Here is a 125,192-nt window from a genome sequence, read left to right on the forward strand (position 1 = left end):
TACTTACCGTAACAGGTGTTATCCAGGGACAGCAGGCAGATATTCTTACGTCCCACCCACCTCCCCGGGTTGGCTTCTTAGCTGGCTTATACTAACTGGGGACCACGCACTCCTCCGTCGGGCGGGAAGGCACTCGCGCACGCGCGGTGCGGCCAACTAGAAACTTCTAGTTAAAAAGGTCCGTACCGAGGGCTCCGTCGGTGACGTCACCCATGTGTTAAGAATATCTGCCTGCTGTCCCTGGATAACACCTGTTACGGTAAGTAACTGTGCTTTACTGTAACTGCTTTTAAGAAAGATTTGGACAATTTCCTTGAGGAAAAGTCTAGTCTGAGATGGACATGAGGGAAGCCACTGCTTGCCCTGGATCGACAGCATGGAATGTTGCTATTATTTAGGTTCTGGCCAGGTACTTTTGACCTGGATTGGCCACCATGAAGACGGGATACTGGGCTAGATGGACCATTGGTCTGACTCAGTAAGGCTATTCTTATGTTCTTATGAGCTTCAAATACACCAAAATGCTGTCTGCAGATGCTTGGTAGGATATTCATGATAAGTACACATTTCGACAATACTGAAATGATTGCACTGGTTACCTGTTGAATAAAGAATAAAATCTAAAGTTTTAAACGGGTGTTTTCTGTGGTAATTGCTTCTAATTTAAAGTGCCCTCATCCTATTAGAAGAGTTTTGTAATTCAAATTATTTATTTATTTATTTTGCTCACGAGACTTTATTGAATTGCCAATAAATGCAAAACATTGAGTACATCCAATGTAACTATACCAAACAAAATACTACAGTTGTATTTCAATTTTTTATATAATTGGTCCTAGTCTGTGGAATACCATGGCAAGTTATTCAAGAACACTGCAGAATACTGAAGCATTTAAGAAAGGTTTAAAGACTTTGGGCTCCTTTTATCAAGCCGCGCTAGCGGGGTTAACGCGTGTGACTTTTCATCACGTGCTAACCCCTGCGCTGGCTAAAAACTACCGCCTGCTCAAGAGGAGACGATAGCGGCTAGCGGTTTAATGCATGCTATTGCAGATAAATAGGAGGCTTTATAGGGGTAAATGTAATCACTGGCATAAAAAACCTCCTCTATAATATTTCACTAAGCAAAAAGCCTTGTGCAATGCAATCGATCCCTGAGTTGTCTATAATGTACTGCGAGACTTGAAAGAAATTTAACAACTAGTGCTTAAATGTTCTCATCAGGACAGTACTAGTTGTATCGAGAAGAAATATCCCACACGTCTTCTAACTTCAACCAGTATAGCTTCACATAGTATTCTGTGACATGCTCACTTCTTTTCAAACGGAAAAGAGTTCCAACCACAAAATTTTGGTCAATCTGTAATGCACTCAACAGGGCTATTGGTAAACCCAAGAGCACAAGATTGCAATAGTCCAGACATGATAGGACCATTGACTGCAAAATGACCCTAAATATGCTAGGAGACAAATACGGTTGAAGTCTATTGAGAAGACACAATCTGAAAAAAATATTTTTTATCAATTCCTTAACGTGACTTTTAAAAGTCAAATTTGAATCCACCATAACACCTAAATGCTTTGGCTCATCAGAGAGCTTTATCTGGGTGTCCCAGAGCTGTAAAGACCCTGGAGTTTCCTGTGCCTCTGGTCTCCGGAATAGCATAATTTTCGTTTTTTGTACATTCAGTTTTAACCTGCTACTCTCCATCCATTCCTTCACACTCATCACTACTTGCAGACATTCCTCCATTTCTCTCCAGCTCCCCTTATCAGGTAGTAGGAGTAGAATGTCATCGGCATAAAGCCGGTAGCTGACCTCGGTAGTCAAGTGATATGAGAACCTCCCTTTTTTCTTCCAGTAGTACTGTCATCATCATTACCAGCCCCAGGTGTGTCTCTCACCCTGATTGGCTGAATGTTTCTCACAGCTCTGACCTGGTCTAAACCAGATCTATGCCTAGCAATAGGTGCATCTGCCCTACCTTTGAGAATTAACCCTTTCTGCAATATTTCCCCTAGGGGTTTTAACTCGGTGGTGACAGGCTTAGTTTTAGACCTGGAAAATGATGAGCAGGTACCTGCTTAGGCTGGTACCTTAGGCTGTGCAGTAACTTTGGGCACTATATTATTCTTACGCACAGGCTTAGGTGATGCTATCTGTTGGTGCTGTGTAAGGATGGGTGTTAAACCTTCTGTGTGAACCTCTGTTACTGACTTCTCCCTCAACGTTCCAGCACTCACAGGGTCTTCCCTGCCACAATATGCACACATACATATGTAACTGCCAAAATTCTACCTAATTGCTATTATGTAAATACCCACTTAGGCCTGGATTCTATAACTGGCGCCCATAGTAGAGTTGCCAGATTTTCCGGAACTAAAATCCGAACCCATGGCCCTGCCCCCAGGCCCGCCCAGTTCAGTCCATCCCCACCCAAGTTCCGCCTGAATCATGCCCCATTCTGCCCCCCAGCATGCGCGTGACATCACCGTGTTGCATCTGCGCATGCACAGATGCCATTCCAAAGTTGCTCCTCGCTGGAAGTTTTTCAAAAGTCGGACAAAGTGCCGGGTTTTGAAAAGCCATCCGGACGCCTGGGTATGCCCTCTAAAAGGAAGAAATGTCCAGGAAAATCCGGACATCTGGTACCCTAGCCGATAGGCACCCAAACTCAGTAAAAAATGACATTTTTAACTGAATTTCAAGGCGCCTATGGCACCTAAAAAAAATCAGCGCAAGAATCACGCCTCCTTAAGCGTTTTAGTTTAGACCACCTAACTCGAATGTGGGTGTGGCTAATGCCAGATGTGGTGTTAGGCGGCCTAAAGCACCTATATAGGTATGATTCACAACAAAAATAAGCACATTAATACACTCATTAGTAATATAAAAAATCGATTATTGCAATGCCCTATACAAAGGGTCTGCTTTAAAAGAAATACGCAGAATACAAATTCTTCAAAACACTGCAATAAAAATAATTACGAAAAAGAAAAAATTTGATCATATTACACCGCTTCTAAAGGAAAAACACTGGTTACCAGTAAACCACAGAATCATTTATAAAATAGCTTTACTCACACATAAAATACTAATAAATAAAGCGCCCATGTTTTTAGAAAGATATTTAATACCATACTCTCCCATAAAATCCTTAAGCTCTGAAGATAAAGCTCTGCTAGTAGTGCCTTCCTTAAAAGTTATATATTCTAGGAGAGATATGATTTTTTCGGCCACATCCCCACAAATCTGGAATTCATTGCCTTTTAATATAAGAGAAAAAAAAGCACTGAGCAAGTTTAAAAGTCTCCTAAAGAGCTGGCTATTCAAGGATGCTTTCCAATAGATATGTTATAACCTATAATAACTTTAGGAAGACGATCTAATAGAATTAAGCGGATACCTGTTCCCCAACCTTCTGTGTCTTGACCCTCCCATGGTTTTATTTTTACTTTTATTTTTTTTTTAGAATTGTATTTATGTCAATTGCTGTCAACCGCTTCCCTCCTTACATGTATTAATGTATTAGTAGTGAATGTTATGTTTGTCAGTTTTTAAAATTTTATTCAATTTTTGAACTTATGTAAATCGCATTGGATTTGGAAGTACCGGTAATCAAAGAAATGAAATAAACTTGAAACTTGAAACACCAGAAATGTAGGCTGCTGTTAGGCAACTACCAATATTGGTGCCATATGGAGAATCCAGGCCTTAATATATACAGAAAGGTACTAGTATTAAACCTAACGTAATATAACCCTGTGGTATTAACTATAAATACAAACAATAAGAGTAGAATACCACTCCAGCAGACTCTACATCTCAGTATACTCAAATTTTTCTTATGTAATTTTTGTAAAAATTTAGTAATAGATTTTTATAAATTTTTTAAGTTTTTGTATATAATTATCCAACTAAAAGGCCTCAGAAATGGAGCCTACGCATAGCGACACAGTCATCAACTGGAAAATCTGCGTAGTGTATAAGCTCCTGCTCCAATCATTGGCCTCTACTCTAACAGCTTATTTACTTGCTAAATTTACTTAATAGAGCAACCCCACACCTTATAGTGCTAAAGACTTAATAACATTAAATTGGGTACTCAATATCAGAGTTACTGTGTGTAAAGTCCACATTTGAAAAACTCGACCAAGCAACTTATCTTGTTAGTTGAGTGTTCTTCATAGTCGAAGTTTAAGCAATAAAATTTCCAAACATTCCGTTCACCAACGCGGCCAGCGTTTCGCGGGTATATTATACAACCGCTGCATCAGGGCCATCGGAACATTCACACACACATCATACGTATACTCAGTCAACACTTTTCAAACAGCGTTTGAAAAGCGTTGACTGAGTATACGTATGATGTGTGTGTGAATGTTCCGATGGCCCTGATGCAGCGGTTGTATAATATACCCGCGAAACGCTGGCCGCGTTGGTGAACGGAATGTTTGGAAATTTTATTGCTTAAACTTCGACTATGAAGAACACTCAACTAACAAGATAAGTTGCTTGGTCGAGTTTTTCAAATGTGGACTTTACACACAGTAACTCTGATATTGAGTACCCAATTTAATGTTATTAAGTCTTTAGCACTATAAGGTGTGGGGTTGCTCTATTAAGTAAATTTAGCAAGTAAATAAGCTGTTAGAGTAGAGGCCAATGATTGGAGCAGGAGCTTATACACTACGCAGATTTTCCAGTTGATGACTGTGTCGCTATGCGTAGGCTCCATTTCTGAGGCCTTTTAGTTGGATAATTATATACAAAAACTTAAAAAATTTATAAAAATCTATTACTAAATTTTTACAAAAATTACATAAGAAAAATTTGAGTATACTGAGATGTAGAGTCTGCTGGAGTGGTATTCTACTCTTATTGTTTGGACTTAATATATACAGCACATATTTGCAAGGGGAGGTTACATATGGGCAAAGTTTGGGCAGAGCAACAGAGAGAGAGAGAGTCCAAGTACACCGCAAAGCAGTAGACAAGAAAAAGGCACCATGGGCAGAGCTTGTGGTTGGATCTCAAACTAAGACGGATATAAATTACAGTATTCTGTAAGTTACATGGTTATCTGTAGCACTTAGGTGCAAACTTACACCAGTTCTATGGCTGGTATAAGTGCTCGCACCTAAATGTATATGTGTGGGAAGGGGTTGGCACTGGTGGCTCTGAAACACTGCACCTGCCGGGCTTGAAAAGTGTTCTGGCCGCCGGAGGAAGAGGTCTTCAGCTGGTGGGGTTTGGGGATCCCTGTCAGACTCAGCAAGTGTGTGCCAATTTTGGGTGGGCCTGAGCTCAGAGTGGCTGAACCCCTGCCCATTCGGGCTCTCTTAGTGTTTATGCCATTACTTCAGTCTCTTTCTCTTTTTCTAAGTGTATTTATCTGTCTCTCTCAGGTAATTTACTTCGCTCGGAATGCCAAAGATAACATGGTCTCATACTTCTACTTCGGAAGGATGAATCAGGGATTGCCAGATCCAGGCACCTGGCCAGAGTATTTTGAGACATTCCTGGCAGGAAATGGTGAGCGACACTGACCAGGAATAGATTCCTTCTCTAGACCAGGATGTTGTTTTAGCTCCATGCAGTTGCACTATATAATCAGATTGTCATTGACTCTCTCCTGTCCCTCTCTGTCTTCCAGTGTCTTGGGGTCCATGGTATGACCATGTGAAAGGATGGTGGGAGGCAAGAGAGGATCATCAAATTTTATACCTATTCTATGAGGACATGAAGGAAGTAAGAAGCATGAGAAGCGTGTCCTAGAAGACTTTTACTTCATGTGATTCCTCTTCCTGCATCTGTATGTACCTGATAAATATTTCTTCCTCTCTCTCTCTGATGGGCATTTGTTTGTCTCTTCTCTTGGCAGAACCCTGCTCATGAAATCAGGAAGGTTATGCATTTTCTAGAAAAGGATCTTGAGGAGAAGATCCTAGAAAAGATCATCCATCACACCTCCTTCCAAGCTATGAAAGAGAACCCCATGGCTAATTTCTCTACCATACCTTCTTATATCTTTAACCAATCAATCTCACCGTTCATGAGGAAAGGTATTCATACAGATTTCAGTTACTATGCTCCAGAATATACCATAGGCTCTATTTTTGCTCAGATTTTGAGAATACATTGATTGGCTCTTTGGAATCTTAGTGATCTTTAGGATACAGACCTTTGCTCTGGGATAATAATAATAATAATTTTATTCTTACATACCGCCAGACCAGAATGGTTCTAGGCGGTTCACAACAAATGGAGCAGAAACATACAGCGATAACTACAATACAAATGGAAATACATCAAATGGGGAGAGTGTGGCGCAGTGGTTAAAGCTACAGCTTCAGCACCCTGAGGTTGTGGGTTCAAACCCATGCTACTCCTTGTGACCCTGGGCAAGTCACTTTTTTTTTTTTTAATTTATTCAAAATTTTCATCATTATCATTTTACAACAATAAAAAAGAAAGGATTTTTACATAGAAATTAAAGTTTAAACATAAGATAACAAAATCATTTCCTCAAGCCCACATTAATGGGAGAATATATCTTAATTAAACAGATACATCTATATATATAATCTAGATCAAAAAGATCAAACAAATTATGGTGCTTACATACTAAACTCCAATACTAAGTCAGATATCAGCCTTACTAGTTTCATGAAGTTGTAAAAATTGTTCCAAGTGAGTAGAGTCCCAATACACATATTCACATTCTTTAAATTTAACTAAGCATTTGCATGGAAACTTCAAATAAAATGTAGCTCCCAAAGCCAACACCCTTGGTTTCAAAGCTAAAAAAGCTTTTCTTCTCAATTGTGTGGTATGGGCCACATCTGGAAAAATCAACACATTATCTCCACAAAATTTCATTAGCTTATTCTGAAAATAAGCTTTCATTATTGAGGATTTATCTTATCTCTGTAACACAAGTTATTAAAAGAGTAGATCTAGTTTGGATTACATCTTGAGAGTCTTCTAAAAAACCCGTTAAATCAAACTCCATTTGCTCCAACTGTTCTACTCCCATAGCCAAGGACTCTTTTTTCTCTGTGGAATATAATATAAATTTGTTAAGGGCAATTCCTCTGCGTTTGCCAATCCCAATACTTCTTTAAAATATTTCCGAATTAATATTTCTGGAGACAATAATTGTGTTTTGGGAAAATTGACCAAACGTAGATTTTTTGCCCTTAAACTATTTTCCATTTTTTCAAATTTTAAATGAGTAATGTGAAAATGTTTAACAGCTGTTGTAGATAGGGCTTGAAGTGTAGCCACTTGAGACTCTGTTATTTTAACTCGTTTTTCAATAATTTTCAAATTGGAATCAACATTTTCCATCTTACTAACAACATCCTGTGAAAATTTAACATTCTGATCAATTACTGACCTCAATAAACCTTTCACTCTGGTATTAATATGCCATAAATCTTTCAAGGAAACTTCCTGTGGCTCTTCCTGGGTTTTCCTGACAGACATAGCCTCATCCTGAAAGGATAAGGCTTTAGGTATCTCTCCATAAACTAATGGAGAAGATACTTGTTGGTCAGGTACTCCCACAAGCTGAGAACTGGAACCATTCTTGGGTTCCAAACCAACAGTACTTATAGGTGGAGGAGGCGGAGTTCTTTCTAGGAGACTCAAAGATGCTCCTGATAGAGAGTCGGCACCTCGGCTGTGGCCCGAGACATTGGTTGGCATGAAATGCTTATCTATGGGACCCATTATAATAGGTGTTGAGATCTTGGCTTTCCGCTTTCTTTTGCCCATGATAAATAATAATACAAACAGTTATATAACTCACTGTTTCCCACTGTCTCCCAGTGTCTCCAAGGGGCTCCCAAGGGGCATAACCTGCCCCTTAGGGCACGCCCCTTTGGCCACGCCCTTTGGCCGGGCCCTGTGGCCAGGCGCCGCAGTCTCGGCGTCCTTTTCACTCACGAGTGAAGGACCTGGATGACGTCAATGTAGCTGTCTCCTCGGATGCCCGTAGGAACTCGGCTCCCGATGTCTCCTGGCTCTAGCTGTAAAATGAGCACTGCTATCCAAGGCAAATAAGTCTTCTCTAATAGCACCACCAATGCAGATAAGTTCTCCGTGGGTAAGCAGTCTCGGCGTCCTTTTCACTCACGAGTGAAGGACCCGGATGACGTCGATGTAGCTGTCTCCTCGGATGCCCGTAGGAACTCGGCTCCCGATGTCTCCTGGCTCTAGCTGTAAAATGAGCACTGCTATCCAAGGCAAATAAGTCTCCTCTAATAACACCACCAATGCAGATAAGTTCTCCGTGGGTAAGCAGTCTCGGCGTCCTTTTCACTCACGAGTGAAGGCCCCGTTGACGTCGATGTAGCTGTCTCCTCGGATGCCCGTAAGAACTCGGCTCCCGATGTCTCCTGGCTCTAGCTGTAAAATGAGCACTGCTATCCAAGGCAAATAAGTCTCCTCTAATAACACCACCAATGCAGATAAGTTCTCCGTGGGTAAGCAGTCTCGGCGTCCTTTTCACTCACGAGTGAAGGACCCGGATGACGTCGATGTAGCTGTCTCCTCGGATGCCCGTAGGAACTCGGCTCCCGATGTCTCCTGGCTCTAGCTGTAAAATGAGCACTGCTATCCAAGGCAAATAAGTCTCCTCTAATAGCACCACCAATACAGATAAGTTCTCCGTGGGTAAGCAGTCTCGGTGTCCTTTTCACTCACGAGTGAAGGACCCGGATGACGTCGATGTAGCTGTCTCCTCGGATGCCCGTAGGAACTCGGCTCCCGATGTCTCCTGGCTCTAGCTGTAAAATGAGGACTGCTATCCAAGGCAAATAAGTTTCCTCTAATAACACCACCAATGCAGATAAGTTCTCCCGGGCAAGTCACTTAACCCCCATTGCCCCAGGTAAGTTAGATAGATTGTGAGCCCACTGCTTGAGTGCCTGAACAAACTCATGTGAACCGTTCTGAGCTCCCCTGGGAGAACGGTATAGAAAATTGAATAAATAAATTATAAATATAAAAACTCTAAGAGATTAAAACACAATGCTTTAAGATACAAACTTATCAAATAGTTGTGTCTTTAACAATTTTCTAAAATCAAAGTAAGAAGAAACCTCTAACATAATTTTTCCAAACCAAACATTCAGGGCTCCTTTTACGAAGGTGCGTTAGGGCTTTAACGCACAGAATAGCGCGTGCTAAATTGCCACACGCGCTAGCCGCTACTGCTTCCTTTTGATCAAGCAGATTTTCAGCTAACGCGCGCTAATCCAGTGCATTTCTCTAAAATGCTTACGCATCTTCATAAAAGGAGCCCTCAGTTTAGCGGCCTGAAAAGAGAGAGTTCTCTCAAGGAACTTCTTATAACGACAGGATTTGGTAGAAGGATATGTAAACAGACGGGCTCTGCCTGTAGTCTTATTTGAGCGGCTCAAAGAAAAATGAGGAACAAGATAGCCTGGAGACATACCGAAGATTGATTTATAACAAATACATGAAAATTTAAACAAAACTCTAGACTCAATCGGCAACCAATTAAGTTTCTGATAAAAAAGAGTAATATGCTCCCATTTTTTTTAAACCAAAAATGAGTCAAACTGCAGTATTTTGAACCACTCTCAATTTTTTGAGAATTTTCTTATAGGCACCTAAATAAATAATATTACAGTAGCCGAGGATGCTTAAGACAGAAGACTGCACTAACAAGCGAAAAGAGACTTCCTCAAAATATATCTTAATGATGCGAAACTTCCAAAGCACCGAGAAACATTTCTTAAGTAATAAATCAGTATGTTGTTCCAGTGTAAGATATCTATCTAAAGTCACTCCCAATATTTTTATAGACTGTTCTATATTATAGTCCACTCTGTTCACATGTACCGTTGTTTCTTTGATCTTATCGTTAGGAGTTGCAAGAAAAAATTTATTTTTCTCCGCATTTAATTTCAATTTAAAGGCAATCATCCAGAGTTCAATCTGACGCAGAATGGTCACTAAAGAATTTTTAAGCTCGGTTGACAAGTAGATTAACGGGATGACTATGGTAATGTCATCCGCGTAAATGTAAAACTTAAGATTTAAACTTTGCAAAAGATTTCCCAAATAAACAAGATAAATGTTAAACAAAGTGGGGGACAGAGGCAAATCCTGTGTAACCCCACATAAATTTTCCCAACGATAAGACAAACTGTCGTCCTTGAACACCTGGTATAATATTTTACCCAGGAATCCACAAAACCAGTTCAAAACATTTCCCGCAATACCAATAGATTCCAAACAATCCAAAAGGATGGTATGGTCTACCAGATCAAAAGTGCTGCTCAGATCTAACTGCATAATCAGTACATTGACTAAATAGTGAGTGAAGATAATCTAACAAAGAGGCCATGATTGTTTCAGTGCTAAAGCCTGACCGGAAGCCAGATTGGTTATCCTGTAAGATATTAAACTTATCTAAGTATGTAATTAGTTCTGCGTTTACCACACCCTTCAGTAATTTAATAAACAGGAATACTGGCAATGGGGCTGAAGTTAGATGCCATACTGGATGATTCTTAGGATTTTTTTCTAATTGGTGCAATCAAAATTTGACCCAGTTCCTCTGGAAACTTCCCTATGGATAGTAATAAATTAACCCAAATTAGCCTTAAAAGTGACAGGAGCAACTTTCATAACGTTCGGGGGGCAGCTATCAAGCCTACAGTACAAATTGAAGTACGAATTGACATACTTAGTATAAAATTTACTAAAGGTTTGCCAATTGATAACTGTAATATTGTTCCAACACATATCCACTCTGGGAACCTCTAAACACTGAAGGCTAGGGAAACACCAATGATTGTTAATAGGATCAACTAAAGAAGTCCTCAATTTTTGTATTTTAGTATTGATAAAATCAGCCAAAATGTCCGCAGAGAGAGTAGATTCTTCAGCGGAACAAGTAGATGCCTCTATATCATAAAGGTCATTGACCAATTTAAAAAGACTGCTACTATTAATTGATGCATGCCAATCTTTTGAGCTTAAAAATTTTTACATTTCTCTCCAATCTATATTCTTTCAATTTTTGCTTCCAAGCCAATCTATGCTCCAAGGTTCCCGATTTTAGCCACTGTCTTTCTAGTTTTCTTAATTCCCTTTTTACAGATAGGAGATCTATATCAGACCACCTGTCTAAATTTCTATGTCTCTTTCTTCTCCTAATAGGGGCCATATACTAAAAGGCATATCTTGATGTTTAGTATTCTCAATAGGCTATGGAATATCATCAGGACTTATAAATTCTACCCTATTATGGATTCTCAGATACATCTGCAGGCTTCTCTAAGCACCAGGCTAAGACTCCAGCTTTAAGATCTAGAATATGTCCTAACACTTCAAGATGCACACACAGCTCAAGGATACACCCCAAAAGGGACACCTCTTGAATGGGCTCATATGGGGGCTTAAAAAATCCTTTCAGTATGATGCTAAGACTCCACATTGGGAAGGGCTGGCATAATGGAGGCCGCAATCTGAGCACCCCTTTCAAAAATCTGGTCACATCTGGATGAGATGCTAGTGAGACGTTTCCCACTCAAGCTCAGAAGCTTAAAAGGCCTGCCACTTGTACATTGAGAGATGCCATTGCCAGGCCTTTCTCTAGTCTAGTCTGGAGAAATCAAGAATCACTAGAATCTGAGCTTTGAAGGGCTCTACATTATCCTTGGTGCACCATAGCTGAAAAGCCCTCCCGGCCTTAGCATAGGATGCAACAGTTGAAGATTTTTAGCCCATAGAAGAGTAGAAATGACAACCTCTGAATATCCTTTTGCATACTAAGGCTGAACACTCAATAGCCATGCCATAAGACCAAAGTGACCCTGACTAAATAGCCCCATATGAACTAGTAGCTTGAGACATCTGTCCTGTTGGAGTCTTATTAGATCTGCATACCATTGGCTGGTGAGGCCAATCGGGGGCTATTAGGATCATAAGTTCCAGGTGAGTTGCGATTCTGCAAATGACCCTGCCCACCATGAACCACGGTAGAAACACATAAAGCAGCCTCTCCAGCTAGGGCTGAATCAACACGTCCAACCCTGAACTTCGGCTATAGAAGCGATTCACCTTCATGTTTTTGACTGAAGCCATCAAGTTCATCACCGGACTTCCCCATCATTGCACATTGAGGGACAGAGACCATTCTTCTGGGTCTAGAGTGTGCTGACAAAGTCGGCCTGCACATTAATTAGTGTTTCCATGAGTTTGCACATTGGTGAGTCTCACATCAATAGTGTGCAAACTCATGAAAACACTAATTAAAAGCAAATGGGACACGATCTTGAATGAAGGGAATCTTCGGGATCCCAGTCAGCATGGATTCACCAAGGTTAGGTCCTGCCAATCCAATCTCATCAGCTTCTTTGACTGGGTAACAAAAAAGTTGGACTTGGGGAGAGTCTTTGGACGTCGTGTACCTGGACTTCAGTAAAGCTTTTGACAGTGTCCCACACCGCAGGCTGCTAAGCAAGATGGAATCGATGGGGTTAGGAGAGACACTAACTGCATGGGTCAATGATTGGCTGAGTGGCAGACTTCAGAGGGTGGTGGTTAATGGTACCCTCTCTAAAACATCGGAGGTGACCAGTGGAGTGCCGCAGGGCTCGGTCCTGGGTCCACTCCTTTTCAACATATTCATAGGGGATCTGACTCAAGGGCTTCAAGGTAAAATAACACTATTCGCCGATGACGCCAAACTATGTAATATAGTAAGTGAATGCAGTTTACAGAATTATATGGCGCAGGACCTGCTTACATTGGAAAGTTGGTCCTCAACCTGGCAGCTAGGCTTCAATGCTAAGAAATGTAAGGTCATGCACCTCGGAAGCGGAAATCCATGCAGGACGTACTTCTTGAACGGAGAAACTTTAACTAGGACTTCAGCAGAACGAGATTTAGGAGTAATCATCAGTGCAGACATGAAAACTGCCAATCAAGTGGAGAAGGCTTCATCTAAGGCAAGGCAGATATTGGGTTGTATCAATAGAAGTTTCGTCAGCCGAAAGCCTGAAGTCATAATGCCGTTGTACAGGGCCATGGTGAAACCTCATCTGGAGTACTGTGTGCAATTCTGGAGGCCACATTACAGTAAAGATGTGCGCAGAATTGAATCGGTTCAGCGGACAGCCACCAGGATGATCTCGGGGCTCAAGGGTCTCTCGTACGAAGAGAGACTGAACAAATTGCAGCTCTACACTCTCGAGGAACGTAGGGAGAGGGGAGACATGATCGAAACATTTAAGTACCTCACAGGATGTGTCGAAGTGGAAGATGATATTTTCTTTCTCAAGGGACCCTCGGCCAAAAGAGGGCACCCGCTCAAACTCAGGGGCGGAAAATTTCATGGCGATACCAGAAAGTATTTCTTCACAGAGAGAGTGGTTGATCATTGGAACAAGCTTCCAGTGCAGGTGATCGAGGCAGACAGCGTGCCAGACTTTAAGAATAAATGGGATACCCATGTGGGATCCCTACGAGGGTCAAGATAACGAAATTGGGTCATTAGGGCATAGACAGGGGGTGGGTAAGCAGAGTGGGCAGACTTGATGGGCTGTAGCCCTTTTCTGCCGTCATCTTCTATGTTTCTATATGTTTCTATCCACTCCTGCTACATGGACTGCAAAGAGTGCCTGAAGATGAGCATCCATCTACCTGAACAACATATGTGCCTCCAGACATGATGAAGCACTTTTGGTGCCCCTTTATTCACATACACTACTGTGGTGGCAATGTCCAAGAACACTCTGACTGCCTTGCCTTCCAGATCTTTTTCCAGCGCCTTTAATGCTAATGTGGGGCGCTGGTCACCTAATTAATTTTATTTTTAATTTGTATATGTATTGTGATTTTGGCGTGATGATGAATATGGATGTATTTACTGTGACCCGACTTGGAAAAGGCGGGATAAAAATAAATAAACTATAACCAAATGGCTCACAGCTCCAAATTATTTTTGGAACATTTTCTCTGATGGAGAGACAAACATCCCTGCACCAGATGGGCCCTGTCACAATGGGCCTCCCAGCCTAACAGGCTGGCATCAATTGTGAGGATCACCCATGAGGGGATTCAGAGAGGAACACCCCTCAATAAGGAGTCTATCTGGAGCTACCAGCACAATCTGTTCCTCGCTTCCACTGTCGAGGGAAGTCATATTTAGAGGGAATGGCTCTGCAGGGACCATCGGAAGAGAAGAAACTCCTGTAGGGGTCACATGTGTGCCCTCACCCAGGGGACCACTTCCAGGGTGGCTGCCATCAAGCCCAGGACCTGAAGGTAATGCCAGGCAGTGGGATTTTGCATCACTAGGAGATCTGCAATCTGCTTCCTGAGCTTCGGTTTGAGTGGCTGAGGAAGAAAAATGCATCCCTTCATCATGTTGAAACAGACTCCCGAATACTCCATGCTTTGTGTCAATTCTAGATGACTCTTCTTGAAGTTCACTCCAGCCCAAATCATGTAAAATTACCACTTGCTAATTCGCTCTCCAACTTTGACAGAACTCTGATCAGCCAATCGTCCAAGTATAAAAACATAGACACATAGAAACATGATGGCAGATAAAGGCTAAACGGCCCATCTAGTGTGCCCATCTACAGTAACCATTATCTCTTTCTCCGAGAGATACCACGTGCCTATCCCAGGCCCTTTTGAATTCAGACACAGTCTCTGTCCACCACCTCTTTTGAGAGACTGTTCCATGCATCTACCACCCTTTCTGTAAAAAAGTATTTCCTTAGATTACTCCAGAGCCTATCACCTCTTAACTTAAAAAAAAAAATGCACCTACCAAGTACACAATGAGGGAACCTACTCCCACACCTGGTCCAACCCCTCTGGAGTTCCACAAGGCTCCCCCCTATCACCTTCCCTATTCAATATCTACATGACTTCACTGGGACACATGTTATCTGACCGAAAGCTGAAATCCTACATCTATGCAGATGACATCACAATTGTCATCCCCATCTCCTAATTGTCACAAGAAACAGAGTAACACATCTCATCAGTACTCACCATGGTCGAACACTGGACCACTCAGTCCAAATTGAAACTAAATCCAGAAAAGATTAAACTCTTCCTTGCAAGTCCCAACCACAAATTAACGACCACCACCTTACAACTCAACAGCCTAACTTACCCTATTAATCCTACCATCAAAATCCTTGGAGTCATCCTAGACCGCTACCTGACCTTCGAAGATCACACCAATGCCCAGGTCATAAAATGCTTTTATACCCTCTGGAAACTCCGCACCATCTAACATTACTTCGACTTCCCTTCCTTCAGACTGCTGGACCAATCCCTAATCCTAAACACACTGGATTACTGTAATATCATATATATGGGCTCCTACAAGAAAACCATCAAATGTCTGAGACATCCAAAACACCGCTGGATAAAATTGCTAGAATTGCCTTAGTGCCTTTACAAAAGCCAATTGCAGAGGGTGGGGTAAATTTTCCTAATTTCTGTGGGTATCATCAATCCTATATTATGCGCCAGGGTATGTATTGTGTCCTCCCAGAGCTCATGGATAAGCTCCCAGATTGGTTGAAGTTGGAATGGCAACTTTTGTTTCCTCTCAGGCTCTCCCATGTTCTTGGTATTAAAATGCCTAGAATATATAAAGAAAACAAAATTTTAATAGATACATGGAAAACTATAAGATATGTCAATAATTTAACACCTATCCAATACAAAAATCTACAAATCAATCTATATGGCTGAACTCCAAGATTCAAAATGGCGGGTTTAAGGTCATCTGGAAGTATTGGATTATACGTATTTTAGATGATGTTATATCTAATGGCAAGCTGCTGGATTTTTCACAGATGCAACAAAAATTTGGACTTGATAAACACAAAGTTATGACCTGCAACTGAAGCAGGCCATTCAGGCAGGGTTCCCTGAATGGAAAAATCTTAATAATCAATATAGTTTAGAATTCTTGTGCTTTCAGGCGGACTTTTTGGGACACCAGGCCGCACAGTGGTATAAATTAATATCTGGATATATGAATAATAAACCAAAGATTGGTCTTAGAGACATTTGGAGCATTGAGATTAGGCATCAAATTACTGCGTCTCAATGGCCACGAAAGCACAGTTACTTACCGTAACAGTTGTTATCCAGGGACAGCAGGCAGATATTCCCACACATGGGTGACGTCACCGACGGAGCCCCGCAGCGGACAGCCTCGAAAGCAAACTTGCTTGAAGATCTCGATCTTTCGAGCACTGTACCGCGCGTGCCTTCCCGCCCGAACTAGGGGGCGCATCTCCTGAGAGGATCCTCAGTTCAGATACCTAGCCAAGAAGCCAACCAGGGGAGGTGGGAGGGTTGTGGGAATATCTGCCTGCTGTCCCTGGATAACAACTGTTACGGTAAGTAACTGTGCTTTATCCCAGGACAAGCAGGCAGCATATTCCCACACATGGGTGACCTCCAAGCTAAGTAAAAAGGGATGAAGGGAAGTTGGCAATTTACGAAAAAAGATTTTGCAAAACAGATTGGCCAAAGTGGCCATCCCTCCTGGATAAGGAATCCAGACAATAATGAGAGGTGAAAGTATGAACCGAGGACCAAGTGGCAGCTTTGCAGATTTCCTCAATAGGAGTTGATCGAAGGAAAGCTACAGATGCCGCCATAGCTCTAACTTTGTGGCCCGTCACTCGACCTTGCAGAGGAAGACCAGCCTGAGTGTAGCAGAAAGAAATACAAGCAGCCATCCAGTTGGAGATTGTGCGTTTTGATATAGGACATCCCAACTTGTTTGGATCAAATGAGATGAAAAGTTGAGGAGATGTTCTGTGAAGTTGAGTGCATTGGAGGTAGAAAGCCAAAGCACGTTTACAGTCCAAGGTATGAAGAGCAGCTTCTCCAGGATGAGAATGAGGCTTTGGAAAAAACACAGGTAGAACAATAGACTGATTGATGTGAAATTCTGAAACAACTTTAGGTAAGAATTTAGGATGAGTACGGAGGACTACCTTGTCATGGTGAAAAACTGTGAAGGGTGGATCTGCAACTAAAGCTTGTAGCTCACTGACTCTTCGAGCAGAAGTGAGAGCAATCAAAAACACAGCTTTCCAAGTGAGATACTTGAGGTGGGCTTTGTCAAGCGGTTCAAAAGGAGGTTTCATAAGTTGAGCTAAAACAACATTGAGATCCCAAACCACTGGAGGTGGTTTAAGCGGTGGATGGAGATTGAGAAGTCCTTTCATAAAGCGAGAAACGATAGGATGTGCAGAAAGGGGTTTTCCATCCAAAGGCTGATGAAAAGCAGCTATAGCACTAAGATGGACTCGAATAGATGTAGTTTGAAGTCCAGATTGTGATAAATGGAGTAAGTAGTCCAGAACGGATGTCAAGGAGGAAGATCTGGGTGGCAAGTGACGTGTAGAACACCAAGCAGAGAATCTAGTCCACTTCTGGCCATAACATTGTCTAGTTGATGGTTTTCTGGAAGCAAGTAAGATATCTTGAACAGACGGAGAGAATTGAGAAAAGTCTGTTATGCAGAAAGGTACCAAGCTGTTAAATGTAGAGACTGCAGATTGGGATGAAGCAAGGATCCTTGACTCTGCGTGAGTAGAGAGGGAAATACTGGTAGAAGAAGAGGCTCCCTGGTGCTGAGTTGAAGTAGAAGGGAGAACCAAGGTTGTCTGGGCCACCGAGGAGCTATCAGAATCATGGTGGCATGTCTGACTTCAGTTCGACTAGAGTCTTGAGAATCAGAGGAAACGGAGGAAAAGCATAAAGGAACTGATTCCTCCAGTCCAGTAGAAACGCATCCGCTTCGAGACGTTGAGGGGCATAGATGCGTGAGCAAAATTGAGGCAGTTTGAAGTTGAGAGGTGACGCAAACAGATCTATCTGTGGAGTTCCCCAACGGGCAAAGATTTGGCGAAGAGTAGGAGAATTGAGTGTCCATTCGTGAGGCTGTAGAAGACGACTCAATTTGTCCGCCAAATAATTGTGTTAACCCTGAATATAAACAGCTCTGAGGAAGATGTTGTGAAGAATTGCCCAATGCCACAATTTCAGAGCTTCTTGACAGAGGGAGTGAGAGCCCGTCCCTCCCTGTTTGTTGACATAATACATGGCTACCTGGTTGTCGGTACGCACAAGAATCACCATGTCGTGAAGGAGATGTTGAAAAGCTTTGAGAGCATAGAATATCGCTCTGAGTTCCAATAGATTGATATGACACCGACGGTCTGCTTGAGTCCAGAGACCCTGAGTGCGAAGACCGTCCACATGAGCTCCCCATGCGTACATTGATGAGTCGGTTGTGAGGACTTTCTGATGAGGAAGAGGGTGGAACAGCAAGCCTCTGGAAAGATTTAAAGAGAGCATCCACCAACGGAGAGACTTCCGCAATGAAGGAGTTATGGAAATCAGTCGAGTTGGTGGATCCACTGATTGCTGCCATTGGGATGTCAGTGTCCATTGAGGAATACAAAGGTGAAGTCTGGCAAAAGGAATCACATGAACTGTAGAAGCCATGTGACCGAGCAGAACCATCATCTTTCGTGCTGGAACAGTTGAAAGTTGGAAGAGTTGTTGAGAAATCTGAAGCAGGGCGGCCTGACGTGGTTGTGGAAGGTATGCTCTCAGATTGATAGTGTCCAGAGTTGCTCCTATGAATTGGAGAGACTGAGAAGGAGTCAACTGAGATTTGGGAAAGTTGATGTGAAATCCCAAACTTTGTAGAAAAAGAATAGTCTGTTGGGTCGCTGCAATAACCCCTGAAAAAGAGGGAGCCTTGATTAGCCAGTCGTCTAGGTATGGAAATACTTGGAGACCCTGGTTGTGAAGAGCTGCAGCCACGACCACGAGACATTTTGTGAAAACCCTGGGAGAAGAAGCCAATCCGAAGGGGAGAACTCGGTACTGCAGATGAAGGCTTCCTACTTGGAATCTGAGGTACTTGCGAAATGCTGGATGAATAGGGATATGAGTATACGCCTCTTTGAGATCGAGGGAACACATCCAATCCCCTTGGTCCATTAAGGAATATAAAGTTGGCAGTGTGAGCATTCGAAATTTCTCTTTGACTAGATATTTGTTGAGAGCTCTGAGATCCAGGATTGGTCGCAAATCCCCCGTCTTTTTGGGAACTAGAAAATAACGGGAGTAGAATCCCAAGTTCCTTTGGGAAAGAGGAACTTCCTCCACAGCTCGTAGGAGAAGCAGAGCTCGAGCTTCTTGGAGAAGAAGGGGAAGATGCGACTGATTGGAAGGACACTCTCTTGGATGGCGATCTGGAGGCACCTGAAGGAGCCGAAGAGAGTATCCCTCTCGTAGGATGGTAAGCACCCAGAGATCTGATATAATGAGCTCCCACTGGTGATAAAATGTGGAAAGGCGACACCCTATGGGGAGGGGAGAATTTGGAAACAGAGAAATTTGAATGCTCATGTCGAGATTGTCAAAAAGACTGAGCAGGCTTGGTGGCAGCAGGAGTCTGAGATTTTTGTTGTCGCTGTTGTTGAGGAGGACGACGAGGAGGAGGTCTTGAAAAAGCAGGAGTTGTTTTCTGAGGATAACGACGTGGAGTCTGTTTGAAACCTCTAGTTGGTGCAGGTTTAGGTTTTGGTCGAATGAGGGAAGCAAAAGAGCGTTCATGTTCTGAAAGATGCTTGGTAGCTGCCTCAATAGAGTCATCAAATAATTCATTTCCCTGACAAGGTAGATTTGCCAATCTATCTTGAAGGTTGGGATCCATGTCCACAATACGTAACCATGCTAAACGACGCATGGCTACAGCAAAGGCCGATACTCGAGACGAGAGTTCAAATGCATCATATGAGGCTTGAAACATGAAGAGTCGTAATTGAGAAAGAGTCTTAAGGATGAGTTTAAATTCTGAAAGACGAGTGGTAGAGATATCCGGGTAAAAAGATGGTAAAATCTTCAGAAAATGGTTGAAGTAGGACGTAAAGATGTAGCTGTAATTAAGAACTCTATTTGCCATCATAGAGTTTTGGTATAAACGGCGACCAAACTTATCCATGGTACGACCTTCTCTACCTGGAGGAACTGAAGCATAGATTTTGGAAGGATGTGCTTTCTTTAAAGAGGATTCTACTACCAGGGATTGATGAGATAATTGAGACTTTTCATAACCTTTACATGGAACTGTTCGATAACGGGATTCCAATTTAGATGGAATGGCAGTGATGGAATAAGGAGTCTCCATATTACGAACAAAAGTTTGTTTCAGAACAGGAGTCATAGGTAATCTGAGGGACTCTTTCGGTGGATGAGGAAGCTCCATATCTGCTAAATATTCAGGAGTATATTTAGAATCTGAATGAAGATCCAGTTTGAGAGCTTGTCCCATATCAAAAATAAATTTGGCAAAAGAAATGGATTTGGAATCAGACGCTTCCTCAGGAGATACACTGCGAGATTTAGGAAGAGCTGAGTATGAGGGAGAAGCCTCTCTAGAATATGGTGAAAGTGGTTCTGAGTCTAGACGTAGAGTCACAGAAGAAGCTGCACTGTGAGGTGGAGTAAGAGAATGTTTTCTCTTCAGGCTCCTGGATGGAGAAGTACCAGGTGTACGTGGTACAGAATGAGTCGAGGTCTGTGGTGAACTGTCTCGACAGGGTGGCTTCGATGGTGGAGTCTTCGGTCGAGAAGGACTTCGAGTCGATGCGCGATGGTGTCGAGATCTTTGCTTCTGCTTCGAAGAATGAGGCAGAGAAGTCTCGGTATCCAATGCCGAAGACTCCCTCCGAAGCTTGGGAGCAATAGGTCTCGAATGCTTCGACCGGTGCTTCGGAGGAGGTGAGTCTGGAGAAGAATCAGACGAAGAAATTTTCTTCGGTGTCCTGGATCGGCCTCGAGATACTGGAAGCTCTGGTTGTGTGACAGGCTGATCAGTCCGAGGCAAGGTCGAGGACGGGATCAATTGAGCCACTAAGGAGGAAATCTGAGTGGTGAGTATAGATTTCAGCATGTCCTCCAGCATCGGCACCGAGACAGAAGATTCTGACCTCGTAGGTGCAGCAGTACGCTCCGAAGAGAGCGACCTCGAAGGTGAGTATTCCCTTATCTTGGAGGTACGCTTGGAAGATGGACGTGCAGAGGAGTCTGGTGGCTTCTTGGGTACGGTACCTGAAAGAGAACCCGGAGACTTACCCCCCATAGAAGACTTCGTAGATGGCACCGTCTTCGAGGGAACCGAAGCAGGTAAGGTCGAGGCCTTCGAGACCGAAGCTCCAGCCGGAGCCTGGGTCGAAGCCTTCGAGACCGTAGTCGTTGATGTCGTCGGAGTCGAAGTCTTCGAGACCGGGGCAGCCACCGAGGTCGAAGCAGAATCCGAGGGTTGCTCCATGTCTCCGAAAAGTTGAAAAAATTGAGCGCACCGGCGTCGAAAAGCCCGTGGAGTAAGAGTGAAACAACGGTGACAATCTTCTGGGGAATGAGTGGGACCCAGGCACTATAGACAGCGGCAGTGGGGATCGGTGACCGAAATCACACAATTACACTGGCGACAACGTTTGAACCCGGTAAGAGGCCGGGACATGGAAAAAATAAAGTCCGTGTCGAACGAAAGGAGCAAATGGTCCTAGGCCCAAGGCTCACCGGCCGGACACGAAATCAAAGAAACAATTGAAACTTTTTTATTTATTTATTTATTTTTTTTAAGAAAAGAAAACGAAAAAGAAATAGGAGAGCACAGTGACCGAACTTAACTGAAAGAAAAGAAACAGCCGCGGTGAAGAGAAGGCAATGCTGCAGAGATGTAGAAAAACGTGTCTTCTTGTCTCCGCGGAATTAAACGAACTGAGGATCCTCTCAGGAGATGCGCCCCCTAGTTCGGGCGGGAAGGCACGCGCGGTACAGTGCTCGAAAGATCGAGATCTTCAAGCAAGTTTGCTTTCGAGGCTGTCCGCTGCGGGGCTCCGTCGGTGACGTCACCCATCTGTGGGAATATGCTGCCTGCTTGTCCTGGGATAATTTGGTCTTAGAGGATGAGATGTACATTGTCCGCATCTATGAGGCAAACATGGTTTTTCCTGTTGCATAGAGCATTCTGGACCCCTGTTCGTTTACAAAAATTAGATTGCTCTAAGTCTAATAAATGTTGGCACTGTAATCTCAAAGCAGGAACTTTAGATCATTTATTGTTCTATTGCCCTTTTATTTTGAATTTTTGGAAATCAATTTGGGGCCAAGTAAGTTGTCTTTTAGAAAATCATGTGGCCTTATCATATGATACAGTTTTATTTGGCATGTCTATGAGGGAGAAAAGCCAAATTTCTGCCCACAACAATAAGCTTTTACTTATCCTTACAGGAGTTGCCATACAACAAATAACATTTAACTGGAAGAATTGGAGTAGATTGAATTATAGTTTTTGGTGGAATTCAGTGTGTCATATTTATAAGATGGAAAGAACAATATCTATTCAGAAAGGAAATTTCAAGATGTGTGTGGGGGCCATTACAATAAGTTGTTAATGAGTAAGAATCATTTTTCCCAAAATAATACAAATGAAAGGAAGGGGAGGGGGGATAGTTTTTGATTTTTCATTACTTAAATTGATTAGATCGAAGAACCTTGATGTTAGTGCTATGTGATATTTTTGTTTGTATAATATATTGTGATTGGATAGAATATGATAGGGGTGGGATGTGATTATTTTATGTGCATTTTGATAGAAAATCAAGTGATGCTTATAAGTTCAAATGTTAATTTGTGATACACTTGTAAGTTGTAAAGGTTAATAAAGGTTTATTTAAAAAAATAAAGATAGTGACTCAGTCGCTGTTGGCCGATTCTCTGGTCGATTTTAAATCAACGATTTCACTATCAAGTATGCATGCAAATGATTTGCTGGGTGTTTTCTTTTTTTTTTTTTTAAATGGCACAGATATATTGGAAGGTGACTGACTAAAATCAACAACCCAAACTTCTGCTGTCCTAAATCTCACTCTTCACATTTGTGTGTTCCAGGGACTGTTGGAGACTGGAAAGCACATTTCACGGTGTTACAAAATGAGATATTTGATGAAGACTACAAGAAGAAGATGGCAGGAACATCCCTCACCTTCCGCACTGAGTTGTAATAGGGACATTGTCGCCACTCCATCCATCTCCCCATTCTGAATTGTTAGGAAACCTTCATTATAATACAGAAGGATGAGAGTGGAGGAGGTGTTTCCCTACCTTCTGATTAAACTAATTATGGGATGCCTGTTTCTTAAAATGCATTTCTTTGTATGAAGGGGTGCTGAAAAGTTCTAAGCCTGACCAAACAACTTCCTAAATTCTGAGTGTTATTTTGCCACTGTAGCTGAAAAAATGATAAAAACCCCTTCAAACAACAAACTTAAACCAAATTTAAATCAACACCTCAATCAATCCAAACCAACATCACTTAGGGGCGTGGCCTGACCGCCACAGAGACCACACACATGGAATAACTACTCCTCTTCACTCACACTCGAAGTAGATTAAAAAGTGCTTAACAAAAATAAATAATTAAATAATAATAATAATAATTTTTACAACTTCACCAAATATAACTGCCTAAGTCCATATGTCACCTCCAAAATCGGCGAAAAATGAAAATGCTCCATCCACGTCAACCGGAGGGAAAAAGCCGAAACCTGATCTGAATACGCCAGAAAAAATGACACCGAAAAACGATGAGGCTTCACTAGACCTGCTCCTGAAAGAAATAAGATCAAATAGGGGAATAATTCAGGAACAAGTTGAAGAAATCAAACTTTTAAGAGGCGAAATTGAGGCAATTAATTCCCAGTTTGTAGTTGTCCGACACCGTTTAGACGCCCTGGAGGAAAAAACATCTCCCATATCATCAATACAAGAAACAGTAACTAAACATGATAAACTTATTATCAATTTACAAAGAAACTTTGAAGACCTTTCTAATCGCAACAGAAGATCCAATTTAAGGATCATTGGACTGCCTGAATCATCGGAGGGATCTGATATGATTTCCTTTCTCTCTACTCTTTTGTCTACTACTCTGGGTCTTGTCTTTTCACCTCCCCTGGAAATAGAGCGAGCTTATCGTGTACCGTCTCATCTTTCTTCATATGCCTCATCTCCCAGACCCATAGTGGCCAAACTGCTCAGATCTCAACAAACGCTCCAAATTCTAACAGCAGCTAAATCTAAATCTCAACTACTACATCAAGGCAAAAAGTTCTTCATTGTTCCAGATCTAGCTAAAACTACAGCTTTAAAGAGAAAAGCATTTCTCTCACACCGACAGAAACTTAAAGATATCGGAGCCAAATATGGTCTTATGTACCCAGCCAGGATGAAAGTAACTTATAACAACCATACTACATCTTACACTGATCCTGAAGAGTTGGCCGTATTCCTAGATTCCTTGAAAATACACTGACACATTGAACTCTCAATATCTTGATTTGCCTTTATGTTCTCTTGATATAACCTATATGACTATATAATTTATAGTTTTATAAACAAGCACACCACTTTTAAGATCCCTAAATTTTAATGAGTGTGAATTAAATAAGTTGTTCTATATGAGTTATTTCTACGTGCTCACAGAAGCACTCTTAAACTGTATTATTTTAAACATGATAGTAAGGTCACATTTCTTTCTGACCTTACAATATGCTGTTACTAATAGTATATTTGCTCTTATATTTATGCTTTCTTTCTTTCTCTCACTTTCTTCTGGCAGAAAACATGCTGATACTTCTAGCTTCTACCCTTTCTACTCATATCTCTCTCTATTCTTCTTCTTTCTGCTTTCTGACAGGAGTGTCCTTTATATTTTGATATATTATGTTGATTCTATGTTTTCTCTGAAAATGGGCGGATTCTACTGCATTATAGTAATACTTATTATGAATTATGACTGACCTACATATTTTTTCTTTCAATGTGAATGGTTTGAATCACCCTATCAAAAGGAAAAAGATAGCCAACTATATCTTTAATAAACATCCTGATGTGGTTTTTCTACAAGAAACCCATCTCACGCCTGCTACCGCTTTGAAATTCCAACTTAAAGGATATTCCACTCATCTATATTCTCCTGCAACTCTACGCAAAAAAAATGGGGTATCACTATTGTTTAATGATAAACTTTCTCCTGTTATTCATTCCTCTAAAACAGATACAGAAGGTAGATGGTGCTTGGTACATGCTGCGTTGCACTCGATGGATTTTGTTTTTCTTGACATTTACGCTCCAATTCTAGATCACCCAGAATTTTTTCATGAGCTTCAGACGATATTGATGGAATATGGATCTTATCCTTTAATATTAGGTGGTGACTTCAATCAAGTTCAGGATATATATATTGATAGATCAGCATCCTGTAGATATTCGAAGTCCAGGTCCCTCGCAGCCTTACATGCCCTTAAAGATGCTTTTTCACTAATTGATCCCTGGCGATTGTTTAATCCAAAGAGTAGGGAGTACTCTCACTTTTCACCACCACACAATACATACACTAGAATAGACTTCTTTCTTTTATCCTCTTCACTAACTCATGACCTTACAAACACCATTATACATCCGATCTCTCTTACGGACCATGCGGCTATTTCTCTGCACCTACTTCTCTCTGCGCCTCGTAAAGAATCTCCATCTTGGAGACTGAACAATACCTTACTCTTAGATACTGAAATAGCGGAAAAAATAAAATCCTTTACCACTGAATTCTTTGAATTTAATTCCAAAGACCCTGCAGTTTGCCCTTCCATTGTTTGGGAGGCCTACAAAGCTACCATTAGAGGTGAATTAATTAAGCTCGCCTCCTGGAAAAAGAAACAATCCATGCAAAAAGAGAAAGAATTAGAATCTTCTATCAAAAAGTTAGAATTACAACACATGTCTACACATCTACATGACCCGTCCATACATCAACGTATACAAAATCTTAAATACGAATATAATACTTTGGTTTCGTGCACAGCCAGGAGGGATATTTTTATTTCGTCCTCAGGTCATTACATGGGTGACAACCTCATGGGCCGTCCTTTGGCTAAATACCTTAAAACTAAATCTAAACGTTTACACATCGCGGCTGTTCAAGACCCGTCAGGACAGATGGTTAATACTAGGTCTCTAATTTCTTCTCAATTTGAACAATTCTACACTTCCTTATATAAATCCGAACACTCAGCTTCTGACTCTGAGATAGACTCCTTTCTCACTCCACTGATTCACCCATCCTTATCAGATTCTGTAAAAATGGAACTTGATTCCCCTATCACTATATCTGAAATAGAAGATGCAATTACATCTCTGCCTAATAACAAAGCACCAGGTCCAGATGGCTTCACTAATGAGTTTTTTAAACAATTTCGAACTCTTTTGGCCCCTCATCTTCATACTTATTATGAATTTTTACATTCTACTCCAGATAAGCAATTTAATTTTACTGAGGCTACTATTGTAGTTATTCCTAAACCTGACAGAGATCCCACCTTGGTTAAAAATTTCCGACCCATTTCTCTCCTTAATTTAGATTATAAAATTATGGCAAAACTTCTTTCTCTGAGACTCAATAGAGTGATCCCCTCTCTCATTCACAAAGATCAAGTAGGATTTATTAAACACAGATACATAGGTGACAACTTACGCCTTTTTCATCATGTTAATGCCCATGCTAAAACTCTTTCAGATCCTGTAATTGGCCTGGCTGTTGATGCTGAAAAGGCTTTCGATCGCGTCGAATGGCTCTTTCTTTTCCGAATCCTGAAATGGTATAATTTTGGCTCATTCTTTATAAAATGGGTTGAAACCCTGTACAAACAACCCACAGCTCGAATCTTGATTAATAATTCTCTTTCCAACAAATTTTCACTTCACAGGGGCACTCGCCAAGGCTGTCCACTCTCCCCCTTATTATTCAACCTAGCTCTAGAACCTCTTCTTTCGGCCATTCGTCAATGTCCCTCAATTAAAGGCATTTCCACTTCCTCTAGACAGATTAAATTAGCGGCATATGCTGATGACGTTCTTCTCTTTATCCAAGATCCTACTAATTCCCTTCCAGCTTTCGTTAACATTGTCTCTCAATACTCCTTACTTTCTGGATACTCAGTTAATTGGGAAAAATCAGAGATTTTTCCCCTTAATGATCATATCTCTTCCTCAGACCTCACTCAATTTTCTTTCCCATGGTCGTATGAAGCTGTGAAATACCTAGGTGTCTTGATACATAAAGATCCAATTCACGCTCAAGATCTTAACCTATCTAAAATCAAAAACATAGTCCTGAACACAATATCTCGTTGGTCTCCACTGTATTTATCTTGGTGGGGCAGGATTGCTTCCATCAAAATGACTCTTGCCCCCCAAATAAACTATATCCTCTCAATGCTCCCATCTTTATGTAAGAAAACATTTTTTCATTGGCTGGATAAAAAAATTTCTGAATTTGTTTGGAATAAGAAAAAGCCTCGAATTGCTCTTGCCAAATTGAAAGCCTCCAAAATTAATGGTGGTTTAAATTTACCAGATTTCTACTTTTACTATATTGCATCAATGGCCAAATATGGAGCTTATTGGATCACGGACCCCTGTTCTCAGGACCCTCCAGCTTGGTTTGAGATAGAACGATTTATATGTACACCACTACATGTCTCTTGTATGGCAACAATTCCAATCCCTAGACACCTGAGAAGATACTCTCTGCTGAGTGCGACGCAGCATGCCCTTCATCTATTAGATGCGACAGCAGAAATTTCAATCAAAGATAGCCCATTTATGTCTATTTGGAACAACCCCAAACTCCAACACAATGGAAAATCACTTTCATGGAAAAGATGGCAGCGGGCTGGGCTGTGGTTTCCTCATCAAATAACTACTCAAACTTCTATTGTTCCCTTTAACACACTCTGCTCTACATACCTATTACCACCTTCCACGTTTTCTCAATGGCTTTCCCTCACTGAAGCAATATCTTCTCAGCCCCTACGATTTGATTTTGATTCATCCATTCACACTATACGCCATTGGTCTTTACTGGCTATATCGAAAGGCAAAGCAATCTCTTTATTTTACAGCATACTAAGGGACAACTCCTTTATTTTTTCTCCTCATTCCATGAAACACTGGGAATCCATACTAACAACCCCTCTTACTGATGTTGACTGGGATCTTTTTTGGTCCTCGACAAATCGACCTCTCTTATCCTCCAGAGTTTCACAATCAATGTTCTTCGTTATGTGGAATGCGGTATGGACTCCTTTTCGGATGTGGAAAGCCAAACTTAAACAAGACTCTATATGCTGGAATTGTATGAAGGAGGCCGGAACCCTTGATCATATGCTCTTCCACTGTACTCCAGTTCGCTCCTTCTGGTCTCGCATTTGGGACACTATAAAACATGTTACTAACTGTTCGGATGAACTTACCTTGGATATTATAATTCTCAGATCTCAGCACCCCTGCTTTATTCTTTCGAACTGTCCTCCTAAACTTATTGACACTATGTTTGTGACTGCCCTTATGCATATATTAAAGAATTGGAAATCCTCTTCATCATTGGATTATACTTTTTGGTGGAAATCTTTGTGTATGTATCATAAATTTGAATCATATGCTTATGAGAAGAAAAATATTGCTCGACTATCCATGAACATGACACTATGCAACTCGCCTTGGAAATTCTTAGACTCCTATGTTAGTTCTATTTCATAGACACTCCTGTCTTTCTCTCTATCTCTTTTTCTCTTTACTTTCTCTTTTCTCTCCTTCTTTCTTTCTTTACTGTTTTCTTATAAGCAGTCCAAGTACTTTGGTTCTATTAGAAGATTTCAAACCTAATTATAATTGATTGTAGTTACTGCTGTGTCACACTAAATGTTATAAGTTTCGAGATCCCAGTGTCTTACATATATCTGAAAATATATTTGGACTGTATCTTTTCATAAAACTTAATAAAAAAATATTGAACTGAAAAAAAAAAAGAGTGTTATCTTATTTCATTAAGTGCCAGTTTGCAGAAATGAAATTATATGTTTTTGACATTGTTTCAGAGCACTGATTGAACTATATCCATGTCATTCTCGGTTGGGTTGGGCTGAGAACTTTCAGCACCCCCTTGTATTGCTTCCATAGGAAGGTCAACGAGGGTTGGGAGCAAAAGAATTGTTTGTGTTCTGCTCCTATCAGACTAAGATGAAGGAGGAACATCAGGTGCACATTTACCAGCATTATAATATGGTGAATCAGAAGATTCTGGAGTTCCTCAATGAAGAGTAAAGCTCAGAAATTGTGATTCTTCTCAATATAGGTATTCACCGCAAAAAGGAAAACACAAAAGAGAATGGGGAAGAGACACAGCACATCAGCCTCAAAGACAATCAGTTTATTGAAGACATATAAATAGCTAAAAACATATATATTAAAAAAATGCAAGCCTATTGGAGAGTCTTTTATCCTTTTCTGTACTGGACCCCAACACGGTCTGTGTTTCGGTTTGGAAAGCCTTCCTCAGGCGTATGCTAATAAAATCTATGAAATAAAACCAACAAAAAATATAAATACACATTCATACAACAGATCAAAAGGACAAAGGGAAAAGGATAATCATGAATGGACAATTAAAATGTAAATAAAGGCTATATTTACACATTAATATACACATAAAGATATTAAAAATTATATAGCAAAAGCTTGCAGAATAAAAATATCGCCATGAAAACAGCAAAACAGAAATATCACCAATTAAAATGTGGACATGCGCATCATTGAAATACATATACATGAGGTGAAAAGATATCAGAATCATACAAAATGTACATAATAAAAATGTGTGTAAAAAGCACTGAACGATGACACATAAGAATGCGCATTAAAGATCACACAGAAGAAACCATAATGTATAACCAAATATACCCAGTAGATGGTGCCAATATACTTGTAAATACTTTATAGGAATGCTATAAAACAAAGGATCGTATAACTTGTAAAGCAAAAACAACTTATGAAGCAAAAGAAAACTTCAAACATGAGTACACAAGGTGCTTAAAACATACTGTATAAAAATGCCAACGTGCATATCTACAGATTCTATGAAGAAACCTGGATCACACCATATACTTGCTTCATAAGTTTTTAAACAAAATAAAGAAAAATCTCACTAAATCATAAAATAATTAATTATAATAGTGTGGGTGCTCAGCAAATTATAACCACCAAGTAAGCAACAGTTGTATAATTGTCACATCGTAGCACCAAGTCACAAAAAAAGGTAGGGAAGCTGTTCATAAGATGTTGTTAAAAAAAAAAGTGATCAAAAGAAATCAAGTTTCAAGTTTATTGTAGTTTTGATTTAAACGCAATATCAAGTATTTTCAATGCGTATAACAATATTAAAAATTTGGGGGAACAAATAAAATCAGTTGAGACAAAAAACATACAAACCTATCCATAGTTAATAAAGATACATAAGGAATATAAGGATAAACTACATTTGTTTTTAAAAAAAACGAAAATAAAAAAATTTGGGAAAAGAGCAACATCAGGAAGGGTATTAAAAAAAATTTTACTGAAACTTGGTTTGGAAAAAATGTTTAAAAAAAAAAGACAATAGGAAAATCAATATGAAAAGAAAAAGGATCTCTCTCTCTATATATATATACTGTATTCACTTTTTTCAAATGTCATGAATACAGTAATTCGCATACACTCAGAATTGTGTAATCTGACCAAGAACCGAAGCTCCTATAGCCAGACCCACTGCCCAATCACTGTGTATGGAATGGTGACAAACAATAAAGAGTATCTATATGGTAATTATTCAAAAATTATTTGTATCATTCAGAAAATATGTGTGTTTGGGGTTGCCTCTCCATATCCGAGGAATTTACTTTTTGCCGCATTTAGTTGCAGCTTGTTTCGGGTCATCCAGCTTTTTATTTCTGAGAGGCCGTGGTGTAGATTGGAGATTTGAATATTTAAACATAGTTATTCTAAAAGCATAATAATCAAATAAAAATATTTTTAACTGCTTGTGAAATAATAAATACGTGGAAATAGATATGATAGAGTGAGGTTAGGCATTCTACACAGTAGTTACCTGAAAAATGTACAAGGAGTTCAAAATACGCTTGTTGTGAACTCCTTTAGCAGGAAGCAGTCTTAATAATCATAATGACTGAAAAATATAAGAGAATAAATCAGTAATGGGGACAGGTACATTACCATATAGAACATGGAACACAATGTAAGCTACGTTAAAAGAAATACGTGTTTTTCACAGGAAGCTAATGTAAATCATATAAAAACCTGCTGGATGGCTGGTGGGTACACAGATCGCCTGGCGTGAAGGTGGAGGACCCCACACGTCACCTAGGCATCTCAGAGACCTGGTCGAAGGAGGACAATTAATGGGACACTGTTACCAGGGTAAAATTATATTGCAGTGATACTATGATAGAATAGTTCAAATTCGAAGGGGATATGCTATATCAGTGGTTCCCAAACCTGTCCTGGAGGACCCCCAGGCCAATCGGGTTTTCAAGATAGCCCTAATGAATATGCATGACAGAGATTTGCATATAATGGAGATGCCAGGAATGCAGATCTGCTCCATGCATATTCATTAGGGCTATCTTGAAAACCCGACTGGCCTGGGGGTCCTCCAGGACAGGGAACCACTGCGCTATATGATAAAAAGGGAATTGAATCAAACAAAATAAACATTCTGCTTGACATAGAGTGGAATTCATATGGATAGAAATTCCATGCATGAAGGGAAAGAATATACAGCTAAGGCTGTACTACCATGCCCCATGACAGAATGAGCATACAGATGAAGAAATGTTTACAGAGATGAGGAAAACTGGGCAACAGTAAAAAAAAAAACTGGCGATTTCAATTACAACAAACAAATACATACACTTTCTTCCTAATTAGCCATTAATCCACCTTGCAAAAATTAATAAAGGGAAGAAAAAGACCTCAGTTTGGCTTAATGGGACATAAAAGGCTCCACACTAACACACAAAAAATCCAACCAGATAGAACCAGGCACATTAATCCATCCAACAAAGGTGGAGGAAAAGTCTCAGATTTAGAGACCCCAAGGGGTTTGCAAAACAAGGCAGCTTACCTTCAATCGCAGGCAAAACAAACTCCACCAGCAAACCTGACATTATCACAGTCTTCTAACAAAAAGCATCCTAATCAAAGGCATTTTTTAATAGTCAAAAATATTTTGGAATGAACAATTGCTGATTTGAGTGTGCTGCCTGCTGAGCGTTTATGCACTTGTGTCCCACTTCCAATCATTCCAATGATAGGGCCTTGAAAACATGTTTCCCCATTCAACAATACTCCAGGAGTCAAGCAGTAGAATAGCAGTCCCTATCCTTCCCTGTTTCCCCGAAAATAAGACCTATCCCCAAAATAAGCCCTAGCATGATTTTTAAAGATGCTCCTAATATAAGCCCTAGCCCAAAAATAAACCCTACTTAAGTTCGACCACCGCAGCAACCCTGACACTCCCCGACTCCATATTTGGCGGAAAAAATCAGACTCATCGATTCAACAACCCCCGCCCTGGTAAGACCAGACATACCTCCGCTCTGAGGCCTCCAAAAGCAGAAGTGCTCTGAATGGACTGCTTTGCAGCCTACCCCGATGGGGCCGTGCCTTCCCTCTGCTCTCTCCCATCCTTCTGTGCAACAGAACCCCTCTGACTCTAACCCACCGTGAGACTGACATACCTGCACTTTGAAGCCTCCAAAAACAACAGCAGCAGCGCTCTGAACAGGCTGCTTCACAGTCTCCCCCCCCCCCCAGGGCCTTCCCTCTGCCGCATCACTGACACTGATGTCAGTCTTTCTGTGGGAGGGAGAGTCGGTGGGGTTCTGCTGCATAAGGGGATGGGAGGGAGAGATAGAAAAATGCTGCAGAGGGAAGGCACAAGGTGTTGGGTGAGAAGGGAGGAAAGATGCTGCATGTGGGTGGGAGAGAAAAAACAGAGGAAGAATTAGGGTGGAGGAGAGGAAAGGAGAGATGATTGTTGTACCTGAAAAAAAAATAAGACATCCCCCAAAATAAGCCCTAATGTGTTTTTCAGAGCAGAAATTAATATATGACCCTGTCTTATTTTCAGGGAACATGGTAAATTAAAAACTCACTGTACTCCAGAACTACAATTGTTTTGATTGCTTTTTTCTAATCATAGAAGACATAGGTAAAAACAACTGTAGAACTTCCCTATCATCCCCACACTTTCCCAGGCTTCTCATGTTCAAAGACATTAAACTGCAGCACCTGTGAAAATAAAAGGTCTGTGATCTACAGTTGATTGAATTTTCCTAAAGGAGATGAATACAGACCTGAAAAGCACAGGTATGAGAAGATACAAACAGGTTGCTACTCTTGTTATCTAATCTAATCTAATCTAAACCTTAAGTTTATATACCGCATCATCTCCATGAGAACTTAAAATAGTGGGTAGAGAAGAAGAAAAAGGATTACATGAACTTATGTGTAGAAGGGGGGAGAGAAAGGGGGGGAGGATAGAGCTACAATTTGCTGAAAAGCCAGGTTATGCCTTGTCAAAAGTCCTGTTTCTAACACTAGCACATTGGGATACTATCACTCACAAGACCAGTTTCTCCTGTTCTTACCCCATTTTGGAGGATTACTTGTATTATGCCCTCCCCCACTAGTTACATCATATAAATGACGTCCATGTGAAGCACTGTTCTCACTGCTGAAATCCAGACAAAGTGAAGCCATGGAAGAAACTAAGCCTTCTCCACGCCTGGATGTGGCTAAAATAAAAGGGATTATGCTCCAAAAACTTTCCTGTGAGAACTGGGAAAGGATCTGGAGTTTCCAGGCTCAGCCAGATGACCTCCTCATCGCTACCTACCCTAAAGCAGGTAGTTCCTTCATGGATCCAAGACACCACTAATACAGAAAGAGCTCTCTTGTACCTATCTCCAGGGCCGGATTAAAGGGTAGGCCCAGTAGGAACGGGCCTAGGGCCCGCTGCCGGAACCACCCTTCCTATTCTGCCACTGCTGCTTTTCTTAACCAGCAGCAGCGACAGCAAACCTTTAAATCAAGTGTCCAACCCGCGGCCCAGCTTCTGCTCCCTCGCGAGTCCCAACACGGCCTTCTCCCTTCCTTTCTTCTGTGCCTCCCTTCGGCGCATGCTTCGTTTCTGGCCGGCTCCCTTGCTGCCTGCTCAAAGCCACGGGCGCTGGCTCCTCGCGCGATCCGTGGCTACGTCGGAAGCGTTCCTTCTGACGTCAACGTCAGAGAGAAGGCTTCCAACGAAGCCACGGATCGCGCTAGAAGCCGACGCCCGAGGCTTTGAACAGGCAGCAAGGGAGCTGGCCAGAAACGAAGCACGCGACAAAGGCAGGCACAGAAGAAATGCGGTTGCTACACAGGGAAGGGGGAAGAAATGCTGCTGCGGCACAGGGAAGGGTGAGTGGGGATAAATGCTGCTGCAGAGGGGAGGGGGATAAATGCTGCTGCTGCAAAGGGGAGGGGGAGAAATGCTGCTGCTTCATAGGGAAGGGTGGAGGGGAGAAATGCTGCTGCTGCACAGAGAAGGGGAGAAATGCTGATGAAGGGGGGAGAAATGCTGTAGCTGCTGCTGTTGGACAGGGAGGGGGAGAAATGCTGCTGCTGCTGCACCTAATTGGGGAGAGAGAGGGAAGGAGAAGAAAGGAAAAGGGAGAGGAACAAGAGATGCCAAGTCTATGGGAGGGAGGGAAAGAAAAGGAGATACCAGACCATGGAGGGGGAGGGAGAGATGACAGGGCATGGGGGAGGGAAAGGAAACTAAGGAGACAAATGCCAGACTTGGAGGGAGAAGAGGTGCCAGAGCATGGAGGGAGAGAGATGCCAGACCATGGGCTGGAGTGGGAAGGAAGGAAAGGAGAAGAGAGAGATGCCATAGCATAGGGGAGGGGGTGGAGACAGAAAAATGGAGTGGGGGTGAAGCTGAAATGAATCATGTATAAAGGAGAGAAGGAGCACAGGATAGAGAGTTTATGGAAGGAGCATAGAAAGAGGGAAGATACCATGTGGAACAGGGAGAGGATGGACAGTGGATGGAAGGGGCAGAGAGAGAGAGAGGGCAGACAGTGGATGGAAGGGGCTGATGCATAGAAGACAAGAGAGTGAAGACAAGATGATTAAAGCAGAAACAACAAAAGGTAGAAAAAATATTTTTTTTTGTTGCTTTAGAATAAAATAGTATTGAAGTTGTATTGATAAAACTTTTATAAACAGAAAATAAGGTAATCTTTTTATTGGACTAATTTTAATACATTTTTTACTAACTTTTAGAGACCAAAACCCCCTTTCTCAGGTCAGGACAGTATAATGTAATAGCAGTATACTATATTGACCTGAAGGAAGCTATGGCCTCTGAAAGTTAATTGAAAAATGGATTAGTCAAATAAAATGGTATATTCTTATTTTCAATTTTTGTTTTATTTCTATTTGTTAATTTGTTAAGTGGTGATTGTTTGCCAGTTTCTTCAAATCTACATCTGCTATATTTATATTTTGCAGAGCATTAGGGGGCTATGTGTCATTGTTTCTGTGGTGTTTCACTGTATGCAGTTTGGCTTCTTGGCTTTTTGACTCTAACTCATGCTAAAGAAATACATTCTTAAAACAGGTAACATACCAATACTTGTAAAAAAAAAAAAAAAAAAAAAAAGAGACCTATTTATCTACTCATCCCAAGGCAAGTTAATCGCTGTATACCCTCCAAACCCATATAGAAACCTAGTGACCCACACCTGCTTCTATGAAATCAAAAACCAAAAAAAAAAAAGACCCTAAAATATCCACAGAGAAGAAAATCAAGAAGAAACCAAAAGAAATTCTGTGCAATTCCACAGAGCATAGCCAAAATACAGAGACAAGGCTCTATGTCAAATCAGATAACACGGAAGTGTATGCTTTGGCTACTGCAGGATTTTATGGTGCTATGGAAGCTTCCATTGACAGAGCTAACACTCAGCAAAGTATGTATGTATTTATTGGGATTTATTAACTGCCTTTATAAAGATTCACCCAAGGTGATATACAGCAGGTACAGCAAACTTACTATTTTATTAACAGTACAAGAATAATACAATGACTAAATATAAACATAACTACAATCAGACTTGGAGATGGCAAACTGAATCCTAAGAAAAGGAATAACATAATCCAGTCTCAGAAATATAAACATTTAGCAGCACTATAAACATATAACTGCAATGTGATGTCAGCAGAATACAAATGATACCATTATAGGCAGCTTGGTTGAGCATTCATATAAAATAGAAATAAATATTTATATCACAAATTTCTGTCCTCATCCCTCTCTCTCTTCTATATTTTCCTGTAGGAACAACTTGGATTCAAGAGATAGTTGATATGGTAATCCATGGTGGAGATCCAGCAATGTGTCAGCGGGCACCCATCCATCTTCGGCACCCCTTTATTGAATTAAGATGTCCAAATATTCCCTCAGGTAAGTGTAAACTAGGCATCATTTAATAGGCAATGAGTTCAGTTAACAGGCTTTCTGGTAAGCACTTTATACCAATTAGGTGCACCCCTTCCTTTTCACTTGGGATAGTGACACTGTATTATAATGATCCATGCCTGCATTGCCAGAGGTTGTGGTAAGAGCGGATAGCGTAGCTGGTTTTAAGAAAGGTTTGGAAAAGTTCCTGGAGGAAAAGTCCATAGTCTATTATTGAGAAAGACATGGGGGGAAGCCACTGCTTGCCCTGGATCGGTAGCATGGAATATTGTTTCTCTTTGGATTTTGGCCAGGGTGATCTGGATTGGCCACCATGAGAACGGGCTACTGGGCTTGATGGACCATTGGTCTGACCCAGTATATGTTCTTATGCTAAGACTTCTGTGATTTCATGGTGTAAATCAGTGTTTCAAGATCTGCCTTTCAGGTTTAGAGCTGGCAGAGGCGATGCCCCCTCCAAGAATTCTGAAGACTCACCTCCCTGTCCAGCTGTTGCCCCCCTCCTTCTGGGAGAAGGACTGTAAGGTAAGAAGTGAAGAGAGTGCTGAGAAATGAAATGGTAAAGAAGGGCGGTCTTGCCTAAAATTTTATTACACAACAGCTATATGCACAGAAGGAAAGGTGTCATCTTCTCTTCTATTGTTCTCTCCTTTTCTCCCTTAGATAATTTATGTTGCTCGGAATGCCAAAGACAACCTAGTTTCATACTACCATTTCCAGCAGATGAACAGAGCACTGCCACACCCTGGCACCTGGGCACAGTATTTTGAGAAGTTCCTGGCAGGAGAAGGTGAGTGCCTGTGACTGAGAACTGTTTTAATCTCTTTACCTTGGATAAAGCTTTGGCATCAAAGCTTAAAGATTATATCACAGCATCAATTAGAGGATCACAGACAACAACTGATTTTCTCTCCAACCCTCTTTCAGTGCCCTGGGGTCCATGGCATGATCATGTGAAAGACTGGTGGGAGGCAAGAGAGCATCAACGTATTCTATACTTATTCTATGAGGACATGAAGAAGGTATGAAGCATGAAGATCATGTGCTAGAAGAGATTTGTGATTTGTCAGACCAATCAGTTGTTTCACACGGAAGTATTGGAACTTCCTGAAGAGTTGTTACCACCATTTACACAGGTCTATTACCTTCCAAATAAGATTCAAGACCAACAACAACAACAACAACAGAAAATGGGACCTGATTTAATGAACATATCTAATATTTTGGAAATGTCTGATAGAGAATTAGTGACCCCAGCCACTTTACTTTTGACAGTAGCTCTCGCACCAGATAAAAACTGGTTGCTGAGACTTTTCTTTAAAAATAAACAAAAATAATTTTTAGGTTGTAAAATTCAGATGTTCCCAGATTTGGCAAGGGATACACAGAGAAGGAGATGAGAATTCTTGCTAAGGAAACCTGGTGTTATATCTCTGGGGGCGACTTTTTACTTACGACATCCATGCAAATGTGTTATTAATTATCATTCTCATAAATATGTTTTCTTTGAGCCATCTCAACTGACAACTTTTCTTTCAACTGCATCTCTGGAGAAAGAAAGTGCTTAGTTTAAGAAAGGGTGCTTTAATCTCATTCAACTAGTTATTACTTGGTTTATATATAATTACTTTGATTCGCCTATTTCCCCTCTTGGATCTTATTGAGGACTTGAGTAGAAATTTATGCTTATATTTGATATTTCTTTATATATGTTTTCAATTGTATTAATTTCATGCTGAATTTCCTTTCTGTACAAGTTTTATGCTTGATTATATTGAAAAATTCAATAAATATAAATTTTTTTAAAAAAAAGTTGTTTCACATGACTTCCCTTTCTGTCTTGCATCAATCTTTCTGATGGGCAAAGGCAATTTTGTGCCAGGTCACTGACCTGGAGCCTTTTTGCATCAGCAGCCTGTATGGGCCACAGAGACAGGCAATATTGGTGATCAGTGTAAGTCAAAGAACCATGAAAAGCATTAGCCACCCCCCCAAAGATCAAATGAAGAGGAAGCAGTGGACCACAGAGACAAACACATTAAGATAATGGGAGACGTTTGTCTAAGACAGTTCCATACCACTATACTGGATTCTTCAAAATCACCCTAGCCAATGAGGCGTTATTTGTCTATTTATTTTCTTTATAACTGGATAAGACTTCTCAGTTTGCAAATAAGCAAAATATATATCTGACTTATAAAATAAGTACGGTGTTCACATACACTCAGAATTGTGAAATTTGACCAAGAGCATTAGCTCCTATAGCCAAACCTGCTGACACAGTTGAAAATTAATTGAGCACTTGAACAGTATGTTCTTTTCAAGCTCTTTTTCAAAATAAGTCATACACAGTGATGGGGCGGTGGGTTTGGCTATAGGAGCTAATGCTCTTGGTCAAATTTCACAATTCTGAGTGTATGTGAACACTGTACTTATTTTATGTCAGATATATATTTTGCTTATTTGCATACTGAGAAGTCTTATCCAGTTATACAGTAATTATTTGACTTCTTTGCCCTTTAAGCTACGATTACACACACCCTCTACTATATTCAATATTTATTTTCTTTGACAGGATCCTGCTCATGAGATTCAGAAGGTGATGACATTCCTGGAGAAGGATCTGGGAGAGGATGCTAAGGAGAAGATCATTGGACACACCTCCTTTCAAGCTATGAAAGAGAACCCCATGACTAACTACTGTGCTCTTCCCTGGTTTGATCACTCAGTTTCTCCATTCATAAGGAAAGGTAACATCTGCTGGCCTTTAGACATTTCTCACCTCTTTTCAAGTTGGATATAAGCAAAGAACACAGCATTACTCCCTGGTGGGACTGGGCATCTGAATGGAAACATCACTCCTAAGGGGACTGAATTATGGGAAAAAACAAGCACATCTCTGCCCTAAATAGAGTTATCAGGGCTAAGCCTCTGGTAACCATTCATATCAAGAACCGAGAAATCAGGACAAATTAATTCTAAATTAAAGGCTAACCGAATTTTGGGTTCAGTTTATTGAAACAGGGCAGAAATCTGAGATCAGGTTTCAGCTGAAATTCCAGTGCATTTTCGATTGAAATCTGAAATTTACTCCTCCTCCCCTCATGATCACTCCCCTCCATTCCACTCACATGCCTTCCAAGGGCCTACCCAGGGGCAAGAACAAACCCATTCATTCCTGCCCCATACCACTGCTTTTCATCGCATTGGCTGCCAAGACTTCCTGCAGCAGCCTTGTGAGACTGCTGTGGGAGGTCCCAACAGCCATTTGGTTCCATTTACAAAATGGCTCCTGGGACCTCCCATGGCAATCTCACTAGCTGCCATAGAAATTTCAGCAGCCATTGTGATGGAGCATTGACACAGGATAGGAATAAGTGGTGTTTGATCCTGCCCTCAAAGACACCACTAGACAACCATGTCTTCCTAAGGTAGGTAAAAGGAGGTTCTTCAGGTGAAGTGGGGATATGATCACATGGGAGGGGGCAAGGGGGAATGCTGGCAAGTATCAGTTCAGGAAGGCGGAGGAGTTTCATTTACAATTTTGGTTTCTGCCAAAACCAAGCAACCAATTTTGGTTGCAGATTCCATTTTGGCAGAAACAGAAGATCCTGAGTTCAGTCAGGCTCTTTTTCAAATGGAAAAGTTGCATCCTACCTCTACGGTCTGCTAGGAAGTAAAGAATCTCCCAGACCTGCCAATTTACCCATTTTTAGGAGGACATTGTAGACCAGTTCCAGATTTCTAACAACACTATCTGATGCATTCAGCACTGATTTCACTGAGTGTCTAGAATCAAAACCAGGACCAGCCAAAGGTCTCCTTCCTGGAACTGGTAAACTTGACAGCTCTGGTCACCAGCCAGCCCCTATGTTGCTTCCTCGAGAGCATGGATAAAGATCATGTCCAATATTCCCTTGAGCCAGGGAACATGGATAAATTGTCATTCCTGAAAACACTGTGTAATAATGATAATAATAATAATAACTTTATTTTTGAATATCGCCATACCCCGAAGAGTTCTAGGCGGTTCACATTAGTTAGACAGAGATTACAAGTGGTTACATATCAAATTGATCATAGAGTTGCAAACAGCAAGGAGAGAGTAGTTACAAGTGGTTACATATCGAATTGATCGTAGAGTTGCGAACAACAAGGAGAGAAGTAGGGGGGAGAGGAGGGAGACGGGAGAGGGGAGTAGATCAGAAGGGGGGGAGGAGGAGGATAGAAAAGGGGCATTAAGGGTCTTGGTCTCGAAATAGGTGAGTTTTGAGTAGTTTTCTAAAGTCGAGGTAGTTGTAGGCCTTGAGGACCATTTGGGCTAGCCAAGGGTTTAGTTTGGCGGCTTGGAAGGCATAGGTTTTGTCGAGGAATTTTTTTGAGTGGCATAGTTTTAGGGAGGGGAAGGCGAAGAGTTGAATTTTACGGGAGTTCTTGTAGTTCTGGTTAAGGGTGAAGTGGGGGGTAATGTAGCTTGGGGATAAACCAAATATTGTTTTGTAGCAAAAACAGGCGAATTTGAACATGATTCTGGATTCTAAAGGGAGCCAGCAGAGTTTGTGGTAGAAAGGGGTGATATGATCCCATTTTTTCAGGTCAAATATGAGGCGGACAGCGGTGTTCTGGATCATCCTTAGTCTCCTGATGGTTTTCTTTGAGGAGCTCAAGTAGATGATGTTGCAGTAGTCCAGTATGCTGAGGATGGAGGATTGTACTAAGAGGCGGAATGAAGAGTCGTCAAAGTATTTTTTTATGGTGCGGAGTTTCCATAGTGTCGAGATACTTTTCCTGACTGTGATATCAGTGTGTTTCTCGAGGGATAGATGTTTGTCTAGTGTTACACCCAGTACTTTTAAAGTTTGTTCGAGGGGGAATGTGGATCCTTTTACTTGATTGCAGTTAAAGTGCCACTCCCATTACCTTTATGTTATGAATCATAACAAATATGTCTAATCTACCAGTGTGGTATACTAGGCAGCAGATAATATCACTCTTGCCATTACTGTGTGATAGAGACTGAATAAAGTGTTATCCATAGTCCAGCTACTGAGTGCTGAGAAGCTTGAATAAAGTGCTACTTTTGCTATGTACTATGGAGTGTAGATAAAATCTTGCTGTTTTTACTTCTGTATTTTAGGGATGATAGACAAATTCTACCCTCCCCCCCTTTTTTTTTTTTTTTTTTTTTTACAAAGCCATGCTAGTGGTTGCTGCTACAGTAACTACTCCAAAGCGCATAAGGATTTAAAGGGCTTCAGGGCTTTTATTGCACAGCAGCTGCTAGCGTGGCTTTGTAAAAGAGGGGGGTTAGTTAGTTAATTGGTTTCAAGTTTATTTCATATTTGATAAAATTGCTTTTTCAAAGATTACAAAGCGATGTACAATAAATAATTTTCAAAAACGGGGGACATACAATGTAGGGATAGACGTGCACTTTAAGTGGAAATCAGGGAAGAACTACAATTTAATATAGGAAAGAGAACAAATAAGGATAGAACAATAGAGGTTATAGTATACTAGTGTTTAAGTCCGTTACATTAACGGGTGCTAGAAAGATGTCTGTCTGCATTTCTTTCTTTTTCTCTCTCTCCCTGCCCCATCTATCTTTTTTTCTTTCTTTCTTTTTCTCTCTCTCCCTGCCCCATCTTTTTCTCCCTCTCCCTTCCCCATCTTTTTTGTCTTTTTTTCTCTCTTCCTGTCCCGTCTTTTTTTTCTTTTTCTCTCTCTCTCTCCCTGCCCCATCTATCTTTTTTTCTTTCTTTTTCTCTCTTTCCCTGCCCCGTCTATCTTTTTTTCTTTCTGTCTCTCTCCCTCCCACTTTCTTTTGTCTCTCTCCCTGCCCAGACCCTCCCTTGCCCTTTCTTCAATCCAGTTGTGGCCAGCTGCCCACACACACCTGCCCAGCTACACACTGGGCAAACGCGTCCTGTCTCCCCTCTGGACCCCGTTCGTTCACCCTTGGTGCTAGATTTCCTCAGCACCCTGAGGTTGTGGGTTCAAACCTACGTTGCTCCTTGTGACCCTGGGCAAGTCACTTAATCCCCCCATTGCCCCAGATACATTAAGTAGATTGTGAGCCCGCCGGGACAGACAGGGAAAAATGCTTGAGTACCTGGGAGAACGGTATAGAAAGAAAAAAAAAAAATTGCCGCCTGATGCTGCTCCACAGGAAGCTCGCGAACTGTTGGGCTATGGCGAGCCAAACCCAGCCCCAGCATGCACTTCCGCACTTCTCCGCGCTTGCAGAATCAGACTCTGTGAAGGCAGAATTACTAAACCAATACTTCTGTTCAGTGTTCACCCGCGAAGAGCCGGGAGCTTGTCCACAGCTGCAGACGGGAGATAACCGGAAAGACCCGTTTCAGGATTTCGAATTTACGCCCAGTAGTGTCTACGGCGAACTTTCAAGACTCAAGGTAAACAAAGCCATGGGACCGGATAACCTACACCCCAGAATACTCAGGGAGTTAAGGGAAGTCCTGGCAGAACCATTATCTGTTCTTTTCAATCTTTCCCTAAGCACAGGAAGGGTCCCCTTGGACTGGAAAACAGCCAACGTAATCCCACTCCACAAAAAGGGCTGCAGGACAGAGACAGCAAACTACAGACCAGTGAGTCTCACGTCTATAGTGTGTAAACTCATGGAAACACTGATTAAACAGAATCTTGACACAATCCTAGATGAAGAAAAACTGCGTGATCCACACCAACACGGGTTCACCCGGGGTAGATCCTGCCAATCTAATCTGATTAGCTTTTTTGACTGGGTTACCAGACAACTGGACGCCGGAGAGTCACTGGACGTGGTATACTTGGACTTCAGTAAAGCATTTGATAGCGTCCCTCATCGAAGATTACTGAACAAGCTGAAATCGATGGGATTAGGAGACATTCTAACTACATGGGTTGGGGATTGGCTGAGCGGTAGACTTCAGAGGGTGGTGGTAAACGGTACCCCATCCAAAGCATCGGACGTGATCAGTGGAGTGCCGCAGGGATCGGTCCTGGGTCCGATCCTATTCAATTTATTCATAAGAGATATGACGAAAGGACTTAGAGGAAGGGTATCACTGTTCGCCGACGATGCCAAACTTTGTAACATAGTAGGCAGATGCTTATTACCTGATAATATGACACACGACCTACTACTGCTGGAAAAATGGTCAAAAACTTGGCAGCTAGGCTTCAATGCTAAAAAATACAAGATAATGCACTTGGGCAGGAGAAACCCCCGTAGAACTTATGTACTAAATGGTGAGACCTTGGTTAGAACTACGGCGGAACGCGATCTAGGAGTGATCATTAGCGAGGATATGAAGGTTGCCAATCAAGTGGAGAAGGCTTCCTCCAGGGCAAGACAAATGATGGGGTGTATCCGTAGAGGTTTCGTCAGCAGGAGACCTGAGGTTATGATGCCGTTGTACAGAGCCATGGTGAGGCCTCATTTAGAGTACTGTGTGCAGTTTTGGAGCCCACACTACCGAAAGGACGTGCTGAGGATCGAGTCGGTTCAGCGAACGGCCACCAGGATGGTCATGGGGCTCAAGGATCTCACGTATGAAGAAAGACTAAAGAAGTTGCGGCTGTACTCACTTGAGGAAAGAAGAGAACGGGGAGATATGATTGAAACATATAAGTACATCACGGGACGCATCGAGTCAGAAGATGATATCTTCTGGCTCATGGGACCCTCAACCACCAGAGGGCATCCGCTGAAAATCAGGGGAGGGAAGTTTCATGGCGATCCCAGGAAGTACTTCTTCACCGAGAGAGTGGTGGACCATTGGAACAGACTCCCACCCCAGGTGATAAAGGCCAGTAGTGTAACAGATTTTAAGAAAAAATGGGATACTCACGTGGGATCTTTAAGGGAGTAAACTCAGGGGGGGGATACTTGGAATGGGCAGACTTGGTGGGCAATAGCCCTTTTCTGCCGCTTTTTCTATGTTTCTATGTTTCTATGTTTCACTTTCTCCGGGGTGGGGGTAGAGAGGGCTCCTTTAGACCTCACTCGCCGAGGTGGTGGTGGCCCACCCCATCCGTGTACTCTCTCTCTCCTACCTGCCCCCCAAATGCTTGCTTCTCTCACCCACCCAAAGCCTCTCTTCCCATCTCTTCTATCTCTTTCTTTTTTTTTTTTTTTTTAACTCTTTCTTGGCCCTTTGCTTAGATCCTCTGACAGTTGGGAGTGATCTTCCCCTCACTCCATTTTCAGGTGTCCAAGCTTGCTCCAGGGGAATTTACTTTGGGGGGGGTCACAGCCACGGGCATCAGGAGTTTTTGCTGTTGCTTGGGGGGGAGGCAGAAGCCGCGCCCTCCACTGCCACACCCGGAAGTGCTCCTTCCCCCTACTGCTAGCGATTGTTTTTATTTTTTATTTTTGTGTCACCTGGGTTTTTTTCAGCAGACAGAGAGAGGGCGGATGGAGGGCAGCGTTGCCAAGGGAGGGCATTGGGGAAACCGCACTGGCTCCGGGCTCACAGAGTCACTGAGGGAGAAACGCACTAGCTCCTGGGTTGTAGCGTCGCCATGGGAGAGCAAAGGGAAAACCGCTGCAGGCTCCTTCTGTCCTACTGCGTATACAGAGGTACAGAGTTTTAAGTGCGCATGCCTTTCTAGGGTTTTATGATTATAGATGGGGGAAGCCACCACTGCTGCTCAAATTCCTGCATGCGCCGACAGTGTCATAAGCCGCCAAGCGCCGTAAATAGAATACGGCCATGGAAGGACATAGCATCTCTATATAGGAAACTTTTTAGTTTTGATTTAAATTTCTCAAGATTTTTTTCTTCTCTTATCCACGTTAGGTGGGACGGTAACAGAGAAAAGTGTGTTATGTCTGGTATTTAAGGTTCGTAGGGATGGAACAGTAAGTAGGTTTTTATCCTCAGATCGATGGTTAGTTACATTTAAAGGAAAATTTTAGAAAGAGCATAAAAACAGATGGGGATGTGTCAAATTCCTGTAACATTTTTTTAAAAGAATCTGCCAATGAAGAGCTTTTTCTAAAATGCTACACTGGCAATGGCACAGCCAGCCAGCCAATTTTGGGCAGACCTGAGCCCAAACTGGGTGGGTATCTTTTTCTCTTTCCCTCCCCCCCCCCCAGCCTGTGCAGCAGCCTCTCTTTCCCACCCCCAACCCGTGCAGCATCTTCAGGTCACCAGCAGCGGTTCCTACAGGCTGCCAGCGGTTGATCCAGAAGCTTTCCCTGTGACGCAAAACACAAACGCATCAGAAGGAAGACTTTTGGGGCAGCCACCGGCAGTGGCAGCACCTATTTAACAAGTTTCAGTCTGAAATAACAATAGAGCCAACATGGCAACATACATGTGTATGTCTCCCATTGTAGAACGCTACACGTCTGTTTCCCCAAGCTGTCACAGAGCTTCAAAACAGTTTCATATTTGGGAGGGGGGGACAGGGGGGCATTTAAAAAAAACCTACAGATCATGAGAGCGACCTCCCCTAATTTCTATAGTGAAGCACTCCATAAAATGAGTTAATATAACCTAAATGTCCCTGGGACCAGATGTAAATCTCAAAGGGGCCTGCACATATATATTTAAACCGCACACTGGCCCAGACAATATCCCCTCTGCAATTTGAACATGTAAGTCCAAGTTTTCTAAAATCAGATATATGCATCCAATAAAGATATAGCGGAATTAGAAAAGGTACGTAGAAGGTCGATAAAAGGGATGACTTCTCTATGAGGAAAGGCTAAAGCGGCTAGGACTCTGCAGCTTGGAGAAGAGATGGCTCGGGGTGATATGATAGAAGTCTATAAAATACTGAGTGGAGTGGAAAGAGTAGATGTGAATCACTTGTTTACGCTTTCAAAAATACTGGTTCTAGGGGGCATGTGATGAAGCTACTAAGTAGTAGATTTAAAACGAACTGGAGAAAATATTTCTTCACACAATGTGTAATTAAACTCTGGAATTTGTTGTCAGAGAATATAGTGAAATCAGTTAGCTTAGTGGGGTTTTTTAAAAGTTTGGATAATTTCCTAAAAGAGAAGTTCACAGGCCATTATTGAGATGGCTTGGAGAAATCCACTGTATATAGCTAGGATAAGCAGCATAAAATCTTTTGTACTACTTAGGATCTAGCTAAGTACTTGGGACCTGGGTTGGCCACTGTTGGAAACAGGATACTGGGCTTGATGGACCTTCGGTATATCCCAGTATGGTAATTCTTATGTTCTTAAATTCTACTGTATGTACATCCAAGTTGCAAATAGGGCTTCTAAAATGGTGTCTTGCCACTTTTTCTTGCATAGTTCAGTTTACCCACTTGAAAGATATTTAAAAGAAAAGAGAACCAGCTCTTACTCACAATTGCCTTAGAAAGTACAGAGGGCTTATTTATTAAAAGACTTTCCTGTACCTGTAGGGTTTTCCAAAAGACTGTAAAATGTTAAGAAATATACTTGTTTACACGTTAGTAAGTGACATCAAACAGATACATAAAGCCTTAGAGGGGCATAATCGAAAGAAATGTCTATGTCCATTGTGGGCCTAAGTCGCTAGTCGCCCAAAGTCAGCAGTGTCTAAAGTCCATTCTCGAAAAATACATCCAAAATATATATATTTTTTTTCAAGAGTCGTCTAACTGTACATCCAGCTGTTTGATCACCCAGACTGCTAAGTCATCTAACTTTATACCCCATTCTCGTCCAAAAATTCATCCAAGTCAAAAACGTCTAGAAAAGGACCTTTTGGACATGGAGGGGCCAACAAAGCGATGGACTGGACACCCAGACATGGCAGCAGAGTAGTGGGGCACCTTTCAGAGCACTGCTGCGAACTTCACAAAAAGGGTGCCACATAAACATCTCACCATAACTCCCTTATAGGTCATGGTGAGCCCCCCAAAACCTACTAAACCCACTTGTCTACCACCACAGTAGTCCTCATGGCTGCAGGTGACACCTATATGGCAGTACAGTAGGGTTTGGGGGTGCACATGTTCCACCATAAATGCAGTGGTCCTCCTCTCTATGGTTCACTAGCCCACCCCCACACTACTTAAGCAACCACTGTGCTGCTCTACTAGGCTTTGCTATGCTAGGTCCTGATGTTCTGGATGCAGGTATGCACATATTTATTCCGATTTTTATGTTGTGGGGGGCCAGTGATCACTGGGGCAGTGTGTGGGGGCCTGTACTTTGTGTCTGCAGTGCTTATCTGGTCACTTTAGATACCTTTTTGGCACTTAAACCTGGTTTTACATGGCCTAAGTCACAACGTACAAGTTCCGTCCAGGCAGCCTCGTTAAACGTTTGGTTATACTTGCAGTAAGACTAAGTTTAAAAATCAGCCCACATCCCACCCTCACCACTCCTCCTAAAATGCCCCTTTTAGCTCTGGTCGTACAGCAGCACTGAAAAGGCCTAAGTCATTTTTAGATACGTCTAAAACCTGGCTTGATTATCAGCACTTGGACAACTTATCTTACTGATTGTCCAAGTGCCGATTTAGGCCGGTTTTTAGACAAATTTCCGTTTCGATTATGAGCCCCTTACTCTTCCTATTTCTGTGTTTCAGGGACTGTTGGAGACTGGAAAACACATTTCACAGTGGAACAGAATGAGAGATTTGATGAAGATTACAGGACAAAGATGGTGGGAACATCTCTCAATTTCTGCAATGAACTCTGATGAACAGGAGGGGGAGGGAAAGGAAATGAGATGATGGTGCAAGAGAGTGCCTGTTGCCTAATCCGTTATACTGTGAAAACTGTGCACATAGAAAAGATACACTTTGTATGTGGTGTCAACAGATTTTCTGCCTGGCACTGATTGCATAGTGATTTTATGGAGATCCACATTTTTAAATCCTTGTGTATTATGTTATAGACTCCTGACACAGGCTATTTTAGCCAAAACATGTGTTGAGACTAATAGACCTTCGAAGATCATACCAGTGCCCAGGTCAAAAAATGTTTCTACTCCCTCTGGAAACTTTGCACCATTAAACGCTACTTCGACCACCTCTCCTTCCGTCTTCTTGTCCAGTCACTAATCTTAAGTATACTGGACTATTGTAACATCATATACCTGGGATCCTATAAAAACACCATCAAACGTTTAAGAATAGTTCAAAATGCTACTGTCTGCCTCATCTTCGGCCTCAAAAAATATGACCATGTTAGCCCCTATTACGCTAAACTCCACTGGCTGCCAGTGGAGGCAAGGATCATCTTCAAATTCGCCTGCCTCTGCTTCAAAACCCTAGCAGGCTCTTCTCCAATCTACCTATCCGAGCACCTTGAAATTGCTGGCCCCTCTCATACACGAAACACCTACCTGTTCTCCTTTCCTTCCCTGAAAGGCTGCCTCTACAAGAAATTTCTCGACAGATCCCTTGCATTCCAAGCAGGCAAATGGAACAAATGCCTCACAGCACTCATCTCCAATCCCCCCCCCCTACCAAATGTTCATGAAGGCAATCAAAACCTACCTTTATGATAAATTCCTCTAACTTCTCCCCCCCTCTTCCTTGCCTCTTCCTCGGCTCTTGACTTACCTCAGACTCTCGACTCCTCCAATCCTGTCAGCCACCAAATGGCTTAATAAAATGGATCACCCTATCCAACTAATCACCCCTTCTTCGTTACCTCCCTTACTTAATGCCTCTGCTCGGCTTTATCGAACTCCGCAGTATATATCACCGCTGTATGTAACACTACTGTATGAACTCCGCTATATATATGCAACTTACAACAAATGTAACTTCTCTGCAATAGTAACCGACCTGAAGAATAACTTCACCGCAAGTGTAGCATCGCCGAAAATGTAAATGTAGCTATGCCAAAAAAAAAAAAAAAGTGTATCTTCGCTGTAATGTACATCTGTTAACCGCATAGAACTTCCATGGTAATGCAATATACAAGAATAAAGTTGTTGTTATTATTATTATTATTATTATTATTAATAAACATGTGTTGAGACTAATAGACTAATATTAAACTTTTTGTAGACACCTATGGCTTCAGCATGTCTTCCTTCATCACCACTGTTTGCTGCATATTGGATTATTGCATTAGACCTTTTCCTCCCTGTTTCCTGTGATCCTTGTGCATCTAACAGGAAAACACATACCTACTAAAACCAGATGCAGCTGAATACCTTTTGGTTGCCAGGGACAAGCTCCACCCCAACCCTAGCATTTCCTCTTCCCTTTGCTTCTACCATTCCATGGTCCAGCATTACCGCCCTATAAAATGTAGGTGCCTATGCACAAATATGCTCTCCTTAAATAGAAATAGAAATAAAAATTAAACTTGGCATGTACTGCAACACTGGAGAAAAAAACAGAAATGCATTCCCTCTTCTACTGAACAAAATACAAAGTCACCCATGATTCACATTTCCAAAGCTAAATTTAAAATAAAAACACTTTTTTTTTCTATCTTTGTTCTATGAGCAGGGCCGGATTTTCCTACAGGCTAACTAGGCTTCAGCCTAGGGCCTCAAGATCAAGAGCGGCCTACATTCAAATTGTTAGCAAAATTAAAATTACACTATTCTAAAAACAGTGAATCTTACGGCTGTTTCTCAGTTTAATAGTCACTAATTGTACTGGAGAAAGGTCATTTTCAAGACCTTAGTTGGAAACAATTCACAGTAATCGACTGGCAAACCTTCAATTCATACTACAACAAATATACACACTCCCATTGCAAATTGGACTCATGCCCACCAAATATCATGAAAACTGCACCCCCCCCCCCCCCACTTCAAAGCAAAAATGATGACATGGGTTAATTACCTATTATCCTCAGGAAACTTCCCGTCTGAGCAAGGTCATATTATGATCACCCCTATTATAAAAAATGCGAAAGAACCACCTAATTCCCCATCTAATTATAGACCGATCGCCAGTATCCCCTTATTCACCAAAATAGCGGAGGGGCTGGTAAAGGCGGAACTCTCTGCATACCTAGATAAATTTAACATTCTAAGCGACTATCAATCAGGCTTTCGCATGGACCACAGCACCGAAACCATCTTAGCCTCCCTTCTCGACCACCTCCACACGCTCTTTAGTCAGGGCTCAAGTGCCTTGATCATACAACTTGACCTGAGCAGCGCTTTTGACCTGGTAGACCACACCATTCTCCTTGAATGCCTGGCTCACATTGGCATCTCAGACCAGGTCCTTAACTGGTTTCAGGGGTTCCTAAGAAATAGATCCTACAAGATATGCAAGAACAACTCTTTCTCTTATAGCTGGGACAACACCTGCGGGGTCCCGCAGGGCTCCCCCCTATCCCCCACCCTATTCAATATCTACCTGGCCTCCCTAGGTAACCTTCTTCATAACCTCAAGCTCAAATTCTTCATTTATGCAGACGACATCACAATATCCATCCCACTAACCAATTTCTCACAAGAAATACTCGACCACATTACAAACATTCTCAACCAGATTGAACTCTGGATGCTATCATTCAGACTGAAACTAAACCCCGACAAATCAAAATTCTTCCTAGCCACCCCCAATGACAAAATCAAGGAAGCTACAATTCAACTGAAAGGAATGACCTTCCCCCTCGAACCAACCTTAAAAATCCTGGGAGTCACGCTGGACAAAAATCTTTCCTTAGAAAATCACACCGACCTCATCATCAGGAAAAGCTTCTCTGTACTTTGGAAACTTCGCACCATAAAAAAATACTTCAATGACACTTCTTTCTGCCTTCTTGTACAATCCTCCATCCTCAGCATTCTAGATTATTGCAACATCATATACCTTAACGCCACGAAGAAAACAACCAGGAGACTAAAAATAATCCAAAATACCGCCGTGCGCCTCATCTTTGGCCTAAAGAAATGGGAACACGCCACCCCTTTCTACCACCAACTTCACTGGCTGCCATTCGAGTCTAGAGTCCTTTTTAAATTCGCATGCTTCTGCTACAAGGCTGTAAATGGTTCCTCACCAAGTTACATCAACCCCCACTTCAACCTCTATAGCACCAACAAGAAATCCCGTCGTATTCAGTTGTTCGCCTTCCCTTCGCTCAAACTTTGTCACCTTAAAAGATTCCTGGACAAATCTTTCGCCTTCTAAGCAGCTAAGCTGAACCCATGGCTAACACAAATGATACTCGAGGCCCCCACTTACCTCGGCTTTAGAAAACTACTTAAAACCTACCTATTCAGCAAACAAGACCCGAATTGTCGTCCCCCCCCCGACAATAACTCCCGCCTCCCCACTCCGCCTCCCTCATGAGGCCTTCCCTTTTTCCCTACTTTCCACATCCTCTGTCTTGTTCGATTAAAGCTGTAATTCTGATAAATAATTGTAAATCTGCCTGTCTATTCAGATCCTAATCTAATTTGATGTAAACCGCCTTGAACTCGTTGGGTATGGCGGTATATAAGAATAAACTATTATTATTATTATTAAAAATATCAAAAATCAATTAAGAAGCACAATGACCCACACGAGGTTGTCTTCATTGAGTATTTTGTGCATCGAAAATGAGACCTTCAGAAAAATAGATTTTGATGAACTTATAGAAGAATTCTGTGTGAAAAAGTTTAGAAAGAAATTCTTCTAATCTACTATTTCGTTTTAAATGTATACTTGGATTGAATCAGTTCTTAAATAAAATAACTATTAACATAAAATTTAATATGATATACAATTTGATATTTTGTTCCATTTTTGGTTTAGTTTAAGACTTAAAATTCATAATAATTCATACTTAAACTTTAAATGCAAATTATTATGAAATAAATTTATCTGAATTGAATTTGGTTTAAACTTCAATGTATTGAATATATTTAATTTAATTTGATAGAAAATATGATAATTTTTATTGCGTATTTTATTTTCGTAGTCAAAGATTTTCATTATTTGAATTTTGTTTCTTTGTAAATGTTGTGTGTTATGTTTGATTAGTTATTGTTACAAGTACTATATATATTGCTGAGAATAAATGTCCAAATAAGTGTTCTCGACTTTTTTAAATTTATTATCCGTGTCACATTTTTTATAAAGGTTAGTACCAATAACAACATGTTTCATTTAACATATTGATATATATCACAGTAATGATGTATTTTATTATCTCTCATGTAATTTACAAACTTAAAAATGGGAGGTGAAAGGGCCTCATAAGGTGAAAGGGCCTCATAAGGAATAGCCTAGGGCCTCTTTTCATCTAAATCCGGCCCTGTCATGAGCATTTTATTTTTCCAATCATGTTGGTCCTAATTTCTTCAAGGTAAATTAACACTATTCGCCGATGACGCCAAACTATGTAATATAGTAAGTGAATGCAGTTTACAGAATTATATGGCGCAGGACCTGCTTACATTGGAAAGTTGGTCCTCAACCTAGCAGCTAGGCTTCAATGCTAAGAAATGTAAGGTCATGCACCTCGGAAGCAGAAATCCATGCAGGACGTACTTCTTGAACGGAGAAACTTTAACTAGGACTTCAGCAGAACGAGATTTAGGAGTAATCATCAGAGCAGACATGAAAACTGCCAATCAAGTGGAGAAGGCTTCATCTAAGGCAAGGCAGATATTGGGTTGTATCAATAGAAGTTTCGTCAGCCAAAAGCCTGAAGTCATAATGCCGTTGTACAGGGCCATGGTGAGACCTCATCTGGAGTACTGTGTGCAATTCTGGAGGCCACATTACAGTAAAGATGTGCGCAGAATTGAATCGGTTCAGCGGATGGCCACCAGGATGATCTTGGGGCTCAAGGGTCTCTCGTACGAAGAGAGACTGAACAAATTGCAGCTCTACACTCTCGAGGAATGTAGGGAGAGGGGAGACATGATCGAAACATTTAAGTACCTCACGGGACATGTCGAAGTGGAAGATGATATTTTCTTTCTCAAGGGACCCTCGGCCACAAGAGGGCACCCGCTCAAACTCAGGGGCGGAAAATTTCATGGCGACACCAGAAAGTATTTCTTCACAGAGAGAGTGGTTGATCATTGGAACAAGCTTCCAGTGCAGGTGATCGAGGCAGACAGCGTGCCAGACTTTAAGAATAAATGGGATACCCATGTGGGATCCCTATGAGGGTCAAGATAAGGAAATTGGGTCATTAGGGCATAGACAGGGAGTGGGTAAGCAGAGTGGGCAGACTTGATGGGCTGTAGCCCTTTTCTGCCGTCATCTTCTATGTTTCCTGAGCTTCTGCTAACTCTTTCAGGTGGCTGTTGTCTATTTGTTCTCTCTCCTCCTGCCTTCTTCTATTCCCTCACATTTGCTCTTTTGAAATCCACTTCAAACTTACAAGAGATTCAGCAAAATATAAGAATGTGATTTACTGTAGGGAGGGTGATTGCTTTCCTTTGAGGTTCTGCAATGCTCTTATGAGGTGCGGGATGGGGACTATCTGGCCTATCTTCAAGTTCGGCATTTTATGTGCACAAGGAGCTGGGGGGGACAAGACATCGCCTATTGAGGATGAACATTTAGAACAACTTTGGGGGACATTGCAGAGAGTACCCTGGCCCATATCGGTTGTATACCGATACCTGAAGGGCCATGTGGTGCCACAGTGTGCTTTTCGTAGACATTGGGAATGGGATTTGCACTGTACTTTTACTGTCAAAGAGTGGGATATTATTTGTGAGGAGGTGGGCCGGGCTGCTACTTGTGCTTTGATTCAGGAAAATGCTTATAAGGTATTGAGCCATACTTCTGAGAAACTTCACAAGATGTACCCCCTGCTCAATGTTGGCGCTGCCACAAGGCCCTAGGGTCATTTTCGCCATATTTGGTGGGAGTGTGTGGATTTGGTCCCCTTTTGGACACAAGCGATTCACACCTTGTCACATATGTTGGGGGTGGCTGTCCCTCTCACCCCTCAAAGTTGTTTATTGGGGTTGACTAACATTTGCGAGACTAAATGGCAGACTAAGTTACTGCGGTTGGGTCTGGCAGCAGTCAAGTGTCTTATTGCAGCTCATTGGAAACAAACACTGGTGCCTTCTGTGAATGATTGGAGAGTGAAATTATCTATGATGGGGAAAATGGAATTGTATGTGGCTAAGCGCAGAGGGTATTATATGTCTTCCTTGCATACCTGGAATGTTCTGTCCCAGAAATTGGATCTTTAATGGGTAGGGGATGGGGGAATTGAGTTCTTTGATATGTTTTGTTTGCATTTTGGGGCATGGGGGATGGGGGAGGGGTGGTTATATTGTAGAATGGGGGAGCAGCTGAGCTTGGGGGATGGATGGAGTTATTGTTGTACATGGCAGATGGAGGGGGCCATCTGAGTGTGTAAGTCCCCTGTATTAGGGGGTATGGCTGGATGGGTTTTCTATCGGCTGGTAATGGGGTTAATTGGTGTTCCTTGTCACTTTGCTTCTATTGGGATATGTTGCAGGGGTAGTGTTGTACCCAGTTCTGACTTGTTCTGTGATGGGTTTTGAAATGTTGATATGTTACAAAACTCAATAAAAATTTAAATATAAAAAAAAATATAAGAATTCAGAATTAGAATTATTGATCTTTCCCTTTTAGCTTTTTCCTCTCCATCTTTCTTTTCTGTCTCTATCCTCTCTAATTTCACCCTTTTGCTCAGCCTACAATTCTTCATCTCCTTCTTTTTACTTTTCACCTATCAGCTGTCCACCTCCATCTCTTAGGTCCTAGTTCTCTGATTTTCCATCTCGCCCCTTCCCCATTCTCCTATTCTCCTATACTCCTCTTACTACTTTTCTATCTTCTGAATTCTATCCTCTGAATCCTTCTCTCACAACTTTCCTTAACAAAACTCAGGGCCTCTCTCACATATAAAGATGAATGATGTTTTACTGGAGCCTTGGACTGTCAACTGTGGTGTACTTCAAGGATTCCTATTGTCTACAATTTTGTTTAACATTTTTATGTGCTCTTATGGCAGGGGACTACAGGATCTGGAAGTCTGCTTTTTCAGTAATGCAGACATTATTAGTTCCAATTATTTTTATTTTATTTTGATGATCCATACTATACAAAAATGTCTCAGCGTAGTACAGAGGTGGGTTTCTTACCATTTATTAAAACTGAACAAAAAAAAACAAATTTTTATGGTTAGATAACTCATAACAGAATACTCTGAATATAGACTTCCCCAGACCCCCCCCACCCCGAGAATTGAAAAAAAAAAACCGGCTCTGGGACTTGGATCGGGGCAAGGAAGGAGGCGATCAGAGGCGGAGGGGGGCCTAATCACACTAACAGACTGGTTCATCTTCGTGGCGATGTGAGAGAAACGAAGAGCACTGAGGAGCCGGACCCTGGAGAGAACGGTCGGGGCCCACACAGACCTAAACACACGTACGCAAGCAGGCTTCAGCCGCTCCCTGGCCTTTCCCGACACAGGCTACCCGTTCCAGGTCCTATGCACTCAGAGAGGAACGATCTCCGTTCTCAGCGTCCTATAACCCCAGCGTCTCCCCCCCTCCCCCAGCAAGCGCCTCTTACCTGCATCCTCCTGCCATCGCCTCTGTGCTCCCCCGGCCTGACACCAAAGCGGGGAAAGAGGAGACCGAAGCACCCGCACTGGCCCCCCGCAAACATGCAACACGCACGGAGGGAGGCGATCGGAGGAGGTGGAGACTACCAGATAAGGTCCGGGGGTGGGTCAGAGCCAGCACAAAGTTATTCGCAATTTTTCACATTTCGCGGTCCGGCTCTGCCCCTAACCCTCGTGAATACCAAGGGAGAAGTGTACTTATATGTCACTATGAGCCTCTTTTACAAAGTCAATTAGTGTGGGCTGCTGTAGTAGCTGCCCCAAAGCTCATAGGGATGTAAAGGGCTTTGGGTCTTTTGCCACACGGCACTTGCTAATGCAGTTTCATAAAGGAGGTCATAGGATTCATTTTGAATTTGAGATATCTTTAAAAGCATTAGGAGTGTTGCTAGGCCCATTCTTCACAATAGAAGCTGTGCTCTAATTGGTTTCCTAGCTAAGGGAATCTTGATTCCCACCCCCTTTTATAGTTAGGGTGAGACCCTGGGTCATTCAAACTATTCTCCTTTTCTGGGCTTAAAGGGACTTCCCAGCCACCTTTTGTAGATCCTGTTCCCCTCCCCCTTTTCTGGGCCTGAAGAGTAGGGTTGTTGTTTCCTTATACGATGAACACATTCTGCTCTAAGCAAATTAATATACAAATAGGTTGTTACTATGGCCTCCTGGTTACTTCTCAATCTCAGGTCATCTTTTCATATGACCTCTCTTTTAGCACCCTCTGTTCCTTTTCCCGGGCCCAGGCCCCCTATGATGGGACATACACCCCATCATATACCCTCCCCCTCAGCTCAAATGTGTGCAGTTGCGCATTTGGCATGTCTGAGCTTATCTCATGGGACAGAAAATCTGCATTAAAATCGGCTTCCCGGCTCTGTGCTCTATCCTGAAATTATAGGCTTATAACGTTGTTTATAGTTTATTGGCTTATACAAAGCGGATTCCAAAAAGAACTTACATAATATCACATCACATGCAATTAAACAAATCAAAGAAACAAAACATTTCAGTGACCAGCGCCTATTAAAGCTTCAATTCCCATATTTCATCTTACAAAACAAATACTTTTTCAGTAATTTCTTAGAATTGTGCAAATTTTCCTGCTCCCGGATGTATAGAGGGATTTCATTCCATGCCTGTAGGCCTCTGCACAAAAACATACCTGCCCTCGACACCTGCAAATGCAAGTGTTTAACAGGCAGAACAAATAAATTACCATGTTCCACAGAACAAAGTTTTGGAAGGGGAACACCTGGCAGAATACTGTCAACCAGATACCTTGGTGCTAGCCCATGTACACATAAGTATACCATAACCAGCAGCTTGTAATGTATCCGGTAATCTAATTTCAGCCAGTATAATTTAATATAGCATTCTGACACATGTTTCCATTTACTCAGTCTAAAGAGCGTTTGCACAACTGAGTTTTGTACAATCTGCACTGCAGATAAACATAAGCATCGCCTCTGCCAAGTCAGACCAAAGGTCCATCGTGCCCAGCAGTCTGCTCCCGCGGCGGCCCCCCAGGTCCGTGACCTGTAAGTGATCCTTTACTTAAGACATTTTGTCCTGTATAGTACCCCTCTAACTATATCCCTCAATCCCCTTTTCCTTCAGGAACTTGTCCAACCCCTTTTTGAAACCCAAAATCGTACTCTGCTCTACCACCTCCTCTTGAAGCGCAGGTTCCCAAAAACACAAGATTGCAATACTCAAAGCAGGACAAAACTATAGTTTGTAGTATGGACTTAAACAAATTACCTGAGAGATACAGCTGAAGAGCACTCATCAGTCTCAATTTAAATAATATTTTACTAATAATTCTTAGCACATGACTCTGAAATGTCAAACAGGAGTCAACAATAATCCCCAGATACTTCACCTCTCCTGAAATCTGTAAGGGCATGCCAAACAGTTCAACCATCTCAGGGATGGCCAAACCCTGTGTTTGCCGAAAACACATAACCTTAGTCTTTTGAACGTTTAACTTCAGTCTGTTGCAGTCCATCCAGCCCTTTATTCCCTGCATGACCAATTTTAGTCATTCCTCCACCTCTCCAAATTGTGCCTCAATGGGGAAAAAGAACTGGATGTCATCGACTTAGAGCCTATAGGAGACTCCAAACTGCTGCAACAGCTTACAAAATGGCAGAAGATAAAGGTTAAACAGCACTGCCAAGAGTGATAACCCTTGCAGCAGCGCAGCAGCTGAGAATTACTATTTTTCATTTGGTTGAGTCATTTTAGCAGGGCATGATCTTGACCAATGTAAATTGTCTCCCTAAGAAATAATATTGAAGGGTCTTAACAGCCCATTTTACTGCCAGGCATTCTTTTTCAGTAGTAGAATATCATTGTTCCGTTTTAGATACCTTACAGCTGAGATAAAGGTTCTCGACATCTCCCAGTCCCTGATTTAAGACTGCTTCTAAGACTACTCCCAATGTGTCCATCTGTAGAAGTGTTGCTGAAAGAAAGGATAGTGTACTTCCTTGAATCTAATGGGTTACAGGATCCGAGACAACATGGCTTTACAAAAGGTAAATCCGTGCCAAACGAACCTGATTAAATTTTTTGATTGGGTGACCGGAGAGCTGGATCGAGGACGTATGCTAGATGTAATTTACTTAGATTTCAGCAAAAGCCTTTGATACGGTTCCTCATAGGAGGCTCTTGAACAAACTTGAAGGGCTGAAGTTAGGACCCAAAGTGGTGAACTGGGTTAGAAACTGGCTGTCGAACAGATACCAGAGGGTGGTGGTTAATGGAAGTCACTCGGAGAAAGGCGAGTAGTGGAGTCCCTCAGGGTTCGGTGCTGGGGCCGATCCTGTTCAATATGTTTGTAAGTGACATTGCTGAAGGTTTAGAAGGAAAAGTTTGCCTTTTTGCGGATGATACCAAGATTTGTAACAGACACCGAAGAGGAAGTGGAAAATATAAAAAAGGATCTGCAAAAGTTAGAGGAATGCTCTAATGCCTGGAAATTATAATTCAATGTGAAGAAATGCAGAGTAATGCATTTGGGATTAATAAACGGAAGGAACCATATATGCTGGGAGGTGAGAAGCTGATATGCACAGATGGGGAGAGGGACCTAGGGGTGATAGTGTCCAAAGATCTAAAGGTGAAAAATAGTGTGACAAGGTGATGGCTGCTGCCAGAAGGATGCTGGGCTGTATAAAGAGAGGCGTAGCCAGTAGAAGGAAGAAGATGTTGATGCCCCTGTACAGGTCATTGGTGAGGCTCCACTTGGAGTATTGTGTTCAGTTTTGGAGACCGTATCTGGCGAAGGACATAAGAAGACTTGAAGCGGTCTAGAGGAGGGCAATGAAAATGATAGGAGGCTTGTGCCAGAAGACGTATGAGTGGAGACTGGAAGCCCTGAATATGTATACCCTAGAGGAAAGGAGGGACAGGAGGGGGGATATGATTCAGACGTTCAAATACTTGAAGGGTATTAACATAGAACAAAATCTTTTCCAGAGAAAGGAAAATGGTAAAACCAGAGGACATAATTTGAGGTTGAGGGGTGGTAGATTCTACAGCAATGTTAGGAAATTCTACTTTACGGAGAGGGTGGTGGATGCCTGGAATGCGCTCCCGAGAGAGGTGGTGGAGAAGAAAATGGTGACGGAGTTCAAAGAAGTGTGGGATGAACACAGAGGATCTAGAATCAGAAAATAATATTAAATATTGAACTAAGGCCAGTACTGGTCAGACTTGCACAGTCTGTATATGGCCGTTTGGGGCAGGATGGGCTGGAGAGGACTTCAATGGCTGGGAGGGTGTAGATGGGCTGGAGTAAGTTTTGACGGAGATTTCGGCAGTTGGAACCCAAGCACACTACCAGGTAGAGCTTTGGATTCTTGCCCAGAAATAGCTAAGAAGAAAAAATTTAAATTGAATCAGGTTGGGCAGACTGGATGGACCATTCGGGTCTTTATCTGCCATCATCTACTATTTGTTTAAAGTTTATATTTTTCAGGGCTGGCTCTTTATAGAGGGCTTCTTTGAGCTGCCTGAAGGTCTGATCGGCTTCTTCATTCCATTTTATCCTATTCAGCTGGGAATTCTTCAACTAGTTGGTTAAACAGGCGGCTTTTTCTGCAAAGTTTAATATGAATTTTCTGTAATATCCAATCATCTCTAAGAAGCATCACAGATGCTTCGTAGTTATTGGGGGTTGGACCATCTTGACTGCTTCTACTTTAGACAGCATAGGCTTAATCTATCCACTTCCCACACAATAGCCCAGATATTGTACTTTTTTGTCCTAGAGCACATTTCTTAGGATTGGCTATAAGGCCAGCCATCTGGAAAGACTCACCATTAAGTGACGTTTATGTTCCCAACTATCCGAAAAGATTATCCAAGTAAGCTCTTGCATATTCATAATGAGGTCTAAGTACCTGGTTCATGATTTGTTGGAATGTTGCTGGGTCCAAATGGGAGTGCTGTAAATTGATACAGACTTGGTGAGTGATAAAGACCGTTTTCTCTCGATTTCTTATCCAATGGGATCTGCTAATTAGTCCTGCCCGATTCACGATTTAAATCAATTCACCGATTCACTTTTGGTGAATTGATTTGAATCGATTCATTTTTACAAAAAATTGAACTCACCGATTCAAGTCGGCCCCCTTGCTAGAGGGGCTTTCCCTCTGCTGCCGGAGTCCTTCCATCTAATGTAACTTCCGGTTTTGCGAAACCGGAAGTTACATCAGAAGCAAGGACTTCGGCAAGGGAGCCCTATAATGTAAAGTTAAAAAAAAAATAGTAATAATGTAAGGTCCCATCCTTAATTCCCGCTAGCGAGAGAAAGTGCTGACTGTTCCCCTGCGCGCACAATCCCAGACGCAGAAAGCGAACGTGACTCACCCTCACCCTGGTTCTCACCTACAGCCTCCAGTTTTCTCGCAGCCCAGGCTGACCGCACGGTTTTCAACTAGACGCAGCAATGATTCGGTGCCAGTAAAACGGAGGCCATCTAGGCTGCTGATGCTGCTTTTCAGTGTGCTTCACTCGTCTCTCTTCCTGTTGGCTACAATATGCAGGAGCTGCTCCTCTCTCCAGCTCCAGTCAGACCTAAGCAAAGGGCTTGGGGTCCTCAGGGTTGGGAGTCTTCAGCTGAACCATCCTCGCCACACTTCAAGATTTTGATAATTATGTTTTAATTATGTTTTGATAATTATGTTTTAATTTTTATTAAAGTTTTCCATATAGTGCTAGAACAAACATTCAGATATTAAATTCAAAGTCTCTTACATGTGCACAAACCAGTCCCCTCCCACCCACCCCCAAGATTTTGATAATTAAAGTAAAAAAACAAAACTGTAATTGGTCCGGCACCACCTCTTCCGCAACCTATCTGTAAAAGTGCATAACTGGACATCATATATGCCCAAGCTCCCTGAAAGTAAAAGAATGTCTGTTGATTCTGAGGTTTTTTTTGTGGCTTCCAGAATCTATTGTTTAGTTTTGATTGTGCTGTTCTTTGTTGCCCTTGAGAAGCTAGCCAGCTGCCTTAGTCTTGCCTTAATGGTAAGCCAGCCCTGGTTTCTCTGAGTTGACAGGGCTTCCAAGACTCAGACAGATCAGTAGGGAAAGGGAGATGGTGCCCTGGCTGCTCACATCTGGAGGAAGCAGGAAAAGATGAGGATGGAAAAAGAGGTACAATCTAGTGAAGAAATAGCATGAGACCTATCAAGTTATCCAGTTCCAGGGTGGATCCTTCAGACCAATCTGGAATTTCTGACAGCCTCATGCATACTATGCTTGAGGCTGCCAGAAATCCCAGAATTGAAATGTGTGTCCTGCCAGAGCTGGTGTTAGCGAGAATGAGCTAGGACTAACAGAGAGAGGAAAAGGTTTTTTGTTTTATTTTGTTTACACCTCAGCGCCTGTTTGGGGTTAGAGAGGTTATAACCTTATGTAATGTTATATTGTAACACTGTGAACGTTAAACTGTAACCCGTTCTGAGCTCTCCGGGGAGGACGGGATATAAAACTAACTAACCCCCCCTTTTACAAAACCATAACACAGTTTTTAGCGTCGGCTGCAGCGGTAACAGCTCCGATGCTCATATGAGCGTTGGAGTCTTACCGCCACTGCTGGCACTAAAAATCATGCTATGGTTTTGTAAAAGAGGAGGGTAAATAAGTAAAATTACTAAAAATATTTTTTATATGGGGAGGAGAGTTGCAAATAATCGGGCCCCAGGTATCACATACCCTAGGTATGCTACTGGTTAGAGATCAGCTCTGAAAGAGGGTGGAAGTTTGTTGAGTGGTTGTGTCCTATGAAAGGATTCTTTTTAAGTAAATTTGGTTAGAAATGGTTAACCTAGCACTGTGAAAGTATGAATTGTGCTTGTTATTTGAGTGAGTTAAAGGTTTTTCTAGATTTTTTTAAGGTTCTAGAAAAATGACTGGTGGGTGAAGGGTTCAGTTGAGAAAAGGCAGGAAAAGGGTGCTTTTGTTTGGAAATCTGAGTTAGTTCTGTGGGGAAGCTCTGAATTAGAGAGTTGTGTGGGGACAGAAATCCCACCCATCCCCGCCCGTCCCCACCCGTCCCCACTAGGATCCTCTCCATCCCCACCCGTCCCCATCAGGATCCTCTCCGTCCCTGCCAGGATCCTCTCCGTCCCCACCCATCCCCACAAGGAATTACCTCCATCCCCGCCCGTCCCCATAAAAAGCAGCAATTACTTCTGACAGGATCATCAATTCCACAGTTTCTTTTGCTGTTTTCCTTGTGGAATCTCTTTGGTGGAACCCTTTTTTTATTTTCTGTTCAGGTAATTAACTTATAAACCCCCTCTTTTACTACGGCTGACGTGTCAGAACCCTGCTTCCAAAGCCTTCCATCCCCGTGGGAGTCCCGTTGGCTAGGGGGGGGGGGGGGTCCCCGTGGGAGTCCTGTGGGCCAGAGGGGGATCCCCGTGGGAGTCCCGTGGGTTACGGGGGGATTCCCACGGGACCCGCAGGATTACTGCGATCCCCGTTCCCGTGCAGACCTCTACTCTGAATGATTTTTGTTTTAATGGTTGCTGGGCTATGTGAGATTTCTGGTTGAGGATCCTGGAAGGAGCTTAAAAGACAGCCTCAGCCTTTATTAACCAGAAGAAGCTGTTAGTTAGGGAATTCTATTTTCCCTTTCCTCTTTGAGAATTTAAAACTGGGTTGTTTTTTTTGTTTTTCAATGAAACTGCTGATTCAATTAAGAAGCAGTTTAAGAGAGTTAGGTAGATTGGGATAGCAGTTTAATGTTTATGTGTTATTAAAACTTGTTAAACCGCTTGAGCATAAGACAGGTCTAAGCGGTTTACAGTACAAATGTGATATAAAATAGGTTTGCCTGCTAAAAACAGGTTTAGTTTTAAAAGAAGCTGGGAGAGAGCCTGCAGCACTGTTTGTGTTCTGTAGGGGTTTAAAGTGAGCTCTGCTGTATTTCTGTGAATATTAAAAAAAAAAAAAAAAAACAGCATCTGAATGGTAATGCTTGAGTGTGCACACAATCTCTAAAAGGGGTTGGATGCTAGTCTGGGTAAACAATTTAATTTTATTTGCTTTTCTGGGGAATAGAGACACCTTAGTTCCTGCTGGAGGAGGACACATTTGAGTTATATTGTAAAGGGAGGTAGGATTCCTCCTTTTACTTTATTAAAGTTAGGCAGTATGGACAATTTTCCCCATGATGTCCCTGAAGTCGTGCTCAAGCTGGTGGAGAGTTCTTGATAGAGGCTGTTCTGCTGACAGTGTGAAGCCCTTATTCCAGTGCTCCTGAGCTCCATTACAAGAAAGCAGTAAGCAAGAAAAGGTTTCTCTTTATTATTTATTTTAGTGTGCACACTACATTTAAAAAAAGAAAAAAAATATATATGTATATATAAAAGGCATTGGGGATATTATTACTTACCTGAGATCCAGAGGACCTCCCAGTTGTTGAGATTCCTATGGGAATAAAAAGTAAAATAAATTATACTGACGTCAAGCAACTTAGCTTTAAAGTTAAACAAAGGTTGAACAAAAGCTGAGCAAAAGGCAAGAGTACTTATCTGAGCCACTGTACTTGTGGGATGGCAGGTTGCACTAATTGAGCCTGAAAGTAAATAATGCATGCACATGTTAAGTATTTATGGGATTGAATTTTAGAGAAAATTTTAATGTCTTGATTTAATTTATTATTTTTTTGGAAGTCTAAGGGCTCCTTTTACGAAGGCGCGTTAGGGCCTTAACGCGCAGAATAGCACGCGCTAAAATGCCGCACGCGCTAGCCGCTACCACCACCTCTTGAGCAGGCGGTAGTTTTTTGGCTAGCGCACGCTAATCCGGTGCATGCGTTAAAAACGCTAGCGCACCTTCGTAAAAGGAGCCCTAGGTTTATTTAAGCAGTTTGCAAATGACATAAGATGTTGCAAACATGTCGTGAATATTATAAAGCTATACAGTATAATGCCAAAGATAATTGAATATAACATACCAATAAAGTAAAAACAGACAAACTCTGTAATTACATTACATTAGTGATTTCTATGCCGCCATTACCTTGCGGTTCAAGGTGGATTACATAAGGAGTTATTTGGACATTTAGGAATACATAAGAAGTTATCTGGACAGTTCCCATGGTATTATCTTAACTCAACCCTTCCCCCTCCTCCTAGATAAATTCTCCCCCAAAACTCCACTTAAATAATCTCTTCCTCCCCAAAACACCAACCAAGTATTCAGATCCCTGAAATGTTACGTAATCTTATTTTTACTCTAACTGTAATCTATTTGTTATATCACACAGTAACGTACAGTCAATTTAATATCCAATTTGCAAGTTCTTCCAGAATTAATCCAGGTACCTCTCCTCCCTTGTAACCAAAAAAAAAACAAAAATCCCCAAAACTGTTGTAACTTCACTGGAAATGTCAAGTTAGCTCTTTTGTAATCCGCCTTGAACTGCAAGGTATAGGCGGAATAGAAGTCCCTAATGTAATGTAATGTAATGTATTATGGAGTGGAGCGGGTTGCTATTGGGGACTGATGATTCTTGCTGTGTTAGTTTGTCTTTAAGGATTTCTTGAATAGCAGGGTTTTTATTTCTTTTCTGAAGGTTTTGTAGTCTGGGGTCGTGATCAGTAAATTGGAGAATTGGTAGTCTAGTTTTGCTGCTTGGGTAATAACTAACTAACCCCCTCTTTTATGAACGCATAGTGTGGGTTTTAGCGCTGGCAGCAGTGGTAACTGCTCCGACACTCATAATAATTTTACTGTGTAAATTTAAATTTTATCGTCTTTTTAGCTAATATGCTGTATTCTTTTTTTAGTTAACATGCTGTATTCTGATTTTAATATTTTGGACTTCGCTGATTATCCAGTTTTTATTCTTTTGTGTAAACTGCCTAGAATTCTTTTTATTGTGGCGGTATACAAAAATAAAGTTGTTATGTTATGTAAGAATTCTATGAGCGTCGGAGCAGTTACCACTGCTGCCAGCACTAAAACCCACGCTATGCGTTCATAAAGAGAGGGTAAATCATGAATTTCAGTTAAACTAAATAGGGTAGCTAATATAATGATATTTAATACATATCTAAGTATTTAAATAAATTTTCGGTGAGCCCCATTTCAGTTTAAATTTGTGGTACCTATTGGCTTTTTTCTCTAAATAAGCCTCAAATCTGTATGTTAAACATATGAGATTCCACCAAGTAAAATGAGCTCAAAACAATTTTCAAAGCTAGGGATATTAAGATATCTAATATGAGACAATCATCAGAACTTAGCATAGAGGTGAACAATAAAGATTTCAATAATATAATCTGGTAAGGAATCGAGGAACAAATGGTATCCCAAACCAAAGTCCAAAATGATTGTACAGGAGGACAATGAAAAAGATGTTTGAGGTTTCCAATAGCAGTGGTGCAGGTCCAACACAATTTAGAAAATGAGGAATTAATAGTATGTGATTTAATAGGAGTCCATTATGCTCTATGAGTAAGAAAGAACAAGCTCTGCATGCATATGAGATACAGAACTAAAGACACATAATACCAGATAGAATTCCAATCATCATCAGAGATAGAGCATTCAATATCTGCTTCCCAAGCCTCTTTTAAAGATAGAACTTGATTAGGTTGGAAGTTTTTGAGTAACTTATAAAAGGCAAGAAACTGATTAGAGTATGTTCAGAATTTTCCAATTTAATGACAGATTTGTTAATAGCAGATTTCAATTGTAACCATTTATAAAATTGGAAAATCTAATAAATGAAATTTGTAAATCAATGAAGGTGAGCCATGTGTGATCATCGCTACATAATGAAGCAATGTCCCAAATATGCTTATCATGCCAGGAGTTCCATATAACCTATTTTTGTCTATTATGTTGCGGTTACACCATATTGAATAGCAGGACAATTCTAACCAAGGATATTCTAAATTTTTGTCCAACGCTCAAAGAATTTTAAAAGTAGTATGAATTAAAGGGTTATAGGGTAAGTGATGTAAGTGAGATGTACCCATCAGTATAAGGAGAGGTATGGGATTGACAATGGCTGATTCCAATCTCAACCAGTGTGGTATATCAGAACAATCAGTAAGATTGAGCCATTCCGCACCTTGCGTTAAAATAAAGGCCTTATGGCCTAAAAATAGGTCTGGAAAGTTTACACCCCCATGCTCTTTAGTGGCTTTCAATTTTACCAATGATATTCTGGGAGGGTTTTTTTTCCATTAAAGGGTAAGCATTAATTTTTCAGCTGCTTATCAAAGGAAAAAGAGAATAGTATTGGAAACATATTTAGTAGATAGGTTATTTTGGGGATTATCATCATTTTTAGGGTGTCTAGTCTTCCCACCTGAAGAAATGTATGGGAGACCAAGTTGAGAGGATATCCTCTCCCTCTCTGCAACTCCCCTCCCATGGATGCTTCTCTTTTTTCAACTCTCCCCTTCCCCACACTTGCAGGTGCTACTTTCTCTCTTTCTCTCTCTCTCCCTCCTACACCTGTGGGTGCTTCTCTCCCTCTCTCCAACCCCACTCTCTCTCCCTTCCTCCAACCTCCTCATGGGTGCTTCTCTCTGTCTCTCTCTCTTCCTTCAACCCCCCTCAAACTGGTGCTTCTCTCTGTCTCTTCTTCTCCTTCACTCTCCTCAACCCCCAACCCCCTTCCCAATGCATGATTCAGTGGCACTGAATATCTGATAGAACTCCATCACTTTCTGGAAAGTTGCTTAGAAACATGGCGGCAGATAAAGGCCAAATGGCCCATCTAGTCTGCCCATCCACAGTAACCACTAGGCCCTCTTGAATTCAGACACAGTCTCTGTTTCCACCACCTCTTCCGGGAGACTGCCTCAATCTGCTTTCATATGGGGGCTGCTTTGCATGGAAATCACCTTGATCTCAAAAGAGAGGGCAACCTGAGGGCTTGAGTTGTAATTTTGAAACTCCTTAACTTTGCATTCTGTCTCTCCAGCCACAGCTCAGCCTGAAACTGAGTGCCTCTCTCCTGTCTCCCACCTGCCTCTTCTGCCAAAAATGTAATCTTCGGGCTGACCAGCAGCATCAGCGAGGTGAGCCAGCTGTCGTCAGCCTGCCCCGGAAGCCTTCATTCTGCAGTAACTTCCTTTCCCCACACAGACGGGACAGCTACAGAATGAAGCCTTAAGAGGCAGGCTGATGGCAGCAGATCCTGCCAGTTGGCCTGAAGAGTAGATATTAGGCAGAGGAGTATGTGGGGGACAGGGAAGAGGAAACCCCATACAAACTCCTCAAATTTAGAAAGACGTCTGGACACCCGGATAGTCCTCTAAAAAGAGGACATGTCCAGTTAAATCTGGGCATCTGATAACCCTATGAATTGGGCCAAAAGGAGCAGCTGCTGAGCAGGCAAGATGGGGAGAGCCTGGAAAGACCTTCCATGGTGGGAAAAGAAGAGAGCTTATGCTGGCACTTCATTTTTGCAGGTTCAACAGAGCTGCTTGCTGCCTTGTGTTGATCCAGTTTAACTCAGACACCAAGCCTGATTTTTCAGACACCATGTCAACCTAGTACATGGGGTTTGTTGAGCCATGCGCTTTCGATGTTTTCACACCATATAAGCATTGATCTGCCTTTGAAAATGAGGCCCTTAGGGTAACCTTAGAGCCTCCAACCTGAGATCACAACTGAGAACAAAAATAGAAGCTCCCCCATCAGCACCTTACTTTCACAGGCTTCTCATGTTCAGAGGCATTAAACAGCACCTGTGATAACAAAAGGTCTCTGACCAGCAGTAGATTGCACTTTCCCACACGGGATTAATCACAGGTATGAGAAGACATGGACAGGCTGAATATATGCTGTTTTCTGTACCACTCCTGTTATGTTAATAACTAAGGACCTGTTTCTTCATAATTCTGGTACATTAGCATAATACTACTCACAAGACCAGTTTGTATTGCTTTTTCCCCAAACAAGGATTACCTAGCCTGGCATTAAGCCTTATAATACACTTCCCCCCTCTGTATTCGCGGTGGTTAGGGGCAGAGCCGGCCCGTGAATATTAGAAAACCGCAAATAATATTCGGACCGGTTCTGCCCCTAATCCCCACTTCCCCCGCTCACAGAAAATGGCTGCCTTGAGCTCCCGTAGTCTCTCGAGCCATTTCCTGTGAGCGATCTGCAGGGGGCAGGAGCGTGGGAAGATCGCTCCTGCCCCGAAAACCTGCTAGACTACCAGGTAAGGCTTAAGGGGGGGGGGCTTACAGGGCTTAAAATAGCCAGAAAAAAGAATAAGGAATTTTAGGTTTAAAATCACGAATATGTGAATTCGTAGATACGGAAACCGCGAATAGGGAGAGGAAAGAGTATGCCCTCCCCCACTACTTAAATATGTATATGAGGTCTATGTGAAGCATTACTCCATATGTTGAATTCCAGTTACAGGGAAGCTATGGAAGAAACTAAGATTCTTCTAAGACCGGATATGGCTAAAATAAAGGGTATTATGCTCTCAAAATTCTCCTGTGAGAACTGGGAAAAGATCTGGAGCTTCCAGGCCCATCCAGATGACCTCCTCATTGCTACTTACCCTAAAGCAGGTAATTTCTTCATAGATCTAAGATACCAGTAATACAGAAACATCTCACTTGTACCTATCCCAAAAGGAGTAATTCATTTATATTCCAGCTACCTGCTCATATGCAGGTAGATTGTTTCTTGGCTTTTTTACTAACATCCTAATGTAACACTTTAGAATAGTTTCTTTTGGGTTTTGGCTGAGGCCGAACACCTCTAACATAATGCTCTGCTTTTTCACACTACCTTGTGCTTCAAAATAAATTATTAAAACAGATAACATGTCAAAATACCTATAATAAAGAGGAATCTACTTATTACAAACTAGGTTACTCTCTATATACCTCTAAACACCTGCAATACAGAAATCTTGCTTATCCATACCTGTTGTATGTCAAATCAGATAACAAGTTTGTGCTTTGGATATTACTAACTGAACACTCAGTAGAATATTTATTTATTAATTGATATGTATTAACTGACTTTATAAAGAGAGTCACTTAAGGCTGTGTACAGCAGAAATAGCTTCTTATAAAACTTACAATTTTGTTCACAGTATAACAATATTAAAATGACCAAATATAAGCGAAAATGGCTAATAGAAACCATGTAATAGGACTAATATCATACACTATTATTAGAAATACTGTATAAACATGTGGAGGTAAATTTTAGATAGAATGTAGAGAGGGGAATTCACACATCCAACTCAGAACATGGGGAATTCCCATACTATTTTACAAGAGACTCTGACAAAATACAGCCTTTTGTAAAATATGTGCAGAACTTACAACTCCTTCCCCCCCCCCTCCCCAAGATGTGGGAGTTGCTTTCTAAAATTGATGCTCCCTCTGCAGAGGGCCTAGATCTTAGCATCATAGGTCCCCCAATAGGCAGTACCCACCTGATATTACCTCATTCCCTTCCCTTACAGTCTCCCCAAACAACCTCCTTCCCCCCCCCCATCAAACCCCATCACAAAGCAACAGAACTGCAGGATTTACAGGGTAAGCAAAAGATACTGTGGATTCATTTGTACAGAAGAAATGGACAATCTCTTTACATGACATAGTTAAAAGGTAAAGTGAAAGAGGCTATTAGAGCCCCCAAAAAAATCCTTTAAAGAATGGAAAAAGGATCCAAATGAAGAAAATAAGAAGAGACACAAATCTGGCAAGTTAGATGCAAAGCATTGAGAAAGAATAAAACGAGAAACTTGGAAAAGAGGCAAAAACTCCTAACAATTTTTTTAGGTATATCAGAATCAGAAAACCTGTGAGGGAATCCGTGGGACTGTTGGATGATCAAGAAACAAAAGGGGCGCTCAGGGAGGATAAGGCCATAGCGGAGAGACTGAATGAATTCTTTGCTTCAGTCTTTACGGAAGAAGATGTAAGAGATCTACCTGAACCAGAAATGGGTTTCAAGGGTGATGATGCAGAGGAACTGAAAGAAATCTTGGTGAATCTAGAAGATGTACTAAGCCAAATCGACAAGTTAAAAAGTGATAAATCACCTGGACCGGATAGTATACATTCCAAGGTACTAAAAGAACTCAAACATGAAATTGCTGACCTGTTAGTGATCTGTAACCTATCGCTAAAATCTAAAACCTGAAGATTGGAGGGTAGCCAATATTACACCAATTTTTAAAAAGAGTTCCAGGGGAGATCTGGGAAATTACAGACCAGTAAGTCTGACTTCAGGGCTGGGCAAAATGGTGGAAACAATTATAAAAAATAAAATTGTGGAACACGTAGACAAACATGATTTAATGAGACAGAATGGGTTCAGCTGAGGGAGATCATGCCTCACCAATTTGCTTGACTTCTTTGAAGGTGTGAATAACCATGTGGATAGAGGTGAGCCAGTTGATGCAGTGTATCTAGATTTTCAGAAAGCTTTCAATAAAGTTCCTCATGAGAGGCTCCTGAGAAAATTAAAGAGTCATGGGATAGATGGCAAAGTTCAGTTGTGGATTAGGAATTGGTTATCGGATAGAAAACAGAGGGTAGGGCTAAATGGTCATTTTTCTCAATGGAGGAGAATAAACAGTGGAGTGCTGCAAGAGTCTCTGTACTGGGACTGGTTCTATTTAACTTATTTATAAATTATCTGGAAATTGGAACAACACTAAATTTGCAAATGACACTAAACTGTTCAAAGTTGTTGAAATTCATGCAGATTGTGAAAAATTGCAAGCAGACCTTAGGAAATTGGAAGGCTGAGTGTCCAAGTGACAGATGAAATTTAATGTGGACAAATGCAAAGTGATGAACATTGGGACGAATAACTTGAATCACAGTTACCAGATGCTAGGGTCCACCCTGGGGGTTAGCGCCCAAGAAAAGGGTCTGGGTGTCATCATAAACAATACAATGAAACCTTCTGCCAAATGTGTGGCGGCAGCCAAAAAAGCAATTAGGATGCTAGGAATTATTGCCAAACTAAGGGCTCCTTTTACAAAAGTACATTAGGGCCTTAATGCACAAAATAACGTGCGCTAAAATGCTGCACGCACTAGCTGTTACCACCTCCTCTTGAGCAGGCGGTAGTTTTTTGGATAGCGTGCACTATAGCGTGCGCTAAAAATGCTAGCACGCCTTTGTAAAAGGAGCCCTAAGAATGTTATAATGCCCTTGTATCGCTCTATGGTGCAACCTCATCTGGAGTATTGCATTCAATTCTGGTCTTCTTATCTCAAGAAAGATATAGTGGCACTATAAAATGTTCAAAGAATTGTGACTAAGATGATAAAGGGGATGGAACACCTCTCGTATGAGGAAAGACTAAAAAGGTTAGGGCTCTTCAGCTTGGAAAAGAGACAGCTGAGGGGAGATATGATTGAAGTGTACAAAATCCTGAGTGGAATAGAATGGGTACAAGTGGATCAATTTTTCACTCCATCAAAAATTACAAAGACTAGGGGACACTTGATGAAGTTACAGGAAAATACTTTTAAAACCAATAGGAGGAAATATTTTTTTCACTCAGAGAATAGTTAAGCTCTGGAACGCATTGCCAGAGGTTGTGGTAAGAGCAGATAGCGTAGCTGGTTTTAAAAAAGATTTGGATAATTTCCTGGAGGGAAAGTCCATAGTCTGTTATTGAGAAAGATATGGGGGAAGGCACTGCTTGCCCTGGATCGATAGCATGGCATATTGCTACTCCTTGGATTTTGGCTAGGTACTAGGGACCTGGATTAGCCACTGTGAGAATGAGCTACTGGGCTAGACAAACCATTTGGTCTGACCCATTAAGGCATTAGGGGCAGAAGTAGAGAAAATGAAAACATTCATGATACATCTATAGAAGGGGATGTACTATTAATAGTTGATTTCAGTATGCTGCATGTTGATTGGGGAATTCCTGTCCTATAAGCTTGACTAAAATAAGAGTAAATAAGCTCAGATATTTTAGCTCTATATGGGTGACACCCTGACCGTGTTTCATAGCTGGGATATAAAGGGATATAACCCGTTGCTTCACTAAACTAGACAAAAGTTTCCCCACTGTATTACAATGTTTATGGAGGTTGTATTTACGAAAAATAAGCATTCTTTGGGTTTTCTCATGTAATAGCATTTGCAAGGCTACTTTTGTGGAATGCCAGTTATCAAAATCTCTTGGCAGTTGTGAGCAAACATATTGTGTCCTAGCTCCTTTTCCAGCTGCCATATACTTTGAGACAAGCATTTATTACACACACTCACAAAGACTATGACATCTCCCCATAGAACTACCTTAGCAGTCTGCCAATACAGCAAAGCATCTGTAGCGTGTGTGGTATTGAGCAGCTATAGTCGTCCCACTTCTTTTGAAGCTAAGTTTTAAAGTCAGGACTATTATTTAAGTAAGTGGGGAAGCACCAAAGGCGTTGAGGCAAGCACTGGGGGGTCCCAGAGCTACATCTATCAAAATGAGAGCATGATCTGAGACCCCTTCTGTCCCAATAGAGGTTGAAACAACATCTGAAATTCTATGTTCACTAAGAAAAATGTAATTAATTCTGGAGTAGGTGCCATGGGCCTGGGAAATATGAGTGTAATCCCTCTTGTCCATAAGGAGAACCCGCCAGGGGCCCAACAATATTAGGGTGTCACAAAAGACATGAAAAAAGGAAGAAACCCTGTGTGCATTACTCTGGGGTACACCAGTTCTGTCCCACTGTAGGTCCATAACCATGTTGAAGTCACCTGCCACAAAAATAGTGTGATCAACGTAAGGGAGACACATCTGCACTACTTTATCATAAAACTCTGTAAAAGTATTAGGACCATAGAGATTCAAAAGGAAATAAGTGGTGCCCTGAATTTGGAGTTTAAAGAAAAGAATCCTGCCCTTTTCATCTCTGTCCAATAGTTCCGCTCTCCCTTGAAGAGATTTACTCAGTAGAATGGCCACCCCATCTCTATGATGAGAGGGGGAGGAACTAAAAATCTCTCCTACCCAACCCTGCTTTAATTTCTGATGTTCTTTTTTTTTTTTTTTTCAAATTTTGTTTATTGAAAATGGCAAACGGTCCAGACAAGCAATTACAATCAGCAAAGTAACAGACTCAATACAAAAGGAACACAGAGAATGGAGAGAACATCAAAAAACAAGCAGTAATGTGAGTCTGGTTTCCTGGAGGCAAACAATGTCAGCCCGCTTTCTTTGCAATGTGGCTAGAATCTTACTGTGCTTAATAGAAGAGGTTATCCCAGCCATACGTCAGGAGATCAGGCGTAGTGCGCTACCTTTCTGCACTGAAAAAGCAGTAGATGCATCTCAGATGTAACCAGAACATGTGTGCAGAACATAAAAGTCAGTCTGTGGTTCCCAAGCATTAGCAAACCATGGAGCGTACAGCAGCGCCCCTCCCACCTCCCTCCCCCAACTACCCATAATGCACAAAATCTAACAAGTCCATGCCCAAGCAATCAGTAGGAGGACACTGGAGATCACTTGGGATGACTAAGGTAGGGTTACCATATTTAGTGAAGTAAAAATCTGGACGCATGGCCACGCCCCCCAGGACCACCCAGTTCCACCTCTCCAGCCCCGCCCCCAGATGGCATCCGTGCATGCACAGATGCCCCTTCCTGACGTGATTTGTTGGGAAGCTTTTCAAAACCAGGACAAAGTGCCAGGTTATAAAAAGCCGTCCAGATTTCTCTGGACATGTTCTCCTTTTGAGAATTAATATGCATGAGATCTGTTTGCATGCACTGCTTTCAATGCATATTCATTGGAGAAATCCTGAAAGCCCGACTGGATTCCGGCCCTCAAGGACCAGAGTTGCCCATCCCTGCCCTAGACTAAGGGCCCCAAACCCCTCTCTAATTCAAGTGGCAGCAAGCATCAAACTTAAGTATAGGAACACATACACTCATAACAGAGAAAAACAATGAGCAGTGGCAATAACTAAAATCAGGAAGAGCACCAGCATTCATGCTCAGCAAGTCCAAGCTATTAGCCTTCCTCCAACAACAATTTAAGAAGTAAAGGCACATCAGGTATCCTCTGTAGAATGTTTCAAAGTGCAGCGCAAGAAATCCCGTGCAGTTTCCACCAAGTCGAAGGTTTTCTATTCCCATTGTGATGAATTTTAAGTAGCACAGGATACAGAAGCATGAATCGAATCTTAGTCTGCTAAAAATTTTCATATTGGTGTGAACTTCCTAAGCTTATCTCAGAGAGAGGTTGAATAGCCTTGAAAGATCTTAATAGGCACGGTTTCATAAAGCACATCTGTTGTATTTGCTTGATATGCTCGCAATAGGTTCATTTTATGCACATAGTTAAAGATATTGGCAATAACCACACAAGGTCGGGTGATCCTTCCTGCCTGCAGCCAAGGCAGTGGGCCCTCTCAATTTGAAACAGTTCCATGCAATCCTTGATGGGCAACTCCGACATCAGCGAACATTCCCATACTTTAGAGAGCTGCCTGTCAGACATCGTTTCAGGAAATCCCATGAAAAGCAGATTGTTGCATCTCAACCTGTTTTCTAGATCTTCCATCTTATCAGTGTATAAGGTGGCACGGTCCAAAGAATCCACATGCTGGGTCTGCGCCAAAGTCGCTGAGTCCTCCAGGGCGGACACACACTCCTCAAGCACTGTGATCCTCTGTGCAGATTCAGTCAGGAAAGTCTCCAAAGTGCTAAGTTGCCCGGAAAGCTTATTGAGTCTCGGTTTCAAGGCATGAACCACAGCGATGGTGAATTGAACAATGTGCACCCCAGCCAATTGCAGCGTGAGTTGTGCAGCCTCCTCTACAATGGGATCATCATGCAACCTCACTTTCTCCCTATCTTTTGTTTTGAGGCCATTCCAGCTGCTGATTTCATAATAAATCTGTCCATCAAGTTGTGCAATAAAACATCACGAGTCTAGTTGCTGCTGATGGATGAATTATAGTAGAAAATGTTAATAGATGAGGCAGAGAGCCCTGGAGCCAGACAGAGAGCAGCCTGCCTCGCTCAACTCATCACTTGATCCCCCTCTCCCCTTTTATCAAACTGCGCTAGAGGTTTTTAGCGTGGGCAACCAAAGTAAGTGTTCCAATACAGGAATTCTATGAGCGTCAGAGCATTTACCGTGTTAGTTTGTGCTAAAAACCTCTAGCACAGCTTGATAAAAAGGACCCTAAAGTTGGAAAAACTGTGTGAAGTTTTTCCCATGAATCTGATTGTGCTTGATCAGAAAATAATTTTTTAAAAAGTTTTAAAGCCCATCCTGGAGTCCCTCAAATTGATTGATTACATAAAGCACCATTTTTCTTACAATTTGCTATTATTTTTGCTTAATGGACCAAATTTCATAGTATTATATCTATAACTTTTATGTTTGCACACTTAGCAATGATACATTGGTAAAAAAGAAATTTTATGTCAAGTCTGTTTTATTGAAAAAGAACAATAAATCAGTATAAAAATAACACTAGAGTCTTCACTATGCTTATTATAACAAGTGGAGTCGGATTCCTTAGAGCCCCACTAATACAGTGTTACAACTACAAAAGAATCAGAAAACATTTTCCTGTCATCAAATAATGATAAAAAGATATTTTATGCAAAAAAAATCTAGCATTATTTTATTACATGAACCTTGTGGCTCACTGGTAGAGCTATTGCTTCTGCACCCAGAGGTTGTGAAATTAAATTCCAGTACTGCTCCTTATGACCCTGGGCAAGTTACTTAGGGGGTCCTTTTACTAAGGCATGCTAGCCGATTTAGTGCACGCTAAACGCTAATGCGTCCATTATATTCTATGGATGCGTTAGTGTTTAGCGTGCAATAAATCGGCTAGTGCGCCTTAGTAAAAGAGGGGGTTAATTCTCCAGTGCCCACCACTTTGAAATGACAAAGCTACAAAAAAGCAGTATACAAGTCCCTTTTCCCTTTCAATATCTGCACTTTATGGTGGAAAATAACAGAATTCTAACATACTTCACTAATAGCTAAACATGTGCATTTTGGTGTAGTCATCTACCAATGATGTTCTAAGCATTCAATGTCTTCTTGAGATGGTCAGGATATGGCCTGCGATGCTGTTCTATTCCTTGCAAGGCCTCACGCTGCACTCAGTATCTTGTTACAAGGAGTTGAACAGCATCACAGGCTTTATCCTATTTCAAGAAGACATTGAATGCTTGAGTGTTTGGAACGCCATTGGTAGATGACCACACCACAGTGTACGTGTTTAGCTATTAGTAACGTGACCATTTATTTTTTCCCTCAAAACGGGACATCTACTAATTTTCAGTCTCGCCCCCCAATCCTGCCCTAGATCCACCCCTGACCCGCCCAAACTCTGCCCTTGACTCCGCCCCCATAATAATAATACTAATTGTAATGCAATTTCTTCCATCCATTTTTCATATACACACAATATAATCTTATTAATACATAATGGTTGCCACAAAATTAAAAAAACACAAAGCACACTGTACACAGAGAAATTATCATTTATATTTTGGGTTTTTTCAAAGATGTTAAAGCAGATGACTTTAAAATATGCAATGTACCTCAGTAACAAACAGAAAAAAATAGTGCAAAATATAGACAGACAGATATAAATTCTCAAAACTGACACATTTTGATAACTAAATTGAAAATAAAATCATTTTTCCTACCTTTGTTGTCTGGTGATTTCATGAGTCTCTGGTTGCACTTCCTTCTGACTGTGCATCCTTTCTTTTTTTCTGTTTTTCATTCTCTCTCCCTGCCCCTCTTTTCTTTCTTTCTCTCTCCCCTCCCCTTCCCAAGCATAACACACATAACATGGCAGCTGCTGCACAGGAATAACTGACTTGCTCTTTGCCCTTTTTCTCTGGCTCTCCTGGTTGTGTGACATCACCAAAGCGTCACAGAAAATTCCCCTACAGATTGTAGGATGGACAGAGCCATTAAGCTGTGGCAGTAAATAGTGGCTTAAAGATCTGCTATGGATAGGGACTGGCCCTGGCCCTCTTTGGCACTGGCAGTACAAGTGCTCAGAAGCGAGCAGAAGCGCTCCAGGAACTGGCATTGTGAACCATCCTAGACAATTGCAGCTGGCAGCGGACAGAAGTGCAAAAAGGAGCTTGTACGATGATCACTTCCCAAGCTGCCTCTGCTGTAGCAACAGGCCAGGTGCGTGCAGCGACTGCACAAGCCTTCCCCCCTCCCCCCCCCCCCAAAGTTGGAGAGGAAATTCTGGGCCAACCAGGCAGCAATTGGCTGGCCTGGAACTTCCTCTCTGAAATCAGAATTGTTTTTCAACCTTTTTACACCTATGGACTGGTGGAAATAAAATAATTATTTTGTGGACCGGTACCGGCAGTTGAAGAACACTGCTTTAGAAGGCAGAGTTAACACCCCAGTACACATTCCCACTGGGGATATGATACATTAACACTGGCAGATGAAGGCTGTTTAGCCAGTTGATCAAATGACAACTGCAACAATCTTCAGTTACAATTTCTGGGTCAGAATGCTTGGTCCCCAAATTAGTGAAGCACAGGTCTGGATGTGTATACTTGTGGTCATTCCATGGAAGTTATGCCTAGATGACCACAATCAGGAGTCTTGGTTGTTGTAGGGTTCCAAAAGGAGCCAAGTTATGTGACTTGTGGTCCGGGTCAATCACTGCAATGACCCTAGTGCAAAAGAGAAAAGTTCCAGTTCAAACAAATTACATTTTGAGTGCCTCACATCCTGCTCACCACTTTCTCACTGATTTTATTGGATGTGATTGTGAGCTCAGCTAAAGACTAGCAATCTGAAAGAAGCTCTAACCAGGGGGGGAAGGGGAGGGGGGAGCAATGGGTGAGATTTAGTGTGCGTCTGCAGATTGTACTCCCATACTAACGTTCAAATATCTTACAGAAGGCTGACCCTATTTGCTGTCATTTGTGGGTAATTCCAGCCCTCCCAGGAAAAAGTGCAGGCCGACTTCATGCTCCAGCATGGAATGTGCAAGACTCAGGTCCCAGGCCACGTTGCCCACCGTTGCCAGAAGAGGGAAAGAGGTGGGTTTGCAAGAGCAGAGCCAGTATTGGGAAGCGGGGATTTGTACGACTGTCAGTCCCTCCTGTTCTCCCCTCCGCTCTCCTCCCTTCCCCTCCCAGAAGCTCTCAGTACTGTGAGCGCAGCGATTCAATTAGGCAACCTTGGGTCCTTTGATGGGTCGTGCACACCTCTTAGGAAAGAGGAAGTTGTATCATCAGAGGCGGACCGCGACTCAGCTAAAGCCCCAAGGCTGCCTAATTGAATTGCTGCGCTGATGGTACTGAGAGCTTCTGAGAGGGGAAGTTCATTGGGCCCCCTGATCTCCACGGCCATCAGGAAATTTTTGTGGAACGACGGTTGAAGAGCACTGCCGTTGTCCCCACGCACAGTTTCGGGACACCCTTTCTGAAAACAGGACATTTCAGCGTCCCGAAGCTGTGCGTGGGGACAACGGGACAGGTGATACAAAAACGAGACGTATGGTCACATTAGCTATTAGTGAAATTTGCTAAATTTCTATTATTTCCCACAATAAAGTGCAGATAAAGCAATGTTACTTACCGTAACAGTTGTTATCCAGGGACAGCAGGCAGCTATTCTCACTAGTGGGTGATGTCATCCGACAGAGCCCCGATACGGACATCTTGAAAGCATGTCTTGCTTGAAGAAACTTAGAAGTTTCGAGATGCCCGCACCGAGCATGCGCCAGTGCCTTCCCGCCCGATGTACCTGGCGTGTCTCCTCAGTTCAGGTAGATAGCCTGAGAAGCCAACCCAGGGGAGGTGGGTGGGACGTGAGAATAGCTGCCTGCTGTCCCTGGATAACAACTGTTACGGTAAGTAACATTGCTTTATCCCAGGACAAGCAGGCAGGTATTCTCACTAGTGGGTGACCTCCAAGCTAACCCCAATGGGATGGTGGGAGAGTTGGCAACTTAAGAGAACAAATTTTGTAATACAGTTTGGCCAAACTGTCCATCCCGTCTGGAGAAAGTATCCAGACAATAATGAGAGGTGAATGTATGAACCGAGGACCAAGTGGCGGCCTTACAAATCTCCTCAATCGGTGTCGATCTGAGGAAGGCTACAGAGGCCGCCATTGCTCTGACCTTGTGGGCTGTGACCTTACAGGGAAGGGATAAACCAGCCTGGGCATAGCAGGAAGAGATACAAGCCGCCATCCAGTTAGAGATGGTGCGCTTCGATACAGGTCGTCCTAACTTGTTTGGATCAAAGGAGACGAAAAGTTGAGGTGCAGTTCTGTGTGGCTTTGTGCGATCCAAGTAGAAAGCCAGAGCACGTTTACAGTCCAGAGTGTGCAAAGCAGATTCCCCAGGATGAGAATGAGGCTTTGGAAAGAACACTGGAAGCACGATGGATTGATTGATGTTAAATTCAGAGACCACTTTCGGTAAGAATTTTGGATGAGTACGGAGAACCACCTTGTCATGATGGAATACAGTGAAGGGTGGATCTGCCACTAGGGCCTGAAGCTCACTGACTCAGTGAGCTGACGTGAGGGCCACCAGGAAAACCACTTTCCAGGTGAGATACTTAAGAGGAGCCGTTTTGAGAGGTTCAAACGGCGGCTTCATAAGATGAGGCAGGACAACATTGAGATCCCAAACCACAGGAGGAGGTTTGATAGGAGGATTGACATGAAAAAGTCCTTTCATAAATTTGGAAACCACAGGATGAGCAGACAAAGGTTTCCCCTGTAGAGGCTGATGGAAAGTCGCAATAGCACTCAGGTGGACTCGTATAGAGGTAGACTTGAGACCAGACTGGGACAGGTGTAGAAGATAGTCCAACACAGACGATAGAGAAGCTTGTTGAGGTTCTGTAGCATTGGAAATACACCAGGTCGAGAATCTCGTCCATTTTTGGGAATAGCATTGTCGAGTAGCAGGCTTCCTGGAAGCCTCCAAGACCTCCCTCACAGCTTGGGAGAACTGGTGAGGGGTTATGTTGAAAGGAACCAAGCTGTCAGGTGGAGAGACTGCAGGTTGGGATGAAGCAGTGAACCTTGATGTTGAGTAAGCAGTGAAGGAAACACTGGAAGAAGTATGGGCTCCCTGCTGCTGAGTTGAAGTAGAAGGGAGAACCAAGGTTGTCTGGGCCACCGAGGAGCAATCAGGATCATGGTGGCATGGTCTGATCTCAACTTGACCAGAGTCTTCTGAATGAGAGGAAAGGGAGGAAACGCATATAGGAAGCGATTCCCCCACTCCAGCAGAAAGGCATCTGCCTCGAGGCGGAGAGGAGTGTAAATCCTGGAGCAAAACTGAGGCAGTTTGAAGTTGTGGGGGGCTGCAAAGAGGTCTATCTGAGGCGTCCCCCACTGAGCGAAGATCTGATGAAGGGGTTTGGAATGGAGCGTCCATTCGTGAGGCTGGAGAAGACGACTCAATTTGTCTGCCAAGACGTTGTCCTTCCCCTGAATGTAGACCGCTCTGAGGAAGGTGTTGTGGCGAACCGCCCAATCCCAGACTCGAAGAGCTTCCTGACAAAGAGGGGCCGAGCCCGTGCCCCCTTGTTTGTTGACATAATACATGGCGACCTGATTGTCTGTGCGAATAAGGACCACCATGTCATGAAGTAGATGCTGAAAAGCTTGGAGAGCATTGAAGATGGCCCTGAGCTCCAGAAGATTGATTTGATGGAGTCGTTCCGCACTGGTCCAGAACCCCTGAGTTCGTAGACCATCCAGGTGGGCCCCCCCATGCATAGTTCGATGAATCGGTCGTGAGAACTTTCTGATGGGGAAGAGAGTGAAACAGCAAACCTCTGGATAGATTCGAAGAGGTCATCCACCAGAGAAGAGACTGCCGTAGAGCAGGAGTGACGACAATGTGACGGGACAACGGGTCGGACACCTGAGTCCACTGAGATGCCAGGGTCCATTGAGGAATCCTGAGATGTAGTCTGGCAAAAGGCGTCACATGAACTGTAGATGCCATGTGGCCCAAGAGAACCATCATGTGTCTCGCCGAAATGGACGGGCGAGAAGACACCGACTGGCAGAGTAGGAGGAGAGCATCCATGCGTTGAGGAGGAAGGAATGCTCGAAGTTGAATGGTATCCAGAACAGCCCCGATAAAGGGGAGAGACTGAGTGGGCTGGAGATGTGATTTGGGGAAGTTGATCTCGAAGCCCAGACTCTGCAGAAAAGAAATTGTAGTCAAGGTCGCCGAAACGACCTCTGGAGCCGACGGTGCCTTGATGAGCCAGTCGTCGAGGTATGGAAACACCTGGAGACCCATGTTCCGGAGTGCTGCGGCCACCACCACCAGACACTTCGTGAAGACTCTGGGAGACGAAGAAAGGCCGAATGGAAGCACTCGATATTGGAGATGTAGATGTCCCACCCGAAATCTGAGAAACTTGCGGGAGGCCGGATGTATCGGGATGTGAGTGTAGGCCTCCTTGAGATCCAGAGAGCATAACCAATCGTTCTGCTCGAGTAGGGGGTAGAGAGAGGCAAGGGTCAGCATACGGAACCGCTCCTTGACCAAAAACTTGTTGAGGACTCGAAGGTCCAAAATGGGACGCAGATCGCCCGTCTTCTTCGGAACCAAGAAATACCGGGAGTAGAACCCCTGGCTTTGCTGATCTACTGGCACCGGCTCGACGGCTCGAAGCCGAAGCAGAGCCTGCGCCTCCTGTAGAAGAAGGGCGGTCTGCATCGAGTTGGAAGGATACTCTCTTGGCGGGTGGTCCGGGGGGACCCGTTGGAAACGAAGAGAGTATCCCTCTCTTACGATGGTAAGGACCCAAAGGTCCGAGGTGATCGACTCCCATCGATGATAAAAGTGGTGGAGTCGACCCCCGATGGGAAAAACAAGGGAAGACAGAACGTCGGTTATGCTCCCTGGAAGAGAGTCAAAAGGGCTGAGTAGCCTTGGGTGCAGCCGGCATCTGAGGCTTCTGCTGAGACTTCTGTGGAGGCTGCCTCTTCGCAGGCTGTCTCGCTAGGGGAGCCTGTCTTGGTTGATAACGCCTCTGGTAGATTTGAGGCGGCCTAGATGGACGAGACTGTTGAGGCTTAGGCTTAGGACGCAGAATGGATTGAAAAGACTTCTCGTGGTCCGAAAGCTTCTTAGTGACAGTCTCGATAGACTCATCGAACAGATCCGCTCCCGCACAAGGCACATTAGCCAATCTGTCTTGGAGGTTCGGATCCATATCAATAGTGCGAAGCCAAGCTAGGCGACGCATGGCGACTGAGCAGGCCGCAGCACGTGCCGAGAGCTCGAAGGCATCGTAGGAGGATTGCATCAGCTGCAGCCGCAACTGGGACAGGGTAGCCACCACCTCCTCAAACTGGAAACGAGCTTCAGCATCGATGAAAGGGACGAACTTGCGGAGGACCGGCAAGAAGAAATCCAAATAAGAAGAGAAGAAAAAATTGTAATTGAGCACTCGAGTCGCCATCATCGAATTTTGGTAAACTCGTCTACCAAACTTGTCCATCGTTCTCCCCTCCCTGCCCGGGGGCACAGAAGCATAGACCTGGGAAGGGTGAGAACGCTTGAGAGAAGACTCGACCAGTAGAGACTGATGAGAAAGTTGAGCTCCCTCAAACCCCTTGTGGTGAACGATGCGGTATCGAGCATCCAGCTTGCTGGGAACCGCAGGGATAGAATACGGTGTCTCGAAACAGCGCATGAAAGTCTGGTCCAGCAATTTATGCAAAGGAAGCCGAAGAGTCTCCGCCGGAGGGTGAGGCAAATGCATCGTATCCAAATACTCTTTAGAATATTTAGATCCAGTATCCAAAGTCACATCTAAGTCATCCGCCATCTGTCGGAGAAAAGATGAGAAAGACAATTGGTCCGCCAAGGCCGGCCGCCGAGACGGACTAGACGAAGTGGAAGCCTCCGGGTCTAGAGAGAGCTGAGACCGGCATGGAGAATAAGAGGTAGAGGGTTCCTCATACTCTGGTCCCTCCGGTTGGGAAACATCGGACGATGCGTATCCCAAACGTTGCATCTTTTTCTGTGGGGACACTTCCGAATGACGTGAGGAGTGTCGAGATGAGTGACGAGAACGATGCCCCTCCCGATGCCGGGATGGGGATCGAGAACTTCTGTGCATCGCACGATCCCCCGAAGCCTCTAAGGAATGGATGGGGCTCGAAGCGGTGGATCGCAGAGGTGGCAAGGACGCGGACTCACGCAGCGCCACCCAAGTCTGGTATGGAGTGCAGAAGAACTCTTCCTGCGATGCAGTATGCCCAGGACTCCGAATATCAGGGACCGTCCCAGCGCCCTGTTGCCGTGGAGGAGTAATGGGCTCTAAAGGTGGCATATCCGGAAGGGAAGCCCTCCTGGAGACATCCGCCGCCCTCCGCCGATCCCCCTCATCGAGCAGCGAGATCGAACGGCGAGGGGGAGGGGGAGGGGGCGGACCGCCCTCAGGGACCGGTGCTCGGACTTCACCCTGGATGTTGGCGATAAGCCGGGGTCCCATAGTTTGCATAAGCTCGACAAACTGAGCTTCCAGCAGGGATCGAAGCGAAGCCGATATGGAGGGATCCGCACTGAAAGGGGGTCCTCCTGCACGGTCTTCGCGCTCCTTCGCGGCCAAGTGCTTCTGCTTAGTAGCTTTGGGCACCTTAATGACCACGGGAGGGACAGTGGAAGGCGGTACCTGAACCGAAGAGACAGAGGCAGGCGCCGCAGCAGAACTGGAAGCCGCAGCCGGTGTAAACGATGCTGGCTTCACGATGCTGGATGCTGGAGTCGTCGATGCAGGTTTCGAGCGAACCGGCGAAACCTCAGCAGATGTAGAAGCAGACAGATCCTTGGCAGTCTCCATCTTGAACATCGACTCCCAAAGTAAGCAACGCCGCTTGAACGAGCGCGCGGTGAGCGTGGAACAAGGCCTGCACGATTTCGGAACGTGGTCCGGACCAAGACACTGGAGGCAGCGTCGATGCGGGTCCGTCAACGAAATCGCACGCTGGCACTTGCTGCACTTTTTAAAACCGGTGATTGGCCGTGACATAGGCCGGAAAATCGACGCTGCAATGTCGAAAGAGGTAGGCCGCAGCCACGAGGCCGGGCCGGCCGAACCGCCGGAAGAAATAATTTTGAACTTTTTTTTTTTTTTTTTTTAAAGAAAGTAAAGTAAAATGAATTTTTCAAAGAAATAAACCAAAACGCGGAATTAGAAGGCAAAGAAAAACTGAAATTCAGTCAGCGCAGATTGAAGATAACTTCTCAGCTCCGCGGAAAGAAAAGAACTGAGGAGACACGCCCGGTACATCGGGCGGGAAGGCACTGGCGCATGCGCGGTGCGGGCATCTCGAAACTTCTAAGTTTCTTCAAGCAAGACATGCTTTCAAGATGTCCGTATCGGGGCTCTGTCGGATGACATCACCCACTAGTGAGAATACCTGCCTGCTTGTCCTGGGATAATGAAGGTTCATTTAATAAAATACTGCTAGATATTTTGCATAAAATGTATTTTTATCAATGTATCATTGCTGAGTGTGAAAAGATAAAAGTTATAGCTATAATACCAAGAAATTTGCTCCATTAATAATAGCAAATTTTAAGAAAAACTGAGCTTTATGTATCAGTGGCTTTGAGGGACCCCAGGATGGTTTTTAAGGGAAGGTGTGGTTCATTGGTAGAGCTGCTGCCTCTGTATCTACAGGTTGTGAGATCAAATACCAGTGCTGCTCCGTGTGACCCTGGGCAAGACACTCACCCCCTCTTTTATGAAACTGCGATAGCAGTTTCTAGCCTGGGGAGCCGCGCTGAATGGCCTGCGCTGCTCCTGACACTCATAGGAACTCAATGAGCATCGGGAGCAGCGCAGGCCATTCAACACTGCTCCCTGCACTAGAAACTGCTATCGCAGTTTCATAAAAGAAGGTCTTAGGCCCAGATTCACTAAAGATAGCGACTCAATCACTGTTGGCCGATTCTCTGGCCAATTTTTAAACAGCGATTGACTCACTATTTAGCTTGCATGCAAATTATTTGCACAGAGCCTTGACAGCAGTGACAGGAGGCTTCTTCTCCTGTCACTGCTGTCAGGGCTTCTGCTGGCTTTTTTTCTTTTCTTTTTTTAATGAGCCAGATATTTTGCGTGTATCGGGCCCTTAGTCCTCCAGTGCCCACCATTTTGAATGCCAGCTTTGAATGCAAAGCCACAGAAAGGCAGTAAACAAGTCCCCATTCCCATTTCTGATCAAACACAAACAAATTCATACGGAAAACTTCAATTTGCATAGTTTTTCCAACTTTAGGTTTTTCTGGACAAACCTATTTTCTCCCTCTTAAGTATTACTAGAAAATGTCTTAAGTAGGTATACCCCTTTGTATGTTTTATCAAATATGTCTGCTTTATCCAAGTCCACTATTTCTCATGTATATGATGATTTGATATTTTGTCAACAAACATGACATGGATCGTTTGATTTAATGTCTTTTTAACTCTTAACTTTTGAAATTTGATTTGATATGCCTATATATGTTGATTTGGTATATTGACATCTATTGGGGGGAAGGTTAATGTAGTCGTCCTATTATGTCTATGTTACATGTATGGCGATCGTAGGGAGTATAGGATATTATGTATGTAATATGTAAACCGCATAGTTGTATGGGGTATATAAATTTTTTAATAAATTAAAATAGTGCTACTATCTTTTCATTCACATACTTGAGTAAATGTTTATCTGTTCCTTCAGATACTTTATATGACATGGTCATTTGGAATAATTAATCAGATCTAATTGATAAATCTCCAATTATTTGGTCTATATGGAAGAAGTATAATATATGGTACTTAAGTCAATTGCTAAATAATGGTACTTTAAAAACATTTGAACAGTTGAAAGAGGAATTTCATCTACTCGATTCTCATGCCTTACTACCAATAAGTCCATGCCTAGCGCTTTTTATATCCTTTATCTCTCTTTCCAACTTCTTTCTCTCTCTCTTTCTATGGCCTCTCTTTCTATGGTCTCTTCTCTTTTTCGCTCCCTGTTACTTTCTTACTTACCTTTTGCTTTCCCTTTCCACCCTTCTTTTTCTTTCCTTTCCCTCTTTTTTCCCGACTTTTCTTTGTTTCCTTTTTTGAATACTTTTTCATTACCTCTCACAACACCCTAGAATATTTTTGCCTTTTACATTACATTAAAGCATGTATATGTTATTTCTCTGTTTCTGAATATTTTGTAATGTAATTACTTAAAATTTAATAAATATTTGAAATGGAAAAAAATATTAAATGTACTGCAGTATTCAGGGCTGTTTGAAGCTTCTTAAGTGTCTTCCTTTTGCAGTCCATGTAGATAACATTAGTCAGTGTGTGATAGAATTAAAATCTGAATGATCAAACAGAACATATCTCTCCCTAACTTCTTTCCCTGGATATATCAGGCACAACTTGGATTCAAGAGATAGTTGATATGATAATCCATGGTGGAGACATAGAGATGTGTCAGCGGGCACCCATCATTCTTCGGCAACCTTTTATTGAGCATCATAGTACACTTATGCCCTCAGGTAAGTGTTAGTCTTTGCTCTGCATCATGTAATAAGCAGGTCATTTGCACTTAGGCCCAAATTCACCAAAGATAGCGACTCAGGCCAGGATTCACTAAACCTCCAAACCGTGCACGATCCATTTCCATTTGCATGCCGGCCAACTGATTCAGTAAAGGCCTGCATGCAAATGGGGACGATTGTTAGCATGCTCCCTACACGCTCCCTACCCAAGGCCAGAGCGATCCCCGCTCCTGCGCACACCCTGACAATAGTGACAGGAGAAGCAGCCTCCTGTCACTGCTGTCAGGGCTCAGCCCAGCCCAGATCTCTCTTACCTACTCACGGACTCTCCTGCTCTCTGCCGCCGTTCCCTGCAGTGCATGCCCTTGGTTTTAAAGCGGGCCTGCACTGCGTGGAATGGCGGCAGAGAGCAGGAGAGTCCGGGAGAAGGCAAGAGAGATCTGCCCGACAACCCCCCCAGGCCCCGATCTCTCCTGCCTGCCCAGCTGCCCACCCCCCCCCCCCCCGAGAAAAAAGCAGGAGGGATACCAACTCCCTCCTGCCATCAGCGTTTTTTTTGTTGGGTTTGTTTTTTAAATGCTGCATGCATGCAGCACGGCCCTCGCCCCCCCCCCCCCTTCCTGGCATGGCCCACACCCCCCGGCACCAAAATAATGGCCAATCAGGAACTTCCTTAGACTCCTCCCTAAGGAAATCCCTGATTGGCTGAGGTGCCCTGGCCCCTCCAAAGGGAGGAGCCTGAGGCGCCTGAGCCAATCAGGGCCTTAGGACCCTCCCCGTGCAGCACATGATGCACCAGGCATGGCCTTAGGCCCAGTAGCATCGCGGCCGGGTGGAGGAGCAGGAGCAGGAGCAGGAGATGTTGGCGATTCCTCCTGCTCCCAACTACAAGGTAAGAGATGAGGGGAGAGAGGGGAGTAGGCATTGCGGTGGCAGGAGGGGGTGGGCATCCCTTCTTCCATTTTGGCATGGAGGGTGTTTGGCATGGAAGGGAAGTGTATGGCACGGGGGGGTGTTCCGCCAGCGGGCGGATGGGGGAGACGATGGTGCTTAATGGCAGGAGGGAGTGGACATCCCGCCTGCCATATTTTTAAGTGCAGTGGGGGAAGCATCAGGTGGCAGGAGAGGGTGGGCATCCCTCCTGCCATTTGTGGGTCACCACATGCCGGGGGGTGCGCATATGTCAGGGGTGGGGGGGACATGATTTTTGTTTTTTGTTTTTTTTGACAGGTCTGCCTGGATTTTTTTTTGTTTTAAAGAAAATGAAAACAATACAAAAAGCCAAAAAGTACAGCAATCAACACAGCAAAATCCCTCCCCCCCCCTCCCCAACAACATTACCCAGCACAAACTGTTGTACAGGAACTTTTCAGTTCAATGCAAAAGAACACACTCAAAAAAAAAAAAAAAAGAAACCCCCCAAATAATTCACCCATTCCAACCCCCCCATCCAAGAAGCCCAAAATAACACTACAAATAACAAGTGTGTGTACATCACAGGTCAAAACACAACTCAAGAGAGCACTATAAGGGCCGAGCCAATCCTCCAAACCCCTTGCGCCAAATTAAGGAGAGAGATATATCCAGCGTACATAAGGGTCCCAAATTTTAGAATAAGAAACCAACGTATTATGGCGCATGGTCATCAGTTTAGACATCAGTTGCAAGTAATCTAAACGAGAATATACAGCTGCCAAACCAGGGATATTGGGAGAACACCAGCATTGCGCCAATGCCAAGCGAGCAGCTGTAAATACATAGGCTGCTATTTTCTGCTCAGGAAGAGTAAAACCAGGGACACCAACATTAAGCAGAGAGCAGTCCATTAGAATACAACAATGTTTTTTGAGACTCACAGTTCGACATGTCCACCAGATATGTAGGAAATCTCCCTTCTTTGCACAGCCACGCCAGCAGCGATCCGTACCCTCAGAAAAAATGGAAAATAACCAGGAGGGGGTATAATACCATCTATAATACATTTTATAGCCATTTTCTATAAAATTAATAGATAAAGTCAATTTCAACAATTTGCGATATAATGCATCCCCACTAGGCAAACTATGTCCCACAGGCATATCTTGTACCCAGGCCAATTTATAGGGATCAATAGGGAATTATCGTTTCAATAAAGCCTGATACAAGCGAGAAACTCCCCCTCTTCCAACCCCAGCCCGTATAGCTAATTCAAGCCAAGTATCACTTAACGAAAGCTTCCAAAAGGCCCATTTATAAAGATAAGTCTGTAAGTGTGTATATAAAAATGAATCCATAGCCACCAAGCCATATTCCTCCTGTAACATTTCAAAAGGATGCATAGTGATCGTCCCAAAGCTGAGGCCCTTGAAAGCTAAGGTATGAAGGCCCGTGGGAATCCACTTGAGGCGAACTGCGTCCTCCCAACCTGAAGAACCAGCAGGCAGGCAACTATAGCCATTTGAGAAAAATACTGATGCTCCAGAAACATTCACTTACGAATCACAAACCAGCAAGATAAAACAGTCCGTAGGTAAGGGTTAGGCCATTTCAAGGCCATTCGCAAATGAACACTATGCACCCATAGCAGGGCCACCATCAGAAATTTCTTGGCCCCTTACTGAGCAATCCTATTGGGCCCCCCACGCATCCCTTCCCCCCCCTCCGACCCCTCCCCCCTTCTTCCATGGGCTGAATACACACATACTTTTCTCTGTCGCCGCACTCTTTGACCAAAAGATTTGTAAGCCTGCAACCACGTCAAGGTAAACTCTATCAGCAGGGCCCTAACCTAACCTAAACTAAACTAATCTATACCTATCTATTCTAAACTAACATATGTCTAATACTGAACTAATAACAAACTAACAAACATCTGCATAATAAATAACTAATAAATAATAGTGCTAGTAGCTATAATTCACTTTTGAATGTAAAATCTCAGTTACGGATTTCTTTTGACCTGTGTAGGCCAGAAGTAGATCACAATTGCACAATATTTTTTGTAACAAGTATTAATTGTGTTTTTATAAATACTGTAAGCTTAATAAATATATCAGAAAAAACTACACATCTGAGCGCATATCTGAACATACACATCTGTATGATCCCATCCTCCTCAGCTTGCCTATAACTGCATCATGCATGTTAAAAACGATATGTTGATATGTGCACCTTCCTTCCTTCCCATCCATCCTCTTCAGCCTGTCCTTACACATCCACAGTTGCATGTTAATGATGATGTATATGTTATGATGATAAATAAGTGCATATGAGCACATCATTAACATGCAGCTATAGATGAATATAAAAAAGAAACAATATTCTGTACAATTGTCAATTTATAAATCAGCGTCTTCTCCCCACTCTCTCTTCCCCATTTCCCTTCAGCGTCCTCAGCCCACTCTCTCTCCACTTTCCTTCAGCGCACGCACATAAAAACAAGCAAGTAATTTATCATTTTCATTCTATTCATTCATAGAAATTAAAGTCTAAATAATGTCAGTCACATAACAAAACATAATTTTACAAAAATAATTCTCTGCACAGTCAAGCCTGCAAGGATTACTAGATGTCTTTCAGCAGCTCCCCTCCCTCCCTCCCCCTTACCTTGGTGGCCAAGTCAAAATGATCTACCAACAATAAAATTTTAAAAACACAAAGCACGCTGTACGCAGAGAAAATGTTAATTATCATTTATATTCCGCGGGTTTTCAAAGAGGTCAAGGCAGATGACTTTATGCACTGTCACCTCAGTAACAACTATACAAAAATAGACAAATATTCCCCCTCCCTTTTTACTAAAACGCGATAGTGGTTTTTAGCGCAGGGAGCTGCGCTGAATGCCCCACGCTGCTCTCAACGCTCATAGGCTCCCTGCACTAAAAAACGCTATTGCGGTTTAGTAAAAGGGGGCCATAGTGCAAAATATAGACAGCATATATAAATTCTCAAAGCAGACACATTTTGATCACTAAATTGAAAATAAAATCATTTTTCCTACCTTTGGTAATTTCATCAGTCTCTGGTTGCACTTTATTCTTCTGACTGTGCATCCAATATTTCTTCCCTTATTTCAACCTCCTGTATGCTTCCTTTCCTCCAGACCTCATTCCCTCCCCAAACTTTTTCTTTGTTTCACCCTGTCCCTTCTTTCTTTTTCTCTCTCTCTCCATACCCCCTTTCTTTCTGTATGTCTGTTTTTCTCTCTCTCTCACCCTGCCCCCTTCTTTCTTTCTCTCTCCACACCCTCTTTCGTTCTGTATGTCTGTCTTTCTCTCTCTCTCCGTGCCCCATTTTTCTTTGTTTCACCCTGCCCCCTTTCTTTCTTTCTGGCTTCCTGTCCCCCCTTTCTTTCTTTCTCCCTGCCCTCCCCTATGCCACCACCATTGGGAAAATGCTGCCACCACCACTGGGGAATAGGCTGCCACTGCCGCAATCGGGAACAGGCCAGTGCTGAGTTCGCCCTGCTTCTCTTCCCCGCGGGGCTGACCAACTCTTGCCACCCGACATCAATTCTAACGTCGGAGAGGACGTTCTAGGCCAGCTAGGCAGCGATTGGCTGGCCCAGAACGTCCTCTCCGACATCAGAATTGACGCGAGTGGCGAGAGTTGGTCGGCCCCACAGGGAAAAGCAGGGAGAACTTGATGCCAGCCTGTTCCCGATGGCGGCGGTGGCACTCAAGTGGCTAAAGAGCCTAGTTTGCCAGCCTAGGGAGAACACTGGAGGGTGGCCATGTAAACCCGGGGTGGGGCGGGGCAGACTGCCCCCCCCATCCTCCCCCACCTTGGTATGCCACTATCTGTACCTCACTCCCTCCCTATGACCAAAAATTCTCCTTTCTTCTATTCCCCATGTACACAACCATCTCTTTCCCTCCCTTCCTCTCTCCCAAGTCCATGCCTTCTATGTCCAAAAACCCATTGCCTCCCCCACCTCAGCATCTCTTTCCCTCCCTTCCTCTCTCCCAAGTCCATGCCTTCTGTGTCCAAAAACCCATTCCATCCCCCACCTCAGCATCTCTTTCCCTCCCTTCTTCTCTCCCAAGTCCATGCCTTCTGTGTCCAAAAACCCATTCCATCCCCCACCTCAGCATCTCTTTTCCTCCCTTCCTCTCTCCAAAGTTCATGCCTTCTGTGTCCAAAAACCCATTCCATCCCCCACCTCAGCATCTCTTTCCCTCCCTTCTCTCCCAAGTCCATGCCTTCTGTGTCCAAAAACCCATTCCATCCCCCACCTCAGTATCTCTTTCCCTCCCTTCCTCTCTCCCAAGTTCATGCCTTCTGTGTCCAAAAACCCATTCCATCCCCCACCTCAGCATCTCTTTCCCTCCCTTCTTCTCTCCCAAGTTCATGCCTTGTGTCCAAAACGCACTCCCTCCCCCTTTTGTGTTCCGCGTTTGCCTCCCAGCCCATCTTTGCAACTTTCTGAGCAAAACGGAGCTCGAGCCGAGAGGCTTGTCTCCTGTTTCCTGCCTGCCCTGCCACGCACAAATAGCCAACCGGAAGTATTCTCTGACGTCAGCGCTGATGTCGGAGGGCAGGCTTTGCTTAAGCCCTCCCTCCGACGTCAGCGCTGACATCCGGGAACACTTCCGATCGACTATATGTGAGCGGCAGGGCAGATAGGAACAGAAGACGAGCCTCGCGGCTCGAGATGTATTGAACTCCGCGGGTCCCCCGTCCAGCTCTCTCCTGTGCACCTGGGGCGGACTTCCCCCCCCCCCCCCAGGTACGCCTCTGGGCCCGGCGGTTGAAGAACTGTGGCCTAGGACCCTGGGGAGCCCGGGTCCCCTGTCGGCTCCGGGCCCCTGAATGCAGGACTGGTAGTACTGCTCTGATGGCGGCCCTGACCCATAGCAGCATCTTTAGAGAAATCCTGGGGAGAAAGCTCTGTTCCATATGAATCCACGGCCGGTCCTCATAAGTAACCCACATAACTACTTCCTGTAACAAAGCAGCCTGGTAATAAAGCCGAAAGTTAGGGATCCCCATATCCCCTTCCAATTTAGGTTTATACAGAATACCCCGGCGAAATCGTGGTGGCTTTTTCTGCCAGATATAAGAAAAAACCTTACGCAACAATGAACGAAAAAAAGCATCTGGCAATGCAATGGGAAGAGCCAAAAAAACATAGAGCAATTGTGGGAGAAGCATCATTTTAATAGCCGACACTCTGCCAATCCAGCTAAGATTCAACCCCTCCCAACGCTCTAGATCCTCAAAGCATGTAGGCGCACTGGAAAATTAAATCAATACAAATGAGTATGGTCTGTGGTGAGATTGACTCCTAAATAGGTAATAAAACCCCAGGAAAAAAGGAAAGACAGACTGCAGATGCTGAATTGCAGGTTTCTGCAGAGTGAGATTTAAAATTTCCGATTTGGTCATATTGACTCGAAAGCCTGAGAGGGGGCCAAAAGTATCCAATTCCTGAACTACTACTGGCAAAGAACATTCCGGATCACACAAAAGGAGTACGATATCATCAGCATACAAAAAGATTTAATAATGCTGGGTACCCAAACAAATCCCCTTAATCTCCTCCCGGTGTCAAATCCGACTCGCAAAAGGTTCCATAGATAGTGCAAAGAGCAAGGGAGAGAGGGTACAACCCTGATGAGTCCCTCATTCCAGGGTAATAGTAGGCAGCAATGTCCCATTAAGTTTGAATCTGGAAAGTGGGGTTTCAAGTTTTATTTTGACTTGATGAATCGCTTATTTACTTTACTAAGCGATTTACAAATTTTAAAAAAGGTATAAGCAAATACCAATTTAGTCATTAAATATAATGGGTTTAACTGACAGACTTACAGACTAACAGATACATAAGGTAAGAAGGGCAGAACTACAATTGTATTTATTAGAATATAGGAGAAGACATGAATGGAGAGGACAATAGGGAGGGGGAAAGTAAAAAATAAGAAAGGACTAAAATGAACTTTAAGCATAGATAAAGATTAAAAGCGTCTTTAAAAAGAAAACTCTTCAGATTGCCTTTAAAGCGACTTAAGTCATTTTCTTCTCTTATATAATGAGGTAAGGTATTTCATGTTGCGGGGTATCATACAGCAGCTGTAGCCACTCATAAAAGCGGTGACCAAAACCCATTTTACACAAAACTGCAAATAAATACACCCAACTCACCCGATCAAACGCTTTTTCAGCGTCCAGGGATAAGACCAAAGCGGGGGAGCCCTCTTGCCGAACATACCACATCAAATGTAAAGCAGACTTAATATTATCAAACGTCTGTCATTGGGAAATAAAGCCAGCTTGATTAATATGAATTAATCGCAGCATATAGGTCTGTAATCTCAAAGCCAAAACTTTAGTAAAGATTTTATAATCAACATTAAGCAACGAGATCGGCCTATATGATGCACAAGAAGAGGGATCTTTACCTTGCTTATAAATCAATGTTACTGCTGAAGTCCGCCAGGGCAGCGGATGAGTCACATCGAAATGATTAAACACCCGAACTAAAACCGGTATCAATAATTGCTGAAAAGTTTTGTAAAATTTATTAGAAAAGCCATCCAATCCAGGGGCAGTGTTCAAAGAGAGAGATTGAATAACCTCCTTAACCTCAGCCGCAGTGATAGGTCGTAAAGACGGGTAGTTTCCCCCTCAGTCAACCTCTCCAAGGGAATCTGATCTAAATATGCCACAATTTCCGATTCCCAGAAAGCCGGATCCCTCTGATATAGTTCCTGATAGAACTGCAAAAAAGCATGCCCCATATCTTGTATCGAGGTACAACAGACCCCCACAGAATTAACAATGTGAGAAATATTATTTCTAGTGGCTTGAATTTTCAACTTTTGTGCCAAGAGCTTACTGCCATGATCATCATATTCAAAATATTCTTGACGTGTCTTCCGTAGGGCTACCTCAATATTAGCCAATTCCAGATCCTTCAAATCTAAACGTAGTTTAGCTAACTGAGCATTATCTTGGGACCGACCCACGACATCCCTTAAGTCGGGACTCAAGAACGGAAAATTCCTGTCTCGATTTTTCTTTTTTAACATGGGCTTGCAAAGCAATAACTTTCCCCCTAAGGACAGCTTTTATAGCTTCCCATAACAAAATGGGATCAATACCATTAATATCATTCAATTCAAGATATTCTGTAATATCCTTAGCCAATTGTGTCACAGCAGCGCCAATAAACTATCATTAAACCGCCAAGACACCACCGGGCAGGGCTGGCCTGCTTCCCCTAGGGTCAAACTTAAAGCAGCATGATCCATCAAAGTAGTAGAGTGAATCTCACACCACTGGACAGAGCAACCCAACGTCCCATCCCCAAACCAGTAATCTATACAAGAATCTATGTTATGAATGATAGGTATAATCTCGTTCTCCAGGATGTTTAAAACGCCAAACATCCTGGAGTCCCCAATGTAGAAGCAATGTATGTAATCCCTGATGATCAGCTGGCGCAACTGAGGACTTACGGGAAGAGCTATCATAAACGGGGTCTAGGACCAGATTGCAATCTCCTCCCAGAAGCAAGAGACCCTCAACATATGGCTAAAGAGTGTCGTCAAGGCGTGCGAAAAATTCCCCCTGTCCTGAATTAGGAGCATAACAGTTACAAAGAGTATATACCTGATCAGCAAAAAAGATACAAAGCAATATATAGCGTCCCTCCACATCTCGCACTTCTTTCAGCACTTGAGCTTGCACACTATTATGAATGAGAATAGCAACCCCCTTAGTTTTTTTAACCTGTTGATTCCGAGCAAAATAAATATGAGAAAACCCAGGAGGACGCAACATATGCTCATGCTTAGGCAGCAGGTAAGTCTCCTGTAAAAATACAATTTGAGCCCGATGACGTGTCAATTCCTTATAAAGGAGATCAAGTTTCAAGTTTATTAGGATTTTATATACCGCCTATCAAGGTTATCTAAGCGGTTTTTACAATCAGGTACTCAAGCATTTTCCCTCTCTGGCTCACAATCTATCTAACGTACCTGGGGCTATGGAGGATTAAGTGACTTGCCCAGGGTCACAAGGAGCAACGTGGGGTTTGAACCCACAACCCCAGGGTGCTGAGGCTGTAGATCCAACCACTGCACCACACATTTCATCAGATATTAAGCCCTCACACATTAAGGGACACAAATTTCAACGTACACATACAGTCACTGACATAGCAAAATTTCAAACACAGACAGCTTCATTAACCCCCCCAAAAAGCACACAAAAAAAATCCCAGCACACCCCCCCACCCCCACCCATCCAGTAATCCCACACAAGAGAGTACTAAAGAAAGAAACCAGCACACTCCTGCGATCCTAGAAGGGAAGGGCCCCTCTCTATTTACCCTCCCAAATTGAGGAGCCCACTAGCCAAATAGGCTGGGGTTCAAGAGAAAAGAAAAAAACCCTCTCTGAAAAACCCATCGAGAGCAAAAACTTCAACCCACATGCAAAGGAATCATCCCCAAATTTAGGTCTCACAGCAAAAAAATTATATCAACCAATACTGCTCAAGAAATGCTACACACAGAGTAACAAGGCAAATCCCCCAATAAACCAGTCTCTTCAGGTGCCTGAGGGTAGACTCTGCTCCGGATCCAACGATTGACGTTTCAGATGGCCACCCTCCCGATGAGTACGCTGCCATTGAAGTTGCGAAAGTCCAGGCCCGTGAGGGCGAACAGCAGCCATCTGGTCAGGTGAAGAGGAAGAAGACTCCCCAAATTGAACTTCAGGAGAAATCTGCGATGCCTCCAGCAGTGATCTCACCATACACAGAGAGCCCTCCAGATAAAAAAGAAGGGGAAAGGGATGACGCCATCTATATTTAATTTTTTGCTCAATTAAGTAACGTAGCATAGGTTTCAATTCTGCCCGCCTGTGCAAAGTTAACAGCAGACAGATTTTGATACAGTTCAAATTCCACTGAGCCCCAGGTAAGTACAGGGAGAGACCTGGCCTTCGGCAAAATAGCTTCCTTAAGTTTAAAATCTTTAAAGCACACCATGATATCTCTAGGCTTGTTACCCTGGGGAGAAATTAAGGCTCTATGAGCATGTTTTATATGTATGTCCGCTTCAGATCAAGCTTCCGAGTCTGCATCCAGAAGTAATAATGTGATTTGTTGCGCTACCTTCTCACAGTTCTGATACTCAGCAGACTCAGGTATACTCCAAATTCTTAAATTGGATCGTCGGTTCCTATTTTCTAGGTCTTCCAGTTTGTCATAAATATAGACCTGTTGCGTTTGTAAATATTTTGTGCGGGAATCCACGATAGCCAGCTCAGCACGTTGATTCTCCAAGGAAGTTTCCACCTCCCCCACACGATTACCAAGTGCCGCCAATTCAGCACGAAGATCTTTGGCCAGAGTTGTAAACTCGCCTCGAAGCCCCTTCATATCTGTGCAAATTTTTTTAAAGAGCTCCCGCACCTCCAACAAAGGATCAGGCGGGGAAGTAGAAGAATCCTCTTCAACTGTATCATTCACAAGCGACAGAGCAAGCAAGCTGCTCCCGGATGGTGCCATCTTAGAGGCCTCCACGTGTAGCGGTCCAAACGCGAAATCTTTCAGCGTTTTGCGGGCAGAGTGAGCCATAATGGTAGTAGCAGATGCTACAAGATAAAAACAACCAAACCAACGCTAAAGTGGGTTGAAAACGCGATTTAGAGAGGGTTAAACTTGAAAATAATGATCAAGGCATAAGGAGCTGAGCAGTCATCCGTCCATTCAGCCCAGTGATGTCACTTCCCCCTTCTTTTTTTTTTTTTTTTAAGGGGCAGATATTTTTCGTGTGTAATTCACGCAAAATATCTGTGCCATGGGAAAGAAAAATGAAAAACACAAAACAGGCAGACCTTTCAAAACACCTGCAGTCAGGTTTTAGGATCGTAAAACTCGATGCCAAATAGCCAAGCAAATTTTAGTGAATCAATCGCTTAGCTATTTTTCATCGGGTTTTACAAATTTGCATGGCCGGATCAGGAAATGGGCAATTGAGGGGGAAAGCATGTAATGTGCAGCTTTGTGAATCGGTTGGACAGCAGAGATCGTCGCTAAATCTGTGAAAACAGGTTTAGCAACGATCGCTGACTTTAATGAATCAGACCCTTAGTTAAGAGATTTTCTGACAGGCATCCTGAACCTCTTTAGGTGACCCCCCTTCCTTTTTACTAGGGATAGTGGTACTCTGAGAGCTCCATGCCTGCTAGGGTTTCTGTAAAGGCATGGCATAAATCAATGTCTCAAGATTTCTTCTTCAGGTCTAAAGCTGGCAGAGGCAATGCCCCCTCCAAGGATTCTAAAGACTCATCTCCCTGTACAGCTGGTGCCCCCATCCTTCTGGGAGAAGGACTGTAAGGTAAGAAGTAAGAAGAGTGCTGAGAAGAGAAATGGTAAAGAAGGGTCTGCCCAAATATTCACTCCACAACAACTACAGTATATACACAGAAGGAAAGGTATCATCATCTCTTCCATTTTCCCTACTTTTATCCCTTAGATAATTTACATTGCTCGAAATGCCAAAGACAGTCTGGTCTCATACTATCATTTCCAGAGAATGAACAAAATGCTTCCAGATCCGGGCACCTGGCAAGAGTATTTTGAGAAGTTCCTGGCAGGAGAAGGTGAGTGCTTATGACTGGGATCTGGTTTCATCTCTCTCATCTGTGGAGAGATTTGGCATAAGTGCTAAAAGATGATACTGCAGCATCAATCATAGGACCAGAGAGCCACCGACTCTCTTCTTTCTCCTGCCCTCTTTCAGTGCCCTGGGGCCCATGGCATGATCATGTGAAAGGATGGTGGAAGGCAAAAGAACGTCAACGCATCTTATATTTATTCTATGAGGACATGAAGGCGGTAAGAAGCATGGAGGACATGCCCTAGAAGTGATTTCTCAGACAAACCAACTGCTCCACGTGATTTTCCTGTCTCTCTTGCACTGATTTTTCTGAGGGGCAGTGGTGATTTTGTGCCAGGTCACCAACATTGAACCTTTTTACATCAGTGGCCTGCAAGGTCCAAAGGGAAGGAGGCAGTGTTGGTGATCTGTTGGGTCAATTTGCCAGGAAAAGCATTAGCCGCCCCCATTTACCAAGTGAAGAGGATCTGACATCATTGGTCCGCATGGATCACAGGGACAAGCATAGTAAGAGCAAGAAAATGGAATGAAGGGTATTGGTTTGAGACAGGTTCACCCCACTAAAGGGGGGAGGGGAAAGAAAGAAGTTCACCACTGGCTTAATCTCTCATCTGGTACGTTTTTGTTTATCACCCCAGCTGATGGGTGGTTATTTGTCCTTCTCTCTTTCTTTGATAGGATCTTGCCCGTGAGATTCAGAAGGTGATGAAATTCCTGGAGAAAGATCTCAGGGAGGAAGTTATAGAGAAGATCATTCGACACACCTCCTTTCAAGCTATGAAAGAAAATCCTATGACCAACTATACCTTTCTTCCCTCGATCGATCACTCCATCTCTCCATTCATAAGGAAAGGTGACATCTGCTAGGCTTGAGACACTTCTCACCCCTGCTCAGGCTAGAAATAAGCAGAGAACACAGCAATAATGTCCAGTGGGAATGGGGGTGTAACTGGAAGCATCACTCCTGAGGGGAATGAATTATGAGGAAAACAAATACATTACTGCCTCAAGACAAGAGTTCTCAGCGCTAAGCTATCAGGGACAGAGAAATCATTCTTCCATTCAGACTGCATTTGCCATGTCATCTCCTCCACTGCTCTCTGCTTGGAAGTAAAGCATCACCCAGAGCTGTCAAGTTACTCAGTTTCAGAAGGAGGATTTTAGACCAGTCCTGTATTTCTAACAACTTCATCCTGATGCATTCAGCACTGTTTTCAATGGATAGTCAAGAACTACAAGCACTGCCCTACTTTGGGAGATAAGGTCAATATCAGGACCAGTCAAAAAGTTTCCTTTTTGTAACTGGTAAACTTGGCAGCTCTGCTCACCAGGCAGCCTCAAATGGTGCTTCCTTGAGAGCATGAATAAAGTGTCATGCCCAATATTCCTGTGTGCCAGAGAGCATGGATAAATCTTCCGATATTTAGCCAGCAATGGTCAGTATTTTTTTAAAAAACGCTTACCATCACCAGCTGATTTAGCCCCCAACATTCAGTGCCGCACCATGACTGGCACCGGCGCTGAATATTGGGGGCTAAGTCTGGGCGGCGTGGCCACCCAGAGCTTATACAGGCCCTATTTGAATATCAGGCCAGGATCCACATAAGTATTTTTTGTTTTTTAATTAAAAAAATAAAATCTGGAGCCCTCAATCCTCCTTCCAACCCTGCCCCCCCTCCCCCCCGCCCATGATACGCTCTCTGTTCTCCATGCCAGCCTCCCTGGGCCTACCTAAATACCTGGTGGACCAGCAGGGATCTTCATGGAAAGGAGTGCAGCCCCCCCTCGCAGCAGCCTTTCAAAATGGCTGCTATGACTTTTACTTTGTGTAGTACTGCAAGTTGCTGCAAGAGGTCACGGCAGCCATACTGAAAGAGGAAGCAGGAGCAAGGGTGTTGGTTTTCTGCCGCTGAAGACCTCTTCTGGATCACCAGCTATTTAGGTAGGCCCAGGGGGAGGCCTGCCTAGGCAGCGGAATAGGTAGGATGGGGAAGGGCCGGTCTGGCTGGGGGTAAAGAAAGCATCCTTGGTAGGGGGTGGGGATTGGGAAGGGAATTGGGAATGCCAGGTTTTATTTTTAATTTAAAAACAGAAAATACTTATGTGGGCCCCAACCCAATATTCAGCCAGGGCCTATATAAGCCCCAGCTCCACCCCAGTGCCACCTGTGACCAGTTCACTTTTTTTTGGGGGGGGGCTGGTCAGAGCCGATGTTCAGTGACACTGTCTAACTTAATGCCCCTGAATATCAGCGTTTGGTCACTGATTGGCGATTTAAGTGGGCCAGAGCCTCTCTGGCCTATTTAAATCATTCTGAATATCGGCCCCAAAGTGTCATTCCTGAAAATACTGTGCATAATGAGATTGATAGGTGAGACATTCTAGACCAGGGGTCTCAAAGTCCCTCATTGAGGGCCGCAATCCAGTCAGGTTTTCAGGATTTCCCCAATGAATATGCATGAGATCTATGTGCATGCACTGCTTTCAATGCATATTCATTGGGGAAATCCTGAAAACCTGACTGAATTGCGGCCCTCAAGGAGGGACTTTGAGATCCCTGCTCTAGACAGATGAGTAATACCCCTATAGCCTCATGCATCTGCAGAAGGAATCCACACCAAATTTTTCCTTTTGCCTCTGATGTACTTCACTGGGCTCCTTAGCACCACCTACAATTAGTACCCAAGCACTGAGAGCCACCCAATACATGTGAAGTAGAGGCACCTGTAACAACAGGCTTGGCAACAAATTGTTCTGCTCAAGAAGTAAATCTGACAGTAATGCTTCAAAGGAGCTCAAAATTACTCCCAGATAAAGCTGGAACATATATACAGTATTTCTCCCAGCCCCCAAGGGCTAACAGGTGTCTAAGAATCAACTTGGAGAAGCATAAACAGATTGAAACTGTAGACAGGTGCAGGAAGGACTGGGCGGGAGCCTAGAATGTCTCACCTATCAACTGGAAAAGAACTTATCAGGGTAAATACATAATCTCTTTTTCCAGTGCAATAAGTGAGTCATTCTAGGCAGATGGGATGTACAAAAGCAGTCCCCAAAAAGCTAGGGCGGGCTTGCTGCGCCGACCCTCAAGACTGAGGACCCCAAAGGCAAAGTCCTGTCTTGCCACCACAACCACGTTGTAGAACTTGGCAAATGTTTGAAGAGAAGACCACATTGCCATCCTGCAAATCTTTGCAGGGGAGACATCTCTAGCTGTGGACCACAAAGAAGCCATACTCTTGGTAGAATGCACCTTAATAGAAACAGGGGACTGTTTCCCAGAAAGAATGTAGGCTGACAAAATAGCCCTACTGATCCAGCTGGAAATCGTAGCCTTGGAAGTGGGAGTGCCCCATCGAACCAAATGAGCCAGCATAAACAGACGGACAGAGAGATGGAGCTTGTTAGTGACCTCCAGAGATTGCAGAAGCACTCTGCGCACATCCAGTTTCTGCAACAGACAATCTTGCATCTTGGAATCAGTAGGCTGAAAGTAGAGAATGACATGGTGGTTGTTACCCGCGGCTAGCCACGGGTAACCCGCCGAAACAGTGACCAAAAAAAAGGTCACCGCGAGATCAGGGACAAGGCCATTCACCACCCCTTGGAGCAGTGAATGATGAGCACGCGTGGTGAACGAATGTGCGGTCTGGCAGCCCCCTCTCTCCCGCCGGCCATCCGGCCGTGCATCTCCCTACCTTCCCTCCCTTTCCCTTACCTTCTCTTTGTGGCGAAACTGGCGATTTCTATAAGGCTATGCGCTGTATTACAGCTGGAACCTTGAAGTCGCGTTGCGTTGCCTGCTGGAAGTCTCCTCTGACATAACTTCCTGTTTCCGGTTGCATCGGAAGAGACTTTTCCAGCAGGCAACGTGATGCGACTTCAAAGCTCCGTCTGTAATACAGCACATAGCCTTATAGAAATCGCCAGTTTCGCCATAAAGAGAAGGTAAGGGAAAGGGAGGGAGGGAGATGCACGGCTGGCTGGCGGGAGGGAGCTACTGGAAGGGTGCTGGAGGTGGGGGGATGGAGAGGAGAAGACGCTGAACCAGCCTGAAGGGAACTGAGGAAGAAAGAGAGGGTAGAAGACGCTGGGAAGTGGAGAAGACGCTGTGAAATGGGGAAGAGAAAGTAGGAAGAAGATGCTGGGAAATGGGGAAGAGAGAGTGGGGAGAAACGCTGGGAAATGGGGAAGACAGAGTGGGGAGAAGACGCTGGGAAATGGGGAAGAGAGAGGGGAGAAGACGCTGGGAAATGGGGAAGAGAGAGTGGGGAGAAGATGCTGGGAAATGTGGAAGAGAGAGTGGGGAGAAGACGCTGGGAAATGGGGAAGAGAGAGTGGGGATAAGATGCTGGGAAATGGTGAAGAGAGAGTGGGGAGAAGATGCTGGGAAATGGGGAAGAGAGAGTGGGGAGAAGACGCTGAAGGGAAATGGGGAACAGAGAGTGGGGAGAAGACACTGAAAGGGAAGAAGACAGAGATGCCAGACTATGGGGAAGCGGAGGGAAGAAGATGGGTGCCAGACCAATTGGGTGGGGGGTGAAGGGAGAGGCAGAGTAACAGAGCAAATAGAAGGCGCATAGAGACAGCAGACAGTGGATGGAAGGAATTGAATGAGAAAATGAGGGGAGCAGAAACCAGACAACAAAGGTAGAAAAAAAATTTCTATTTATTTATTTATTTTGCTTTAGGATAAAGTAGTATATTAATTGTGTTTATAAAAATTTATAAACAAAGCCCTGCCAGATAGACATCTCTTTCTCTAGTTCAGCAGCCAGAACTTTGATTTATAAGGAAGGAATAAGCTAAATATTGAAGTACTGAGGCTTGTATGGATGCTGCGGGGACAGGGCGGTGAAAGGGACAGGGTGGTGAAGAGGATGGCAGAGACAGGGACTGGGCGGTGAAGAGGATGGTGATCCGGGGATGGGGCAGTGATGGGGACAGAATTTTTCCCCTTGTCATTCTCTAGCTGACAGGCAGGCAAACGCACTTCCTGATTAACATGGAAAGCTAAAACCACCTACAGCAAGAAGGAAGGAACCACCTGTAGGAAAACCCCAGTCTCCAAGATACAGAGAAATGGGTCTCTGTAAGAAAAAGCCTATAGGTCTGACACCCATCATGCTGAAGTACCAGCAACCAGAAAAATGGTCATGAGAGTCAGGTCCAAGAGGGAAATCTCCTGAAGGGGCCTTGGTAAGGTAGACAGCACCAGGTTAAGGTCCCAGGAAGGGAAAGGTTGCTGAACCGGTGATCTGATATGAAGAGCCCCCTTCAGAAATCTAATGACATCAGGAAGAGACGCCAATGAGGACCGATGATCCTGGGATCTAAAACAAGGAAGCCACCTGAACCAGAAGAGATGCCACAGAAGAACGAAAGATTAGGTTACTCACTTCTGCTAATTTTCTTTCTTGTATATAGCCTCTGGAAGCTTCACCATAGGGTCTTGCATCCTTTCCAGCCTTGGCTGCAGGGTTCAATTAAATTTTATCTCCTCCAAGGACACCTTCCCTGGATACTTCCCATGATGCTTAGTTGGTAGCAAAGCCAGGTAGATCTAGCACAAACAGGAAACACAAGCACAGAAAGAGGGGTGCGGGAACTCCCCACTACAAGTCAGTTCTGCTCATATTAAACAAATACATAATCAATGAATGCCAAAAAAAGCCAAAATTAGTGGAACAATAAATTTGAACATTTATAAACTGCAAAACTGAGTAACGTTTCACTAAAGGAAGCACAGCCTGAAGATCAGAAGGGGCACCACCTAGGGGCCCCTCTAACCCCTTAACCTTACATAAAAGGATATTCGTGATTCTTAGTGAGGCTGGTCAAAGACAGAAATCCAGTTTACCAGTTACTGGCAGGCGACCTGCGAATCGGACAGAATAGACGGGTGGACGTGAAGTTTCCAGAGGCTATATACAAGAAAGAATATTAGCAGAGGTGAGTAACCTAATTTTTCATTCTTGTACAATAACCTCTGGAAGCTTCACCATAGGGACTTATCAAAGCAGTCCCAACACATCAGGGGACTCAATGCACCCGCTGCCAGGAATGAAGCCCCAAAAGCTTTATTCATGCTTACCTGCCACTTCAAGTCAGTAAAACTTGGTAAAGGTATGAAGAGAGATCCAAGTGGCTGCCCTACAAATTTCTTCAGGTGAGACCGTACGGGATTTAGCCCACGAAGAAGGCATTCCTCTGGTAGAGTGAGCTATCACCCCAAGGGAAGGTTTCTTCCCCGCTGACACTTAAGCAGCGGGACTGGCAGCATGGATCCATCGAGAGATGGTAGCCTTGGAAGCAAGCCGACCCCGACGCACATGGCCCGCCAAAACAAACAGATGGTCTGAAAGACAAAAGTCATTTGTGGCCTCCAGGTATCTCAAAAGGAGACGCCGCACATCCAGAGCCCACAAAACAAGGTCGTTAGACTTGGAGCCTGCCTAAACAAAGGCAGGCAGCCAAACTTCCTGGTTGATGTGGAAGGCGCAAACCACTTTTGGAAGAAAGGAAAGCACTGTTCTCAAAATAACCGCAGACTCCATGATGCAGAGAAAAGGGTCTCTGCACGATAGAACCTGAAGCTCCGACACTCTCCATGCAGAAGTGACCGCAATGAGAAAAACAGCCTTGATGGTAAGATCTTTCAAAGAAATCCCATCCAGGGGTTCATAGGGCGGACGAGCCAGTACGTAGGGAACCAAATTCAGATTCCACATAGGACAAGTTAGTCTCAAGAGAGGCCTCAGCCTCCCTGCTCCCCGTAAGAAGCACATAATGTCTGGGTGAGACAGCAGAGAACCCCCTGAGAGAAGAGGGGCCCAAACACGACAGTCCCGCAACCACCAGACCCTTCCTGAGGCCAGCCTACAGGAAGTCCAATAAATGTGCCACCAATGAGGCCAAAGGGTCCACTTGAACCCCCCGCACACCAAGCCTGAAAGCACCTCCAGGCTTTCGCGTAGGCCAACACAGTTGATTTCCTCTTGCTTTGAAGGAGCGTAGTGATGACCGCAGAAGAGTAGCCCATAGCCTTCAAGGCCATGCATTCAAGCGCCGGGCCAAAGCAGTCCAGATCTTGAAGTGCTATCGGGCCCTGTGTAAGCAACCTCCGATGACAAGGAAGACGCAGACCCCTCTCCGAGCTCAACCGCACCAGGTCTGTGTACCAAGGTCTTCTGGGCCAGTCCGGGGCCGCTAGGATTACCAGAACCTCATGAGAGGCCACCTGGCAAAGAACATGCCCTATCATAGGCCACGGGAGAATGACATACAGAAGTTTCCCTTCAAGCCAAGGTTGAATCAGAATGTCGAGCCCTTCACTGCCGACCTCCCGTCAGTGGCTGAAGAACCTGTTCACCTTCCGGTTCCCCGAGGATGACATCAGATCGAAGCTGGGATGACCCCACCGGCGCACTATGGCGCTGAACACTAGCTAGGACAGGGACCATTGTTCTAGGTCCATAATCTGACGACTTAGGAAGTCTGCCTGCATGTTGTCCACTCCGGCCACATGAGCGGCAGACAAGGCTGTCAGATGCCTCTCCGTCCAGGCAAAGAGCATCCGAGCCTCCAGGCTCAGCAGGTGACTCCTCGTGCCTCCCTGACGGTTGACATAGGCAACAGCCGTCACATTGTCTGAGAACACATGGATGGCCTTTCAGTGGAGACACCCTCGAAATCTCAGAAGAGCCATACAGATCGCTCGCAATTCCAGCTGATTGATTGACCATCTGCTCTCCAGCGCAGTCTACTGGCCCTGGACCGGCACACACCTGCAAACTGCTCCCCAACTGGAAAGACTCACATCCATTGTCAGAGTAACTCAGTCCAAGACTCGCAGAGGGAGGCCTCTGTTCAGAGTGACTGGGTTCAACCATCACAGCATACTGCTGCGCACCACCGCCAATCAAGGCAACTTCATTCCTAGTGCATCCCGCTGAGGATTCCACCGAGTCAGAAGGGACAACTGGAGAGAATAGAGGCGAGCTCTTGCCCACGGAATCGCATCAATGGTCACCACCATGAGACCCAAGACCTGCAGATACTGCCAGGCCATTGGGGCTGAAACCGCCAACATGTCCCAAATGGCACTCCGAAGCTTGAGCTTCCTGGGTTCCAGCAGAAACACCTGGTTCCTGCCCGTATGGAACCAGACTCCCAGGTACTCTAAGTCCTGCGTCGGCTCAAGATGACTCTTCTTGAGATTGATCACCCAGCCCTTGCGGCATTCCTCCAGCGAGGGAGCTCTGATCAGCCAGTTGTTGAGGTACGGATGAACCAGCACCCCCAGGGAGCGCAGATGAGCAGCTACCACCACCATGAATATGGTGAAGGATCTTGGCGCCAACGCCAGCCCAAAGGGCAACACCGCAAACTGGAAATGTCTCTCTAGAATGTGAAATCTCAGGAATCTCCTGAAAAATCGGGATGTGGAGGTACGCTTCCATGAGATCCAAGGAAGCCAAAAACTCCTCGAGCGCCACTGCTGCCACAACGGAACACACCATTTCCATCCAGAAACATGTAACCTGCAAGAAAGCATTCACTGCCTTCAGATCCAGAACAGGCCTGCAATCTTTGGAGTCTTTCTTTGGCACGATGAAGTATATCGAGTATCTCCTGGAGCCCAAGTCTCCGCTCGGAATGGGCTCTATGGCCGCCAGATCCAGCAATCTGCGCACCATGGCTCACAACTTGCTGGCTCTGTCTGGGTTTCCCACAGGAGAAGACAGGCAGAAGTCCAGCGGGGGACTGAAAAACTGCAGTCAAAGGCCCTCCCTGAGAACCTCGAGGACCTACTAGTCTGAAGTTATCTTCTGCCATTCTGGAAGGAAGGCAGAAAGCCGCCCCCCAATCCGGGGGGAGGGGGGAACCGCCAGAGACCTGGCATTATAATTTTCTCTTGGGAGGGGTAGACAGATGGGAATTGGAAAACTGTTGGCGCACTGCACCTCCAAAGCGAGGTCTCGAGGAAGCTCTGAAAAGCTGTCCTGTCACCGGAGGCCCAGCAAACTGTGAAGAACACCGGTAGGGACGAAAATTCGGCCGTCCCAAACCCCTGGCCGGGCGAGGCTTAGAGCCAGGGAGCACCTTAGGCTTACAGTCCTAAACACTGGCCATAAGGTCATCCAGACCCTGGCCAAACAAGAGAGAACCTTTAAAAGATAACCTGCTCAGCATAGCCTTGGATGAGGAATCATCCAACCACTGGCGAATCCAGAGCATTCGCCAGGTGGATATAGAATAAGCTCCCAGCTTAGCAAAAACTTTCAAGATGTCATAGAGTATGTCTGCCAAATAATTCACCCCGGATACCAGGAAGTCAAGGTCATGAAGGATAGCCTCCTCAGGAGCCTGCAGAGCTTGGTGTGATATGCCCAGGAAGTGGCCGCCGCAGCAGAATCAAAAAGACACCTGAGAACAAAATCCTCTCTTCTGTCCTGAACATCCTTCGGGACAACCCTTCCATCAGAGGGTAAAGAGGTACACTTAGTGACCTGAGCCACAGCCAAATCCACCTTCGGCGGGACTAAAGCTTGGTGAACTCCTATGCCATGGGATACAACTTTGCCCTAACACACTTCAGGGGACCCTCCGGGGACTCCCAGACCTCCAAAATCATTTCTGACAAATCCGCATTGTTCGGGGGCTTAGAGCTCATGACAGAACATTGTGTCTGAACCGCTTGGGCTGAATTAAGTTTCAGAATCCGCAGTGACTCTAAAATAAGGTTGGGCAGGTGGCTAGACTTGAAAAGCCTACGCACTGCCTGGTCATCCTCCAGGTCCCGGAACCCATTGTTCTGGGTATCCCTGAGATCTGCTAGGTTTGCCACGTCCGCAGAGTCTGCCGAAGAAACATGCGACAGCTAAGGCACAAAAACAGAAGCAATGGCAGGCACCGGCTGCTGGCCTTCTGGCACCCCAGAAAATGAACAAATCGACATGCTGGACTCCACATGTGGAACAGACTGCTGCACCGGAGTCTGAGTGGGAGAGACAGGCATAGCCCATTTTCTCATAAAAGCCTGATACTCACATCCACAAATTCTGGTGGAAAATAGTCACTGGTGGCAAGAGCCGCTTTGCGGGACTCAGATTTGTAATGCTTAGAAGATTTATGAGATTTTTCTCCGGAACTGCACTTGTGTTTTGTAGAAGCACCCTCCGTGCCCAATTTAGGCATCCCAGATGCTGCAATCGCATCTTCGGTGGAATCGGAGGAAGGAAGAGCCTCTCTGGAAGAGGGTAGTGTGGGATTCACGCACGGTTCACACTCCTTGTGGGCCGCGGCGCACGTGATACACAGCTGTGAATCCATCAGCCATCTGCCGCAGTTCCTGTCCTGAGGAAGCCATATGTGAAGTTTGGAGGAAAAACGAAGCTTCTAAGTCCAAAAAATACACTTTTAAAAACTTTAATGAAAATCCAAGATGGCCACTGCGGGTGCCTATTTGCCCTACAACGGCCTGGGAAAAACACAAGGAACACGGAAAAACAGCAATTTTACGATTTTACAGGTGGGGGGGGGACCAGAATATGCAGGGAATCCTGCGATCCCGGCATACCTCCATGGAACCACAACAGCCTGCGCTCTACCCCTTAGCGGATGAACCTGGGGTAAGATGGCTCCCGATCTGGAGACCCGATCCGATCTTCAGGCTGTCTAGGGGGCTTACTGCAGTTTCAGCTAACAGGGCACCCCCCAGAAGCAGACAATATTTAAGTAAAATCTGCGATCTCCCGCCAAAGGAGTGAATCTGTAGCACTTGGACAATACCCACGTTACAGAACAAATTAAAAGACTAGAAATTGAAAAATAAATCACGAGCAGAAGAAACAATAAACCCAGCAGCAAGGCTGCAAGAACAAACTGAACATCATGGGAAGTATCCAGGGAAGGTGTCCTTAGAGGAAGGAGCCAAAATTTAATTGAGCCCTGCAGCCAAGGCTGGAAAGGATGCAAGACCCTATGGTGAAGCTTCCAGAGGTTATTGTACAAGAATATCCTTTATACTCTAAGGTTGCATGCTCAAGAGCCATGCTGTAAGAGCAAAGTGACTCAGATCCTCCAGGTATACTAGACCCTGCGTAAGTAGATCCAGATGGGTGCTCAGCACAGCGTACCATGATCTGTGAGGCCAATCTGGAGCCATCAGAATGATGCAGCCCGGATGGACCGCAATCTGCCAAATGACCCGGCATTGGCCAAAGAGAAAAGACATACAGGAGAATCTCCTAAGGACACGGCTATACCAGAGTGTTGAGCCCCTCAATTCCAGGCTTGGATCTTTAACTGAAGAAATGATTTGCTTTCTAGCTTATTACTGTGGCCATGAGGTTGAAGCGTGGCCAACCCCAGTGCCGCATTAGGGCTCGGAACATCACTGAGGACAGAGTCCACTCAACCTGATCCAGAGTCTGCCTGCTGAGTAAAGCTGCCTGAACATGGTCGACTCCTGCTACATGCGCTGCTGTCAGTGTTGGGAGATGACATTCTGCCCAAAGAAAAAGGAAGGCGGGTTTCCTGAGCCAGAGGATTGCATTTGGTCCCTCCCTGGTGAGTGACATAGGCAACTGCCAACCCAAACACAAAAACGGCAATTTTAGGATTTTCAGGAGGGGGAACACAGGAACATTCAGAAACACTTAAAACACCCTTTTTCCAACCTCCCCTGATTCACCTCACAAGCTGACAGCCTGTACTCACTATGACTGTCTGAAGATCTGTGCTGTAGCCTGCCTCAGCTCTTTCACAGTAGCTGGATGAAAAATTCACTGCCTCAGTGTTGGGAATGCTTCTGCAAAGCTGATCTTCAGCTGCCAGTCAGACCCTCTGCCAGACTTCACCTCCACCCCTGTGGGGCAGAGGCAAGAAAATGCAGCCAGCACCCTGCGAGACACTGCTAAATCTCCTAAGGGCGCCCAATAGCCTGCGCTCAATCCCTGCTTTAGGGTTACCAGATTTCCTCTTTAAAAAAAAAGATGACACCTGGCCCCACCCTGTTCCACCCCCAGTCCTGTCTCCACATGAACCGCGTGTCTCCTTCCTTGAACTGAAAGCCATGTCTGGATGTTCTCTGTGCATGCGCAGACTTCAACACGATGTCACACGTGTGCACAGAGGACTTAGGGCCTTCCAAAACCTGGACAAACTGCCAGGTTTTGGAAATTCCTATGGGCACCCAGGCAGTCCTCTAAAAAGAGGACATGTTCCGGTTTTCCCAGACATCTGGTAACCCTAGGAAACCAGACTTTCCATACAATGCAGCTCCACAGAAACAGTAACATGTCCCCTAATACTGTGCAAAATATAAAGATGTAAATTTGAGAAAAAAATGACAAATAACAATTATTACTTTACAAATAAAAAAATAGAAATAAAACAAAAAATGGAAAATAAGAAAATACCATTTTATTGGACTAATTCATTTTTCAGTTAGCTTTCAGAGGCCAAAACCTCCTTGAGTACAGTATACCACTATTACGGTATCTTACCCTGACCTGAGAAAGAGGGTTTTGGTCTCCAAAAGTTAGTAAAAAATGTATTAAAATTAGTCCAGTAAAAAAAATTTACCTTATTTTCATTTACTAATTACAAGCATTTATCAATACAGCTATGATACTACTTTATTCTAAATCTAAAGCAACAAAAAAAATATTTTTTCTACCTTTTGTTGTTTCTGCTTTAATGATTTTCTCTTCACTCTCTTCTTTCCATCCAGTGTCTGTCCTCTCACTTCTATGCTTCTGCCCTCTCTCTGCCACTTCCATCCACTTCTATGCTTCACCCTCTCTCTCTCTCTGTCTCTCTATTCATACACTGTCCGCCCTCTCTCGCTCTCTTCCATCCACTGACTGCCTTCTTCCCCTTCCATATGGCATCTCCCTCTTTCTATGCCCCTTCCATAAACTGTCTATCCTATGCACCTTCTCTCCTTTGTACATGATTCATTTCAGTTCTGGATCTCCTCTCTTTCCTTTTCCTCCCTCCTTCCTTTCCCCCTGGCCTGGCATCTCTGTCTCCTTCCCTTCCCTTCCTCCATGCAAGGCAGCTCTCTCCTCTCCTTAACTTCCATCTCTCTCTCCTCCTCCGTGCTCTGGATCTCCTCTCCTTCCTTTCCCTCCTCTCCTTCCTTTCCCTTCCTCCCTCCCTGGTCTGGCATTTTTGTCTCCTTCCATTTCCTTCCTCCATGACCTGACATCTCTCTTTCCCCCTCCATGATCTGGCATCTCCCCAACTCAATCACCAATTTCCAGTCATCTACTGCTCTGCTCCCCTAAACCCTCCTCTAGTTATATCCATCTTCTACTCTTTTCTCTCACTCCTGAGTCTCATCTTCTGATCTTTCCAAGATCTCTGGCCAATTTGATATTTCTTCTCCCTCCATGTCCACCATCATTTCCTCTTTGTCTCTATCTGTTCTGCCTAGCTTCTACCATCTGTATGTGCATCCCTAATCTCCCCCCCACCAGGTTCAGCACCTGTCCATGGAATCCCCACCTCTCCTGTCCAGCTTTTCCCCCTCTATTCCCTTTCTTCCCCTACACCCATCTTCTCAGAACAAGCATCTCTCTTTTTCTCTCCTTTTTTTGGATTTAGCATCTTTCCCTTTCTTCTCATTTCTCTCTTTCTCTCTGCTCCTCTACCTCCTCTAACCCAACATCTCTCTCACTCTCTTCCTCTATCCATGAATTCAGCCTTTCCCACACTTCCCCCACTGCATTATCTAATCTCTCTCCAGGCCAACTCCTTCCCTGCCTGCCTTGCAGTAAGGCTTCTTTTTCTTTTCCCTCCCCCCCCCCTCGAGATCGGCTCCCTCCATCCATGCTCCCCCTCCCCAGCAGGGCCGCCATCAGGGCAGTACTACCAGTCCTGCATACAGGGGCCCGGGCTCCCCCAGGGTTGCAAGCATAGTCTCCTCTCCTTCTCCTTACCTGCCTTGCCGCAGCACACAGCCGAACTGAAGTCTTCCCGATGTCAGCGCTGACGTCAGAGGGAGGGCTTAAGCAAAGCTCTCCCTTCCTCCGATGTCAGCGCTGACATCGGGAAAACTTCCGGTCGGCTGCTTGTGGCAGGGCAGGTAGGGAAAAGGCAGTCGTGTACCGAAGGGGGGGAGGGGCGGTCCGCCCCGGTGCAGCCTTGGGGAGGAGTGTGCACAGCCGGTCAGGTCCCCTTAGCCTTGTGGTGCTTCCCCCGGACTGACCGACAACAGGCCCGGCCGACAAACCTCCCTGCCCTGTAGCAGCGAATCTAAATTACCTTCTTACAGCAGCTTCAATACTCCAGCTGCTGTAAGAAGGTAATTTAGATTCGCTGCTACAGGGCAGGGAGGTTTGTCCGACCGGGCCTGTTCTGTTGTCTGTCGGGTGGGGAAGCGCCACAAAGGTAAGGGGCAGGGAGGGAGAAAGGGAGGAAAGGTGGAGTGGAGAAGAAAAGACGCTTAAGGGAAATGGGTAAAACTGAGGGGGGAGAAGGCCGCTGAAAGCATTGGGGAAGACAAAGGGGTGGAAAAGGACGCTGAAAGGACATGGGGAAGACAAAGGGGTGGAGAAGGACGCTGAAAGGACATGGGGAAGACGGGAGGGGGAGGACGCTTAAAGCACATGGGGAAGACGGGAGGGGGGGAGAAGGACGCTGAAAGCACATGGGGAAGACAGAGGGGGGAGAAGGACCCTGAAAGGACATGGGGAAGACAAATGGGTGGAGAAGGACGCTGAAAAGACATGGGAAGATGGGGGGAGAAGGACGCTGAAAGGGCATGGGGAAGACAAGGGGGGAGAAGGACGCTGAAAGCACATGGGGAAGACAGAGGGGGGAGAAGGACCCTGAAAGGATATGGGGAAGACAAAGGGGTGGAGAAGGACGCTGAAAGCACATGGGGAAGACAGAGGGGGGAGAAGGACGCTGAAAAGACATGGGGAAGACGGGGGAGAAGGACACTGAAAGCAAATGTGGAAGACAGAGGGGGGAGAAGGATGCTGACAGGACATGGGGAAGATGGGGGGGAGGACGCTGAAAGGAAATGGGGAAGAGAGAGTGGGGAGAAGACACTGGCAGGGAAGAAGACAGAGATGCCAGACTATGGGGGGAGCGGAGGGAAGAAGATGGGTTCTAGACCAATTTGGGAGGGGGGAGAAAGGGAGAGGCACAGTAACAGAGCAAATGGAAGACGCAGAAAGAAGAGAGACAGTGGATGGAAGGAATTAAATGAGAACATGAGGAAAGCAGAAACTAGGCAACAACGGTAGGAAAAAAATTCTTTCTTTTTTTTTGCTTCAGGATAAAGTAGTATATTAGTTGTGTTGATAAAAATTTATAAACATTAGAGGCTCTGGTATAAACCCGTTTACAAAGTATGTATTCTTCCCAATTAATATTTCCAAATTAATAGTCTTTTTGCTTATTTTTAAATGGGTTTCTACCAGAGCCTTTAATTCAGTAGCATAATTAAATGAAATAACTATTTCTGTAGTTTATAGGGACGGGCGGGGACGGAGGGGATTCCTCGCTGGGATGGGTGGGGACGGGTGGGAGTCCTCACGGGGACGGGTGGGATTTCTGTCCCCGCGCAATTTAAACATGCACCTTTCTTCCTCCATCCCATAACACACACAGCCTGGTGGTGATGATTATCAGATTGATTCATGAATATATAATGATGTTATGAGTGTGCACCTCTTCCTTCCCATCCTCCTTAGCATGTCACATTACACAAAGTCTGTGTAATGTAACATGCTGTATGTGACATGCTGAGGAGGATGGGAAGGAAGAGGTGCACACTCATAACATCATTATATATTCATCCATAGCTGCATGTTAATGATGTGCTCATATGCACTTATTTATCATCATAACATATACATCATCATTAATAGGCAGCTGTGGATGTGTAAGGACAGGCTGAGGAGGATGGATGGGAAGGAAGGAAGGTGCACATATCAACATATCGTACATTTTTAACATGCATGATGCAGCTGTAGGCAAGCTGAGGAGGATGGGATCATACAGATGTGTATGTTCAGATATGCGCTCAGATGTGTATGTTTAGATATGCCCTCAGATGTGTAGTTTTTTCTGATATATTTATTAAGCTTACAGTATTTATAAAAACACATTTAATATTTGTTACAAAAAATATTGTGCAATTGTGATCTACTTCTGGCCTACAAAGGTCAAAAGAAATCCTTAACTGAGATTTTACATGCAAAAGTGAATTATAGCTACTAGCACTATTATTTATTAGTTATTTATTATGCAGATGTTTGTTAGTTTGTTATTAGTTCAGTATTAGACATATGTTAGTTTAGAATAGATAGGTATAGATTAGTTTAGTTTAGATTAGGTTAGGGCCCTGCTGAAAGAGTCTACCTTGACATGCTTGCAGGCTTACAAATCTTTTGGTCAAAGAGTGCGGCGACAGAGAAAAGTATATGTGTATTTGGCCCATGGAAGAAGGGGGGGTCGGGGGGGGGAAGGGGTGCGTGGGGGGCCCAATAGGATTGCTCAGTAAGGGGCCCAGAAATTTCTGATGGCGGCCCTGCTCCCCAGGTTTGATAATTCCCGCTATTCCCTTCCCCTTTCCTCTGTTTCTTTGTGTCACCACCCCCATGTCGGCAGCACAGCATTACAAACAGGCTGCTCTTACAGGCATCGGGCCTTCGTCTCTGCCGGGTCCCACCTACTTCCTGTTTCCACAAAGGCAGGACCAGGCAGAGACAAAAGCTCAATGCTGGCAAAGCAGGACATTCTGAACCCTGTGGCTGCCACTGCTTCTGCCGAAGGGGAAGGAGTTCCCTGAACCTCTCCTGTGCAAATTTGCCTAGCATCCTAATTGCTTTTTTGGCTACCGCCACACATTGGGCGGAAGGTTTCATCATATTGTCTGTGATGACACCCAGATCCTTTTCTTGGGCGCTAACCCCCAAGGTGGACCCTAGCATCCGGTAAGTGTGATTTGGGTCTTCCCGATGTGCATCACGTGTGCAGAAGGAAAGAACTGTAGGTGGAGCTAAAGAGCCCAGTGAAGTACAGCAGAGGCAAAATGAAAATTCTGGAGTGGATTCCTTCTGCCGAAGCACGTGGCTATAGAGATATTACCCATTTGTCTAGAATGTCTCATCTATTGCACTGGAATAATGATTATGGACAAAATGCACCTTCCATTAACTTTGTTATTAATGTGTCAAATTCACTTGTGTGGTATAATAGTCAGCCAGATATTATATTCACTCTTATCATTAGTGTGTGAAAGAGAACTTAAGAACATAAGAATTGCCACTGCTGGGTCAGACCATTGGTCCATCATGCCCAGCAGTCCACTCTTGCGATGGCTCTCTGGTCAAAGACCAGAGCCCTAACTGAGACTAGCCCTACCAGCGTACACTCTTGTTCACCAGGAATCTGTCTAACTTTGTCTTGAATCCCTGGAGGGTGTTTTCCCCTATGACAGACTCCGGAAGAGCGTTCCAGTTTTCTACCACTCTCTTGGTGAAGAAGACATCCTTACGTTTGAACGGAATCTATCCCCTTTTAACTTTAGAGAGTGCCCTCTCATTCTCCCTACCTTGGAGAGAGTGAACAACCTGCCCTTATCTACTAAGTCTATTCCCTTCAGTACCTTGAATGTTTCAATTAGGTCCCCTCTCAATCTCCTCTGTTCGAGGGAGAAGAGGCTCAGTTTCTCTAATCTTTCACTATATGGCAGCTCCTCCAACCCCTTAACCATCTTAGTTGCTCTTCTCTGGACCCTTTTGAGTAGTACCGTGTCCTTCTTCATGTATGGCGACTAGTGCTGCACGCAGTACTCCAGGTGAGGGCGCCCGGTACAGCGGCATGATAACCTTCTCCGATCTGTTCGTGATCCCCTTCTTTATCATTCCTAGCATTCTGTTCGCCCTTTTTGCCGCCGTCGCACATTGCATGGACGGCTTCATCGACATCGATCAGAACTCCCACGTCCCTTTCCTTGGAGGTCTCTCCAAGTACCGCCCCGGACATCCTGTATTCATGCATGAGATTTTTGTTACCGACATGCATCACTTTGCATTTATCCACATTGAACCTCATCTGCCATGTCGATGCCCATTCCTTGAGCCAATCCTCCTGCGTCTTCACCACTCTGAATAGCTTTGTATCGTCCGCAAATTTAATCACCTTGCTCGTCGTACCTATGTCTAGATCGTTTATAAAGATGTTGAAGAGCTCGGGTCCAAGCACCGAGCCCTGCAGCACCCCATTAGTGACGCTCTTCCAGTCTGAGTATTGTACATTTACCCCCACTCTCTGTTTCCTATGCTCCAGCCAGTTTTTAATCCACATGAATATTTCACCCTCGATTCCATGACTCGCAATTTTTTCAAGTAGTCGTTGAACGCCTTCTGAAAGTCCAGATATACAATGTCGACCGGGTTGCCCTTGTCTACCTGCCTGTTTACTCCCTCAAAGAAGTGCAGCAAGTTTGACAAACAAGATCTGCCCTTGCTGAAACCGTGCGGACTGGTCCTCATCAGACCGTGTCTGTCAAGGTGATCAGTGATGCGGTCCTTTATCAGTGCCTCTACCATCTTTCCCGGTACCGAGGTCAGACTCACCGGTATGTAGTTTCCCGGGTCTCCCCTTGAACCTTTTTTGAAGATTGGCGTAACATTAGCCACTTTCCAGTCCTCCGGAATCTTTTCCAATTTGATCGACAGATTGGCTATTAGTTGAAGCAGTTCAGCTATGGTCCCTTTCAGTTCCTTGATGACCCTTGGATGGATGCCATATCGGTCCCGGGGATTTATCGCTTTTAAGCCTATCAATCTGCCTGCATACCTCTTCTAGACTGACTGTCAACTCTGTCAGTTTCCCGTTTTCACTTCCAGCATATAGCCTGATGGGTTCCAATATGCTGTGTATATCCTCTTTGGTAAATACAGACGCAAAAAATGTGTTCAGTCTGTCGGCGATTGCTTTGTCCTCCTTTAGTGCTCCCTTTATTCCTTGGTCATCCAAAGGTCCTACCACTTCCTTCACGGGTCGTTTCCCTTTAATATATCGAAAGAACGCCTTGAAGTTCTTCGCCTCCTTGGCTATTTTTTCCTCATAGTCTCTTTTGGCCCCTTTTACTGCCTTATGGCACCTGCGTTGATGTTGTTTGTGCTTATTCCAGTTTTCATCCGTTTTTTATCTTTTCCACTCCTTAAACAAGGTTTTTTTGTCTCTGATCGCTTCCTTAACTTCTACAGTGAGCCATGCCGGTTCTTTATTCTTTTTCCTCTTTGATCCCATGATGATACGCGGTATATATAGATTTTGCACCTCGGTGACCATATCCTTAAAAAGAGACCAAGCTTGCTCTAGCGTCTTTACAGTGTTTATCCTCTTCTTAATCTTCTTCCCCACCATGCATTTCATCCCTTTGTAATTCCCTTTTCAGAAGTTTAGCGCCGTGGCCGTCGTTCTAGACCGATGTTTCACCCCTGTTTCCAGGTTGAAGCGGATCATATTGTGATCGCTGTTTCCCAGCGTCCCTTCTACTTCTACATCCTGTGCTGTTCCTCGCAGCCCATTTAGAATAAGTCCAGAATTGCATTTCCTCTCGTGTTTTATTGACAAGTTGTTCCAGGAAGCAATCACCTACAGTTTTCAGGAACTTGGTCTCTCTAGCACAGCCGGAGGTGCCGAGATTCCATTCTATCCTCGGATAGTTGAAGTTGCCCATGATAACTGCGTTGCCTCCCTTGCAGTTGTGTTTAATCTCATCCGTCATTTCTCCATCAATTTCTTCAGACTGCCCTGGGGGTCGGTAGTAGATGCCTATCCTCAATTGAATAACTGCAGGGATCTCAAAGTCCCTCCTTGAGGGCCACAATCCAGTCGGGTTTTCAGGATTTTCCCAATGAATATGCATGAGATCTATGTGCATGCACTGCTTTCAATGCATATTCATTGGGGAAATCCTGAAAACCCGACTGGATTACAGCACTCAAGGAGGGACTTTGAGATCCCTGAAAGCATTATTCACTACACAATGCTGTGAGCTTGAATAAAGTGTTACTTTTTGCTTTTATGATGTGCTAGGGCAGGGGTAGACAATTCCACTCCTCAAGAGCCACAGGCAGGTCAGGTTTTCAGGATATCCACAATAAATATGCAAGACATAGATTTGCATCTCAAGGAGGCAGTGCATGCATCTCATACATATTCATTGTGGTTATCCTGAAAACCTGCCTGTGGCTCTCAAGAACCAGAATTGCCTATCCCTGTGCTTGGTAGTATAGATAAAGTCTCACTCTTTTTACTTCTGTGTGTTAAGGTCCAGGAACAAATTTAGTTAGTTAGTTTCTCTTTCATAGCTATGTTCACCTATTTGAAAGATATTTAAAAGAAAAGAGAACCAGCAGTTACTCCCAATCCAGAAACTATATAAATACCTAGGAAGGTACAAGGAGGATTGTTTATTATGGGATTTTTCTGTACCTTTAGGATTTTCCAAAAAACTGTAAAAACAAACATCCCTGCCTTCTACCAATCACGAGTTTATACATGTTAGTAAATGACATCAAAGAAATAATGACTTAATCTTCCTATCTCTATTTTCCAGGGATAGTTGGAGACTGGAAAACACATTTCACAGTACTGCAGAATGAGAGATTTGATGAAGATTACAGGAAAAAGATGATGGGAACATCTCTCACTTTCTGCAATGAACTCTGATGGAAGGGAGGGAAATGGGGAAATGATCGTTCGTAAAAGAGGGGGTTAATGCATTAATGTGAAGCAGCCATAACATCATGTACTCTTAATAACTCTAGAATTGACAATTGATCCACTCTTTACTTCAATAGTAACAACTATTGTGCTTCCATTGTTACCCTCTTTTAATTCTTTTGTAAGCCGCCTTACCCTTAACAACCCGAGAAATGTTAAAAGATCTACTACGTACCTCTCTAGTTAATCAATAGTTCTCCCATTGTAACCCCCATTTTATTAATCTTTTGTAAGCCGCCTTGAACCACAAGGTAATGGCGGAATAGAAATCCCTAATGTAATGTAATGTAATGTAAATGTTTAATGAATGTCACCTGCCGCAGTCTACTTTGGGGTAGATTCACGAACCTGCCCGATTCGGACCCAATCCAGGCAGGTCCGAAGAATTCTTCAAAGCCCAATATGCAGATGGGGCGATCAGAGGAACACCCCGATCTGCCTGCCCAGATCGCTCTAAAGTGATCACACATATGAGAACCTTTACCGGACATTCTCTCTCCAGTTCTTCTTGGGTTGTGATTGTGATAGTCACCTGTCAGGCAACATGTGCTCTCCTGGGCTAGATCTGGCCGGTTCAGAGATAGAAATAGTGTGAGCTTCTACTCAGCTCGGCCGTCCATGATCTGGCTTGGGAGCGGGAGAAGGTGGTACCGGAGCTGCCCCTTCATAGGCAATTATCAGGTATCTCCAGGCTCTCTTTGCCTTACAAGCTTTCGCCTTTCCCATTTCTTTCCTTTCCCTGCAGTAATATAAAAGTAAATGTTGTCTATTACTGCTCTGCTTCCTGTTAGGAAGTAAGCCCAGTCCAAGGTAGTGGAATGTTAATTTGATTGTATGTTAGTGTCATTGTTCTTGCAACATATGTAACTATTTGTCTAAGACTTAAAGGGCAGCAGTGTGTGTGATTTGAATAGACTGTAAGCTTTAGCAGCACTACGTGTGTCTGGTAACACTATAGAAATATGCAGAGACGGTGACAGAGGAGGGAAGAAAAAAAAAATAGTGAGCATGGATTGGTGGAAAGAGAGAGGGGAGGGAAGGCAAAATAAGGGAAGAGAGGGTACCCATGGAAGGGAAGGGAAAGGAAAGGAAGGGGAGGAGGAGGATGGTGCCTAGGAATGGAAGAGAAGAGAAAAGATGGAAACTAGACATTTGAAAAGGAGGAAGAAAAGTTGATCGTGAAGGATGGCTATAGGGCAGGAATTAAAGAGGAAAAGAGTGAAAAGACAGGTCATAGGGAAGCAAAACCAAGAAGCGGAACCAGATGTTTAGAAAGATATAATCACCAGGCAACAAAGGTTAGAGTATTTTATTTTTAGTTTAGCAAAGGGGGTAATGGGATTTGATATACTGTCTTTCTATGGGACAATTGAATTGAAATGTGTCAGTTTTGAGAATTTATGTCTGTTATGTATATATTGCACTGTATAGGAGGAAATGTGAAGGGTTCTTTATGTGATTAATCACGCGATTATTTAATTGTGTGATTAAAAATTTGAATCGATGTACAGCCCTTTTTTAAAGCACACGGAGCAAAAGAAATTAAACTTCAAGACATAGAGCATTCTCTTACATAGGGCCAACTTGTTGGAACTCATTGTTGAGTAGTTTTTATGATGGGCTGTCATCTGGTGCCTTTTGGAATTTGTTGAAGTCTACTTTATTTCAAAATATTTCACCAAAATATGTTCGTGTCAATAACTAGCTAATTGAGATGGGCAGTAGTATGGTATTTTTTCAGATATTACTGAAGTTTATTTCATTCTAAAACAGTCATGCTACTAAACCATATAGGTATTAATGATTAGTTATTTGTGAAATAGTAATTGTTTTATTGTATTATGTAAATTTTATGTAATTGTAACTTTTCTAAGTTGTATTGTACACTGTTAAACACATCTGTAATAGCGGTATATCAAGATAAATAAATCCAATCCAATCCAATTACTGGCATCCAAGGGATTAGTACAGCCTTGGTAACTGGTAGCATGATCTTTATTTAGGTCTTAGAATCTGTGTCTGTCATGTAATGTAATGTAATTTATTTCTTACATACCCCTAAACTCCGATTAGGATTCTAAGCGGTTTACAGAAAATAGACAATAGGGTGCATTGAAATTATAAGTAATATAGGTTAACAGAGAAATAAACATTAAAGGATACAATAAAAATAAGACAAATAAATAAAGAATAGGTACTTTGAAATTCCCTTGTGTTCCAGCCTTAAGGGTGTTTATAAAGAACGCAGCTTACTGAGATCTCCTTGTGGCTCTCAAAAGTAGTTGTTTGTTACTTGCATACTGGAAAAGTTCCGAAAAGACCATTTACTATTCCTCTTAAGAACTAGTTAAGAGAATTTACAGATGACACGAAACTGATCAAAGCTTTTAAAATGCATACAAACTGTGAAAAAGTGCAGGAAGATCTTAGGAAATTAGAAGACTAGGCGTCCAAAGAGCAGATTAAATTTAATGTGGACAAATGCAAAGTGATGCACATTGGCAAGAATAACCCAAATCATAGTTGCCTGATGTTAGGGTCCACCTTGGGGGGCCAGCACCCAAGAAAAAGATCTAGGTGTCATTGCAGACAATACGCTGAAACCTTCTGCCCAATGTGCAGGAGCAGCCAAAAAAGCAAACAAGATGCTAGGAATTATTAGAAAAGAGATGGTAAATAAGACAAATAATGTTATAATGCCTCTATCATTCCATGGTGCGACCTCACTTTGAGTATTGCGTTCAATTCTGGTTGCCTTATCTCAAAAAAATATATAGTAGAATTAGAAAAGGTTCAAAGAAGAGCAACCAAGACGATAAAGGGTATGGAACTCCTCTGGTATGAGAAAAGGCTAAAAAGGTTAGGGCTCTTCAGCTTGGAAAAGAGACGGCTGAGGGGAGATATGATTGAAGTCTAAAAAATCCTGAGTGATGTGGAATGGGTACGAGTGGATTGATTTTTCACTCCATCAAAAATTACAAAGACTAGAGGGACACTCGATGAAGTTACTTTTAAAACCAATAGAAGGAAATTTTTTTTCTTCACTCAAACAATACAGTAGTTAAGCTCTGGAACGCATTGCCAGAGTATGTGGTAAGAGCGATTAACAAAGCTAGTTTTTTTAAAAAAGGTTTGGACAAGTTCCTTTAGGGTAAATCCATAGTCTGCTTTTGAGACAGACATGGGGAAAGCCACTGTTTGCCCTGGCTTGGTAGCATGGAATGTTGCTACTCTTTGGTTTTTTGCCAGATACTTCTGATCTGGATTGGCCACTGTGGAAACAGAATACTGGGCTAGATGGAATCAAGTTTCAAGTTTATTATAAAATTTGATTCATTGCCTATTCCGAATTCTAAGCGATGTACAGATTGATAAAAGTTACAAAGTTAAGGAAGACAAACATAACTGACAAGTGCTAAATCTACAAAACATATTAATAAGTCAAATTGCACATACAATCAAAACACAGGGCAAACTAGGAATGAAATACAATCTGGTTATAAAGAAAAACAATTAGGGTTAAAAACAATAGGGAAGGGAAATAAAAACTATCAAAATAGTTAAAAATGGATTAAGAGCCATAAGCAATTCATTTAATCATTGAATGCATCTTTAAAAAGAAGACTCTTGAGTTTGCTCTTAAATTTTTCGAAATTCTTTTCCTCTCTTAGATAAATTGGAAGGGCATTCCAGGATTGGGGAGCCTTGACTGAAAAAATAGACTGCCGCCGCGTGTTAATAATTTTAAGAGAGGGGATGACCAATAAATGTTGGTCATTTGACCTCAATAATCTAGATGAAGTATAAGGGATTAAAACTTTATAAATAAAAGCTGGGGTTTTATATGTCAAAGACTTAAAAGTGAGCAGGCATAATTTGGTCTGGTCTGGTCTGACCCAGTATGGCTATTATTATGTTCTTATCAAACCAGAGGATTCTAGCCTAACTCCTACATAATACTGTTTTTGCCACCCAAGCTCTATTATAACACTCTCTTAGTCACATAAGAACTGTCTTCCACAAAATCCATTCTTAGCAGTCAATTATCTGCTATTTCTTAGTGTTCAATGCTCTAATACAGGGGTGCCCAACGCGTCGATCGTGATCGACCGGTAGCTCAGGAAGGCAACGTGAGTCGATCTCAGAGCCCATCCCAGGCTCTGTGATAGACTCGTGTTGCCGTCCCAATCTACCGGGCCTATCAGCCTTCCTCTCCCCGACGTCAAAGACGCCGACGCCGGGCATTAGGCTGTTTTTGTCATTTCGGGGGGGGGGGGGGGGCGTGTTGGCGTGGCGGTGGCAGCAGCAGCAACAGCCTGAAAAAGAAATCATCCTGGCCCGGGTCGGTGTCATACTCCGGAATTTCTACCTCTTCCAGCAGCCCTCTCCCTGCTTCCGGTCACACCCCCTGCTCCGCGGCTCTCTTCGGCAACTCAGCAGCAGCGATCGACACAAGCTTCTGACGTCGGGGCCTACCCTCTGCGAGTCCCGCTTGTTTCAACTTCCTTTTTCCACAAAGGCGGGACTCGTAGAGGGAAGGCCTCGATGTCGGCAGCTTGTCTTGATTACCGTTGCTGACGAGTTGCTTAAGAGAGCCGCGGAGCAGGGGGCTTTTGCCAGGTGCAGGTAGAAGGGAGAGGGCCAGATGCAGGACTCGTGGGTGAGGGAGCAGAAGAGAGAGAGAGAAAGAGAGAGGGGAGGGAAACAAAAGGAAATATTTCATACTGGGCTGGGCCGGAGTGGAGGGAGGGTGGAAAGATTCTGGCTACCGGGTGCATTAACAAAGGAAAAGGGGGGAAAGCTGAAAATGGAGATAGTGACACAAAGAAGAGAAAGAGTAAGCAGGACCTACTGAATAAGGATAGAGATACAGAGGGGACATGAAGAGGAAGTGAAATAGAGACATAGAAGTAATGCTGAAAAAGTGTGTTTGGGGGGGGGGAGATAAAGACATTGAAAGGGCATATGGTGAACATGGGGTAAAGACAAGGACAGAGACAAATGAAGATTCTGAAAAAGTGGTGAGATAGGGATATAGGTGAGATGGACACAAAGAAGGGTGATGCTGGAAAATAGGTGGAATGGTAATTCTGATAGACACAGAAGGGAAATGCTGGATCAAGGAGAGATGGGGCTCAGGCTAGATGGAATGAGGAGAAATGCCTTGTTGGCCCGGAACTTCCTCTCCTACGTCAGAATTGACATCGGGGAGCGGAATGCTGGTCAGCGCGACGCTTCTGCAGGGAAAGCTTGGGATGGCAGTGGCTTGGGGGTTGTTCCCCGATGGCGGTGGCAGCAAACCGAGTGGCTTGGGGGAGGGCACGGAGAAAGAAAGAAAGGGGGCAGACAGGGAGACAGAAAGAAGGGGGAACAGGGAGACAGAAAGAAAAAGTTGGGGGAGAGAATGAGGTCTGGAGGAGAGGAAACATACAGGAGGCTGAAAGAAAGGAAGAAAGATTGGATGCACAGTCAGAAGAAGAAAGTGCAACCAGAGACTCATGAAATCACCAAACAGCAAAGGTAGGAAAAATGATTTTATTTTCAATTTAGTGATCAAAATGTGTCGGTTTTGAGAATTTATATCTGCTGTCTATATTTTGCACTATGGCTCCCTTTTACTAAACCGCAATAGCATTTTTTAGCGCAGGGAGCCTATGAGCATTGAGAGCAGCACAAGGCATTCAGCGTAACTCCCTGTGCT

General features: G+C 43.6%; 2 protein-coding genes and 1 long non-coding RNA gene across 5 annotated transcripts; 2 read left to right on the plus strand and 1 right to left on the minus strand.

Annotated features, from left to right (window-relative positions):
- Positions 1-29,007: 29,007 nt before the first annotated feature.
- Positions 29,008-34,252, minus strand: LOC117361580. The gene is made up of 4 exons (XR_004539695.1): positions 33,915-34,252; positions 31,313-31,392; positions 31,104-31,181; positions 29,008-29,536 (listed from the first exon to the last, which is right to left on the minus strand). It is a non-coding gene; the product is annotated as an uncharacterized LOC117361580 (long non-coding RNA).
- Positions 33,728-48,255, plus strand: LOC117361579 (sulfotransferase 1C4-like). Of its 2 annotated transcripts, none has more exons than XM_033947114.1 (7): positions 33,728-33,924; positions 36,405-36,530; positions 36,973-37,070; positions 37,209-37,335; positions 37,473-37,567; positions 39,121-39,295; positions 48,098-48,255. In XM_033947114.1, the coding sequence occupies exons 1-7, from the start codon at positions 33,777-33,779 to the stop codon at positions 48,208-48,210; spliced, it is 882 nt and encodes a 293-aa protein (XP_033803005.1). In that variant the 5' UTR covers positions 33,728-33,776; the 3' UTR covers positions 48,211-48,255. The 2 variants fall into 2 exon arrangements, with proteins under 2 accessions (XP_033803005.1, XP_033803006.1); XM_033947115.1 differs by lacking the exon at positions 33,728-33,924 and adding an exon at positions 35,180-35,214.
- A 15,470-nt stretch (positions 48,256-63,725) lies between these two features.
- LOC117360945 (sulfotransferase 1C1-like) lies at positions 63,726-121,397 on the plus strand. Of its 2 annotated transcripts, none has more exons than XM_033945618.1 (8): positions 63,726-63,856; positions 68,967-69,127; positions 86,983-87,108; positions 98,343-98,440; positions 98,579-98,705; positions 98,846-98,940; positions 99,401-99,575; positions 119,325-121,397. In XM_033945618.1, the coding sequence occupies exons 2-8, from the start codon at positions 68,980-68,982 to the stop codon at positions 119,435-119,437; spliced, it is 882 nt and encodes a 293-aa protein (XP_033801509.1). In that variant the 5' UTR covers positions 63,726-63,856; positions 68,967-68,979; the 3' UTR covers positions 119,438-121,397. The 2 variants fall into 2 exon arrangements, with proteins under 2 accessions (XP_033801509.1, XP_033801510.1); XM_033945619.1 differs by having other exon boundaries at positions 98,636-98,705.
- The last annotated feature ends 3,795 nt before the right edge of the window (positions 121,398-125,192 follow it).

This window comes from Geotrypetes seraphini, chromosome 5 (assembly GCF_902459505.1).
Source record: "Geotrypetes seraphini chromosome 5, aGeoSer1.1, whole genome shotgun sequence".
Taxonomy (NCBI): domain Eukaryota; kingdom Metazoa; phylum Chordata; class Amphibia; order Gymnophiona; family Dermophiidae; genus Geotrypetes; species Geotrypetes seraphini.

Bases quoted from the DNA above. Each gene is read 5' to 3' on its own strand.
- LOC117361579 (XM_033947114.1), top strand. From the start codon at position 33,777: ATGGAAGAAACTAAGCCTTCTCCACGCCTGGATGTGGCTAAAATAAAA. The intron at 36,531-36,972 runs GTAAGTGTAAAC...TCTGCCTTTCAG, and splicing joins ATGTCCAAATATTCCCTCAG to GTTTAGAGCTGGCAGAGGCG. The intron at 37,568-39,120 runs GTATGAAGCATG...TTTCTTTGACAG, and splicing joins TCTATGAGGACATGAAGAAG to GATCCTGCTCATGAGATTCA.
- LOC117360945 (XM_033945618.1), top strand. From the start codon at position 68,980: ATGGAAGAAACTAAGATTCTTCTAAGACCGGATATGGCTAAAATAAAG. The intron at 98,441-98,578 runs GTAAGAAGTAAG...TTTATCCCTTAG, and splicing joins TCTGGGAGAAGGACTGTAAG to ATAATTTACATTGCTCGAAA. The intron at 99,576-119,324 runs GTGACATCTGCT...TCTATTTTCCAG, and splicing joins CTCTCCATTCATAAGGAAAG to GGATAGTTGGAGACTGGAAA.